Source organism: Theropithecus gelada, chromosome 5 (assembly GCF_003255815.1).
Source record: "Theropithecus gelada isolate Dixy chromosome 5, Tgel_1.0, whole genome shotgun sequence".
Classification (NCBI taxonomy): Eukaryota; Metazoa; Chordata; class Mammalia; order Primates; family Cercopithecidae; genus Theropithecus; species Theropithecus gelada.
Genome location: NC_037672.1, coordinates 150,636,918 through 150,781,096, shown reverse-complemented (window position 1 = coordinate 150,781,096; position 144,179 = coordinate 150,636,918). Strand labels below are relative to the sequence as shown.

The following is a 144,179-nucleotide window of genomic DNA, read 5'->3' as shown; positions in this document are numbered from 1 at the left end:
GAATATCCTATCCACTTCCAAACTATATTTTCATAAATTTAAGTTTATATAGAATTTGATCATGTGTCATAAGGTGTTTGAAGTATGTTTCTACTTTTGTTCATCTCGGGTTTTTTATTTTTGTTTTTAGTGTCATGTAAAATAAACAAGACTTTGTTTTAAATCTGCAATTATCATGAGTAAATACATTTCACAAAGTTTTTTTTTAAAAATCAGCCTAAACCAGACTTTGGTTTATATTAAAAAGTTCCCCAGGGAACTAGGTTTTACATTTGAGACCCTGATTTAGCTAAAAGATTTATAAGGGCACATGTAGAAATACAGGTACCCATTGGGTGATGAACCAGGGCTGACATAATTATGATTCTCTCTGCTCTCCATTCCATTGGAAACTGCTCCCAGGAGCCCAGAGGTGAGTTGGTTGTCAAAGGAGAACATAAATGTTCTATGCAATGTGACCACCTGCGTCACCTTCCCAATCTCCAAGGCCAATCTAAAGAACATTAGAAGATGATACACAAGTCTTTTCAGATATTAAATTAATGGGAATACTTACTTCACTTGTAACCAATGTCAGTGATGTTTGAGGACCTTGAAGCCAAATTTACTTGGATCGATTTGTGCATTATCATTCCAGGCTGTTGCTCAGTTCAGCCTGTCATAAGCACAGTGGCAGCACACATGAACCTAAACGAAAAATTATGTCTCAAAGTAACATCTGTAAAACAGTCCAGGACTGGAAAATTGAAATTTTCCTTGTAAAAAAATAAAATTGTGTAATAACTTGCTGAAATGTCTTAAGAGTGAAGTAACACACTGGGAGGACTGGTCTTAACGGCCTATCCCCTTTGCAAATCATCGCATTATGGGACAAAGTGGGGGAATGAGCCTATTCACCAGTCCACAGGGGAGCGCGACAAGTTTCTTACAAGCCTCAACGGGTGGCAGTGTTGTTGCAGGTGTCTGGGTTGCCATTGTTGCTGCTGTCATTTAGTCATCACAGCAAAAACTGGGCCACCAAGAAGACTGTTCACAGGAGTCTGTTAACAGCCAGGGTCTCAAGAACTCTAAGGTTGAATGTCAGTTTTCAGCTATATAACAAAAACAGGATTTAGCAAGGAGATTTTAGGAAAGAAAATATCTGTTGATGACATCCTCCCCACTCCTCAACCACATACCCTCTCCTCTGCTTAACAGTTACACAGTTAACTGCAGCAGAATCCCAATCTTGCAATAACCATCCTTCACATATGAAAACTACCATGTTATTAGTTCTCACCAAAAGAAATACACACACTTTTCATACATGTTTTGTACATTCAGCGTTGGTAAAAACATAAAAACTCAGAAATGTGCAAATCTGTACAAGAATATTAGCAAGGTATTGTTCAGGGTATTTCCTGGAAGTCTGACAATCAAGTAATTTCCATATAGAGAAACAATTTTAAATTTTATTTATTTATTTATTTATTTATTTTTTTAGAGACAGGGTCTCACTCTGTAACCCAGGGTGGAGGGTAGTGGTGAGATCATAGCTCACTGTAACCTTGAACTCCTGGGCTCAAGCAATCCTCCTCCCTCAGCCTCCAAAGTAGGTGGGATAACAGGTGGATGCCACTATGTCTGACTAGTTTTTTGGGGTTTTTTTTTTGTTTTTCTTTTAAGAGATGGAAGTCTTACTATGTTGCCCAGGCTAGTCTCAAACTCCTTGCCTCAAATGACCCTTCCACCTCAGTCTCTCAAAGTGCTAGGATTAGGCTAGGTGGCTAGGAGTCACCATGCCTAGCCTAAATTATTACTTTAATCCTATTCAGCTCTGTTGAATAAAATGCTGGTAACATTAATTCTTTATTCCCTAAAGTAATATTATTTACATAATTTTCTAATATTTCTATTGAGTTTTTGCCATTCCTTTGACAAAAGGATTTCATTGTTGTGGGTTTATCAGCATGTCACTATTTTAATTTTTCATAATTATTTTATTCTATTTTATCACACTCACTGTGAGGTTTGTCTCACATTAAAATACACATGGTATTTTAATCTCATAAAGTGTTTATGAAAACTAGTATCATTTTTTGATATTCCCTGCCCCGCATCAGGCTTTTTCTACTGTCCATTTTCTAGAAACAGTCTGTTTGCCTGTGGGCCCTTAGCTCAGGAACTGGCCAATGGATTTACAGATGTCCCTTGTGGTTCCAGGGATTACGCAGTCTGATCCATGAACCACAAGCCGCACAGGCTATGCTAATGAACCTGCACTATGCCTTTCTGTAAATAACAGGTGAAGTGTCTTGTGACTGCCAACCTTTCTCTTGACTGTCAACATAATTTCCTATGGCTTTAGGCAACAGTGCAGCATGTGAACTTATTTATGCTTCATTCTCAGTTCTAGAAGATTACTTCCCTATTCTTTGGTACATGATATTCAAAGGTCAAGGAGAATAATCACCACTATACTCTGACCAACATGAACAAATTTTATCCTCCATATTCACTAACTAGGTCCAAATGAATTAAAAAATGGATAGTGAAGGTGAAAATGATATGTTGGTTTTGAAATATTTACTTTATGGAATTAGAAGTATTTTTTAAGAATTGACTTTTCAAAATTCATAGTAACATGAAAAAAATAGGGAGGGACACCAGAACAGAAACAGAAGCAAATAAAGAAAATGAAAGTCCCCATCACGAAAGGGCATCTGTGACATTAGAAAGGAGTGTACATAATGAGAAACAGGGAACCCAGATGCAGCCTCCACCAATTAAGCAATCAATGATGGCTGAAACCGAGCAGTGCATCGTTATGCAAAGCAGGATGATTCTGCTGCTGCTATAGAAGAACCTATTGCACTGAAGAGTTTGTAGAAGTCATTAAATGAGAAGGGCAAAGAAATAATAATAAAAGAGTATGCCTCATTGAATATAAGTAATCTAGGATATAACAACCTGCTCACAGGTCGTAAATAAACGATAATAATATTTGTCTACACAGAACAAAAAGAGCAGTTCACTGAACCGTACAGAGTGAATCTGTTGGCTTGATCAATACCTGCAATTATCTCTCCCTAGATGGTTGGAAATAAGAAATCATCACACTATAGCTGGCACCCGTTTCCAGTATGAATGCCTTTCAGTTGCAATGGAAACTCGTTGCATTACTAATTAAGTATGAAATCCCAGAAGACTTGCTTAAAACCTACCTGATGGTATCATGTGCTCAACCACATGGAGAATCAATGGCTCATCTCAATTTCAAGCTGCAAGAGTACTGATGTGCCCAGCCACCATCATGAGGTTGTTTTCTCACTTTTTTTCCAACTTTTGCGACCTCATCCTGCTTCTCATAGAACATCTAGTGAATAAAGTCATGAATTTCAGATCATTTCACTTTCGTGCATTTGAGTATAGAGTACTTACTCTGTGCTAAGCACTTTGCTGGACTCACAGCCTATGATGGAGAAGGCAGGATACCTGTTTTTCATTCACAAATTTTAAAAGCTTTAAGTGATGCCACTTTTCATACACAAAAAATCTATTTTTAAAAACAGCACAGATAGCCAGGTGCAGTGGCTCGTGCCTGTAATCCCAGCACTTTGGGAGGCCAAGGTGGGTGGATCACTTGAATGCAAGATTTCGAGACCAGCCTCAGCAGCATGGCGAAACCCCATCTCGTAAAAAAAAAAAAAAAAAAAATAGCACATGCCTGTAGTCCCAGATATGCAGGAGGTTGAGGTGGGAGGATAGCTTGAGCCCAGGAGATCAAGGCTGCCATGAACCATGATCACGCCACTGCACCCCAGCCTGGGCAACAGAGTGAGACCCTGTCTCAAATAAACAAAGAAAAAAAAAACAAATAGCACAGAAATAGAGAGGGAAGGAGGGAAGGAGGGAGGGAGGGAGGGAGGAAGGGAGGGAGGGAGGAAGGAAGGAAGGAAGGAAGGAAGGAAGGAAGGAAGGAAGGAAGGAAGGAAGGAAGGAAGGAAGGAAGGAAATTTATTTTAAGTTAGATCCTCAGGGCCTTAGCTCCAGGGCTTTTTAGAGAATGCATTTTTTAAAAACAGAAGAAGGGATAAACTGAAGACCAAGAGCAGTGACCATGGTTCCTACTTGTCTTTTTTTTTTCCCCCCCTGAAGAAAATTATGTCCATCCTAAGGGGGACAGGAAGGTCAGAAACATGGGGATTTCTTGTTATTGCCATTTCAGTCTTCCATTATTTTCTTTTACTTTCTCCCCTTTTAACTTTGATTCTCACTTTTTGACTGGCATGATGATGGCCAGAAAGGCTTCAACTCAACACTTTCTGTACACAACTCAAGGTGAAGTGCAGCTTCAGTAACTATGCAGTCAACCTGATTAACACAGACGATTATATTTTTGTTGTGTTACCTAACCCCAGACCATAAAACATGGCTCACCTAGGCTGTTGAGGAAATTTAGCCATGAACCAGGAGTTCCCTCACAAATTCTCTGCAAGACTTTGGTCAAGTATTTCAACTTTTCTGAGCCTCAGCTTCCTTTACTGTAAAGAGAAGGGTTATTATAAACAATACCAAAAGCCCTTTGTAGCTTTCACACCATGTGATTCCTGATTTTTTTTTTTTTTTTTTTTGGAGACAGAGTCTTGCTCTGCCACCAGGCTGGAGAGTAGTAGCGCAATCTGGGCTCACTGCAACCTCCCCCTCCCAGGTTCAAGCAATTCTCCTGCCTCAGCCTCCAGAGTAGTGGTACTAGGAGACCGCCACCATGCCCAGCTAATTTTTGTATTTTTAGTAGAGACGAGGTTTCACATTGTTGGCCAGGATGACCTCAATCTCCTGACCTGATCCACCCACCTCGGCCTCCCAAAGTGCTGGGATTACAGGCTTGAGCCTGTAATTTTTTCAGGCCAATTTTTTTTTTTTAATTTAAATTACATAGTTGTACGTATCCCTAAGAAGTTTCACTGCTATTCTGGTTTCCATGTGTTAGAATTCAGATTTTCATAATCTGATCTTTGGTTTTCTTGCATAATACGGACCAAGCCATGACCTAAAAAGTATAATTTGTCTTGTGATCCCAAAATATTCTTAACTTTTTCCTAACTAAATCCTGCCTGGTTTAAGTAGGTAGTCTAAATGAGATTTATTCAATATTTGTCAATGACTTCTACCCTAAAAAGAGTGGTATCTGGCTCTGCAAGCCCCAGTGGACTTTACTTATGCAAAAATCAAATCTGCCCCATGCTATAGAGGTTCTAGCTACACAGCTTGACAGCACCTGTTAGCCGTGTGACCCTAGGCATGGTTTTCAGCATCTTCATGCTTTGCTTCTTCATTCATAAAATGTAAACAATAGTACCTACCCCATCGGAGAGCATGAGCTATATAAATAAAAGTAAATGACTGCAACAGGTCCCCGTAGTGTGAGCATTACATAAAGACTTGCTATTATGTTATTTTTTGTTTTCAATTAAAATCCTCTACAGTGAAGTTGCCTCCAGAATTGATGGACTCTCGGTCTTCCTGACTTAATGAAGCCACAAGACCCTGGAGGTGAGTGTTACAGTTCTTAAAGATGGTGTGTCTGGAGCTTGTTCCTTCTGATGTTTGGACGTGTCTGGAGTTTCTTCCTACTGGTGGGTTCCTGGTCTCGCTGACTTCAGGAAAGCTGCTGCAGACCTTCGCCGTGAGTGTCACAGCTCTTAAAAGGTGGCACATGTGGAGTTGTTGCTCCCTCCCTGTGGGTTTGCAGTCTTGCTGGCTTCAGAAGTGATGGCTTCACAAGTGAAGCCACAGACCTTCCCAAGGACTGTTACAGCTCCTAAAAGTGACACAGATCCAAAAAAGCAGCACCAGCAAGATTTACCGCAAAGGGCAAAAGAAAAAAGCTTCCACACAAAAGACCACCCCAGCGAGATTGCTGTTGCTGACGCAGGTGGCCTGCTTTTATTCCTTTATCTGGCTCCACCCACATCCTGCTGATTGGTCCATTTTACAGAGAGCTGATTGGTCCGTTTTGACAGAGCACTGAATGGTGCATTTACAAACCTTTAGCTAGGCACAGAGTGCTGATTGGTATGTTTACAAACCTTTAGCTAGACACAGAGTGCTGATTGGTATGTTTACAAACCTTTAGCTAGACACAGAGTGCTGATTGGTGCATTTGCAATCCTGTAGCCAGACAGAAAAGTTCTCCAAGTCCCCACCCTCTCAGAAGCCCAGTCAGCTTCACGGCTCATTGGCAGTTGCAGGACTTTGTGGCACCTAGCCAGGGCACTCTAGGAGCCCAGAAGGAGCTGGTCCCAGACAACCAAGAGGAAAAGAGGAGAAGTGAGAAAGAGACGGAGATCCGCCATCCTGGCCAACAACCCACAAAGAGGGAACGGGAACCCAGCCTCAGATCAAGCCCAGCAGGCGGCGGCCAGCCAGGCTGAGTGCGGGGCAGCGGAACCCACGCCACCCCAGACTGCAGCGCACAGCCCCGGCTCCCGCCCACGCCTCTCTCTCCCTGAGAGCAGAGGGAGCCGGCTCTGGCCTTGGCCAGCCCCAGAGAGGGGCCCCCACAGTGCAGCAGCGGGCTGAAGGGCTCCTCCAGTGCGGGCAGAGCGGACACTGAGGCCGAGGAGGCACCGAGAGCGAGCAAGGGCTGCTAGTACGTTGTCACCTCTCAAAATGTACATACACATGAAATAAGTCAACTAAGCTTCATAAATGCACATAGTTAAGCATTTGTTTCCTATGTGTTTTATTTCATTATACATGATTTTTATTTCATAGAGAAAGAAAGACAAAGAGGTAAAGTAACTTTCTCAAGGTCACCCGGCTGTCTGCATCTGTACGCTTCTTGAGGAGATATTCCATCTTTCTTCTCCTTCAATTTTCAGCCCACTTAACATTCCTCGAAGAAATATAGATTGTACCTGAAGTGGCTTTGAAATCCTGCACAGACTGGCACATGGAGACCTATCTTGAATTTTCATTTGTCTTTCTAGTTGGAGATAACTTGGGAAGGAAGAGGGCATAGAAAATGAGCAACTTGCTATGTAAATAATGTCAAAGAATAGGTTCACTTGTCTAGATCCTGGTTTATGATGACTAAATACTGGACCCCTGAGAGGTGAAGAGTGGAAAGTCAGGTGGAAATGCACTTTGAAGGCAGTTTCCTCATCAGAAGAAGAGCAAGACATCAAATGAAAAATCTGAGAAGGAGGGATGAATCATCCAAAAGCAGTCATAATACCAAATTCCATGGTCAAAAGACAGAGAGAAAATAGCAGCTTCTAACAATTCTTGGGAGTAAACAGAAAACTGTTTTGAGAACAGTACTTATTACCGGCACACACAAACTGAGTAACAAGTTAAGGATGTTTAAAATGATAATTAAAAAGATAAAAGAGGTAAGTACAGTGTCAAAGATAGCATCAAGGCTCATGACTGAAACATGGCAAAGGAAACTCTTAATCAGATCCTGTAGAAAATGGGCAGAAGAGAAAATGCTGTGTGTCAAGTATTTCCTGATGGAAAGATGTCAGAGAGTGTTGCTGGTGGGTGGTCAGCTGCTCAAAAGGTGGCAGTAGTTTCCTGTGTCATCACAGACCAGAGCATGGTCTTCAGTATTGCAGATCCAGAAACACAATCTGTCAGTGCATAGAGGATTGATCAGAGGCTTATCATATACTAAAGAAATTGATAATAAGCCTAAAGGATAGTATGTGAGGAGAAATAAAGCTTGACAACCCTGAAGGCTCACTTCTTCCAAGCTTTGTTAGCTTAGAAGCTGACTCAGCAAATCTGAGTTAGCTCAGAGGAATCCAGGCTGACAGCAGCTGCTGAGCCTCAAAGACTTTCTTAATGAGGCCACTTCCTCCACCAGAGGCTTCCATTAATGCTTTCTGCTAATATGTCCCTATGCTCAAAGGACAGTCTGGAATTGTTTGATACTGGTCTGAAGGTTGCATCACACTGTAAATCAACACACTACTCTCTTCATCAAGAAAGCCTTCCTACAAGAAAATAAGATGCCTGCTGAACTACACATTGTGCTTAGGGCCATAGTAGATTTACATACTGGTGCCATCTCCTTGTGTCCCTCAGGGACTGGCAACTAACTGCCAGCCAATGGAGTACACTGTGAGCAACACTGACATGGAGCATTGTACGGGTGTGCTATGGTTTGAGTGCGTGCCCCAAAGTCCACTTCTGGAAACTGTAATCCCCAGTGCAATAGTGTTAAGAAGTGGGATCTTTAAGGGGTGATTAGGTCCTGAGGGTTCTGCCCTCATGAATAGATTAATGTTGCTATCACAGGAATAGATTCATTATTGCAAGAGTAAGTTTTTTATCAAACACAGTTCAGCCCTCTCTTGCTTTCTTTCTTCCCCTTTCTTCCTCTCTTGCCCTCCACCATGGGATGACACAGCAAGAAGACCCTTGCCAGATGCCAGCATCTTGATGTTGGACTTCCCAGCCTCCAGAACTGTAAGGAATAAGCTTCTTTTCTTTATAAACTACCCAGTCTGTGGTATTCTGTTATAGTGATACAAATGGACTAAGACAGGGTGGGTCCATTCATGATACAACCATCCCAGCTGAGCCTAGCCTAAGTGTGTCTCTATGTGGGATCATGAGAGCTTGGAGGTTCCTGTGCACTTCTCTGCTTTAAGCTTTCTCCTCCAAATAAATCCTATTTTACATTTACACTGCATAACAGTGTGATGAGTGCTCATGTCCACTTTGCGAGACAACATATTAATCTAGAATAATAAACATAATCTTTCTAGTTACTGGAATATATGGGTCTTCCACCAGTGCTTCACAATATTTTTTGCACTGTGGCACTAATAGAAACGTTCATCTTTGAAAGATACACTAGAGTAAAATTTGGCAACGGCTCTTGGTGCCCAGTAGCCCCTCACCCTAAACAGCCACCTCAAAGACTAAAGGAATCAATATCTCAGCACATCTGTAAGATTTCTGTGGCTTGCTGGAGTGGCCTGGTAGGACCCCATCCAGAGCATCTCTTAGGAGCTGAATTGTGTCCTCCACCTCCCAAAATTTGTATATTAAAATCCCAACTCCCAGTACCTCAGAATTTAACCATGTTTGGAGACAAATTCTTTCAGGGGGTGACTAAATTAAAATGCAGTCATTGAGGTTAGGCCCTAATCCAGTACGACTGGTGTGCTAATAAGAAGAGTGAGAGACACCAGGGATGTGCTTATCCATAAGGACAACCCTGTGATAAGGCAACAAGAGGCAGCCATCTGCAAGCCAAGGAGAAAGGACTCAGAGGAGACTAACCCTGCCAGCGCTCTGATCTTGGACTTCTACCCTCAAGAATTGTGAGAAAATTAATTTCTGCTGTTTAAGCCACGCTGTGTGTAGTATTTTCTTATGGCAGCCTTAGCAAATTAATATAGTATCTTTCCCTAGATTAGGGTTGCTTGGTGAATGCAGGAGACAGTGAAGGGAGTTAGATAATCTTGAGAATCCCTCAAGAGGGAGCTCCCCATCCCTGTGTGTGTGTCCAGGAGAAATTTGGATTCCCCATCGGGGATATAACACTGGGTGGAGAATGGACCAGCTGGCCTCCAACATTTAGATTCTATCATTTTTCTCTACAAACTTTGATTTATCCATGGAAGAGAATTACCACTTCCATCATCAAATATACTCTCCTGTCTAGAAATTAAAATGAAAACAAAAGCACATTTAAAGACTTTCACTTGACTCCCTCTGTCCCCTCCTTCCTTTGGCTCCTAAACTTCTCAAGCGCATCCTGTCTTACTGCTGCCATCATCTTTGCCCTACTTTTTGGACACAAATGTTTGAAATAGGCCTTAAAGCACAGATTGGCTCTTACCAAACGAGAGAAAAAGGACTGAGGACTGCTTTCCAGATAGGAAGGAAGGTGATGTCACCCTGTATCTACCGTCAGAGTCACAGAAAGGTGAGGTGGTCTTTCAAAAACCGCAGTTACCACAGGAAAACAGTTTTCCGGAATTTTCCACCTGGCTTAAAGGTCTACAGATCTGCTTCTAACTGTGCTCATTCTAAAGAGTCACTCAGCTTAGAGAGCTGTGATCTCCATGAAGTTATTAGCAAGTCTAACCAATTCTTTTGAGAGAAAAGAATAGCAAGAATAATAGCTATGGCTAACAGAACATTTCTTCTTTAGTCAATAAATTCTAATTCCTACTCCACCAAATCATTTTACAACAAGCTGCTGCTGAGAGAACTCATTATGTGATGAGGGTGTCACTCCTTTTCTGTGCCAGGTTTTCCTTTGGTAAAAGTGTTAATGAGTAGTCAATGCCCCAAAATGTGAATAACATTTTGGTTTTTAAAGTGGACACATATACTTAATGCCACTGAACTGTACACTTTAAAATGATTAAAATGGGCCAGGCACAATGGTTTATCCCTGTAATCCCAGCACTTTGGAAGGCTGAGGCAAGAGGATCCCCTGAGCCCAGAAGTTTGAGGCTGCAGTGAGCTATGATCATGCCACAGCACTCCAGCCTGGGTGACAGAGCAAGACCCTGTGTCTTTAAAAAAAAAAAAAAAGTTAAAATGGTACATTTTATGTTAACATACAGTGTATATTACCACAATAAAAAAAGTAACACAAAGTCTGAATCACATAAGAGAGCACCTGTAAGCATGCCAGCCTTCTAAAAGAGTAGGAAGGGGCATGGTTAATAAAACCATGTTGGTCAGCAAAGTGGGGCAGGCAGGAATGGGAAGCTGAGAATTATATCATCTGCACCCAAAGCACAGAAGCCTCTTCTGATAATTTATGGAGTAAAGACTGTAAATGCCTTTATGCTAAGAATGATACTCAGTATGAACTTATCTGCAAAACACTAGTCATGGATTTTACAAGGTTGCATCTTTTTGCTGTTTAAATCATTTTTCTACAGGCACTATTTATCTACTGTTTCTGACTGAGAAGGTCAAGGCCTGGGGTGGAGGGCCAGCCTCCAGATGTTGTGGCTCACACTGTCAGAACCAAATCACTCTTTCCACTTAGATGGTCTCTCAACAACAGCACGTGATTGGAAAAGAGAATAGCTCCATTCCAGGAAAAGCCTTCTGTTCTGTGTTTGCCTTAAGTGTATGATGTTATGTTTAGCCCTCAGTGCAAAGTAGTAACAAACTACATTGATTATACATTTGCTGTATGCAAAGCATACTACTCAGTCTTGGGGCTATGGCAGTACAAAAAAATATACTCCTACCATCAGCAGGCTTAAAGTCTGGATGGGTTGACAAAACATGTTTCTAATTAGCAATGATTACCCTGAGGAGATTGCCAGTGAAGATTAATTACAAGGGTTTTTCTTGGAGTGCCAAAACTGTTTCCCTCAGTTAATATTTCAACTACTTGTCATCTATTTTGCAACATAATTTTGATTTAAAATTCAAATCCCAACAACAGTAACAACATTTTTAAAATAATTAGATCTCTTTTTAATTTAGTGAGCCTGATTTTCTTTTGAACGTGCAACAAAATGTGAGTCAAATTTGTTTTCCCTGCCTGGGTAGATGCTGTGGAGTTCATTCCCAGCCCATCCTTAACATCCTTCCCTGCCTGGGATGATACTGGGAGTTCATTCCCAGTCCCATCCTTAACAGCAGAGCGGCACTCCAACTCTGCTAATGATTTGGGACTTTATTTATGACCTGGGTAAGTCTCCTAACACCTCATTACAGCTGCATGATAAGTTCCCAGAGGAAGCTTCTGTGGGTGGAGTTGGCTACACTACTGTATACCTGGTTGAATAAAAATAGCACACACAGAATACACTATGTACTTCTTCTAAGTGCTTTTTCTTTTTTAATCCTCATTAGGTGCTATTATTAACCCCATTTTATGGATGAGGAAACCGAGGCATGAGTTTACATGATTTTTTCAAGATCTCACAACTAGAAAGTAGTGAAGCCAGATTTGAACGCAATTCGAGTTCTTCCTATCAGCCTGTCCCAGATATCACCCTGGGAGACACTGATATGTCCCAGCACCAAATATATATCTCAAATGAAACCACAGAATTTGCTTTCTTTGGTTGTAACAATGCTGAAGAAGAGATTTTAAGAAAATATCTGCAATCCTCATTTCCCTGTGTCTGACGATAAGACTCTGACTCCCTCCCCTGGGGGGTGTTGAAATATGTTCTTCCTCTTTTTGCCATTCCTTATTCCATAGAAAACAAGAGCATCAAAATATCTTGGAGAGTTCCTTTGTCTTTCTTCCCTCAATCTATGGTATTTATCTAATTTCCTGGCAATTTACATTTCATGAACATATTTTCATAGTTGGATCACCTTGAAATGCAAAAAGAAAATTTAATTCATGAGGACCAGTAATGCATGCTATACAAATATATCATAAATGTGTATCCCTAGCTATAGACCCATCATATTTCAGTTGGCTCAAGGATTTTATTTGATTAAAGAAAGTTAATTCAGAAAGCACTTTTCTTTCTTAAAAGTGCTTTACTCCCCCAGGTTACATTTTTGTAAGCACTCTCTCAGATATATAATATAAGCAGATTTTTAAAACACATTTTCTGTGCTATGTCTTCTTGGTAATGCTTCGATTTCCTATAGTTGTTCCTATGGGAAACTCCTATAGGAGTTAATTAAAATTATCCATTAGAAATGTAGGGAAACTTGCATAGGACCATCAGCATAGCATTCTAGTTCTAGGGAGTTGCATTATATTTCTCTAGCTCTCCTAAGAGTAGCCTATTTTTATTTCTTCATGTCAGTTGACATTGCTAGTTATAAATTCAGTAGAACTGGATCATAACCTATAGATTCTGCTCTGATATAAACCAAAGCATAACCATAGAAAAAGTTTCATGTAATATTTCCCAGGTGTCAGTCTGTTCACTACCCCCAACTTTTCAGCCCATCAATCTATAAATCTCAACAATGTTTATTCATTACTTGACAGGTACTGATCAACAGTGTCTGAAGCACTATTCAAAGCAATACATGGCGGGCGCGGTGGCTCAAGCCTGTAATCCCAGCACTTTGGGAGGCCGAGACGGGCGGATCACGAGGTCAGGAGATCGAGACCATCCTGGCTAACACGGTGAAACCCCGTCTCTACTAAAAAAAATACAAAAAACTAGCCGGGCGAGGTGGCGGGCACCTGTAGTCCCAGCTACTCGGGAGGCTGAGGCAGGAGAATGGCGTAAACCCAGGAGGCGAAGCTTGCAGTGAGCTGAGATCCGGCCACTGCACTCCAGCCTGGGCCACAGAGCGAGACTCCGTCTCAAAAAAAAAAAAAAAAAAAAAAAACACAAAGCAATACATATGAAATGTGAACATATATGTGGTAAACATCAATAGTAGTCCCTAATAGCCAGTTCTTCTCCACTTCTAGCCACTGGCAGGACTACATGTTCCACCCTTCTGAAGCGAGGGCTGGCCTTCTTACTGATTTGACTAATAGAATATGAGTGAAAGTCATGTGTCACTTCTGAAGGAAACTATTTACCTTCCAGTGATGGATTCACCAGCCTTCTCTTTGCCTATTCAGTGATTACAGGAGCACATCTTGATATGGAAGTACCATGATATCAAGCAGCTAAGAATGATGAACTGGGAAAATCGCTGCCCTAGAAGGTATCCTCCACAGAAAACTTTGCATTAGTGAAAGACAAACTTTAGTTGTTTGGTGGTGATTACAATACAGTACTGTGTGTGATCCATGATTTGCTTGGTTACTCCTTTACTGAGCAACACCGATTATTTCACTGTATGAGGATCTTCATAAGCCTTCATGCTTTATCCAAGTATACTAAGAATAATGCTTTACTCTCAGAAAGATGTGCCTTTTTCACCTTTAGCTAAATGAAGACAAGCAGAAATTTTACTTTTACCTGCAAATCCTAAGACTACAAAGGTGTAGATCTTTTTTATTACCCTCACAGCACATGGTGGAGGCCCAACAGTCTTTTGACTGGATGAATGAAATTAAACCCCAAGGAACTTGAGGAATTCCATCTCTAAGGTTTCAGGTTGCTAATTACATCATCTGTGGTTAAAAGAGAAGAGCAGAGCAGAATATTTGTCCTGCCTGTGGTGATATGGTGACATCCCATCTGAATCTTTCCACTACCTGTGGAATCATTTAGACACCATGGGAATATCCTGGGGAATAATGTACCCTTTCCCCAAAAAAATTCCAAATGAAAGGAATCTGATTTTGAAGCTGGGTACAAGCAAGAGTGACTCCCTTCTTCTTCTTCCCTACACCATCCCTACTACCCCTAATTCCTCTGAATGGAACAATAACTAGCATAACAAGCAAAGGGTTTCAACTTATTAATACCAATGGAAAGGAATTAAAGACAGGTTTTCAGTATGTGTTCCAGACAAGAATTGATAATAGAAAAACCTCAGATAATCTTTCTCATCTTCAAGCTCTAGACAAACTGGAACATAGAGAATAATAACAAATCCACTATACTCATAAAAGCACTCTCTTTCTTATTTTCTTCCAGTGCAGAACTTAATCATGAATTTCTTTAATTCATTAAGATTTCCAGGAAGCTAAGGGAAAACAGCAAAGCTCTGGACAGCATAGCCAAGATGATCACTAGATATTTCACAGACTACCAAGGAACCAAATCCACCAGGAACCAAATTTAATATTTGGAAATATTATTTGTATATAATATGTCACTCCACATTGTACCACCAGAGATTTACAAACTATTGGGAAATATTAGGCCTACTAATGAAACTTTGTTGGTAGTGCCAATGAATTCAGTCAGAGTGCTAATCTGCATATGCTGGATACTACGGTTTGAAATTACAGATTATACACTTAGCTCTAAATCAGCCAAAAACACATGCTTTTCTAATTAACAGATTTAATTGTGTTGCCGTGAATCCTGTGACTTAGTAAAGCTGAGTATATGTCATAAAAGGGTAGATTGCTTTAATGATTCTGACAAATGTCTCAGTTTAGGCAGCATAAAAACCTATCATTATAAAGACCCAAACAGACACACACATGCAGGGTATGGAAAAGTGTTCCTAAAAGTCACTTCAGTAAGAATGACAAAGGGCTTTTTATTCTGAGATTTGTCTCTGGAAAGATCGTACATGTGTGCAGGAATTCAGATTCCATCTGTTGCTTTAGAGCCTACAGGCTTTATTGTATTGACTTTGTGCTCTTATCTGATGGCAATAAATTCTCTCCGGAGTGAAACACCAGCTTAGCCAGTGACCCCTGCTGTTCAAATCAGACAATGGAACCGGTCTTTGCGGAGACACTCCGTGGCTTGTGGACCACCCTGCATGAATGGCCTTGGGTTTTTGCTGTTTCCATTCAGGATTTCCTAATATGAGCAATTAGGAGATACTTCATTTCCAGGGTCTCATCAGCAGTTGCAACACATCAGTGAGCAATAACCTACTAGGACCCCAAAAAGAGACGGGGAAAGTGGGGAAGAAAGGGACAGGGGAGAGAAAAGAAGTGCCAATAAATATTTCTGTATTTAAGATTGCGAAACAGATTTACACCGTTAACATAAATCTCAAATTTTGGAACCCAAAGACCAAAGAATTTCTACTGGTCCAGCAAATTTGAGACCTTATGCTATAAATAAAAGGCTACAGTAAGGATGTGTGCACTAAACAGAAATGGAATTTCCTTCCCACAAGTCGAGCTCGCCGAACTGCCCTCCAGGTTTTTGTTGTTGTTGTTGTTTTGTTTGTTTGTTTGTTTTTAATCAGAAGCAGCCCAGAGATACAAACAAGACATGCCATGCCTTAGCCCCATTCCTTCTCCCAAAATTTCTAGGGTTATTTTCTTATTGAAGGAACCACAGAAGTAACAGAAACTGGTCTCTCCCAAGGCACCAACCCACAGCCAGCCTCCATGATGTGCCGCTATCTTTCCCTGAGGGAAGCATGGTACCAAATAGCATTCAGTCCATTCCCAGTCAGCTGTGACTAAAACACTCATGGGGCGGGGAAGAACAAGAAAATGTTCTGTTGCAGGTGATTATCCTTGCAAGTGTACTTGTTTTTATCATTTTGGAGTTTGGACTTTTTTTTAGCCATTTTCTACTGAGTTTCAAAACTTCGCTGTACTTGGGACAAAGACGTCTCAGGAATGTGGGGTTCACACTGGCTTTGAACCCACAGACCAATCTGCTTACACAGACCTGGGCAATTACAGTTCTCTCCAGGGTGGGATCCCTCGGGGCGAGGAGGGGTAGGCCCCAGGCTGGCTCCTGCTTTGCTCCCAAGGAACCGCCTTCTGCGTCTCCACCGCCCCCTTCCTCCTCCAGCGCGCCCCTTCAGGCAAGAAGGGGGCGCTGAGCCCCGCGTCGGCCTCGACCTCCCTGGACCCTTCGTTTGCTTTCCGAGCACCGATCTGGGGCCCAGACCCTTGAAATATTTAAGGAGATACGCGCAAGAGCTCGGGGTAGGAGTTAGCAAACTGTTTGTTCTCAGACTAGACTCTTCCTATGATGAGGAGCAAAGGCTCTTCAGACGCTGGCTCTGGTCTCGTCCTCGGAAACCCGCATCTGAAACGGTGGGGTCCGAGGAGCCGAAGCGTACACGGAGGTGCACCGCCGCGGGCACAGGTCCCCCCGCGTGGCGAGAGGAAGCGGCCCAGCCAGCGGGAGGGGCATCCTCGTTGTGGGGCCGGGTAGAGGGAGGGTCAAAGGCGAAAGAATGAGGTCATCCCCCCACCCCTCAAAAACACCTTCCTACAAGTAAAAATGTAACCGATCTCAGCGTAAAGGAACCTGACTTGCAACCCCAGAGGGACGATCTCTGTTTTGGGAAATGGCGCCCCCAGATGGCTACCTGAATTCCATGAAAAAATACTCACCAGGAGCAGGGAAGGCCCGGGTGTACTGACCCAGGGAGAGGTGACGTCACCCGCCCTGCTGGCCAGCGCGCGGCTGAAAGCCAGGCGGCAACGCAGTTGGAGATACCAGACAAGTCGCGACATGTCCCCAAGGATAGCCCGGTAGTCACTTCACCTCACCAAGGCACATGTAACGTCAGCAGCTGTACCGCTTACAGTATGGCCTGGTTTGTTATTTAACCTCTCCATACCTCAGTTTCCTAGTGACTGCTTGTGTGCAAAATGATCATCCGGGAGCCCGTGCTGGCTTGTGTGAATTAAGGAACTAGCATATTACACGCATCGTTTTTCTCGCTTTCACTCCTCAGAAATAAGGGTCCATCCGCTTTCATTTTACTACTCGCGGGTGGGGGTGGGAGGCTCGCTTTCCGCAGCTCTTCGCGGAGGCCAAGCGGACTCCCAGACAGGACAGAATCTCTGAACGTGAGAGTGAAGGTCTTGCCTGTCCAGAAACTCTTGTAGCCAGCACAGGTTTAAACAAGCCAAATTGTTCTGGAGAGATTGCTGGGGGCTTTCTTTGTGCCTCAAGCTTCTTCAGTGCCCTAAGCACAGGAAACACTCAAGCAGAGCAGGGCCAAACCCAGGACACGGGTGGTCGAGGCTCTTCCGTAGGCCTGCAGCATTGGGGTGAGATGATGTTCGTTCTGTGTGTAGTCTGGACCAAGCCCCTCTCCAGGGACCTATAGGCAGCCCCCTTTAAGCAAGATGTCCGGTGGTATGGGCATCTACCATCACTCACCCTGGGCTTGGGTAAATAGATTTTCCGTTCCTAAAACAGGCAAGGACTAAATGGGCAGGGAGGGGGTAAACATGGACGGTCCACTGGTACAAATAAAAGCCTTTAGTGGGTTTTGATCAATTGCAAGGATCGAAGGAGACCTGTGGACCTGAGGGACAACTGGCAGCAGAGAAGAGTCCGGGTTCGTGAAGGCACCGCCGCGGGGCCGCGCCACTTGTGAACATCTCAGAGACCAGTCTGGGGAGGCGCGCTGGGATGGTCACCCAGTGTCCCGTCCGTGCGCTGCTTATATGGGCAGAGCTCCGTGCCCGTGTCCCAGGCTCTGCAGGAGGTTATTGCCCTGTTCCCCAGTGATCAACAGCACCGGTCTTGGACCAAAAGCAGAAGGGAGTGGGGAGCGCGACTTGAGGTGGCAACGGTAGCAGCAACGAGTGCAGGGTCGGGACGAGACTAAGTGGCGTGGGTTCTGGGAGGAGCAGCGATGGGCTGCAGGGGACGCCGCGGGCTACGCAAACAAGCTGGCCAGAGGTGGACACTGCGCACAGCAGGGATGGAGACTCAGGCACGACTCCCAGCGCCTCCTGGCGGCTAGCTGGGCCGCGAGGGCTCCCAAAACAATGCCGCAGCCCGCAGCCACTCCCGGGCATGCGGCAGCACCGGGCTCGAACCAGCCAGACCCGCTTCGGGCTCCTTGAACTCCCAGCAAGGGGCTCTGCGGGGCGGTGACCCCAGGGGAAGGCGTTGGGGATTGAGGGGTTGGCCGGGGGGATGGGGAGGCGTGAAAGCGAGAGGGCCCTTTTCCCACTCCCAGGCCCAAATCGTAGCATGTCTCGGAGCTCAGGCTCTTTTATTAGCTCTTTGGTTTGTTGTGCTTCTGTTTCCTTTGGGGTTTCATTGCAAAATAGTCTATGTTGGGAAGGGGGCTTTTAGACCTCTTGGTGCTTTCGTTAGAGACGAAAAGGCCCTGGACCAATTTGGGGAAAGAGAGGCCTTTTGCAGCTACCTCGGGCCCTTCCCCAGCAGAGCACCTGGAAGCTGGGCTCTTAGGGACGCAGATTCTTGGAGTTCAGAATGTTCATTCTCTCCAGATGGCGATTTTCCTGGCGTGTTTACGGTCAGCAGATAACACTGAGTGGGCTTTTGCCACCCACTCATTCATTACCCGGCTCCTCTAAGCAGCTGGACCACAAAGCGTGCTTGGTAACTTGGGCCTGGGAGCCGCCAAGGCCAATGCATCTTCCGGAAGGAGGGAAATTAGGAGGCCGGGGTCTGAGCCTGTGAATGGCGCTAAGTGGTCGGGAAGTAATAACAATGCGCCTACCTTACATATGAAAGAATTTCTCTCTCCGCGGATTATCTCTTTGGATCTTCACAGCCACCCCGAGAGAGAGGCTGAAGAGAGCGAAGGCCTCCGGTCCCCAAAGGGAGACAGGGGATAATTAGGCAAAAGGAACCCACCCCCCAACCCAGCGCGTGCGCGCGCACACACACACTCACACACACGCTCACTTTCCCTTTCCTGGCACCCTATTCCTGGTTTACAGCTGTGAACTTACTGTTTGCGGTCAGAGACACTAGATCCCAGGCTCCACGAGAGCAGAAGTCGGCCTGTTTGTTCATTTCTGCACATCCAGCGCCCAGCATGGTGCCCCCTGGTACGTAGGGGATGAATGAGCTAATTCTAGCCCTCGTGGATCTCCAGGCAGTACTCCTTCCTCTGACCTCGCTCCCTTCCAGCCTGCGCATCTTTTGTGCCCGTCTTTTGTGCCGGCCACCAGTCTTTACAAACAGTGCCCTGGGGGCCCATACTCCGGCTTTCCAGAGCGCACTGCTGCAAGGGCGGCTGTGTGTTAGAGCTGGTAATGCCTTCGAGTATTGAGTCACGCCATTCATTTAAGAAGGGAAAGTCTCTTCTCCAAAACGAGGAAATGGTGGGCAGTCCTGTGTGACTGGTGAGACTCTTGTAGGGGTGTTTCTACAACGACAAAACCCTTGCTAGCACTCACTCCAACAAAATGACAAACCCGTTTTATTAGTATTTCGTTTTCCATGTAAAGTTCTGCTCATACGAATATATTTATAATTCTGACTTTTTTTCTTTTTAGGGCAGTGGGGAGCACACCGACAGGCTGCTAAACTGTAGCTGGAGATTCGAGGGAAAACGAAGTTCGCCAAGGCGGCCTTGGGCGGGCAGGTCCCGAGCTCCATCCCAGGGCACAAAGAGCCCAGGGGCTGCTGGCTCCGCAGCTACCAGGGACGGAGCTCCCCAATCCCCAACAACACACACACGTACACATACACACACACACATACACACGGCTATCAGGGACGTAGCCCTCCCACCCCCAACACACGCGCACACACACACCCTCTCCCACCCATGCCTGGCAACACAGCAGAAACTTCGGGCTGGGGCAAAACAAGCTCGGGCCCTGGCCACACGCGGGGCGAGGTGCGTTCCCGCCAGGACCTAGCCACGAGGCGGCTCGTGGGGTGCCCTGCGTGCCCCCCACTCCCGCAGCCCGCGCCCTGCTCGCTCACTGTTGGGGCACAGCGGTCAGGCTTCTCTGTTTGTTGTTTAAAGAAATCCTAGGGCGGGCGCGGCGGCATCTGGGGAGGGGGCGCAGCCGGAATTCCCTTCCAGCAAGCGCGTGAGGGGCAATCTCAACGCAAAACCAGACCCAGAAAGTAGTGACCAGCCCTCCTCGGATTACCCTTTATTGGCTCCTCCCTTGCTCCCCCCGCCCGCAGATCTGCATAAAAAAGGCCAAGAAAACTCTGGCTGTGCCCCAGCAGCGGCTCATTCTGCTCCCCCGGGTCGGAGCCCCCCGGAGCTGCGCGCCGGCTTGCAGCGCCTCGCCCGCGGCTGTCTTCCCGGTGTCCCGCTTCTCCGCGCCCCGGCTGACGGCTGCCAGCTTTTCAGGCCCCCGAGTCGCACCGAGCGAAGAGAGCGGGCCCGGGACAAGCTTGGACTCCGGCCGCCTCTCCCTTCCCCGGCTCCGCTCCCTCTGCCCCCTCGGGGTCGCGCGCCCACGATGCTGCAGGGCCCCGGCTCGCTGCTGCTGCTCGTCCTCGCCTCGCACTGCTGCCTGGGCTCGGCGCGCGGGCTCTTCCTCTTCGGCCAGCCCGACTTCTCCTACAAGCGCAGCAATTGCAAGCCCATCCCGGCCAACCTGCAGCTGTGCCACGGCATCGAGTACCAGAACATGCGACTGCCCAACCTGCTGGGCCACGAGACCATGAAGGAGGTGCTGGAGCAGGCCGGCGCTTGGATCCCGTTGGTCATGAAGCAGTGCCACCCGGACACCAAGAAGTTCCTATGCTCGCTCTTCGCCCCCGTCTGCCTCGACGACCTAGACGAGACCATCCAGCCGTGCCACTCGCTCTGCGTGCAGGTGAAGGACCGCTGCGCCCCGGTCATGTCCGCCTTCGGCTTCCCCTGGCCCGACATGCTCGAGTGCGACCGTTTCCCCCAAGACAACGACCTCTGCATCCCCCTCGCTAGTAGCGACCACCTCCTGCCGGCCACCGAGGAAGGTAAGCCTTCCCGCTTGTTTCCCCACTCCCTGCTTGGCTGACACGCTCCCAGGAGATCCCGCCCCTGCCACGCAACCCAGTGCATCCCTGCTTGGGGTGCCAGTAGCAGGAAGGGCAGAAGTTCTTCCTGACCTGGTCTGTCATCACGACAAGCCTGTATCAAATTTGAGGCACCCCTCCCCCACCGCCCAAGTTTCGCATTCTGCTCCCGAGTTGTACCAGTTATACTTAAGGGCAGTTAAAAAAAAAAACCGAAGAACTGAACGGCGGTTTAAAAAAAAATAGATACACGATTATTGTTAAAGATGCTAGCTAGCACTGGAGCCACGCAGAGCGTTGGAAGTGGTGTTTGATGGAGGAGTTGGTGGTGAGCACTCTGGCCAGAGGGCCCTCGCTCAGCCTCATTCTGCAGCTTCCTACCACTGGGCAGGATTCTAGTCACAGGGACATTTCCCGTACAGGCAGGAAAACCAGGATGTACAAGTAGATAATCTTTTAAGGTACTTTTTGTCCTTTGTCAATTTAGATTTTGGAAATAAAACTGGGACTGGCACGGAGTGTGTGGAAAATTGAGCATTGGTTGTAACTGCTCAGGTACTTGAGGAAGAGGGCGTAAAGGGAATCTCTGGAAATCAATTTTCTATCGCTATCAGTTTTTAACTTAGGAGTGGTTGTGATTAGCTGGAGAAAAATCATGCAAAAGAGATTCCCAAGTTTTTAGAAAACGGAGGGAGAGTTCCTGTGCAAAAACCATCAAAGCAATGAAAACCGCATGAGCTCTCGATATTTTTTCTGAAAGAAAAACATATACAATGCGCCTGAGCTGATTTGGGTCCCCTGGGTTGGAAAAGGGAGCTTCCTAATCCCTTTCAGGGCTTCAGCAGCCTCTCCCTTTCAATCTCTAGTTGTTTTCCTACAGACATCATTAGTTAAAGCAAATGCAGAGTTCTTTAGCAATCTTTCCTGGCAGGGACCATGAGTTTGCAATCATCTTATTGGTTAGATTTCTAATTTATTGCAAATGTTTGGCATTTTTCAAGCATTTGTCCAACATATACCATAGACCAACCAATACAGGTTAGTAACATTTTATATACATTCTGAGAGCTCCTAATTAGAAACGTTTGATTTTGTTTGGGTGAGGGGACTTAAGGGCAGTTTTATGTATGTTGCTTTTATTTCTTCCCACTATCAGCAGCAACATTACGCATCTTACATTTCTCCAAAAAGCCACGCTTCTCCTTCAAAATAAAAGTTCATGTTCTTCAAAATTCCATCTTTGTGATTTTTCTAATTTGATAAATAACACTTCTATTAAGTCACATAGTTTTCTATGAACATTAAATTTCATATTATGGAAAATCTTCTAATTTCACCTAAATTTTAAAGACATAATTAACACATTTATAAATGAGAGAAGGGAAATATAGTTGTTCTTTTTTTTTTACTTTTCCCAAGAAATCAGACTCTTAGAAAAGCTTTTAGGAGGCCTTCTGATAATTGTGCTAGTATACAATCCCTAGGTTTGATCAGACCACTAAACTGTTTTGCTTCATCTTTGATTAGCTTCAGAAACAGGTTTGTTTGTTTGTTTGTTTGTTTTGAGAGTTTGAAACAGGCAAAGAAGGGCAAGAAGAACCTGTACCAGGGAGCTTGCAGACAGCAATGAAATGAATGCTGCCTAACTCAAGCAGAATCTTGGCAGAAGGAACAAGGTGACACAGAACCACTTAGAGCAGGCTATTGTAATTAGTGAGATGTGTTTTCAAGGTGGAAACAGCCCATATGTGGAACACGAGCCAGTCACCCCTCCCAGTCCAGACTTGGGCCCCCTGAGATACAGAGCTCTGCTGAGTAGAGCCAGCTACACTGGTGTCCTGTGGCTAAGAAAGACAATCTTTTGGCGATATTTTATAGTTACCAGTTTTCCCAAACCCCTCAAAGATCTTTGGTTCTTTGGTTGCTTTCTCCTTCGAAAGGCCTTGGGAATAACTTTTTCAGACTGAATTTCCCAGAGCTTGGGAGGATGAACTGAAAAGCTGCACCCTGACTCAGTTAACCATAACTACACACACTTGTACACTCTGCCCACAACTCCCTTTTTATTTGAGTCATAATTTATTAAACACAACAACATATAGGCATTCTCATTTTGCTCCCACCCCTCAAAAAAATGGGAAGCATGGGGGAACTTTCTTACGAATGAGTGATCCTACTTTTACAGAGGAGGCAGAAGCTGAGGTTAAATAGGACAATCGCTACTTTTGCCTGGATGAGTCTCTTTGAATTGTTTACAAACGCCACCTGCTGTTCCCTTTTAAGCAAACTTACTAAAGACTGTTTTCTACATTTCTAGCTCCAAAGGTATGTGAAGCCTGCAAAAATAAAAATGACGACGACAACGACATAATGGAAACACTTTGTAAAAATGATTTTGGTAAGTAATACAACAACAACAACAGATTTCACATTCAGAAGTTTTATTTACCAGTAAATCTTCAAGGTACAAATCATTATGATGTTGCCAGATAAAGGTTGGGTAAATACCATTATAGCTCATGTTTCCCAAAACCATCTAACTTGATCTATCCTAGTTTCCTCCTTATGTAACTGTCTAGCATTGCGATGTATCTTGTCAGCTAAGACTCATTGTTCTGTTAAGCCAATAATCAAATAATGAAAATTATTCTGGTTATCAATTTCCAATGGCACATTTCAAATAATGAAAATTATTCAGATGATCAATTTCCAATGGCACATTTTAAATCTTTTTTTTTTTTTTTTTTGCCAACAGGCATAATCCTGAGTCCTGTTTTCTTTTGATTACTTAACATGTGCACCAGGGATGGAAGTGTAAATATTAGCCCCAGCCAAACAGATTCAAGGCATTAAATTGGCCACAAATAAAAATATTTTTACTTTCTTTATAACCCATAATGATTTGCTCCTCTGTGCTCTACCATTAGTGAATATATCCAAGGCACTGATTAATAATTTGTCGAGGAGGGGTTCCTTAAATTGAAAAAGAAGAGTGGCTTACTGAGAAGACACCTAACATGGAACACCTAACAACCTTAAACCACCACCTTAAAATCCCTTTTAAAAGGTTTTTGTAAATTTTTGTATGACTAAGTCTAGACACATTTGCCACAGTTTTGAAATAGTTTTTAAAAGAAAAAAAAAAAGTCTTAGAGATTTACTTTAGCAAGATACATGATAGATGACATGGTGTTTGGGGACAATAAAAAACACATGCGATATGTTCCATAAGTTGCAAGTCACTCCCCTGAAAACAGGATCATAAGGGGAAAGAGAGATGGGACTTTGTCTGCATAGAACTCCACCAGCACCTCATCTGCTGACTTCAGGGCTCTCAGATCAGAAGAGGAGCCCAGCTAGACACAGGATCAATGCTAAATTCAGAGCTGGGAATGACCAGGAACTTCACCCAGAGGCATTCTTGCTTTTATCCTTTTCCAAGGGCAGGTACTTTTTGGTATGTCGGAATTATTGGTACCTTTCTAAAAAGTATTTATTCAGGCACAAGGCTGAACTTACTCATAAATAGACATGTTCCCAGCTCTGTCAATCAATAATGGAGTCTAATAGACTCATATTAACACTTCTACATATTCAACATAGTCCTCGAGACTGAGGGAAATAACTCCAGCTCTCAGTCTCCTTACCTTGCCATCCCAGAAATCTCAGTCCTGGTCAGGTCCCTAAAACTCTAGAACCATCCAATCCCTACTCTTTGACAGCTCCAGGTCTCTTCCAGAAAGTGTCCTGGGTTTAACTCTGACTGGTCCCAGAACCACCATAGCCCCAGGGTTGGGAAAGGCTTCACACTGCTGAGGAGGGAGAAAGAAGGGAGGTAGCTCAAAGTCCTTAGCAACCTTTCCCCTCAGGAGGAGCCACAAATGGGGCTGACGGAGTTTCATACACCTGTTTTCAAATGTCCACAACCCTCAAACTGGCTGAGGGCCAGGCATGTTAGCAGCAGATAATTCCCAATCACCAGAGCCTTACCAAAACACAGTTCTCAGCCCCCATGCTATATCATTAAGGGCAAGATAGAAAAATATCATTTATATAAAATTTATATTAAAAAGTCTATAAAATATCATGTTCTTCTGGCAGTTTATATCCTTTGCACTACACATAAAACAGATCCTTCCTGACTTCCATGAAAAGTTGATTGTTATATTGTGGAGCTCCATAACAACTGGCTTTGGGAAACACACACACACACACACACACACACACACACACCTATTACTTGCTTGCTTTGTGGCTGACCTTACAGAATACCCCCTTTCTAAGGATGCCCTATCAAGACATGAGCCAAAACATGGATGCCTGTGTGCCTTAGTGTGCTCTCTCCTTCCAGAGAGAAAGCCTTTCAAAACAACACAGAAGTTATCACACTTAAGGTATCACATGCATAGATACCTCACAAGCTTTGTTTTCTATTTCTTCACTCTCATTTTGACCCACAGAGGGATAATGAAGCAGAATTTCAAGAACTGCGTCATAAGATTGTTGGTTTATAAGCACTATTCCATCTTGCCTCTGTTCTTTGTGAATAATGGAAGAGTAGGAGGAACAAGCATAGAAATCTGATTTATTTGACTTGACTACTCTGGAAGGCATCACCTCTTCCCTACTGTGCTCCTGAAGTACAAGGGAAATTCAATGGTGCAAGTACTGGCGAATAAAAAAACGGTTCAGAACTACCTTCCTATATATACAACCTATTGTAGGACCAGAAAGTATCATCACCTCTGCTTCCTATCCCATCCTGCATCCTCAGTCACATCCTCCAGGACAGGAAAGGTTATGTGGGGGATTCGATTCTCTCTGTTTGGGCCTAGCTGAAAATCCAGGGAGAAAATCCCTAATGTTTTCTCATGATAAACATTTGCAAAATTAGTTATTTTAGAGCTAGACAAAGACGACTAATAAATCTTCCTCCTGGTTAAAAGTGATGGTTTTTTCTGATGTTTGGAGCTTGAGAATGTTTCATTTGGCCAGGTGAAATCTTATATATGCCCTATCTGTACTACAGACAAGGCTCCCAGGTAAAGTGTAATCAGTCCATTTCTCCCACCATGGTAAGGTCTATCCAACACCCTACTCCCAATGCAGAGGACACAAGAGCATGCAACATTTCCACAAGTATGGCTTATTCCATGACTTGAGTCTCAAAAACTGAGAACTCAGTACCACAGTTCAGATGCATATCATACCAGACAAAACCATGGTTGGCCAAGTCATAGCATCTTTGATTTACCTGATGTAGCGTCTATAATTTCCTGGTTGGCTAGAAAGCCATACTCAGTCAAATTCCCTTTCTGATATTTAAAAAGAGAAAAAGAAAATCTCAAAAACAGTTATACGCAATACAGAAAAATCTTCCTCTATTACTAATTTAAACATAGATTAAACTCCATCAAAGTCAGGAAGTCATACTTACACGTCATCTATACAGAATAGCTGTCAGGGTCACCCAGGGTCTTAGGACACATTGCAGCTGGGCAAGTTTATGCTGCAACCAGTACAAAAACATTGACATTGCCTCAAGACACTACAGTGGTATTACAGGAGGAGGTTTGGCAACCAGAGTTCTAGGAAACAACCTAAACTGGGTGACCTCATGCAAGTCACTAAACTTCTCTGGATTTAAGATTCTTTGTGTACTAACAAGCGATTTTAATGGGATGATCCCTTCTAACCTTAAAATTCTATTCTTTTCCTGCTTTCATGGAGTCTTGAAATTTAATTCCAGCATGTACGTTTGTAGGGCTTTCATTCCCAGAGCATACTGTTCATGACTATAAAACGTGTCCTTTATAGTAAACCACTTACTTTTGGTCTTCTCATTCTAACGAGTCTACATATACATTTTGGAAACAGTACATATATGATCTGTAAACGCCTTGGCCTTGGACAGGCAAATGATAGCATATAAGGATGAGGTCTTCAGAAAAACACTTTTATGACTAAACATGTTGTGCTGTTAAAAAGAGACTTGCATATTTTTTCTCCTAGTTACTTTACCAAATCAAATGCAGCTGTAAGATCAATTCTCCTTCCCTGTAATCTGTTCTTTAGAAAACAATGATTGTGTGATACAGTTTCCTTACAGGTTTGTCCAAAAACCTCTCCTACATAATAAATTGAGTTTCAAGTTTACGGCCACAGAAGGATCATGTTTCACGTAAGAGTCAGGCATTTCTTTTCATGCTTAAGTTTCCAATAGAGGAAGTCATTTGTTGGGGAGAACATGCACCACATGCAACCTTCTTACAAACACAAGGGTGGGTGAGGAAAGGAGAAGAAAAGTTCACTGAGTCCTGCAAAGAGAAAGAGTTTTGAAAAAATGGCTGATTGGAAACAAAGTGCCTGGCAAATGCTTTGAGGCTTAGCAGTGGAGCCACCTGCTGCCCCTAGCTCCCAACCCCTGATCTGCAGCCTCTGAGGGTCCCATTAGCTCTAGGAAGCCTCTCTTTCCTCGTCCAGGACAAGTCACATGAGTAGGCAGAATGGGGGGAGGTATAGTGTATTCCCTCATTATAACTGATATGACTCTTTCTGCCCTCTCTCATAGCACTGAAAATAAAAGTGAAGGAGATAACCTACATCAACCGAGATACCAAAATCATCCTGGAGACCAAGAGCAAGACCATTTACAAGCTGAACGGTGTGTCCGAAAGGGACCTGAAGAAATCGGTGCTGTGGCTCAAAGACAGCTTGCAGTGCACCTGTGAGGAGATGAACGACATCAACGCGCCCTATCTGGTCATGGGACAGAAACAGGGTGGGGAGCTGGTGATCACCTCGGTGAAGCGGTGGCAGAAGGGGCAGAGAGAGTTCAAGCGCATCTCCCGCAGCATCCGCAAGCTGCAGTGCTAGTCCTGGCATCCTGATGGCTCCGACAGGCCTGCTCCAGAGCACGGCTGACCATTTCTGCTCTGGGATCTCAGCTCCCATTTCCCAAGCACACTCCCAGCTGCTCCAGCCTCAGCCTGGACAGCTTCCCCCTGCCTTTTGCACGTTTGCATCCCCAGCATTTCCTGAGTTATAAGGCCCCAGGGGGCTACAGGAGTGGATAGCTGTTTTCGCTTAAAGGAAAAGCCCACCCGAATCTTGTAGAAATATTCAAACTAATAAAATCATGAGTATTTTTTATGATGTTTAAAAATAGCTCACGTTAAAGCTAGTTTTGAATAGGTGCAACTGTGACTTGGGTCTGGTTGTTTGTTGTTTGTTGTTTTGAGTCAGCTGATTTTCACTTCCCACTGAGGTTGTCACAACGTGCAAATTGCTTCAATTTTCTCTGTGGCCCAAACTTGTCGGTCACAACCCTGTTGAGATAAAGCTGGCTGTTATCTCAACATCTTCCTCAGCTCCACACTGAGACTCAGTGTCTAAGTCTTACAACAATTCATCATTTTATACCTTCAATGGGAACTTCAACTGTTACATGTATCACATTCCAGCTACAGTACTTCCATTTATTAAAAGCACATTAACCATTTCTATAGCATGATTTCTTCAAGTAAAAGGCAAAAGATATGAATTTTATAATTGACTTGAGTACTTTAAGCCTTGTTTAAAACATTTCTTACTTAACTTTTGCAAATTAAACCCACTGTAGCTTACCTGTAATATACATAGTAGTTTACCTTTAAAAGTTGTAAAAATATTGCTTTAACCAACACTGTAAATATTTCAGATAAACATTATATTCTTGTATATAAACTTTACATCCTGTTTTACCTATTCTTTGTCTTGTCTTGTCTTGTTAGTAAAAGGAACTGGGAATGGAGCTATGCATGAGACGTCACTTCCTTCCATGAGCCCAGCCCTCCAGCAGTTTAAAGTGATCTACTTCTCAAGTGACTCAGAAAGTGTCTCCCCTTTCACCACCCTGCCCCGTATCTCACAGATTTCACTGCTGCTGACCCTGTAGAAGCAGCGACTTGCAGCCTCTGGAAAGGGGTTGCCTTCTTTTGACCCTTCTGAGCAGTCCAGCTGCAGCTATGTGGAAACACTGCCCTAAACTTAAGGCTTATGAGCTTTACAGTTATGCTTTTCATTTTCTGAGATTTTTCATACTGAAAAAGGATCACCACTGCAAAAATGTTAATTCCTTCCTCAACTCAAATCTAACCCTCAGACAAAGAGAGCCATGATTTGGAGAGTATCCACTGTAATGCAAGGAGGAGGAAGGGGATGGTGAAAACTTGAATTAGGATAAAAAGGAAGAGACAGACATCTGTCCATTAAATGTCCCTTAGTCCTTTCCGACTGCTATAACAAAATACCTTATACTGGGTAGTTAATAAACAACAGAAATTTGTTGGTCACAGTTCCGGAGGCTGCAAAGTCCAAGATCAAGGTGGTGGCAGATTTTGGTGTCTAATGAGGGCTCTCTGCTTCACAGATGGTGCCTTCTTGCTGTGTCCTCACATGGCAGAAGGGGTGAACAAGCTCCCTCTAGCCTCTTTTATAAGGGCACTAATCCTATTCATGGGGCTCAACCCTCACGACCTAGTCACTTTCCAAAGGCCCCATCTCCTAACACCAACACATTGCAGATTCAATCTCAGCAAAAGAATTTTGGAGTGGACACAACCATTCAGACCACAGCAATGTCCATCCAAACACTTCATTTTAGTATAGGATCTCCACAGCAATTCTATTAGGCTCAGAGAGATTAAGCAGCACAGCTCATCAGAGGCAGAGCCAGGGCTGAAACTAAAGGCTTCTCTGAACTCTCCACAGCAATTCTATTAGGCTCAGAGAGATTAAGCAGCACAGCTCATCAGAGGCAGAGCCAGGGCTGAAACTAAAGGCTTCTCTGAACACAAATTGTGCCTTTTATTCAACCTGTAAGTGGATTATAGAAACATGATGGCACTCATTTATTCAATAAATATTTATTGAGCCTCTGCAACGTGTCAGGCCATGTTCTAAGTGCTGGGGATACAGACATTACTCTTGGTTCTTACAAAGCTTATATGAGAGAGTGAAAGAAAATAAATTTCATAATTACATATTTATAACTGATAAGTTACAAATAGTAAGAGTACAGGTAATACATGAGGGCAATGGTTTCCCCATCAAATCTGGAATTTCTAGTGGCATTCATGTAAAGCCTTTATCTGATGACGTTTTATCAATTTAGTTTAAGTTTCCTGAATGTACATCCATGTTCATCTCTCTACAGCATCTCAATTCTTCTGGAATGAAAAGTTCCTACAGTCCACAGCCTGGGCTACATGGTTTGGATGGCCCCTTTCAGGCTCCTCTGGGCTGCCACTTGACTCTGCTTCTCATCTATTTCTACAACTCAGGACCCACCCTACTCACAGGGTGCCTATGGGCTGGATTAAAAGGGGGTGCTCATGGATCAAGGCCAATACTCATTTTAAATATTTAGAGTGGGAAACTAGGGACCTTAGAAAAGGCAGGGGAAAAAAGGGGAAGATAAGATAAAACAAAAAGAGAGGAAACAGTAAACCAAGGAATCAGGAATCAGAAGTGGGAAATATGTACAATGAGCCAAAACTAATGGAAAGAAAAATTTGGAAGAAACTGACCCACCTGAACATTCCCTTTCCATTTAAGCCAAAAGTCATGTGCTCATGGAATGGAATGCAAAAACTTCAGTTCTGGGGAGCAGGTTAATGACATACATGCCTCCTTTGGTCATGTTTTAAGGAGTTAGCAGCTCTGGTATCACCCAAATGTCTGCCTCCTGTCATACATAGTCATGTTTCACTTAAAAACAGGGGAGTGTTCTGAGAAACACACTGTGAAACCATTTTGTCATTGAGTGAACATCATAGAGTGTACTCACCTAATCCTAGATGGTGTAGCCTACTACACATCTAGGCTATATGGTAGAGCCTATTGCTCCTAGGCTACAAAGCTATAGAGCATGTTACTGTACTTAATACTGTAGTCAGTTGTAACACAATGGTAAGTACTTGTGTTTCTAAACATATCTAAATATAGAAAAGGTACAGAAAAATATGGTATAAAAGATAAAATATGGTACACCTGTATAAGGCAGCTCCATTATAATTTTATGGGACCACTACTGTATACACAGTCTATCACTAACCAAAATGTTGTTAGTGGTGCATGACTATATGTCTCTCCATAGACTTTCCAACTCTTCTACCTCACGCCTCTTGTTCGTATCTTTGATGAGGGCACAAGCCAATGAGACGTGCTCACTGGGGCAGAGCAGGTAGGTTTTTGTTTGATCATGATTATACCATATCAATAATCATGATTATATTCTTACTTTTTCAACTATCAGATTTCTTTTGTGGGCAGATGAAAACGTGAATGTCCATCCACCATAGGAAGAAGAAAGTAAGTAATCAAGAATATTGGACTTCTGAGTTTCCTAAGATGACTCATGATCTTAAAATGCCCAAAGTGGGGATTAGCCTAAATAGCCAGGTATAGTGGCTCATATCTGTAATCCCAACTACATGAGAGGCTGATGTGAGAGGATCGTTTGAGGCCAGGAGTTTGAGACCAGCCTGGGCAACATAGCAAGACCCTGTCTCTCAAAAAACGTTTTTTAAAAACTACATATCTGCTATGCATTTAATTCCTCTTCCCTTTAATAATATAGCTGGAGAAATGAGTTGTTCTATAAGAGGTATTTATAAAAGATTTTAGGACAGCATTTTCTAAGTGAACAAAGGATGAAGGCAGTGTCTACATGCACAAACCAGTATATTGAAATTCACAGGATTAAAAAGGATCAGTTTGTCTAAAAACACCCTCCATTTCTGTCTTAGTCTGTTTTCTGCTGCTGTAACAAAATACCATGGACTGGGTAATTTACAAACAATAGAAATTTATGTGCCTCATGGTTCTGGAGGTTGGGAAGTTCAAGAGCATGGTACTGGCATCCAACAAGGGCCTTCATGCTGTTTCATCCCATTGTGAAAGGAGAAAGAGTAAGAGAGTGTGCAACACACAGAATGGAAAGGGACTAAACTTATTATTTTTATCAGGAACCCACAGTAAATAATCCACACCTGCAATAATGACATTCATTTATTCACAGGGCAGAATCGTCATGACTTAATCACCTCTTAAAGGTCTCACCTCGCAACACTGTTGCACTGGAGATTAACTTCCCAACACATGAATTTTAGTGGATACATTCAAACTATAGCAATTCCTGATTCCCTGTTCTCTCATTAAATAATTTGGCTGGACTTTTTATCTTTCAACTCTTATTTACTATCAAGTTTGCAATGCTCTTAATGGATGGCGTTACCTTGAAAAGCAAACCCTGGTATATGTATCCCTCATGCAGTCACTGAATCTGGATTATTGAACAATTTGATTTTTGCCTATGAAACACACTGCACAAACACAAATTAATTTATTAACTCAGCAACTATTTACTGAGCACAAACTATTGACATTGGCTTATTCATTCAATAAATACAAATTGAGTGCTTACCACATGCCAGACATTGGTCTAGATGGTGGGTACACAATGATTTTGCCATCCTTCAACTTGTATTCCACAGGGATTGTGTTAGGCACTGGTAATACAGCAATGAATCCTTCTCAAAAGGAACTCATAATCCAATAAGGAAGAGAGGCATGCAAACAAATAACTCCAATGCTCTATGTTAAGAGGGAGATATGTACATGCACCAGGGATGGCTTAGAAGAGAGAGTGGTTCACTTGAGTTGAAAATAGAATGTTGGGTTTAAGTGGAGATTAGGATCTGGGTAAAGGTATTTATAAGAAGAGAACTTTTAAGAAGTTGAACCAGAACATCTTCTATTAAGACACAGCCTTAGAAATTAAGTATCATCAGTTTTACATATTGACCAATCAACAATGATATTGTGCAACATTATGCTGAAGCTATTGCCCTAGACACTACAAATAAATCTAGCATAAGACCCACAGGTTTTATAGTCAATAACATTAAAACATTCTCAACTTGCAAAATGTTACATTATTGTTCAGAAACAAATACTAATTAAACATAATAAAACAAAATACTTTAAAATATACTCCATTACTGTCCAGAGAGTGATACAGATAGGTAAATGCTAAAAAAAAGTTCAATTACTAAAGGTGTCAGTTAATGCAGATAGTGTTAGAAGGACAAAGCAAAGAATCTGTCTCAAGATGTTCCAGTTCAGAGTAGTAATAACCATTAATTTATCATTTTATGTTATGAAATGAGAAAAGCACTAGAGCTTGGTGTCAGTAACCAGTACAAAATTTTCTACAGCTGAATCATCTAAAGTATATTAAGATAAATCACTTAACAGACTAGAAGCTGCAGTAAAAGTGTCAAGTTCCTTGGTGTAACTTTTGAAATTCAGAGAGACCTAGGCAAGTCAATAGTTTCTTCAAGCCTCAGTCTTCTCATCTATAAATAATTAAGAACTATTACTCAGTAAGTTATGCCTAAGCTTGATACATTCTCATCTCCTTTCCATTCTCTATGCTGAAGTATAATTCTCAGAACTTGTTTCTGTGTCTGAAGACACCCACAGCAGGAAGGGGCACTAGTCTGCATCTGCTCTTCCCCACCACCAGTGCTCCACACACCAGCTTCTTGGTACACTGGGTAGTTCAGGGCCTGAATGGTAGCAGTTCAGGCAGGCAAGAGGAAGAATGAGATCACAAATATTATCTACTTCTCTCTTCTTTAAAAAAGACTTTTCCACCCCCAAAAGAAGACTCGGGCATTTTTGTGCTGCCCTCTTCTCCCTTGGCTTCCCTAAGAAGCATCAAGGTTCCAGTCTGCAACAATCAAAGTGCTGAGAGTCAGTTCCATTACTCAGCAACCTTACACTGAGTACTCAGTATGTGCAAGGTACTGTCCTAGGTGCTGGAATTCCAATGATGACCAACACATGATGGCTACCCTTCAAGAAGCTCATGATCTAATGTAACAAATACACATATGACGGACAATAGTAACTGAGACCCAAACCTCCCCAGACATCCCTAAACACAGTCTTCCTGGGCCCCATTTGTTCTTATGGGTAGCAATAAGTTCATATTAAAATAACACTAAAAATCAAAATCTCCAGGCCCAGAAAGTTTCACTGGAGAATTTTACCAAACATTTAAAAAAGAAATAACACCAATTTTACACAATCTCTTCCAGAAAACAGAAGAGGAAGGGATGCCTCCCAACTCGTTTTATGAGACTAGTATTGCCCTAACACGTAAACCAGACAAAGACAGCACACACAAAAAAGAAAACTACACATCAATATCTCCTGTTAACTTAGACAGGAAAATCTTCAACAAAATGTTAGCAAACGAAATCCAGCGATACATAAAAAGAATAATATACAATAACTACGCTGGTTTATTCGAAGTATGCAAGCCTGGTACAATACTCAAAAATTAATTCATGTAATCTACTATATCAACAGGCTAAAGAAAAAAATCATGATCATATCAATTGATGTGATATAAAAGCATATAAAATTCAATATTCATTCATGATAAAATCGGTCAGCAAAGTAGGAATGCTTTTAACCTCAAAGAGCATCTACCAACAATCCTACAGTTAGTATCATACTTAACGGTAAGTGCTTTCATTCTAAGATCAGGAACAAGGCAAGGATGTCCACTCTCTCCATTCTTACTCAACATCATACTGGAAGTTCTAGACAGTCAAATGAGGCAAGGAAAAGAAACAACTGGCATACAAACTGTGTTTAAAAAAAATTGTCTATTTACAAATACAATTATCTACATTTTAAAAATCCCAAGGAATCTACAAACCACTCTGAGAACTAATAAGTGAGTTGGGTAAGGTCACAGGATACAAGATTGACACACAAAAGTGACTGCATTTGTACATACCAACAAGCTGTTTGTTGTTAGTATAAAACATCATAACCATTTAGAATTGCTCCAAAGAAAATAAAATACTTAGGTTTAAATCTAACAGTGCATGTAGAGGTTCTATATTTTGATAAATCCAAAATGCTGATGAAAGACATCAAAGAAGGCCTAAATAATTGGAGAGATATGCTATGATCATAGATTTGAAGACTTAATATAGTAAAAATGTCAATTCTCCCCAAACTGACTGACAGATTTAAAGCAATTCCTATCAAAACCTCAGCAAGCTTTTTGTAAACATGGGTAACCTTATTCTAAAATACATGTTAAAATAAAAATGCTCTAAACTAGCCAAAATTATTTTGAAAAATAATATAGTGGGAGAAATCATTCTTCCCATGTTGAGGCTTACTATATAGCTACAGTAATCAGGACAGTGTGGAGGACAGAACAGATCAGCGGAACAGAACAGAATCCAGAAACGAATCCAGACAAATATACTCAATTAACTTTTGACAAAGATGTGAATGGAATTCAATGGAGTAGAAATTGCCTTTTCAACAAAGGTGCTGGAGCAACTGGATATCCCACAGGCAAATAAAAAAATTAAAAATCTAAATCTAACATTGCATATAAAAGTTAACTCAAATGAACCATTACCTTAAGGGTAAACTATAAAACTATAAAAGCTTTTGAAAAATAAGACAAATTAATCTTTTCAAGACCTAGAACGTGGCAAAGAGTTCTTAGATTTGATACCAAAAGCACAATCCACAAAAGGAAAAATTAATAAAGTAAAACTCATAAAAATGGAAAACTTGGGTATTTAAAAGGCCCTGTTAAGAGGGTAAAAAAACAAATGACAGATTAAGAATAAAAGGCTTGTATCTAGAATATACAAAGAACTCACAAAACTTAACAGTAAAAAAATCAAACAAAGCACTTAGAAAATGAGGAAAGCATTTACAGACATTTCATGGAAGAGGATGTATGTATGGTTGTGATGGTGTCTGCCATAGGCATGGGAGGAGGGAGTGGTAGTTATGTCCCAGAAACTTGCCATCCAGGTCCTATGGGACAAAGGAGACTTTCTTATAGTGCCTCCATAATGGACGAAGCTTTGTGTTTAGGGTGCCAATAAAGTGGGAATTCCAAAAACAGGAAAAGAAAAAAAGCACTTAATTTTCTGTTTTTTCAAAAAAATCATCAAAATAGTCATCATGAGAGAAAACCAGATAATTGTGTACTTGTTTATATTTTTAAAACTAAGTTAATGGATTTTGGTGTTTTTGTTTGTTTTTGGAATAAAATATGGGAATGGTGTGGGGAGGTCATAATAATCTTTTAAGTGTTTTGAACTTCTAACAAATTTAACACTCACTGATGAAAGTGAAAAGCAGGGCAGGGCTCCGAGTAAAGCATGGTCTCTAATACATTTCCTAGTCTAAAACCATTAAACACTTGTCCTACAGAGGATTAGAATGTGTGCACTAGCTCACAGCAATGCAGGGCTAGAAAAGAAAAATTAAACAAAACCATCCCCAAACCAGTAAAGTTAACCTCTGCCCAACAAAGCCAGATAGATCACCAATATGAATCCTTTACGATATAAGGAGTTATGTGGGCAAAGAAGAAGGGGGGATGGATGTGCTGAGAAAGGACAAAGTAGAGAAAATAGACAATTCAACAACAATATTTGGAGACTTCAAAACCATACTTTCGAGAGCAGAAGATCAACGAGGAAATAGAAGACCTGAATGATACTATCAGCCAACTAAACCTAGAAGACATCCAGAGAATATTCTACCAAACAACAGCAAAATGCACATTTTTCCCAAGTTGTTACATAAATAGGCCAAAGATGGTCCCTGTATATTGGCCTTCATGTTGTTTACTTCTTCACAAGAGGCTGGGACCAGTAGTTGAAAGCCCATCAGGACCACACTAAATTCTTACATCTAACTGCCATAAATATATCCTAAATAAGTATATTTTTTGCCATTTAGTGCCTATCCTGTTTTGCATGCCCTGCAGTTTTGCAAAACAGAATAGGCTCTAAATGTATCCCATATCTGCTTGTCATAGATAAGACAAACTATGTGGCTAGAAAAGACCCCACCCAATATTGCCCTTCAAAGCCATCTGATCCCAAAACTCTCCACCTTGCTGCTGAGTGACATCACCTAGACACATGAGCCCCACCTCCAATTCCCCTTCCCTCTAGAAGTTCCCTTACCCTTTTCCCCTTTTGGATGGTGGCCCTGTCTCTCGAAGGTCTCTTGCTGTGAGAGACTTCCCCTCTCACAGCATCCCTGTCCAAATACCACCTAAAAAGCTTATTGTACAACACTGCCATCTTGTGCTCCTGTCTTTCCTTGATTAGCCCCCAAATCCTTGAACTTACCACACAAGTACAACTGGAGCATTCCCCAGGATAGACCACATTAGGCTGTATAACAAGCCTCAATAAACTTAGAAGGACTAAACCCACACAAAGTATGCTCTCCAACCACAGTGAAATGGAGTTAGAAATAAATAACAGAAGGAAATTTGAGGAACTCACAAAGATACAGAAATTAAGCAACACATTCCTAAATGTGCTTGACATTTAGGTGAATGAAAACAAAAACCCAACAATGCCAAAATGTATAGGATGCAGCTAAAGCAATGCTCAGAGGGAAATAGCTGCAGATGCCCATATTTAAAAAGAAAAAAAGATCTTTTTAAAGCAATAATCTAAACTTCTACCTTAAAAAATAAGAGTAAACGAAGCTCAAAGCAAGCAGAAGAAATGAAATTATAAAGATTACAACAGACTTAAATAAAATTGAGAATAGGAAAATAATAGATAAAATCAATGAAAAGTTTATTCTTTTAAAAGATCAATAAAATTGACAAAACTTTAGCTAGTCTGACCAAAATAAAAAGAGAGAAAACCCAAATTACTAAAATCAGGGATAAAAGTGGCCTATTACTACCAACCTTTCAGAAATAAAAGAGATTATAAGATAATACAATGAAAGATTACATGCTAAAAAATTGGATAACCTAGACAAAATTGAGAAATTCTTAGAAAGACAAAAAATTTCAAAACTGACTCAAGAGCAAGTAGAAAACCTTTATAGACTTACAACAAGGGAAGAGTTTGAATCAGTAATCAAAAAACTTCCTACAAAGAAAAGTTCAGGCCCAGATGGTTTCACTGGTGAATTCCAAACATTTAAGGAAGAATTAACATCAGTCATTCACAAACTTTTCCAAAAAAAAAAAAAAAAAAAAAAAAACAGAAGAGGAGGGAACATTTTCCAACTCATTCTATGAGGTCAATATTACCCTGATACCAAAACCAGGAAAAGAAATCGCAAGGAAGGAAAACTGTAGACCAATATTCCTTATGAACATAGACGCAAATATCCTTAACAATGAAGCTGTATATTAAAACAATTATACAACATGATCAAGTGGCATTCATCCCAGGAATGCCAGGTTGATTTATCATATAAAGAACAATCAATATAAGACACTATATTCATGGAATAAGAGAGAAAAATCACATGACTATATCAACGGATGCTGAAAAGCACTTGAAAAAATCCAACATTTTTTCAGATAATAACACTTAGTAAACTAGCAATAAAAAGGAGCTTCCTAAACCTGATAAAACCATCTACATAAATCTCATAGTTAACATCATACTTAATAGTGAATGACTGAATACTTTCCCTTTATGATCAGGAAAAAACAAGTATGGTACTCTCTCACCACTCTTATTCAATATAGTATTAGAAGTTCTAGGCAACACAATCTGGAAAAAAGAGAAAACCAAAAAATGAAAGAAAGAAGCAGAAGGGAAAGACAGAGAGCCTGATAATCCAGACTGGAAAGGAAGAAGTAAAACAACTACTTCTATTCACAGAAAACATGATTTACATATAAAAAATTCTAAAGAAGACACTGAAAAACTACTACAACTAATAGGAATTCAGCAAGTTTACAGGATACATAATCAATATGCAAAAATCAAATATACTTCTATAGCAATGAACAATACAAAAATAAAATTAAGAAAACAACTATTTAGCATTAAAAACAATAAAATAATTAGGAATAAGTTTAACAAATGAAAAGTGTAAACTTGTAAACTGAAAACTACAAAACATAATTGAAATAAAATTTTAAACTAAATAAATAGAAAAGCATCCCACATTCCTGAATTGGAAGACTTAGTATTAATACAGTGATATTCCCAGATTGGTCTATAGATTCAATACAATCTTATCAATATTCTAGCTGCCTTTTTGGCAGAAACTGACAAACTGATTCTAAAATTCTTATGAAAATGCAAGGCACCAGGAATAGCGAAGAAAATCTTGCAAAAGAAGAACAAATTTGGTGGGGTGGAGGGAAGAAAGAGCAAAGTTGGATGACTCACACTTTCCTTTTTTAAAACTTAATACAAAGCCACGACAATCAACACACTGTGGTACTGACATAAGGATGGGCATATAAACTAATAAAACTGAATTCCAAAAGAAACCATTATATTATGATCAATTGATTTTTCACAAGGGTGCCAAGACAGTAATTCAATGGGGAAAGAATAGTCTTTACAACAAATGGTACCAGGACAATTGGATAGCCACATGCTAAAAAAGAAAGAAAGAAAAGAAAGAAAATCAAGAAAAGAAGGAAGGAAGGAAGGAAACTAAAATGAACTTGGACTCCCTACCTCACACCAAATATAGAAATTGATTCAAATTCAATCAAAGACCTAAACCTAAGAACTAAAATTATAAACTCTTAGAAGAAACATAGGAATAATTTTTCATGACCCCGGATTAGGCAGCGGTTTTTTAGATATGACACCAAAAAAAAAGAAATGGGTAAATTTAAAATTTTCATGTTTCGAAAGTTTTATCAAATAAATGAAAAGACAACCCAAAGAATGAGAAAAAAAATTTGCAAAGCATATATCTAACAAAAGACTGGCATATAGAATATATAAAGAACACTTAAAATTCAACAATAAAATAACTAATAACTCAAATTAAAAATGGACAAAGGAACTGAATAGACTCTTCTCCAGAGATATTCAAATGGTCAACCTGGGCAACACAGTAAGATCTTGTCTCTATAAAAAACTAAAAACTTAGCCAGGTATGGTGGCATGTGCCTGCAGTCCTAGATACTGGGGAGGCTGAGGCGAGAGAATCACTGTCACACCCTGCACTCCAGCCTGAGCAACAAAGTGAGACCTTGTCTCAAAAAAAAAAAAAAAAAAAAAGACATTCAAATGGACAATAATGACACAAAAAGATGCTTAGTATTATTAGTCTGTAGGAAAGTATTTAATACAAATCAAAGCCACAAAGAGATATGACTTTATACTCACCAGAATGGCTAGAGGCAAAAAGTCAGATCATAACTGTTGGTGAGAATGTGAAGTAATCAGAACCCACATACATTGCTACTGGGGTTGTAAAACGATGCAGCTACAACTGGAAAACAGTTTACCAGTTCTTCAAAATTTTAAACATAGAGTTATCATATGAACCAACAACTGCACTTGTAGATATATACTCAAAAGAATTAAAAACATATATTCATAAAACATTTGTATATGTATTTTCATAGCATCATTATTCATAATAACCAAAAAGTAGAAAAAACTCAAAGGTCTATCAAATGATGAGTGGATAGATAGAATGTAAATGTCTTTGTAATGAAATATTATTCAATTATAAAAAGGAATGAAGTACTGATACATACTAAAACATGGATGAACCTTGAAATCATTATGCTATGAAGCCAAGCACAAAGGCTTCTTGTATGATGCTATTTATATATAATATTTATTACAAACCATAGAGACAGAAAGTAGACTCGTGGTTGCCAGGGGATAGAAGGGGGAAATAGGGAGTGACAGCTATTTCTTTTTGGGGTGATAAAAATGTTCTGGAATTAGATAGTGGTGATAGTCATTTTGTGAATATACTTAAAAAACACAGAATCATAAACTTTTTCAAAAAGGATGAATCATAAAGTATATAAATGATACCTCAAGCCTGTTTTTTGTTTGTTTGTTTGTTTGTTTTTTAAGGCAGATGTTCCAAGATCACAGAGTTAGGGTATATTATAATTAAGACTTGAGGCCAAATGTGTTTGATCCTAAATGCCACTGTCTTAACTACCAACTACATTCCTGTACCTCCTTCCTTTCTCACATTATAGACGTCCTAGGAAATGTTATTCACTCCTGGGAAGTTTGCCACTGTTGAAAACTAAATCTTTATCTCTAACCTTTCTTCTGACTTCAGTTTGTCTCCTAACTGTGGACAACTATGTCTGTGTAGCCTAGAGGTGTCTCAAAATGAATACACATTAAACCAAACTTAACTTCACTTACCACCTTTTCTTCCTTTTCTGAATAGTCTTATTGGTAGTTAATCCCTTATTGGCTGGTGTCCTTTCCATTGCTCATGCCATTCAGAAAGCAAAGATAATTACCCCACCCTAAGTTCAGTAAATGATCAAGTTTTTCTTGCTTAGGTTACCAGTTCTGACCATGTTATTTGGCGATTCTTCACGCAAACAACATATTACCAAGAGACTTTTTCAACTTCACTTCACTGCTAATAATGCCTTAAGTATATACTTACAGTACAGACAAATTAACCAAGGGGTAAAAATAGAGACCCTCTCTCCAAAACAGTCCAGAGAGCAAGGCAGGGCTCTGATTCAAGTCTTGTAGTGAGTGTGTGGGCCCAGACAATGCCCTTCTCCCACATTTATCACAGGCTAAAACTTCCTTTGAGTTGTTCACTTAAAGTCATCACCAAAACCATGGCCATTTTCAAGGGTATCTGTAAGATCATCAGGAAAATCTTACACTAGTAAAGCCTAACTATTCCTTAGATTACCTACTAACCATCACATCCAGGATGGTTTCTAAAATTTTCCTTCTTTCAAAGCCCCATAGAACGTTTTTACTACAAAAATTAAACATATTAATCAATTTTATATCAACATATTTAATTTTAAAAATACTCAAATTTAGGCCGGGGGCAGTGGCTCACACCTGTAATCCCAGCACTTTGGGAGGCCGAGGTGGGTGGATCACCCGAGGTCAGGAGTTCGAGACCAGCCTGGCCAACATGGTGAAACTTGATCTGTACTAAAAAGGGCTTGTTGGCAGGTGCCTTTAATCCCACGTACTCGGGAGGCTGAGGCTTCAGAATTGCTTGAACCTGGAAGGAGGAGGTTGCAGTGAGCAGAGATCACGCCACAGCACTCCAGCCTGGGTGACAGTATGAGATTCCATCTCAAAAAAAAAAAAAAAGAAAAGAAAAGAAAAAAGAAAAATACCCATACTTAGATAACATGCCTAGCACAAAATTTTTGTTTATAACCACTTAGTAACTTGGAATATTTGAAATCCTTTCCACAGAAAAGGCAAAATCAACAACAAAAAAACCCCAAAACACAGATATTCTATTTCTGATACTCCCAAATAATGTAAATGTGTTTTATTTTCCTGTGTGCACTATTCTAGCTATTCTGCAAAGTGCTAGGATTACTGCATTTATAGGATAAATTTTAAAACCAACTGTATTGCCAACACTCACTTGTGCCACATATTGTCAGCAGTTACATGGCTAAATACCAAAATGTATGTTCACTCAATACAAGGCTAAGAGAACAGGTGGAATGGAGCAGACCCAGGCCTTACCGTTCGCACTGCTTGCCTTCTCCCACCCATATCTTGGCATCTCTAAGTGATGGCAAAAGTATATCCCATTTTGAGTAATAAATTATACAATAAGTAGTAGATGCTTATAAGAATATATCATAAAATATGAGTATTATAAGATATACTCAACTATAAAAGTATAAACTCATTATAAAATAAGGAGTATACACTCTGCATTGCATGGAAATACGTTAAGAGCACATTTTTTAAAAAATTGTATAGGTTTTTGGGGAATAGGTGGTATTTGGTTTACATGAGTAAATTCTTCAGTGGTGATTTGTGAAATTATGGTGCACTCATCACCCAAGCAGAGTATACTCTGAACCCAATTTGTATCTTTTTATCCCTCAACCCCTTCCCACCCTCTCCTCCTGAGTCCCCAAAGTCCATTGTATCATTCTTATGCCTTTTCATCCTCATAGCTTAGTTCCCACTTATGAGTGAGGACATATGATGTTTTGTTTTCCATTCCTGAGTTACTTCACTTAGAATAATACTCTCCAATCCCATCTAGGTTGCTGCTAGTGCCATTGATTCATTCGTTTTTATGGCTGAGTAGTATTCCATCTTGTATGTATATAACACAATTTATTTATTCACTCATTGATTGACGGGCATTTGGGCTAGTTCCATATTTTTCCAATTGAGAATTGAAAAGCACATTTTATATCTCTTTTCTTAAAGTCTGTATCCTGCGCCAAGTTCTCAATGGTCCTGTAATGGATAAATAAGGAAAGGCTGTGGCCACACTGACAATGACACCCTCTCCTTCCTGGAGGAACCTCTGCAGGTGATGAGCTAAGGAAAACCACCTGTCCTCACTCTCCCTGCATAAGCCAGTGAGCGGCCTGGGGGCAGGATCGCCCATTTGATTTGGCTCCAGGCCAGGTATTTACAAGCTGTAGTGGTGCAATGAAAGAAGATTGAAAGAGGGTCTCTGTTCTCCATGCGTTTGCAGTGGGTGGCTGACATACTTACAAGCATCTTTAAAACAAAGCAGTCTGGAGTAGAGGGAGATGCAAAAAGCTGGGAGCAAAAGGCTGAGAGATGTATTGCCACTGGGTTCTGAGAAAGCCCGGGGAGGGAACAGGAGAGGGGTGGGACTTTGGCAGATTTAAATGAGGAAATGAAAGGGCTTCACAAGCAGAGGGGATGGCCCAGAAGTCCTTATTCATCTTTATTTGTAAAATGAGGATTATTATAATAACCTACCTGGTACCGAGTGTAAGGTTCTAATCATGAGTTGTCCTGGTTCTTGGTGCGTTGAACAAAGAATTGAACAGCACCCGCGAGTAAGCAATGAAAGCCTAGATTTACTGAAGCAGAAGGCAATAGGACCGACAGCACACTTCACAGAACGCAACCAGAGCCACAAGTGGCTCAACAGCCCGGGTAGCAAAGTCTTCTGGGGTTTCAGTACCCTCTAGAGGTCTCTCATTGGTTACACCATACGTAAATGAAGGGCTAGCTCACTGCCAATCAGAGGCCAAAATGAATTGGGCTGCAGCCAATCCACAAAGGTATGATTGGCACCCTATGCAAATGAAAGTCCTAGAATGGCCCACTCATAGGCCAGAGTGCAGGTTTGGCCCGTGGCCAATCAGACGCTGGCATGGACTGGTGCCTTATGCAAATAAAGGTCCTAGAATGGACCGACAGTAGGCCAGAGTGCAGGTTCTTCCTTTTAATTTAGTTCCAGGAAGTTTGTGTGAATTGGCCTTAGGTTCCCTGCCTTCAGACCCCATTCTCCCGCCTCAATAGTGCTGTTTTAGGATTAAATATATGTAAAGCACCTGACACTATTCAGGAGTATAAAATGTTTTAGCTATTGTCATGGGTAGAAAGCAGAGTAAGAGTTCAGGCCAGAAGGAGGGCAAAAAATAACTGTGTGCTCTTGGTGCTTCTATAACTGATTGTTTCAAGCCCCTAGGGAAGACAAATATCTAAAATCAAGAAAAAATAAGAATATTAGTACTTTTCTTTCACCAAAATGTGACTTTTTGGGACATAGGTGCACGTGATCTTGCACCTCTGGCAATTAATCTGAAGTATAGGAATTATGAGGGCAAGTCTTTGGTCTTAACTAGAAATGAAAACAAAAACACAGGACACGGTATCAGGACAGCGTTCCCTGAGGGCACCTCCAGTGAAGCAATGGGCCTCCCCACACAACCTAGGGGTTAGGCCACTGGAACAGCAGTGGTTGCTGCTACGCATTTTAGATAAAGCAATTCATCTCTTTTGACTTAAATGTCTTCATCTGTGAACTGTGGATGGTGATACCTATCACTGGGAGTCCTTTTGAGGATTAAATAATATCAGACATATATCGCACTTAGCCAGTGCCTTGGCACACTGTTGGTGTTTGATAAATATTAACTCTTTTTATAGGTAGGACAGTGGAGACTAGTTTGCCTGGGACGGGCTGTTTGGCTTCTTAGTAAAGAAGAAACTTCTTAGAGGAGGCACTGGGGAAAGGAAGACAAGGAGAGGGGAGGAGAAGGAGCCCCATCAAGGATTTAAATGTGGTTTTCCCTCCTGCTGAGAGGGCCCCTGCACTCAATAAACTGGAATGACCCTAGCTGAACTTCCAGGCTTGAAAGTATAGTTGTTTTTTAAAAGGAGTTCTTCTTTTTCAAGATCAATTGTTCAACAGAACTGAAAAGCTTGCCCTCGGAAGAGGCTCAATCCTAAAACCTGCAGGGTAAACCATTAAAAGAAAGAATGTGCCATTACTCAATAGGGAGCAGGGAGCACCATGCATACACTGTCTGAATGCTGCGACTCTGCTGCCTCTTCTATTCGAAATTAACCAGAAATCCGAGAACCTGAAAGCTGAGTCCTAGCTAACATTATTTAAATGAACCGGCTGTTACACAAACCTTAAACCACATGTCATTTGGTTGCGGGGCTGCCATGGGCCAAGAGACATTAATACTGATGGTTCCCAGCTCACAAATGAATTGTGTTTCAAACGTGCATTTGGAAGGCTGTGGTTTGAAAGGCAGAATGCACTTTTCCATAGAAGCAATGTTATAAATGGCAATTAGGGCTACAAGCCAGCTCACAAAAAGCCATGTAACCATGATATATCTAAACACCACACATTTTAGCCCAAAAGAGTGGAAATCAATAGTGTTACAATACTAATAATTAAAGGATGAGATTAAAAAGTCTTTCATTTGTTTTGAGTACTAGTGCTTAGGCAAAAACAGATTTAACTAAAGGAAGATGAAAACTCTATCCAGTTAGGCAGAGGGGCCAAGGAAAACTGGGACTGTAAGTCAGGAACCCTGACAGTTGGTAATCAGACCAACTTGCAGGATTTCTGCCAACTCTAAGGAGCTAGTGTCTGCATGTGAAGACCAACCTAGCACCCAGAAAGGAGTTTGGGGCGGGGGTGGAATGGAGGGTTCGGATGACTGAAAAGAAGTTAGCCTGGTTATTCCTATGCAGCTATTTCATCAGTCAAAATGGGACCTGGCTTCAGCATCCTTTCCCTCTTGGATGATTATTCCTATTTATAACAAATCCAACCCTGGCCCCAAGAATCACTGGAGTCCAGAAAGTTTGGTGTCTTTTTCATACTGATTTCTGAGATCAGACAAGCTCTTGGATATTCACACAGACTGGATGGATTTTTACCTCCCAGCCCTGCCCCCATGTAGAGGAACCTCTCGCTTGCTATGCCCTTCACAGAAGATAAGTTTTGCCAGTTGCCTGGAGTCTCCCTCTGCCATCGTACTCCACATATGACCAGCACTGCACCTGGCTGGAGACATTCTGAATCATTTAATCTAGCTTAAAGCTAAGGATCAAATACACATTTTATTTGGCAATATGAAAAAGACATGAGATATCTGTATATGGTATATGAAATATGAAAAAGACAAGAAAAGAGGAAAGGAGTAAATTGAAAAAGGAAGTTACTTGAAAAAGGTCATTTGCAAAGCAATACAATGGAATTCTGCAAGATCTAACCATTAGGTGGCACCATGGGCCCAAGGTAGTTTGGTGGCCCCAAGAAAGTGGAGGAGAAAGGGGGAAAATTGATGAGTGGTCTGTGGGTAGGAAGGCTGAACGGAGCCACAGCAGAACAAGTAACCAAACATATACAAGCATTGCTGTGAAGTGTGGACTCTGAATTGATCCACATATTCATAAATTCAATCATTAATTCCCTTAAAATTATTTTTAAAGTCTCATAAATTTTATTTATACAAATTGATTTATATCCCTTGCCCATTTATATTGATCTATGCTTTTTAAAAATTAAATTCTAGCAGTTCTACTTGTTCTGAGTACTAGTCCTTTGTCATTGAGATATATACAAATACATTCTGGTTCATGGCTTGCCTCTTTTTTAATGGCAAGTTTCTGTTGTACAGAAAATTTTCATTTTAATATAGGCTAACATTTTTTTCTTTGCAATTTGTTCTTTGTGAGTCTTGTTTAATGTATCTTTTCTTTTTTTTTTTTTTTTTTTTTTTTTGAGACGGAGTCTCGCTCTGCCGCCCAGGCTGGAGCGCAGTGGCCGAATCTCAGCTCACTGCAAGCTCCGCCTCCCGGGTTTACGCCATTCTCCTGCCTCAGCCTCCCGAGTAGCTGGGACTACAGGCGCCCGCCACCTCGCCCGGCTAGTTTTTTGTATTTTTTTAGTAGAGACGGGGTTTCACTGTGTTAGCCAGGATGGTCTCAATCTCCTGACCTCGTGATCCGCCCGTCTTGGCCTCCCAAAGTGCTGGGATTACAGGCTTGAGCCACCGCACCCGGCCTAATGTATCTTTTCTTATCTTGAGACCGTAAAAACATTCTTTTAGATCATCTTAAACTTTTGCTTTCTAACCACCAGTTTTGTGTTGGTATGATATAATTTTTTTTTCTTATGGATAAACCGATTACTAAATAATCAATTTTTTTCTGCTGATTTGCCACTCCTCTCATAAAACTAGTTTTTCATAAATGTATGTGCCCATTCTGTTCCTTGAGTCTGTTGATTCCTGCACCAAATATCACAATCAACTGGCTAGTGATTCTTGACCCCACCTTGTTTCTCAAACACATTTACCACATTAGCTAATTTCTTCCATTGCATCATTACAACCACCTCAGGACTCTGGATTGCAGGACATGAAGGAGGATGCACAGACTACAGCTAAAAGGCCGAAGAGATTAGTGTTAAGCAGCAGAACACAGTCCATCTATTCCAGGACAGAAGACAGAGTCAGCCGCCAACCATTTGATTTGGAAAACAAAATTTCAAATTAATTAACCTTGGTTCAGTGAACTACGCCAGAAAGCATTGCCTAACTTACTGGGAAATTAGATCTTCATTCTGAATATCTGCAATTTGATCATAGAAGAAACCAGGTATAAGAGGAGGATAGATTAGAGCAAAGCCATCATTACTGATGGGGGAGAAATGCACTTTTTGAGTTTTATTCTGATATGATTGCTGAGCTGAAGACAGAAGGAAGATGATACCTTTGTACGTACATGGGTTTCCAGTGAAGTATGTGGGTCTTTTTGGTGCCAATCAATCAGGAGAGAGAGTTTCAAATCAGGGACCTAAGACTTATATAACAATAACAGGTCAGAATTTTATAGAAAGGGAACATCCATCTCCATATGGACTATTTTCACTTTATTATTTTGCTGCCTTGGGAGAATCTAGATGAATGTGAGGATATCCTGGGCTGGAGAGAAAAAAAAATGGCTCTTGCCACATGAACACAGGCCACAAGATGGGTAGAGATGTAACATGTCCAAATGAACCCACTATTTTTGTGTCCCCAAATCTGCTGCTCTTTCAATATTCCCATTCTCAGTAAAGGCAGCACTGTCTGCCCAAATGCTACACTGCCCAAGCCACATGCCTGGGCACCATGCTTGGAGATGAATCAAGTACGATAGATTCTATTACCTAGTTCTCCCATCCCCAAACACATCTCTCCATCTCCCCTCCACTCCATCCCTGCACACACTCACTCTCACCATCAAGGCCACTGTCATCCTGAGAGCTGAAACTACAGCAATAGCTTTCTGGCTGATCCCTCTGTCTTGAGTCATAGTCATAGCCCTCTTCCCCACTCTTGAAGCCAAAAGGCAAGTCTGGTAATGTCATTTTCTTGCTTAAAACTCGGTAATGGCTTCTCATTCTCCTGAGGCTACAGTCCAAACTGTTTAATATTATTTATGTGGATCTGGTGGATTCGGCCCTTGCTGACCTTTGCAGCTACTTCCTTGAGAGATTAAGAACCCAGACCATGAAGTCAGTTTTCTCTGGGTTCAAATTCCCACTGCCCCACCTATTAGCCTCAAAATTTGAACAAACTTCTGGACCTCTCTGTGCTTCCGTGTTCTCCTGTGTAAAAAGGGGACAGTCACAATGCCCACCTCACAGGGTTGTCACGAAGACTGAATGAGCTAACACAGGTAGAGTGCTCAGGTCGGCACCTGGCACACGGTATGCATTCTATCAGTGTTAACCATGATTTCTATTTCTCCAATTCATTATGCCTTCTCCAGCCTCCGGGCCCTCACATCCCCTATTCTCTCCATCTCAGACACTCTTTCCAACACATTCTGATCATGCTACAAGGTAGTCTTCAGATGTAGGCAACAGCCCCAGCGGCACCTGAAAACTTGTTCAAAAGACAAATGCTCAGGCCCCACCCTAGACCTACTATATTAGAAACTCTAGGGCTCAACTCCAGCAATCTGAAGGTTTTTGTTTTGTTTTGATTTTTGATAGAGTCTCGCTCTGTTGTCCAGGCGGGAGTGCAGTGGTTCCATCACAGCTCATGCAGCCTGAATCTCCCGGGCTCCAGCGATCCTCCAGCCTCAACCTCCTGAGTAGCTGGGACTACAGGACTACAAGTGTACCACGCCCAGCTCACTTCTGTATATTTTATAGAGATGGGGTGTCACCATGTTGCCTAGGCTGGTCTCAGACTCCCGGGTTCAAGCAATCCGCCCGCCCTGTCTTCCCAACGTGCTGGGATTAAAGGCATCAGCCACTGTGCTTGGCCAGCACTCTGAGTTTTAACAAACTCAGCAGTCCTCCATGGGATTCTGATGCCCAGTTAAGGCTGGAAAACCAAGGCATCATCCGTGATAATTGTACTTAGATGCTTATTTTTCTCTATCCCCTGTTAGGCTCTACGTTCCACAATGGCAGAGAAATGTCCATCTTAGTCCGTTTATCTCCTTTGTAGGTGTTGACAAATAGGAGCCATCACACACTGGAATGGAGTAAGCCATATTTCGTAGGACACAAGATCTAATTCCGTGCTCCTCTTTTCTGTTTCCCCAAATCAAAACCGAGGTATTTCTAAAGTCTTGCCTAAACGTCCCAGCTTGTTCTCAACCTTGAAGCCAGGCTTAGGCCTAAGCTGTAAAGGGGGAGGGGAAACCCTGGAGGTAGAGGGGCAAAGGCAAGATGCTTGCGTCCCAGGGGCCCTGCATGACCTGGAGCAGCACAGGGGCCAAGAGGGTCTGCGCTCTCCCTAAACTGGAGTTTCTCTCCGGCACCATCTTTGGTGGAAGCACAGATAACTGAGGAAAGTCTGTATCTGCACAGCCATCCGAACTCCTGCCTCCTAATAAACACCTCTGAGGAAGACAGCTGAGGAATCCCTATCTCTATCTCTATCTCTCTCTCTCTCTCTCTCTCTCTCTCTCTCTCTCCCCCTCTCTCCCTCCCTCCCCTCCTCTCCCTCCCTCCCCCCCCACCCCCCAGGCCCCCTCACAGTCCTCCCCATTCTTCCCCTCCTCCCCAGCCCCCCGCTGCACCCTCCCCAGCGCCATTTCTCACTCCACTCCTCTACTCCCCTATCTCTCCCTACCCACTTCTGACCCCTCCTCCAGTCCTGCCGCCGGGTAACAAAACCGCTGGTTCCCGCCACACGCACCCGGTAGGGTTCAGGACGCCTTACTGGCGGCGATGGCTGGCTGAATAGCTTCCCAACAGAGAGGCCTGAGGTCCTGAAGGAGCCGGGGGTGCTGGCGACCTCGAGGCCGCTGCTGGGGAGGAGGCTGGCCAGCGTGCAGGGGGCGGAGGCGGGGCGCGCCGGGAGGCACCCATCTCCCGCCCCGCACAACCCAGGCGGAGCCGCCGCTCCGCCGCAGATCCGGCTCTCACCCTCGGCTCCCGCGGCCCCGCGGCGCCTACTTCTGCGGACTCTGCGGGACCCTCCCCGGCAGGCGTTGTGCGCTGGAACGCACAGGCGCGCAGGCATGGCCGCGGGGGCGGGGGCGGGGGCGGGGGCGGCCGCGCGGAAGGCAGAGTCGGTGCTGGAGGCGCCCCCGCAGCAGGAGCAGGTACTGGCGCCGGGGATGCGGGCGTGGGGGACGCCAGGCCGGGGTCCCGGGGCTCACGCTGGTGCCGGGGGGCAGGCTGCACAGACTGGTCTCCGAGACCCCGGGCCCCACCGGGGAGAATCAGCCCTGGAAGGACGTGGGGACGGACAGATGACCTTCTGGAAGATGCCACCGCGAGGGGTGCCAGTCCCTCCTCCACTCCCTCCCTCCCACTTCTGTGCGGTCCCCGCTACCTTCCTTTCTTCCTTCTGATCCTCTTCCTTCGCTCCATCCCTCTCCTCGCATCCTTGCACTTTCTCTTCCAGGCTCACCCCTTACAATTCCGCCCTCCTCAGTGACCGCCCGTGCCCTCCTCCCTCCTCGGCAGAAGCCCCCACGGCCCAGGGTCAAGGTCATAAGCACCTAGGGAGGGGAAGGGGTGTGCTCCAGGCTCTTGGCTAGACCTTTCTGGTTCTCAAACTCGAGTGTCTTCAGAATCACTCGGAGGACCTGTTACCACGCAAACTGCTGGTCTGTGTCCAGGATTTCTGATTCAAGATGTGTACCCTGATCGTCAGCTTGTCTTGCCTGGTGCTCACCCTAGCCCATTTCTGCTCCTGCTGGCGTCAGTTGCAAACCCAATCTTAATTTATTCTTTATTCATAGGACAATTCTTCTTAGGCTGCATCCAGGTACCAGGAGAGTTTGGGGGTGGCGGAGGGTAGGTCTTACCTGGAGGAACCCAAATCCCATCCGTAAAATGAGGACAAAAATAACTCTTAAACAACAACAAAAATCACTCATAGAGCGGGTAGGAAGAGATTAGTGTCCCAAAATAGGTTCAGGCAAAGAGCTGTAAGATTTCTGAGAAGGGCTTGCTCCTGACTGCCCTTCTTCTCCTCCAACCCGTGAGGGTGTGGCGTTCGAGCTGGGTTTTGGGGAATGAACAGGATCTGACCTCATGGGCCAGAGAATTCTAGATGGAGGGAACAGCAGTACCAAATGGCTTGGAGATTATTTTTAATGTTGGGATGGATGGCCATGGGAAAAGGCAGAGAGAGGGGACTGTCCACTCTGACTGGCAGAAACCTAGGGGTCAGGAATGCTTATAGCAAAAAATAAGGGTGGGCTAGGCTGTGGAGGGACTTGTATACCACAAAATGGGGAAACTTATCATGAAACTTCATGACTTTTTTGCTGGTTTCAAACCCAGATCATCGAAAGGGAGGTTCTGAATTGATGAATGCATGCCAGGAGGGCCAGCGGATCTAGTACTGGTGGCTTTGCTGCTGATCTTTGCTCTTCCTTAAGGCTGGCATCACTGCCTAGTCTGCTGCCCTCAGGAGATATGGCCTCTCTGTTGAGGCTGCCCTAGGAGGGACTCACAGCTTTTCCCTTAATCCCTATGGCAAGACAGTGTGGTCCAGGGCCCAGCAGCCAAGGCATTACCTGGGAGCCTGTTAAAAATGCAGAGTCTCAGTTCTCATGCCAGACCCACTGAATCGAAATCTGCATTTTAGCCAGACCCCAGGGTGATTCATCTGCACATCAAAGGTCAAGAAGTGCTGGTTTCTTGACTTTACTAGAGCTGGGGATAAGAAAGGGAAAATAGAGATAGTTACTGGCCAGCCTGTTATCTGATAGCTTCCCTTTAGTTTGAACCTCACACTATTTTATTTTCCTTCACCACACTTATTACTACCCGAAGTACATCTATGTGTGTATTTGATTGTCTAAGAACCTCCTTCAGCATGAAAGCTCCAGCAGACAAGCCAGGTGGTCTGCCTTGCTTGCTCCTGTATTTCCAGGATCTAGAACAGTCTCAGCAAATGGCAGGGCCTCAATAAATATGGAATGAATAAATGAACAGTAACATACAACCTTAGGATGTGAGACCCTAACTCCAGCGTACCTTACTGGACAAACACCATCTCCCTATTCCCATCTTCCACCTCCCCAGCTACAACCCCCGGGGTCTTTTGAGCCTGCAACTGGTTAGGTATGTTTGAAACTCCTTAAATTTGAAGTGTGAGAGAGCAGAGAGCATGGGTTTAGGAGTTCCCTCTTCTGTTTGTCTAAGGCTGGCTTTCCTGGCTCGGATCTCTCCTGAGAGCTGAGAGGACCCACCACTTCCCCAAAACTGCTCTCTGCTTTGGGGTAGGCCACACACAGCCCCTCCTCTGCACCCACAGGCATGCAGCCTTGCCTTGTGACATGAATTCCTTACCAATGAATACAGCTCTCTAAACCTAACATTCCTACCTGGCACTCACATGTGGCCCAGGGGCATCACTAGTTTCTGAGTTCATTGTTCTGGCTTTGCCACTTGGGTTAGAAAGATTTTTCTAACAGGTGGATTTTGTGAGGGAAGAGTTGAAAGTGGGGAAATCAGTTTGGAGGCAGCAGTTCAGGTGACAGATGATGAGAGCCAATTCCAGGCGTGGGGTGGCAGTCTCCAAACACATGGAGTGTGCCATGTGCGAGATATGGGGATTCAGTGTGGGGATGAGGGCAGCCCTGGCCCCCTACAGATTCAGGTAAGTAAATAAGTCATCAACAATGCAGTCTGGTAACAATGTTCAAGGTGAGTAGATATCCTGGGAGGGGCCTCACTGAAAGGGTGTGCTGGAGTAAGTGGGATCCAAGGATGAGCAGAAATGAGGCAACCCAGCATGGAGGCTGGGAGTGGACGGAGAGCATTCAGGGACAGAAAAGCTCTGCTTGGCTGGAGCAGAGGGTGTGTGCAGGGGCAATGGAGAGAAGGGAGGCTGAAATGGGATACAGGGCCTTGTGAGCCATGTTGGATTTCAGGCAGAAAGACAATAGGATCAGTCGACCTTTAATGGGAGCACTCTTACTGTCTGAAGAGGGAAGAGAGTGAAGGCAAGGGCCTCAGAGGAGGGGAACACCCTGCATGCTGGCCTCCATCTCATCCTCCCCTAGCCACCCTAGCCTAAGGAGTGACAGCCCTTGCCCCCTGCTGGTTATTCTTTATCACACATTCTATTTTCTTCATAGAATTTACTTTATTAGGCAGTTGTTTTGTTTGCTTGTTTATTGTGCATCATTTCCTCTAGAACACAAGGTCCTATTCATGAGAACAGGTACTTTGTCTTTCTCACCCTTGAATGCCAGCTCTTAACCCAGTGGCTGGCACACGGGAGGCACCACTCCATATTTGCTGAATGAATGACAAAATGAATGGCATAGAAGCCATAGGGGAGGAGAGACGGGGGCACGTTTGTGAGGCATTTATAGGCAGGGTCAACAGGAGAGTAGTGGGTTGGAGGTACAGAGTTGGTTAGGGGCAGGGATGATGCCCCAGGCTTTTCTGCTTTGAGCAATTGGATAGATAGAACAGGATGCGGTTAACCGAGAAGGGGTGGGGGGGACACGAAGTGGGAACAGCTTGGGGGCAAACAACTATATTCATTTTAGGGCAGGTTAATTCACATATCTGAGAGAGAGATTCCCAAGTGGGGCTCTGTAGGAGGCATTCAGAAACATCTGGAGCTCACACAGATTTAGCTAGCCAAAAGAAAGATATAAGAGATCGATACAAATACAGTGCTGGAACAGGAAAAAAGGACATGGCAACTGATCAGACAAGGAAAGGAATAAAAGAGAGGACAGAGGCAAGCTTACTTTTGTATTGTTCTTTTTAGTGACATATGTTCATGTAGAATACACTTAATGTAAAGAAGTATAAAAAAGAAAGTAAATGCCCAGGATGTATCACCACCCATGGAACATTCCTGTTAATGTCTTGGGAGCCATTCTTCTGGGCTTTTTTAATTCCACATGTCTCTTTATGTAACTTTATATTTACATAAATAGGTTCAGATTATACACAACTGTTTTGAAGCATGCTTTTTCTGTTAACAATATGTCATGAAAATATTTCTATGTCAGTAAATATGAATCTGTGTTATCATTTTATAGCTTACAGATTGTTTTATGTAGATATACAAAAATATGGGTCTTTTTCATCCATCGGGCTGGGTACTAGGTGGGTATTTCATTTTTAAAACAGGTATCTTTCAGTCCTTGGAAATTTTCTTGTATAATTGCTTTTAAACTTCCTGCCATCTGTTATCTTCTTCTCTGGTTCTAGAACTCTTTTTTTTTTTTTGGACATGAGGAGATTTCCTGGCCCAATTCTCTGATATTCTTATATTTTCTCTTCTGTTTTCCATCTCTTTGATTATTTCTGAGTTCTTCAATTTATCTTCAATTCTTCATTTGATTTTTTATTTCTGTCTTCCTATTTTTAATTTCTAAGAGCTTTCGGTTGTTTTTCTATATTCTTTAAAGCACAGTGTTCTTGTCATCATGGGTGCAGAACTCTTTCCTGTCTCAAACGTCTTGTGATGTTTGATTGTCCACTTGTATCTAAGGTGAGACAGTACAGCACTGTTAAGTTATTGGTACCAGGGAAAGCTTGTTGACAGGCAGTCTTCAGTGGAGGGTGACCTGGCTGGGCCTTTTCATAGAGAGAACAAGGACTGTCCATATCTATAGGTCTGTTCTCTTGGCTTAGATTGATTCATTCTGTGTGTAAGGGGCATGTCTGGCTACCAGCTAAGTGGGCAAGCCCATGTCTAACATGCCTAGGCCAAGAGCACAAATGGAGGGCCTCATGCCACATGTCTAAGTTTTATCAACTGATCTGCTCTCACAGCCCTGCCTGCAGGTCCACCTGTGGCCCGTGTAGCCACATTCTCCCTACCTGCACTGCTGGCTGCAGGCTTGAGTGGTAGCAGGGATCTGCTGGGACAGGGAAGATGGAAGTTTCAATGTACCTGTACTAGTTTCCTAGGGCTGCTATAACAACAAAAAATGTATTATCTCACAATTCTGGAGGCCAGGAGTTCAAAATCTAGGTGTCAACAGGGTCATGCTCCCTCCAAAGACTGTAGGGAAGACTTCTTACTTGCCCCTTCCAGTCTCTGGTGACTCCAGGTGTTCCTGGCTTGTGGCTGCATCACTCCAGTCCCTGCTTCTGTCTTCACATGGCCATCTGCTCTGCCTTGCTACTCTGTGTTGCTGGATGTCAAACCTTCCACTACTTTCTCTTGTAAGGACACTAGTCATTGGATTTAGGACCTGCCCTAAATCCAGATGATCTCATTCTGAGGTCCTCAATTACATCTGCAAATACCCTATTGCCAAATAAGATCACATTCACAAGTACTGGGGGTTATAACTCAAACTATATCTTTTGGGAGGACACAATTCAACCCACTACAGTGCCTAAACCAGGGATGCGGACTGACCTCACTGACTCCCAAGGAAGCTGTGGTAGATAGGATCTCCCACCACATACCTCACTTTTCAGACTTGGGATTTCCAAGCAGTTCCAAGCTGCTCCCAGACTACCTCACTGCAGTTAATTGAGGAGCCTCATCAACCAAGATCCCACTTAGATGGTGTGGGATGGCCAAATTTCAAAACTTTATCTCCAGTTTCCCAGAGCACAGGCTATTCTTTTTCTTCTCCCCAACCTGCCAGTCCCCTGGGGTGTCAGCCCTACATCATCTCTTTCCATTTAGGGTCTACTCACTCAATCAATTACCAGACTTTCAAAATATTTTCTTAAGAGACAGAAAAGACACTGGGCACAGTGGCTCATGCCTGTAATCCCAGCACTTTGAGAGGCCAAGGCAGGCAGATCACCTGAGGTCAGGAGTTCGAGACCAGCCTGGCCGACATGGTGAAACCCTGTCTCTACTAAAAATAGAAAGATTTAGCCAGGCATGGTGTTGGGTGCCTATAGTCCCAGCTACTCAAGAGGCTAAGGCAGGAGAATCACTTGAACCCAGAAAGCGGAGGTTGCAGTGAGCTAAGATCACACCATTGCACTCTAGCCTGGAGTCTAGTCTTGCACTCAAGCAAGACTCCACCTCGAAAAGAAAAAAAGAGAGAGATAAAAACACAGAAAAGAAAAAGAAAAGATAAAAACACAGTTATTTTGCGTTTTAGGGTTTGAGATGTCTGGGGTCCTCTAAAGCAAGGCAGGGCCCCTGCAGCCTGATCTAGAGTTGATGCTGCCAGGGAGGATGGTGCTAGGGCTCTCTAGACTCAGGTGAGGGCTGCCAGTGTCCTCTGCTCTCCCTCCACATGCCTGGTGCCTCTCTGCCGGTGCCTCTGGTTTAACCACTAGTATTCTGCTAGTGTGGGGGCCTCCAAACCTTAAACTGACTTTCGGTGAACCTTCTTTTACTAATCCCAGTTGCATCCCCCACTTCTAGACACCCCAGGACCCTGCAATCCACAACCCTCCTGAGGGTATTTGCACACACATTCTGCTCTGCACTGCCCACATGCTGGTGGGCTTCGGTGTCTTTTGCCCTATGGTGTCCCAGTGTCCCTTTCTGCTGGCCCATCTGCCGGTAGTTTCAGAATTGGCTGCTCTGGACTCCTCTCTCATTCTCTTTGGACTTGGAGGCTTATATCCTTTTGCTATTGTTCTAGTGGTGTTTGGGGAGGGAGAGGAGGTAAGTGCACTTTTTTTATTTAACATGTTTCAATAAAAGACCTCATTTTTACTTTTTTTTTTAAACACAGTTATTACTAGTGAGTTTAAACACCTTTCCGTAAATTGGTCATTTGTATATCTCAATTCGTGAATTTCTCATTCATGTACTTTGCCCTTTTGGACAATCTGTCTCTTTTTGATTAAATTATAAAAGCCCTTTTCACATATGCTTATTAGCTTTTTGCCCCTCACATATGTTATGCTTTCCCCAGTTCAATTTGTCTTTCAAATATTGAGGACTCTAATGCATTTTATTTTAAATGTCCTCAAAATCTGTCATTTTTTTAACTTTATAATTTCTGGGCTCTACATTATACTTAAAAATGCCTTTTCCACTGCAGAATTATAAACATGTTTATCCATGTTTTCTTCTAGTACTTTTAAGATTTTCTTTCACACATTTAAGAGAGAACAAGGCTTTGGATGAAATAGAAAAGTATACGTTTAGGCAGTATTTGCACAATGCCAGGACCTTTCTGGGTGATGCCAGGAAAGAAGAAGGGGATGGCATAGGGGATAATACTGGCAACTTCTCAATGGCTCCCTGTCCCCAGGTGGTCCCACCAGGTGGGTCCCTAATATTCAAATGGAAGTCACAACAGCTGGGCTCAAGTGTTGAGTTCCAAGAATGAAGCAAGCCTCAGGTAATCAAGCTGCATGAATCTCCTCCTTTGTTCCACAGGTCCCTTTCTGCTAAGTTCTACTTTGGGGGCAAAAACATTGGCTGTCTGCTCTTCTGTGCTCTCCATCAAAGTTACACGATTATGTCTTTCCAATGATTGGCCTTAAAGGTTTCAAATGACCAGATGTAGTGGGTTAGCAATAATCTAGAAAAGGTAGTCCGTAGGTGGACTCTGTAGGTCATCCAAAAAGCACAGTTCTGGAGATGATCTCTGTGCTTTCCAGCTCAATTTGTAAGGCAACAAGCCCAGATTACTCCCTTTCCTGGGGTCAGTAATGATGCCTTCTTAGCAGGAGAATTAAGAATGCTCCAAATCAGCGGAGCCTCTGGTCAGCTCTGTCTCTGAAACTTTGAACTTGGAGATGATATTTACTCACTGAGATTGGAGATATTTACTCAATGCAATCATTTAAGATATCAGCAAAACAGATGTTTTTTAGGGATGCTCAGACTCACACTTCATATCCTAGAAGCCAGAGTAGCATGGCCTGTTGGGAGACCACTCTCTGTAACTTTGACTGATTCGCCAAAACAGAACCATTGAAATGGAGCCTCATCTGATTCTCTGATCCAGGAACAGGATCAAATACTTATTAATAGTGACCTGATTACTCTTTTTTTGTTTGTTTGTTTCATGTTGTTTTAGTTCTGTAAGCAAATTGTTTTACTAGAACTTTTATCCCAAATTATTCAAATACTATGTGATGCTGTTATTTTTCATGGTCTGAGTTTCAACATGGTCTTGGTTTTAACAGAAAAACCAAGAAAACAAAGATGTTTTTTGATAAGGGCCCTTTTTGTGTTTTTCAGATCTCTCATACAAAGCTTTCTGCAGAAGATGCGTGGAAGTAAGTAATTAGTATTTTTTAAGAGTTGTTTTGCTAAAAATTAGATTTTTATCTTAACAGTTGAGAAATTGAATGAAGTCATAATTTTATTTGTAAATTTTCCAGGATAGAGAAGATGGGGTAGGATACACAAATACTATAGACCAAAACACATGGATTTCATCTGTTTTCTACAGCATGATCCATAGGAAAAGATCATGCAGTCACACAAAGCTGGATTAATATAACCTTCAAAATATGGCTGTGTCAAGTTACTATTATTTTAGGCACAAGTTACTATTTATTTTAGGCACAACATACACCAGTTTTGTTCCTACACACATTGCCCCTGTGTTCTGGTACATACTGTAGGGCCATTGGGCCCTGTGAGTGCCACATGAAGTGAAATAAGAATGAAAAGCTCCTCCTTTTTTGTATTACAGGAGTCAATTTTGGATGCATTCCTACTCAAAAAAGAAAATACTTACTACATTTGTACACCAATATATACTTTTCAAAGTACTTCAACATAGGCTAACCAATTTGAGATGCATTTTTATAATAGATTAATCTGATATAATAGATTAATAATCTCATAAAGTGTATTTTATATCTATGCAAGTCCTATTTTAGACTGATGATGAAGTCACTCTTTTATCTATATGCCCTAAGTTCAAAGTCTGTTAATTATATAGAATATTAAAAAGCTATTTTAGATTTGGAGCTGTATAAACCACAACTAAGCACTTGTAGTTTTTCATTTTTCTTCCCATTTCTTCAGGGGAACAAGTTTGGTTTTTTGTTTGTTTGTTTGTTTGTTTAAATGAGCTTCTAGAAATCATTCTTGTCTCCTGAGCTCAGCTTCCAATACAGAGACTAATAGCCATGTAATTTTATTCAAGTTGCTTACCTGATATGGATTTCAGCTTCGTCATTTGATAAATGAAGGAGATTCATTCCATCTATGGTAACTTCCAGCACTGACATTCTGGGAATCCCTCTCAAAGAAACTGAACTTCAGCAGTAGTATTTACTGGGCTCTGTGGGCTGATTTCCACACCTTTTCCAGCAGGGGGAACCCTTGGGATTTGGATGAGACCCTTTTCTGAAACATTCACTGCTCTTTGGAGTAGCTGTAGAAATGCTGGCAGAGGGAGAGAACCCGACCCACATACCCATCAAGTGCCTTTAAAAGGTCACTATCTCATGGCACAGACTTACCCTGCGGTGTTTTCTGGGTGGTACACTAGCTAACTGCATACTGTAACCAGATGTAAGTGGAAACTTTAAGAGATTTTGTGACTGATGGTGCCACACTAGGGATGAAAGATAATGATAACCAATATTCAGAAAGTAACTGACAGCATTCATAGTTTTTCCCCATGTTCACTCATCTTGACCCTGGGCCTCTTTCTCTTCCTCTAGGCTCATGGTTCTCAATCTTGGCTGCCCCTTAAAATCACATGGGATGCCTGAAAAATTCCTGATGTCACATCCCATCCTGAAAATCTGTATTTATTTGCTAGGAATACCATAACAAAATACCACAGAATAGGTGGCTTAAAAATCAGAAATTTATTTTCTCGCAGTTCTAGAGGCTGAAGTCCAAGATTAAAGTGCTGGCAGGTTTGGGTTGGTATGTTGAAGTACAGGGGACCAGGACATCAGTGTATGAATTTCGAGAGGGTGCAGTTCAGGCCCCTAACACCCAGAAATGGTCATCTAATTGATCTGGATATGGGGGGTTAAGGGTTTTTTTAAAGCTTCCCAGTGATTCCTAACTTACAGACAAGGTCAAGAACCACTGCTCTAGGTTCTCATCAAGGCTACTCCAGAACGTTAAACCAGGTGACAAAGTATTTTGTTGATTTTCTCTACAATTGTGCAAAACTAAGCATCCAACTAAAACGGTAACGTTCAGCCATCACGGGAATGTTTGTGCGTGTCTAAGATAATACTTAAGCCTATTCTTTCTCTATATAATAGTTCTGTAACAATTTATACAACCCATTCAAAAGCTTTCCATTGCCCCATGGATAATATTCTCTCCTCTGGCATAAGCACCATCTGCAGGGTATCCTTTTACTTGGAATAGTAGCAAATGATTTAAAATTACCAACATTGGACTGTTTTTGACTTTCCAAAATTGACGTTTCATATGATGCAGCTCAATAATAATTATTCCTCATGTAGATACAAATACAATAACATGTGCTTTATAGTCTTACAACAACCTTGTCAGTTACAGAAGGATGGTTATTTGAAATTTGCAAATGAGGAAACTGAGGCTCAGAGAGGATAAATGACTTCCCCAAGGTTGTGAGGCAATGAAGTGGCAGATCAGGGACTGGAACCCAGGTCTTCCTGGGGCTCATTAGTTTTTTTAGCCCCATCACTTAACTTAAAAGACAAGGCTGAGGCCAACCACATGGGAAAGCAAAGGAACTGGTTTTACTAAGAGAGTCAGGCTCCTCCTCCCAGCTGCTCCTTCTCCAGATCTAGGGAAAGGGAAGAAACCAAGAAAAGCTTTACAATCAAAACTTACCAACCCTTACCTTTGAAACCCCCTGTTGCTTTTTGTGAGCCAAACCCGTTTTTTTGTTTTGTTTTGTTTTTGTTTGTTGTGTTTTTTGTTGTTGTTGGTTTTTTTTTTTTTGTTTGTTTGTTTTTTTTTTGTTTGTTTGTTTGCTAAACGCACAAGGTTGAGGGCTTTTTCAGATGACCTCATTTGCCGGTTCCAGCCTGCAGCAGGAGAGGATGTACAAGATGCACCGGGGCCACGAATCCATGCACGTGGAAATGATCTTGATCTTCCTCTGCATTCTGGTCATTGCCCAGATAGTGCTGGTTCAGTGGAGACAGAGGCATGGTCGATCCTACAATGTGAGTCACCCCTGTAGCTGCTGGGAGCCTGCTCCAGCTTGTATCAGCTTGACTATTTTTTTCCAGGACACATTCTCCCTTGGTTACCACTTTGAAGGAACTGCCTTGGTTTAAGTCAGTGGTTCTCAACCAGCTGCAATTTCACTACCAGGAGACATTTGGCAATGTCTGGAAACATTTTTGACTGTCAAGATTTGTGGGGGGTGTAGATGGGGAGGGGAGTTGCTACTGGCACCTGGTGGATAGAGGCCAGGGATGCTGGTAAACATCCTCCAATGCAGAACAGCTCCCTACAACAAAAATTTTCTGGCCTAAAATGTCAATGTTGCCAAGACTGAGAAATCCTGGTTTAAGTAAACCAGTTTTCCTTTCATGCATGAACAACTTCTGCCAATAGTCCAGGAAAAGAAGGATTAGGAATAGCCAAAAGAAATGGTTTAGGCTGTCTGCTATGGTTTGAAGGTATCCCCCAAAGTTCTTGTGTTGGAGATGTAATCCCCAATGCAACAGTGCTGGGAGGTGGGGCCTAATAAGAGGTGATTTGGCCATAAGGGCTCTGCCCTTGTGAATAGATTAATGCCATTAATTTTGTGGGAGTGGGTTTATTATAAAAATATGAATGTGGGCCCGTTTTCTCTCTCATTCTCTCCTGCCCTCTCACCTTCTGCCGTGAGATGACACAGCAAGAAGGCCCTTGCAAGATGCAAACCCCTCTGTCTTGTACTTTCCAGCCTCCAGACCATGAGGCAATACATTGCTGTTTATTATAAATTACCCAGTCTGTAGTATTCTGTTATAGCAGCACCAAACAGACTAAGAAAGAAAATTGGTACCAAGAAGTGGGTCTGTTACTATAACAAATGCCTGAAAATGGGGAAGCAGCTTTGGAACTGTGTAATTGGGCAGAGGCTGGAAGAGTTTGAAGGAACAAGCTAGAAACAGCTGGTCTTGCTGTAACAATGGAGTATGAAAGACGAGTCTGGTTAGGGCTCAGAGGAAGAAAAGAACTATAGAGAAAGGCTGAAACTTTTTAGAGATTACTTAAGTGGTCATAGTCAGAATATTAGTGAAAATATGAACAGTAAAAGCCATTCTCCTGAGGTCTCAGACAGAAATGAGGAACAAGGTATCGGAAACTGAAGTAATGGCCATCCTCATTATAAAGTCAGAAAGAACTTGGCTTAACTGTGTCCATGCTGGAGGGCTTTATGGAAGGCAGATTCAAGAGCAATGAACCAGGATAGCTGGTGAAAGAAATTTCTAAGCAATATATTGAAGGACCTGCATGGCTTCTTTTAACTGCATATAGTAAAATGAAAGAAGAGATAAATGATTTAAAGATGAAATTTATAAGTAAAAGAGAAGCAATATAAAATTTGCAAAACTCACAGCCTGGCTACGTAAAGAATAAAAAGGTTTGCAAGGGTGCAGCCAAGTGACCCTTTGATAAAGGGGATTAACACAGCCAGAAGGAAGCCAGGTGCAAGTAATCAAGACAACAGGAAAATGACCCTGAAGGCATTTCAGTGACCTTCAAGGCTGCCTCTCTCATCACAGGCCCAGGGCTCCAGGAGAGCAGAGTGGTTTGGGGTGACTCCCCAGTGTGCTCTACACAGGACCAGTGAGCAGAGCCACCTCAGGACTCTGCTCCTTGCATTCCAGCATCACTCTCCTTGGATGCTTCAGCTGTGGCTCCAGGGAGCCCAGGTGCAGCTCAACCTGCTGCTCTGAAAGGTACAAGCTCTAAACTTTGGTGGCACTAATTCTGTAGGCACATGCTGTGAGGGCATGGCAGCCTCCACTTAGATTTCAAAGGGTGTTGCGGACAACCAGAGGGCCTAGGCAAAGATTTGTCTTGGGGTAGAGCTGCCACAGAGAGCGCCTAGGAGGACAATGCCCAGCAGAAGTGTGGAGTCACGGCCATAGCAGAGAGTCCTCACTAGGCCTAGGGGAGTCCTTCAGGGTGGGGATGCCCCCAAGTCCTAGAACTATACAACTACCAGCATGCAACTCCAGCCCAGGAGAGCTATGGGCATGCAGCATGCAACTCGAGCCTAAGAGATATGGACACGAGATTCCAACCTGTGAGAATTATGTGGGCTAAGCCTAGCAAAGCCATGGGGGCAAGGCTGTTCCTGAGGCCTCAGGGTTCCAAACCCTACATCAGTATGCCCAGAAAGTAGGACATGGAGTCAAAGAAGATTATCCTCAAGTCTTAGGATTTAGTATTGTTTACCTTGTCGAGTTTTAGACTTGTTTGGGGCCTGTTACTCCTTTCTTCTTGCCTATTTCTCCCTTTTGGTATGGGAATGTCTATCCTCTGCCTGACCAATCATTGTATTTTGGAGGAAGAGAACTTGTTAATTTCACAGGCTCACAGCTAGAGGGGAATTTGCCTCAGGATGAATTATGCCTTGAGTCTCACCCATATCTGATTTAGATGAGACCCTAGACTTTCACCAGAACAAGTTAAGAATTTGGAGCAATTGGGATGGAATGAATATGTTTTATGTGTGAGAAAAACATGAATTTGGAGCCAGGGCAGAATGCTGTGGTTCAAGTGTCCCCCAAAGTTCATGTGTTGGAAACATAATACTCAATACAACAGTGTTGGGAGGTGGGGCCTAATGAGAAGCAATTAGGTCATGAGGCCTCTGCCTTCATGAATGGACTAATGCCTTTATTGCAGGAGTAGGTTCCTTATAAAAGGATAAGTTCAGCCACCTTTTCTCACTCTCACTTTCTCTGGCCCTCTTGCCTTATGCCATAAGATGATGCAGCAAGATGGCCCTCACCAGATGCCAGCCATTCAATCTTGGACTTCTGAGCCCCCAGAACTGTGAGAAATAAATTTCTTTTCATTGTAAATTGCCCAATCTGTCATATTCTAGTATAGCAGCACAAAATTGACTAAGACACTCTAATGTTGTTTCATTAGTAGTAAACTATCTTGGCATTGTTTACATATCCATGGAAATGTGTTCATGCACACACTGCATTGACCTCAGCAACATGGAGCCAGATTTCATTTTCACAGACCAATCTCATTCAAGCATGTTCACCACCAGGGCCTGAGAGTTATACTGTGGGCCTTGTTGGGCCTGAGACCTTGCCATCGCAATGTTTACAGCAGTAGTTCTCAATGGTTAGAGCAGGGTGCATCAGAATCATCTAGAGAGCTTGTTAAATCAAGTTCCCAGGTCCTGTCCATTGAGTTTCTGATTCAATAGTGACCCAAGAATTTGCTTGTCTAACAATTTCCCTCATGGTGCTGGTAATGTTGAGGCTGCCAGTCCTGGAACTACACTTTAAAATCCTCTGGTTTAGATTCCAACATGGACTAAATGGAGAAGTGTCGCAAAGGGAGAAGGTCCTCAGTTAACATTCTACATGGTTCTGGGTCTTGGAATGGCCATTATAGAGCCTGAGGGACTCAACTTGCCTGCAACACATGAAGTGTTGACTTAGACCAATATATTATTTTATTATTACCTGCCATAGAATTTATTTCCCATATAGTACAGGGTCTAAAGAAATTCTTTTGAGTTCTGTATTATATTTAAGTTTAGGCAATTTTGAACATTTTCTTTAGAAAGGGGAATCTCATTTTATTGTTTTAAAGCAAATGTATCCATTTCTGCCATGTCACCACTGTCTTATCAATTATAATAAACACCCTTTATATTGCACTTGGATAATGTTTTTAAGTAAATGAAACTAGAATCAAACCTCACTAGTACTTCACTCATATCAAAGAAAAGCTATTTAAATATATCTTAACTATGGTTTCCTTATCTGCAAAATGGAAGTATCTAAGATAAAATTTCTAGAGTCCTCATGTAGGAAGAAACCTGGATTCATAAGGAATCAGTTCATAGCCTTATTCATTCTTTCTTTATAATTAATCATTATCTCTGGGTTGATGTAGAAAAAAATGTTCTTTTTTCATAGTAACACAGGTGTGGATTTTGCATAAGAAGCCCCCTGACCTTGAAAGGAAACAATGCCCCAGGAGCCCTTGACTTGCACTGTGTCGTACCACTCCTGCAACATTTTCATTTTATGATTTTTTTTTCTTTGAGTTGGAGTTTTGCTCTTGTTGCCCAGGCTGGAGTGCAATGGTGTGATCTCGGCTCACTGCAACCTCCGCCTCCCGGGTTCAAGTGATTCTCCAGCCTCAGCCTCCCAAGTAGTTGGGATTACAGGTGCCTGCCACCACATCCGGCTAATTTTTGTATTTTTTTGTAGAGATGGGGTTTCACCATGTTGGCCAGGCTGTTTTCAAACTCCTAACCTCAGGTGATCCACCCACCTCAGCCTCCCAAAGTTCTGGGATTACAGGTATGAGCCACTGCGCCTGGCCAGATTTGATGATTTTTGAGGTGGCATATGCACAAAGACATATTGTCCTGTATTGAAGCACTTTGGCTCTACCTGGCCAAAGACAGACCTGCTTATGCCTCAGAATCCCCTTTAAGGGCTTGTGGCCATGGAAGGGTCTGACCGTAGATGACTCAGCTACATTGGACTAGGTGGACACCCTGGACCCTGACCTCTGTTGGTTAGTTGGAGTCATCTGAGTTGTTTCCTGTTGCTAACTGCACAAGCTATGCTACCTGCAATGCCTCTCCAGGGACTTGCTTTTGACTGCCACCTCCCCCTGATTCCTTTAGTCACCCCACTTTTGCTCTCTAAGGTTGCTATTTCTATGTCCCTCTGTCACACAGCTTCTATGTTTTATGGCTACCCAGTGGGGCTCTGTAGTCCTAAGGATCACTTTGGAGGTGACCAGATGCCTGTGATCATGCCTCTCATGATGATAATGATCATGGTGATCCTGTCTAGCACTTTGACAAAGCCAGAAGCCTGCATAAAGTCGCCCCCACCATAGTCAAGGACAGATTCAGGTCTCATGGTGCCTTGAGACTGCTGAGTTAGCTCATAGACTTGGCTGGTCTCTGGAATATATTCTACGTCTTTGCGCATCAATCCATCTAATTATTGGTATCATCCCAAAGGAACAGGTTGAGTAGCCCCATTCCCCTGCATGTCTCTATTGAGGGGCTACTCAATCTGTAGCTCAAGATGAGAGGCCAGCTTTCCCATGCTGTAGCCTTGACTTTGCCCCATGCTTTGCATCCCTTCTTGGGGATTCACCTCCAGAGTGGTCATCAGAGCACAGCCATTTCAGGCACTGTTGGTGATGTTTGCAACCATCTGAGCTGGAAATTGTTCCTAGAGTACCACTAGCTTATTCTAACACTGGCTTCCAGCTTTCTTATACTTGGGTGAACAATATCAAAAAAACCCACTGCCTAATACACTACTGAATTTAAAGTCTTTGGGATGGAATTTGACAGACATGTGTGCATAAATGCTGATCTAAATTGCCCTATCATCCAGAGAGAACCTAGCTTTTAATTGTTTTTCGTGGCATGTATAAGACTAGCTACTGAGAGCTTTGAACATGTTTATAAGATTCACAACATTGCTGGCTCTTTTCTACAAGGGGCTATATAGTGAAATTTATCTCCATGACTTGATATAACCTCTATCAATATTAGTAGCATATTAATATATATTATAATTACTATAATACTCATAATTATACATAAAATTATTATATATAAATTTATATGTAAATTACTATTATTACAGCTGTGATAAGTGCTTTCTGTACTTTACCTCAGTTACCTTGAGAGGTAATTATTTTTTATCCCCTTTGTGAAATACAGTTCAGAGAAATTAAAAACCTTGGCCAAAGACATATAACTAATTAGTTGCAGAGAGGCTAGAATTCAACCTCACTAGTTATTTGCTCTCGTATCAAGAACAAGCTCACTAAATATCTTTGAATTTCAAGTACAGTGACTGATCCATAGTAAATGTTCAATACTATTAGTGGACTCCAAAAGCATCCAAGAGATACTGTTTGTATATAACATTTGTGCAAATGTAATCATATGCTGTAAAAGCAGTTTGCTAATAAAAGAATCCTTTCCTGGACACTTTTGTAAAGCTAGAGAGAATGCTCAAATATTGACTTACAAAGCAGTACATCTGCTTATCCTGCCTTGCCACCCCTTCTATTCTGCCTCATGCTTTTGTGTGTGTGTGTGTGTGTGTGTGTGTGTGACAGAGTCTCACTGTGTCACCCAGGTAGAGTGTAGTGGTGCGATCTTGGCTCACTGCAACCTCCGCCTCCCAGGTTCAAGAGATTCTCCTGCCTCAGCCTCCCAAGTAACTGGGATTATAGGTGCCTGACACTGCACCCAGCTAATTTTTTTATTTTAATAGAGACAGGGTTTCACTATGTTGGCCAGGCTAGTTTCGAACTCCTGACCTCAGGTGATCCGCCTGCCTTGGCTGGCCTCCCAAAGTGCTGGGATTACAGGCGTAAGCCACCATGCCCAGCTATTCAGTCTCATGCTTTTTCTGAGGACATTTTCCTGGGCTGATTTTGTGAGATACAGTAGGTTGGTGCAAAAGTAATTGTGGTTTTTCCCATTACTTTTAATAGCAAAAATAGCAATTACTTTTGCACCAACCTAATGTGGCAGGATGGTGAAAGGAAAGAGTACTGGCTTAGAAATAGGAAGATTCTAGCTACTCATTTAACTACAAGGAGCCTTTGTTTCCTGATATTTAAAATGATGAAATTTTTAAAAATAGGAAGGACTTCTGGTTTCAGCTCCAACATATAAAAAGCTTGGAAGTCAACACTTTTATCTTACAACAAGAAAAAAACTGGCCAAACTGATTATCAATGACTTTTCTTAGACCTGTCAGAGAATTGAGGTCACAGGGAAAACCACCACCTCAAAATCTAGAGAGACAGGTGAATGCAGGAAATCATAGCTGAGATCTCCTTCCTGAAAGCAGAAGCGACAATGCCATACATTCAAATGTAGTAACTCTGAAGGATTGCTGGAAGCAGTGCATAAAGTAGTGTGAGAGTGAAAAACTCCTGGGAGCCACAGTCAGGGACCCCACATTTTGTTTAGGTTTTACCTCCAGCTACCCCACCAGGTTCCTATGATGAAAACCCAAGAAGTGTTCTCATGCTTCCAGCAGGGGAGGGGAAAAGTGACCACTTTGAACCAGATCCAGAATGTTCTCCATAACAAGGCCTACCACAGCAAGGGAAAAGATTAATAAGAGCCTCATCCAATATGAGGGGAGAGAAATAACCCAACTCCAGCTTCCTCTAGCCTTCCTGTGTCACCTAAGGGGAAACAAAATAGTTGAGAAACACTTGTAAAGGCCACCCCAGGGACACAGGCCTGAAAGAGACTTAACCATATGATAACAGAATGCTCTCACTACCCTTACACCCTGCCACCACATCAACAGGTGTCCAGTGTAATAGCCAAAGGTTAGAGCTGAAAGAGCTGCAAGCCTTAGACTCTATATAAGAAGGAATGTTTAGGGAAACCCAAAGACAACAGCAGAGACAGAAACAAGGACACTAGTGGAAATTGAAGACTTTGACACCTACAACTACAGCAAACATTAAACACAGCCCAACTCCTAGCCAAATTAATATAAAACCTCACACTAAAGGTCTGTTTATCTCAGCTTGTATTACTTAATACATCATGTCTGCTTTTCAACCAAATATTACAAGTCATGCTAGTAGGAGAAAAAAAACAGTCTGAAGAGACAAAGAACCAGACTCAGATATGGCAGAGATTTTGGAATTATCAGACTAGGAATTTAAAATAATTATGATTAAAAAGTCAAACTCACAGAAGTAGAGTAGAATGGTGGTTACCAGAGGCCATAGGAGGGTGGGTAGATGGGGAAAGGGGAGATATTATTGGTAAACAAGTACAAAGTTTTGGTTAGATATGAGGAATAAGTTCTGGTATTCTATTGCACAGCGTGGTGACTATAGGGTTAACATTAATGTATCGTATGTCCCAAAATAGCTAAGAGAGGATTTTAAATGTTCTCACTGCAAAAAAATGATAAATATTTGAGGTGATAGATATGCTAATTAGCCTGATTTGATCATTTCACAATGTATACATGTACAGAAACATCACATTGTACTTCATAAAGATATACAATTATTATTTTTCAGTTAAAAATAAAATAAAACTTAATGATGGCTAATATGCTAAGATCTCTAATGGAAAAAGTAGACAACATCCAAGTATAGATGGGTAATGTAATCAGAGAAGTGGAAACTTACAAAGAACCTTTTAAAATGCTAAAAATAAAACAAACAAAAAAATAGTACCAGAAAGGAAGAATGTCTTGAATGGCCTCATCAATAGATTGGATGAAGCTGAGGAAGGAATCAGTAAACGTGAAGATAATGTCAGTAGAAACGTCCCAAAATGAGATGCAAAGAGAAAAAAAGAGTGAAAAGAAAATAGAACAGAATATCTAAGAACTATGGAACATTTTCAAAAAACATAACATACACATACTGGAATAGCAAAAGGAGAAGAAAGAGATAATGGAACTGAAAAAATATTTGAAATAATAATGACCAATAATTTTTCAAGATTAAGGAGACACCAAACCACAAATCCAAGAAACTCAGAGAACACCAAGTAGGGTAAATGCCAAGAAATCTATACCTGGGTATATCAAATTCACATTACAGAAAGCCAAAGATGAAGAGAAAACCTTAAAAGCAGCCAGAGAGGGGAAAAAACAAACCATGCAAACAAGAAGAAAGTGAAGTAAAATATTAAAGTATTGAAAGAAAAAATCCCAGCAATCTAGGATTCTATATCCAGAGAAATTCACTTCAAAGTGAAAGAGAAATAAAGACTTTATCAGGCAAACAAAAAATGAGGAATTCATTACCAGTAGTTCTGACCTGTAGGAAATGTTTTTTAAAAGTTCTTCAGAAAGAAGTAAAGTCATTTAGGCCAGAAACTCAGATAATCTACATAAAGAAAGAGTGTCAGAGAAAGAATAAATAGAGATAAAATAAAACTTTTTCTTTCTTTCTTTTTTCTTTTCTTTTGAGGTGGAGTCTCACTGTGTCACTGGAGTACAATGACGTGATCTCGGCTCGCTGTACCCGTCACCTCCCAGGTTCAAGTGATTCTCCTGCCTCAGCTTCCTAAGTAGCTGGGATTACAGGCGCCTGCCCCAACACCCGGCTAATTTTTGTATTTTTAGTAGAGACAGGGTTACACCATGTTGGTCAGGCTGGTCTCAAACTCCTGACCTCATGATCCGCCCACCTTGGCCTCCCAAAGAACTGGGATTACAGGCATGAGCCACCACGCCCAGCCCTATTTCTTATTCTTAATTCCTCTAATAGATTAATTGTTCAAAGTAAAAATAGGAACAATGTATTGGGTGATTATGTTATATGGATAACTGAAATGAATGATAGCAGTATTATAAGAAATGGGAGGGAGGAATTGAGATTTCTGTTATAAGGTACCTATAATACCAATAAAGGTGTATAGTGTTATTTGAGAATGGACTTGGATTAGTTATGGATGTATTTTGCAAACTGTAGAGAAACCACTAGAAATAATTGTAAAGGAGCCTAATTGATACAGTAATAGAGGAGAGAAAATGGAATCTCATAAAATACCCAGTTAAAACCAGAGAAGGCAGAGAGAGAGAGAGAGAGAGAGAGAGAGAGATGCAAGGAAAGTGCAACAAATAGAAAATAGTTACATACATGGTAGATATTAATCCAACTATATCAATAATCACTTCAAATGTGAATGGTCTAAATATAAAAATTAAAACACAAAGATTGTCAGAGTGGATTAATTTTCAAAAACAAGATGCAATTATATGTTGTTACAGATATATCAACAGTAAAGATTTGGAAAAAGATATTCCATACTAACACTAATCAAAAGAAAGCTGAACCAGCTATATTAATTTCAGACAAAGTGGACTTCAGAACAAGGAAAATTGTCAGGGATAAGAAAGGGCATTTGGCTTGGCACAGTGGCTCATAGCTGTAATTCCAGCACTTTGAGAGCCCAAGGTAGGAGGATTGCTTGAGCCAAGAGCTCAAGACCAGCTTGGGCAACAAAGTGACACCCTATCTCTACAAAAAAAAAAAAAAATAGCCAGATGTAGCGGTTTGCACCTGTAGTCCCAGCTACTTGGAGGCTGAGGAGGGAGGATCACTTGAGCCTAGGAGTTCAAAACCAGCTTGGGTAACATGATGAAACCCCATCTCTATAAATAATTTAAAAATTAGCCGGGCATAGTAGCATGCTCCTGTAGTCCCAGCTACTCCAGAGGCTGAGATGGGAAAATTGCTTGAGCCCAGGAGGTCAGTGCTGCAATGAGGCATGATCTCTCCACTACACTCCAGCCTGGGCAACAGAGTGAGACTCTGCCTGAAAAAAGAGAGAGAGAGAGAGAGAGAGAGAGAGAGAGAGGAAGGAAGGAAGGAAGGAAGGAAGGAAGGAAGGAAGGAAGGAAGGAAGGAAGGAAGGAAGGAAGGAAGGAGGGAAGGAAGGAAGGGCATTACATAATGATAAAAGGGTCAGTTATTCAGGAAGATATCCTTAATATGTATGCATCTAACAAAAGAGCATCAAAATACATGAGACAAAAACTGATAGAACTGCAAAGAGAAATCAACAAATTGACCATTATAGTTAAAGATTTTAATACGTCTCTTCTAGTAGCTGATAGATCAAGCAGGCATAAAATTGGTAAAGACATAATTGACCTGAAAGTTCCATTCATCAGCTTGCTCTAAATGACATTTATAGAATACTTCATCCAACAACAACAGAGTATATATTCTTCTTGACATCACATGGAACATTCACCAAAATACACGACATGCTGAACCATAAAAGACTCCAAAATAAATTTGAATTACACAATCTATGCCCTCAAACCACAATGAATTAAACTAGAAATTAATAACAGAAAGATAGTATGGAAAATTCCAAAATATTTGCAGATTAAATAACACAATACTAAATAACACATGGGTCAAAGAAGAAACTCCAGAGAAATTTTAAAATAATTTAAATGAAAATGAAAATACAACTTATCTAAATTTCTGGGATGCAGGAAAAGCAGTGCTTAGAGGGAAATTTATAGCATTGAATGCATATATTAGAAAAGAAGAAAGGTCTAAAATCAATAATCTAAGAATCCGCCTGAGGAAACTAGAAAAGGAAGAGTAAATCATGCCTACAACAAACAGAAAATAAATAATAGAAATTTTGGCAAAAATCGATGACATTAAAAATAGGAAATCAGTAGAGGAAACACAATAAAACTAAAAGCTGGTTCTTTGAAAAGATCAATAAATTTAATAAACCTCTAGCCAGACTAACCAAGAAAAAAAAAGAGAGAAAACACAAATTACTAATATTATTGAAGAAAATTGGGCTAGGCTTAGTGACTCACACCTGTCATCCCAGCACTTGGGAGGCTGAGGTGGGAGGATCACTTGAGGCCAAGAGTTCAAGACCAGCCTGGGCAACATAATGAGACCCCATCTCTACAAAAATTTGAAAATTAGCCAGGCATCATGGCACGTGCCTGTAGTCCTAGCTACTCAGGAGGCTAAGGCAAGAGGATTGCTTAAGCCCGAGAGTTAGAGGTTACAGTGAGCTATGATTGTGCCACTGCATTCCAGCCTGGGTCACAGAGTGAGGCCCTGTCTCCCTAAAAAAAAAGAGAAAAGAAAATGAGATCATCATTACTAATCCCGTAGACATAAAAAGAAAAGGTTACAAACAATTCTATGCCCACAAATTTGGATAAATTAGATGAAGTGGACTAATTCTTTGAAAGATGCAAACTATACCAAAACTCGCACAAGGAGAAATAGATGAACTGAATAGGCCTATATCATTTTAAAATTTCAATCAATAATTAATAACCTTCCAAAAAACGAAGCACCAAGTCCAGATAGTTTCACTGGTAAATTCTACCAAATATTTAAAGAAGAAATGATACCAGTTCTCTACAATCTCTCCCAGAAAATAGAAACAGAAGGAGTACTTGCAAATTCATTCATTGAGGCCAGCATTACCCTCATAAAAAAACCAGAAAGACAAAGTGGGATGACTGTCACTGCCCAATTTCAAGACTCACCATATGAAGACATTACAAGAAAAGGAAATTGTAAACCAAAATCTCTCAAAAACATAAATCCAAAAATCCTCATCAAAATATTAGCAAATCAAATCCAACAATGTATAAAATGAATTATACACCACAATCAAGTGAGATTTATTCCAGATATGAAAGACTGGCTCAACAATTAAAAATCAATTTATGTAAATAATCTCATCAAGAGGCAAGAGAAGAAAGTCCTATGATCATATCAGTAGACGTAGCAGAAGCATTTGGCAAGGTCCAGCATGCATTCATGTAAAACTCTCAGCAAAGTAGGAATAGAAGGGAATTTCCCAACTTGATAAAGAGGCCTATGGAAAGCCTACAACTAGCATACTTAACGGTGAGAAACTAGATGATTTCCCTCTAAGATGAGGAAGAAAGAAAGAATGTCCTCTCTCACCACTTCTATTCCACATTGTACAGGGAAGTCCTTGCTAGTGCAGCAAGATAGCAAATAAAAGCTATACGGATTAGAAAGAAAAATTAAAACCATCTTACATGATTGTCTGTATGGAAAATCTCAAAGAATCAACATAAACTCATGGAAATAATAAGTGGTTATAGCACGGTTGGAAGATACAAAGTAAATATACGAAAGTCGATTGTTACCAGTAATGAACCATTGGAATTTGAAATTAAAACACAATACCATTTACAGTTGCACCAGAAAAATATAAATACTTAGGCATAAATCTATCAAAATATGTACAGGATCTATACAGAGAAAAGAGATATAAATTAATGGAAAGATTATTCCATATTCATAGATTGGAAGATTCAATATCATTAATATGTCCAGTCTTCCTGACTTGATCTATAGATTAAACACAATCTCAACTAAAATCTCAGCAAGGTACTTTGTGTAAATCAACAAACTGATTCTACAGTTTATGTGGAAAAGCAAAAGACCTACAATAGATAATACAACACTGAAAGACAAAGTTGGAGGACTGACAGTGCCCAATTTCAAGACTTACTGTAAAGCTGCAGTGATAAATACAGCATGGTACTGGTGAAAGAATAGGCACATAGGTCAATGGAACAGAATACAGAGCCCACAAATAGACCCCCAAACAAATACAGTCAACTGATCCATGACAAAGGACCAAAGGCAATTCAATAGAGAAAGGATAGTCTTTCCAACAAACGGTTGTGGAACGACTGGATTTTCACATGCAAAAAAAAAATAGACACGGACCCAGAACATACAATACACCTTTTAGAAAAATTAATTCAAAATGGATCTTAGGCCTAAATGTAAAATGCAAAACTATAAGACTTTGAGAAGATAACACAGGAAAAAAATCTAGGTTTACTTGTATTTGATGATGCGTTTTTAGATATGGTACCAAAAGCATGATCCATGAGAGAAAATATAAATAAGGTAGATTTTATTGAAATTAAAAACTGCTATGGAAAAGATACTGTTAAGAGAATGAAGCCAGGAGCAGTGGCTCAAGCCTGTAATCCCAGCACTTTGGGAGGCCAAGACAGGCAGATCATGAGGTCAGGAGATCCAGACCATCCTGGTTAACATGTTGAAACCCTGTCTCTACTAAAAAACACAAAAAATTAGCCGGGTGTGGTGGCGGGTGCCTGTAGTCCCAGCTACTCGGGAGGCTGAGGCAGGAGAATGGCGTGAACCCGGAAGGCAGAGCTTGCAGTGAGCCGAGATCACGCCACTGCACTCCAGCCTGGGCGACAGAGCGAGACAACGTCTCAAAAAAAAAAAAAGAGAGAATGTAAAAACAAGCCAGACTTGGAGAAAATATTTGCAAACACATATATCTGATAAAGGACTTGTATCTAAAATATACTTAAATATATTTAAAATATACTTAAAACTCAACCACAAGAAAACAACTCATTAAAAAGGCAAAAGATCTGGATTAACTTATGTAATTAATTACACATGTAATTAATTAATTCCTACTAAGGAAAACTTACAGATGGCAAATATGCATATAAAAAGGAGCTCATCATCTCGTCATGTGTCATTAGAGAATTAAAGCAATAATAATGAGTTAACACTATACACCTATTAGAATAGCTAAAATTCAAAAAATTGACAATACCAAATACTGATGACAATGTGGAGTAGCAGGAACTCTCGTTGGTGGGAATGCAAATAATGGTAAAGCTATTTTTGAAGGCTGTTTGGCAGTCTCCCACACAGCTAAACATAGGCTTACTATATAATCGCTCTACCGGGTATTTACCCAGTTAAATTGAAAACCTACATTCACACAAAAACCTGCATACAAATATTTACAGCACCTTTATTCATAATCGCCCAAAACTGGTAGCAACCAAGATATCCTTTAAAAGCTGGATAAATAAACTGTGGTACATTCATGCAATGGAATACTATTCAATAATAAAAAGAAATAAGCTATCATGTCATGAAAAGACATGGATGAACTTTGGTGAAACAAGTCATAGTGAAACAAACCAGTATGAAAAAGCTACATACTGTATGGTTCCAATGATATGACATTCTGAAAACCACAAAACTATAGAGACAGTAAAACAATCAGTGATTTGGGGGGAAGAGAGGAAAATAAATAGGTCAGGAATTTTAGAGTAGTAAAATTAGTTTGTGTAATATTGTATTTGTGGGTACAATATATTATGCATTTGTCAAATGTCATAGACCTGTACAGCACAAAAACCGGACTTTAAAATATGAACATGTTTAAGAATCATTTAGGAGGTTGGGGGATTCCAGGGAGAAATGCAGACTGTGCAAGAGGATCTAACTGCCTTAAAAATATGGAAAACAACCTCACTGAAGGGTAGAGAGGGAAAAAGTATCATCCCCTCTCTAAGTAACTTTGGAAATGAACAGTCTGTACGAGGAAGGCAATAGGAACTGCACAAAAGCACTGTATTCCACTTGATAAAATTGTTCCCCATGGGGATACAAGTTAACAGTTACCATACTGCTGTGTATGTATACAGGAATTGAACAATTAAGTAAATAGCAGCCAGGTTACTTACTGTTGGAATGGGAGTTTACAGAAAAGCAAGGGATGGAAATTAGAAGAAAAAGTAGGAAGTGCACTTATAGTAATATGTGTAAAAGCTTTGTACACTTAATGTATTATTATGTATGCATATTATTTTTACCCTGAAGGTATTATTTATTATAAAGGATTATTATTTTCACATTCTTTTATGCATAATTCAGATCATGTACTTAAAGAGGCCATGGACTAATTCAAAAAGCTCAGAATATTTTCAGATACAACTTTTTAACAAGTATGCCCGTCTTCTGAAGTGGTCCTTTAAATTTGTGTAGATAGATTATGTTCTGTTGTCTGTAGGAGCTGTGTACATCAGAGCAGTTTATTATAAATACCTAAAGCAAAAGAAATGGTTTATTTAGAAAATAAAGTATAGAAATATGTTAACTGCTCCTATGTGATGTCAAAAGTGGAAAGAAGGTAGAAAATTCTTATTTTATGTGGGATACTATAAATACCTGGGTGTTTTCAAATAGTCACGTTTTTAGCACAGCATAGTCCAAGCATCTGGTTGTTTGAATTTTTTCCTTTCCAGCTGGTAATCTTGATATGTTATAGATGTAGGCAAAGCCTCAAAGTTAAATCATTTCCAAATGCTTTCAACAGCATTTAACTGGAAATAAAATTTCATTCAACATCACCCTCTCCACCTTCCTTTATGTGCAGTTACTTTCCATATCTGCAGTAGGTAGACAGGAGAGTGCCAAAAAAGAATCCTTCTCTTACTCCACAAATCAGTAGAAGGCCTGATGACTACATCCCCAGAACTTGGGTTTCAGACACACTATTAACTTGCCTCAATACAGTGCAAATAATTTTCCAGATTGAAGCATTGATCTATTTAAATCAAACTTCCTGCCTATTAATAGCTGTGAAATACTAGAAAATATTACTGGGCCAATAAAGCATTGTGTCTGCTCAAATCTTTTTAAAATGAGGCAAGACAAAAATACATACATACTTAAATACATATGTACATAACATTGCAGAATCTCCTTTAAAAGTTTAAATAACAAAATCAGCCATCTAGATTTATGTGGAGATTAAAAAAGTGAACCAACTGAAAATCTAAGGAATCTTTGTATGCCAACATTCCATTTCCATACTTTCTTCTTCTTTTTTTTTGAGACAGAGTCTTGCTCTGTTGCCCAGGCTGGAGTGCAGTGGCACAATGTCGGCCCACTGCAACCTCCGCTTCCCAGGTTCAAACAACTCTCACGCCTCAGCCACCCAAGTAGCTGGGATTCCAGGCATGTGCCACCTCACCCAGCTAATTTTTGTATTTTTGGTAGAGATGGGCTTTCACCATGTTGCCCAGGCTGGTCTCAAACTTCTGGCCTCAACTGATCCACCCCTCTCGGCCTCCCAAAGTCCTAGATTACAGGTATGAGTCACCACGTGCCTGCCCATACTTTCTTCCTACTTGCTTTATATTCACACTCTCCTTCATTGTCTTTTACTGATAGCAGCATTGTTTCCTGTTTATTTTTATGATAATTTTCTGCTTACCTCTGAGCACACCTCTGCCCTCCCTCCACCATCCCACCACCCTCCACACACAAATGATTGCAGATAGTTTGGGATTTGCAGTGCAAAGGAAATGAACACACATAATTTATTTATTTTTTCCCTTGTTTCCTTCCTTCCTTCCTTCCTTCCTTCCTTCCTTCTTTCCTTCCTTCCTTCCTCCCTCCCTCCCTCCTTCCCTCCCTCCCTCCCTCCCTCTGTCTCTCTCTCTTTTTTCCTTTCTTTCTTTCTTTCTCTTTCCTTCTTTCTTTTAATATTGCACAGCCCATTCATCATTCTGTACAATTAGACAAATGAAAGGTATCTTTGTTTTGGCTTGATCTGTAATTCTTTTCAGATTCATTATGTGCATGGCAACCCAAAAAAAAAACATGGTACTTTTGGGCAGCATCTGATTCATCAGGAAATTCCTCCTGCTATGATATGTGGTTGGTGAGAATGTGAGTGATGTGATCCAGATGCATGAGCTACCCGTCGCCAGTAGTGCAGATGTGTTTTATACACACATGCCCAGATGGTGACCCGTGGCATTATTAATGAGTTCCAGATGCCAGGCTTCCTTCTTTGTATGTATGTGCCTCGATTTCACGTATTTCATGTGTTTGTTTATGAGGGACAGCATTCCTACATTTCACATATGGCAGTTACTATTTAAAATGAGAACTTTTAACTACTCTGGAAATGGTTAAAGAATCTTTTAAATTGATATGAAATGTGTCTCTCATTTCAAAATGACTACCCATGCAATCATTGAATTCCCAGAGCAAATTTCTGAACTTTCCCTTCATATATTGAGAAAATATGGTGCTGGCTTGCATTTTAAAGATAGTTAAGAAATAAAATATTTGCATACATAATACATTCAAATGATTTTTTGCTTTCTTTTCCTTTTTGATCTCCAAAGTCTATTTTTAAAAGTAACATGTCTGTGCATTGAATATTGTTATTCACTATTAATTAAATCTAGGCATCAAGAGAAATTTGACGTCTTCTAGAAATTGTTCATACTTATAGATCTATAGGAAGAGAACTGGTTTTATTAAAATATAGTCCAGCTATAGCTCCAAACTATCATGGATTGTAACTCCATAGATTAGAAGAAATTGATTAGTCCTATATTTTGGTTTAGATCTAAAGTACAAAAATAAGAGCATAATAGTTCCACTGAGTTAAAATGAACCAACTCAAGTTTTTATTTTAAAAAACTCCAGGATTTTTATGGGGAAATGTAAAAATAAATCAAACTCTTAAAATAGATGACAAATGCAAATAACAGATGATCAGACTTTGAAAGATGAAGTTCATGTCCATTTCCTTCTTTAAAAGTTCACCAGAAGTGAACTTTTAAGTCAGCAAATGCATAATTTATGATAGAGAACTATCTCCAAAATCAGCTACAGAAAATAAATGACCAATATGCTGATGAGATTTTTGTTAAGGGGCTACACATTTTTTTTTTTAAGACAGGGTCTAACTCTGTCACCCAGTGCAGTGGCACAATCCCAACTCACTGCAGCCTCGACCTCAGGGGCTCAAGTGGTCCTCCCACCTTAGCCTCCTGAGTAGCTGGGACTACAGGCATGTACCACCATGCCTGGCTAATTTTTGTAGAGACAGGGTTTGGCCATGTTGCCCAGGCTGGTCTCAAGCTCCTGAGCTCAAGAAATCCATCCACCCCAGCCTCCCAAAGTGCTGGGATTACAGGCATGAGCCACCACACCTGGCCATGGTGCTGCATACTTTTACTGTCAATAGCAGAGGGTCAAAGTTGCTGAATGCTTAAGTAAGCACATCTTGAGTCTTGGTTACTTAGCATGTGGTTTTGGGTCCTCTTAAAAACTATTCTACTTCCTTAAGTAAAGCTTGTTTTTCCTATGTATGTACGTGTATTTATATCAGTTTCATAAAGGTGCTAACTCATTCATTTTCCACACCCACAAAGTAGGATGGAAAATTAAAGCAGTTATCTGATAAATGGAGGCAACAGTAAAGAGTTTTTTTTTTCCCCTGAAAGTATTCCTTGAAGTTAAAAAAAAAAAAAAAAGTAAGTTATAGGATTTGCTCCCGAACTCCTCAGATACTAACCTCAGACTTGCTCCGTGTATGTTTTTGTTCAAGTGCATATCTATGATAGCAACTCTAGGGTTCTCTGAAAGAAGATTCAGAGCAATTCAAAGAAGACTTCAGATCATTTATGAGGATGAAGCCATCAAAGGAGAATGATGAGCCTGGGAAATGTCTTCTTATCTGACACTGAAAGAAGAATGGCTGTGGCCTTGCCTTTCTCATTTCTATCTTGAAGTCCTGTCCAAGAGCTTTGGTTATTGACCTTAGACTATTATCACCAAGACCTATTTAAAGGACCCAACAATATATCCATAGATCTTTTGTTCTAAGCCTCCCTTTTCTATTGCGAAGATTGAGAAGGTAAAGAAAACAAATGGCAGCAGCCTTTTTAATACTCAGGATGATGAATATGCGATAAGCAAGCTCTAACCACTCTTCCCACATTGCTGGCAGACTTCATTAACTGATCATAAGACTCTACCACTAAACCAGGATCCAGACTCAGAATCCTCAACAAAGCACTGCAGGCTGTCACTAAAACTTAGTTAACGTACACCCTTGAAACAAAAACCTCTTTGCCATTCCCCTTATATTCATTCTGAGCAAATAACAGGTGGTTAGTCTGAATGCGAGAAAACATAAAAGACCAAAGGATATTGCTATTGATTAAAGCTGTCTGTTTTTCCCAAGAGGGTTGACTAGCTGGTATTGGCCTGGTTTGAAAAGTAGGAGTGTAGCTATGGTAACCATATCACATCAGTGACCCAGAGACAGTTCACTCTGCCCTGCTCCCTGACCTATGGGAATGGCACCAGATTAAAGGACCCTCTGAAGGCTACTTGGACTCAGGTCAATGGCATAGGTCACCAAGGGTTTATGCACCAAATGAACAGGAAACCTTGCAGAGTGCCCAGGGACTGCAGGCAGAAGACTTCCCAGGGGCTTCTCTGAAACTCTGACCTCCACTTCCTCCTCTGACATTGCTGTCACTTTCATATGAGCACATGACAGAAACAAAGCCCCTGGGCTCTGTGTAGTGCAGTATGGTTTTCAGAGTGCTTTCCATTCCTGATCTTGTTTGAACCCCGCCTCAGTCAGTGCAGGGAAGCAGTGCAAGCATCAGTACCCCCAATTATACAACTAAAGTGAGGCTCCCTTGTCCAAAATCACATCTCTGTGGAGGCCCCAAAGGCCTTTCATCTAAAATAGTCAGACGAAAGGAAGTGACAGAAGGCGGGGATTTTGGATTGTTTCCCATTGGAATTTTCAGACAATTGTGCCCATACTTTGCATGGCCTGGCCTGTCTAAGGAAGCTTACAGTTTGATGGTGAAGCAGTTGCATGGTACAGACATGATAGTGAAGGTGGTTCTCCCAGAGATGCTTCAGACTCATTTAATAATGGAGATGCCATTCAGGCACTTGGTCATTGAAAGAGACTTTCTGTTCATTTCTATGACAGCTGGTGACCTTGTTGCAGATGTGGATTGTCCCCTTATATTTCACGATAAAACTATACTGGTGGCGGTTTCTGTCTATGTGGGGGATGTTCTCCGTTATTACCAGTTACATCCTCTTCAGAGCCACCCGAAAACCCCTCTCAGGAAGGACACCACGGTATGTATTCCATACATTCTCTCCCCAGGAGCCCCTTTATTTTAAATATTAAAAAGCATATTTTATAGCCATTTTCCTGGGTTGGGGAGTGGGGGCGTTACATTTCTTTTACTTGTCTTTTACCTTTGGTAGCAAAACTCTTGAGAAATTAGCTACACTACTGTTAGTTTGCCTTCATTATTTAATGGCAATTCAGATATGCATGTAAAATTTATTAGTTCAGATATTAGCTAGTGAAACGCAGAAGAAAGGGAAGTGAAACTATTGTTTAAAATTTCTAGAGGATTATTTGCAAGTTTATTTTTACCTCAGCATTTTGCTTTATTCCACTATACGTTGTGTCACACATTTTAAAATAAAGCAAGAGTTGAAAGTTGTGTTTCAACCTGAAAATATATGATAAATCATAAGTCATAGACAACTTATTACTGTAATAACAAATGATGCTTTAATATTTCAATGGTCACTTTAATGACCATTGTCAGCCTCCAAAGATGTGTATAACTCCATTGTATTGTTCACAAATCTTTCCGAAGTGCTTATCTTCACATACTGCGCCCTCAGGCTTGCTTTTGCCCTCCCTGTTCTGTGGGTAAAATCCGAAACCTCATCAAGATAAAACTGGAATGAGATAAAGTGTATAAAATGGGAAATAGTAATAAAACAATGCTAAATTTGACCTTTTGGGAGAATACATCATAAGCTCCAGTGAAATACTTTTATGATTATTTAGACATTTGTTTTCATCCTCTAAAAAAGTAGGAAACACGTATGTCAACTTTTCCTTCAAGTTAGGAGAAGGAAAAATACCCAATGAGAAATCAGATAAATAAATGTGATGATAAAAATGGAAATCCAAATACATGAATTCATGTTACGAGTATTTTAGTTTAGTTCCAGTAAACTAAAAAGGAAGAGGTCTGGGGTGCTGGAAGGAGACCTTACAAACTGGCCAATTTGGGGTCTCGGACAGCCCTTGTAGTGTCTGGCTTATCAATCAGTAAAGTGAATGTATGGTACCTTTCTCCTTCTTAGAAAATATTCTAAGTTATTTAAGATTTGTGAAAGTGCTCTGAGTTTGGGATGAATCAAAATGTGCTTGTTTTCATCCCCCGGATATAATCTATGTTGTATTTCTGTGAGAATGGTTTGCCTATCCACTGTATAATGAATTACCCTACCTAAAGGCAGTGTTTTTGTGCACTTCAGTTCGTGCAATGCAGAGGAACTTTATTACAAGAAATACCCAAATGCTGCCTTATTACCCTTTATGGCTTGCATATGTCCACTCTCTTTCCCATGCCCAAAGCATGTCCTCTCAGCTTCTTCCTGCCTGCACAACTCCAAGCCCTAAAGGATAGTCTTAGAGTCAAGAGGCTCCACTGACATTACAAAGCAAACTCAGCTGCCATTTGAAGAGACATCAGTGAGCAAGGTGAAGTAGGGCCTCTTCTAGAAGAGCAGTCAGGATGGAGCTCCTGTACATAAGAGGCAATAGGCCCCAGAATTATCATGGATCTTTGCTTACTTATTGTATTACAGGCGAGTCACATTTTAACTATCTTCCATTTGGAAGCAGAGGACTTCATTACAGGTGAGGGGAGCTGGGTGAAGAAATCAGCATTGCTGTAGAAGGCAGACCTGAGAGCAGTGGAGAGGAGTGCTGGAGAACACCAGCAGTTCAAAGCCTACTGTTCCTCTTTGAGAGCACATCAAGCTGTTGTTTCAGGATAGGGTGCCCAGAGAAGGGGAAGTGAATTTCCTCTCAACTACAGTTGGTTTGTCTGGCAAGCAGTGAAGTTCAGAGTCAGAAATAAGCCACACATGTGGTGGCTCATGCCTGTAATCCCAGCACTTTGGGAGGCCGAAGTGGGTGGATCGCCTGAGGTCAGGAGTTTGAGACCAGCCTAGCCAACATGGTGAAGTCCTGGCTCGACTAAAAATACAAAAATTAGCCAGGTGTGGTGGCAGGTGCTTGTAATCCCAGCTACTCAGGAGGCTGAGGCAGGAGAATCACTTGAACCCAGAGGCAGAGGCTGCAGTCAGCCAGGATCACGCCATTGCACTCCAGCCTGGGCAACAGAGCAAGACTCTACCTCAAACACACACACACACACACACACACACACACACACAAACACTAGCCACAGAGAGCTGGGCTTGATCACATCAAATCCAACCCAAGACCAAGCTTTCCTTTTGGAGGCTGCTCTGAAGCAGTTACACAATCTCCTATCTGGCTTATCTGCCTTACAGTGTAAGTCTGGGTAGCGAGGAAGTTCTGGACTCTACTGTTCCTGAAAATAGGTTCCCCAAATAAGCATGAAAATGGCAGGAGAAGGGGGGCTTGAGATTTGGAAAATCGAACACATCCATAACAGTGATATGACATATTGAGCATTTAGTGTGCCAAGTCAATAAACATCAATACATTAGCTCACACAATCTTCACAACAACTGTAGGAGCTAGTGTTATCATCCTCACGTTATAAATTAGACAATCATAGGAAGGAATGCCAAGTAAATTGACCAAAGTCCCATGGGCAGTAAGCAGCAAAGCCCTGGATCAGACCAAAGAACTACTTGGCTGCAAAGCTCCTGCTCCCAAAAGCATGCTATGACTTCATCAACTCAACAAACCGCTTTGCACAGAGAAACCCTGCCGTTTAAAGGTTATTAGTCCTAGAACATCTCTAATGCTGGCAGAAGTTCGAAAGCGGCCCCTTCAGGCAGGGAGATGGGTCACCAGTGTGTGTGGAGTTCAAGGAACCATATTCTGGTACTGGCAGGTGTTGGGGGCCCAGTAGAGGGGACCTTCTCAGAGCTTGCCTGTTTCTCCATCATCACCACTTTTAGCAACATAAACTTCTGCCTTGATCTGGCTGCTCTGAGCAATGATCTAAGCTGCTCAGTACTGACAAATGAAAAGAACCCATGGCTTGAGAGTCACTGTGGCAGAAAGACCCCAAAAGCCTTCTCTGGCTTCCTTTTGAGGCCACACAGCCTCACAGTAATTTGAGCAAACTTCTGCAGCCCATGCAAGTTTCTGTCTCCACATAGCTCACCCCTGCCCACTCCCCCATGCAGCTCACCCCTGCCCACTCCCCCATGCAGCTCACCCCTGCCCACTCCCCCATGTAGCTCACCCCTGCCCACTCCCCCATGTAGTTCACCCCTGCCCGCTCCCCCACGTAGCTCACCCCTGCCTGCTCCCCCATGTAGCTCGCCCCTGCCTACTCCCCCCCGGGGCAGGATCACACCTGGTGGAGGAGGTAGCAGCACAGACTGTCCTTGAATATCAGTTGCTTGAAGTGCAGAAGGCATTTCACCATAGAAGTGATGTATATGACAACTCATTTCATGGGCTAGCCCAAAACCCATTTAAACCATAATGTTTAGAAGGTCCCTTCTGACTGGAACTCAGTGAAATGGAGCACCTATTAAAATCATATTGAAACCTTACGCTAGTAATATCATAGATATTAAGCATTTGGTACAGTGGCTCCAACAGGGAGTGAGCTGGGGAAGGTGAGAGAGTCAGAGACGGGGCTCAGGGCTTGGGGGTGAGAGGGTGGGACTAAATCTCTGGAACGAGATTCTGAATGCAGTTTGGGGTGAAAGGCAGGAAAGAGACTCCAAGAGGATGTGCAGGGAAAGGGTTGTGAGGCAAACAGGACCTTCTGCCATTGCACACCCTTGTAAGCAGCATTCCAGCCACCTCTTCATTTTCTTTGAGCAACAAAGATAAGCCCCCAGCTTTTCCATCCACCACCTCTTGTACCAATGGGCATAGCCCCTCTGCTGTGGCCCTCCAAGAATGGAACTGGGCTCCCAACCTCTTCCCCCATCTTCCTAGACATGAAGCTGTCACGTGGTCCTTCTTGTAGTTTTTTTCTAAGGGCCTTTACTGCCGGTGAAGAAGGAAACCAGCAGAGGGGAGGGCTTCATTCTTTCCTTCTATATTCTCTTCAATCACCCTCCATCCTTATCCTTTTCCTTCTCCACTTAGACCCTTTGGGAACAAGGAAAGGCCTTAGAAGGTCACAGAGGGTGTTGGGGTACACACAGGACCCTTCCACACAGCAGAAGGAAGTAGCCTGGGGTACTCATCATTTCATCCCCTGGGCTAGGGGAGGGCTCTTTGGGTGGAGGGGAAATGAGATGAGGGCTGGGCCCACTACTGGTGATATCTGTACTGGGGCTGGGGGAAAAGGGGCAACGGAACAAGAGGGAAGAAAAACTCCTGGGGAAGAAGGTCTGGACTTCCCTTTGACTTCTCATCCCACTTTTTGTTCACCTCCAAGGCACTCCTGCTGAAACCACTCAAGCTTAACCCTAGGACCAAATGAGAAGGGGGTGGTGTGGGGAGGCAGGGTCCCAGGAAAAGTAACCTTTCCTGAATGCTATTTTTAAGTGAAGCATCTGAGGGATGTAGACAAATTTAAAAAGAATTCACATATGCATATACACAGAAACACATAAGCATGATAGTTCTATTCATATAATGCTTATTGCTATACATATCTGTTCTGTGTGTTATAAATATAATTTTAGAAACTAAAAACTGATTTATAAGTCTTTGAAAAAGACAAAATATTTTCTAATAATACCATGTTCTGTGTTTCTCCCCATTTTTCACTCCACAGGTTGGTCTACAAATGGTTTCTTTTGATCTACAAACTCAGCTATGCATTTGGTGTTGTGGGTTACTTGGCGATCATGTTTACAATGTGTGGATTCAATCTGTTTTTCAAGTAAGTTTCTCCAATTAAGACATTAATATCTCCAAGCACTTGCGTGGCACACTCACCTGGTCATGTTCTCTTAATCCGGAAGCATCTGGCCCTACAATTTTCCATGCACACATGTTTTATAGTACATATCCACACATAGTCTTGTCTGGGGGAAACCAATAGAAAGGGAAGAAAGAAGCACCCTACAAAATAATTTTTTAAAATTAGGAGCTTTAAGGAGAATTTATATTGGGTCTGCAAATTTAAAAGATTACTATTAAGAGTGGACCTACAATTGTGCTAGAGTAATTCTTACTAAACTCATTTCTCTTCTACGAAATTCTCAAGAACCTAGATCTCCTTTTATATATATCTTCTTATCTAAAACCTCTAGAATTATGTTGTCCAATATAGTAGCCACTAGCTTATGTGACTAATGAACACCTAAAATATGAAATAAGATGTACTCTAAGTGTAAAATACATACTGAATTTCAAAGACTTACATAAAAAACATTTTTATATCAATTACATTTTGAAATGATAGAATTTAAATGTATCAGTGAGATTAATTTCACCTGTTTTTTGTTGTTGTTGTTGTTGTTTGACATATTAAATGCACCTACAGAAAATTTAAAATTTTATTTGTGACTGTATTTCCATTGGACAGTACTGCTCTCTTGAATTTGGTTTCTGATAGTCATGAAATGCCTTGTGTTGGGGATACTTGGAAAAGGAGGAAAAGTGAATGCTTAGAAATTGCAAGAGGCTGGGTGCCATGGCTCGTGCCTGTAATCCTAGCTACTTGGGAGGCAGAGGTGGGAGGATTGCTTGAGGCCAGGAGTTCCAGACCAGCCTGGGCAACATGGCCAGACCTTGTCTCAAAAATAATTTTAATTGGAAAAAAATATAAGCTGGGAAACCAAATAAACAAATAAAAAAGATTTGAAGGATAGAAAACATGTCAATATCTATTGTTTAATAGATGGGGAGTTTTAAAAAAGAAATTGAAAGAGAAGTAAAGGTATAAAAGAGCAAGAAAGTCTAGGGAGAGATAAAGGAAGTTGGGATAACCACATCTTTGACTAGAGCTGTGCTCCCACTTAAGGTGGTTGCTGAGACATGCTGTGGATGGCATTCTCAGGGGCACAACTGAGGCTGAGTAACCAGCCTGTGTCCTGGAAAGGGGATTGAAGACATACCACACTATAGTATGCAAAGCATACCTATGGAAAGCAGCTCAAATACAAATCCCCCAGAATAGCTCTCACATCAAAATTACTCTAAACTTCTGGGACCATAACAGAAATCGAAAAGGAGAGATCATCAATCCTTTACTCAGAAAATAGGGAAGGCAGTTGGAGGGAGAGTCAGCCCCAGGTGAAAGGGCTCTTCCTAGGGCAGTGTAGCAATCTGATTTTATAAGCATTTCATAAAACTTTCAGAGCGGGAGCATCTAAGATTTTCTAGCAGAAAAGGGGTAGAAAGTAATTGTACAGATCTATTATTGCTAGGCTAGGATATAGAAAGACACTGTAATATCTTTTTTAACATACTCTCTATACTGGTTTATTTTAGTGAACATAAAAATACTCATAAGAATTTTTTTGAAATCACTAGGAACGATAGCTGTTCCAAGACTATTACCTCATAATATTTCAAGATCCTCATTCATGAATTTTCCTACAGTAAGGCATACCAAAAACTTAACCCTTCAGAAAATTAACTATTTTGTTTTCACTACTTGATGGTTATCATTGTATTAAGCTTTTTTCCTAGGGCCACAAGTGTGTTACTGTACTTTTTATCAATAAAATTATAAATACATATTTCCCTGGACATGGAGGGAAAATACTCTTCATTTCCCCCACTGTCCTAATTGTCAGATATACCCAGACAAATCCTGAAAGGATGAAGCTACCACATGTGTTGGAAGCCTCAGTTCATATCACCCAAAAATCTGTACCTTCTAAATCTACAAAGCTGTCTGCCTTCACCATTTCTTCCTGCAATGAACAGAAAACAGAAATAGGTTTTAGAGACAGACTACCCAACTCTTGTCCACACTTTCCTCCCTTCCCTGAATCAATCAGAACCACCAAGGCTCACTGCTGGTATTTGAGATTGTTTTATAGATAGAGCAAAACAAATGTGCAATTATTTAGATTCACAAATTAAATTTAGGGCACATTATTCACTTTTAAAAGAGATCTTTCGATTAAGAGAAAAAAAAAAACTGGCTGGGGGGATGATCACAAAGAATCCTGGTATAATTGAAATGTGATTTAACTTGCAAAAAGTTTTTTTCAGTTAGTACATAGCAACTCTGGCATGATAATCAAGGGCTTCAAGATATGAGCTTGATTTGTGGTTTTGTGATGTACCACTTGTTGTGTCAAGCAAATAATGTTTTCTAAGTCTCCATGTTTTCACATGCAAAGTGGGGGTGATAATATCTATCTCAAGCACTTGTTAGGAAAGATCCTTGGAAAGCATTTTACAAAAATCTAAGTTATACAGCAGACATACTCAATCCTTGCTGTATTAAAGAATCAATCACTGACAGGCTGTTCAAAAATAAGACCCCAACCCAGATCAACTAAACTCCAGTCCTTGGTGGTGGGCCCATGTGTCAATGCACTTTTAAATTTTCCCGGGTGATTCTAATCTATGTTTAGGGCTGAGAACTATTGCTCTAGTGCTTTTTAATGTTATCTACCCATTGGAGTTACCTGGGGTGTGGCCTGGAGATGGAAACTGTTACAAGCTGCTGAGGCCTACCTGTAGTTGAGCCTGAAACCACTGGTCAGAGTCAGCTTGTCTAGGCACTGCAGTCCTAAGAAGACTTGAAGGCTGTCTCAAGAATTCCTATGTCCAGTTGGCACTGAGTGCTACAATTTGAGGGAAATTTAGAGAATTTTAAATTATTTCATTTAAAAAAAGAAAAATCAAACAAAAAAATGAAAAAAAAATACTCACAAGGTTCTCTTAGATACTATCAACAGGAAATATTTTCCAAACTCCAGCTGTTTTGAAATATGCCACATTCTTATTTCCTTATACTGTTGTTTTCAACAGAATCAAAGCTAGAGATTCCATGGATTTTGGCATTGTGTCTTTGTTCTACGGCCTCTACTATGGAGTAATGGGGAGAGACTTTGCCGAGATCTGCTCAGACTACATGGCTTCCACTATAGGGGTAAGTGTTGCTTTCATTTTCTGAAACCATTTATGACACATGGAGAAATGGTCTCATCTTACATGTCGCATCCATTTTCAGAAATAAATAAGTCTTTCTCCATATACTGATTACCGTTTCCTTTGGAACTATTTTAGTTCACTTAGCCCAGTTGTTCCCTGAATTCTCCTTGCATCAAAACATTGTCTCTGTTAATTAATTGGAAAATACACGTCTTATGTATATAGGATACTTGTGGAATAAGGCATCTTTTAAAATAAAATATGCAAATTATTTGTGTTATTGTATCTAGCACACTCCAATTGCCAACATTTAAGGATTAGTAAAACATTAACAATAACTAAAACCTTTTAGCTCTGTCTGAAACACTGTCTAATGCAAATAAAAACTATATTTGATGCTGCATAAAATAGTTCAGAATCAACAGTGCCTCTGGGTAATACTTATAAATACCAGTTACATTATATAGCATAGAAGTACAAGATATAAAAAGTGTGCTAGATGTATTCTGACTCTATACTATTACCTAGAATTTTTTTAATCCCTAACAGTTGTTTTTCTTTTCTTTTTTTGAACTCTTTTAAGATTAAAATTCAGAATGGACATACCTTCTAGTTAGATGTATTCCTGATTCAGATATCAAGGGCATTTATCTGTGTCTGACTCATGCATATCTCCTAAAAACTTACAAACTAAGAGCTCTAGGGATGACTTAGTAGTTTCAAGAATTCCACATCTCTGTCCTCTATGTGTGTCTCCTGGTACACAGCCAGATGTGAAGTAGAAAATGAGTGTAAAGCAAAGACTAAACAACCCAAATGCCCATCAATGATAGACTGGATAAAGAAAGTGTGGTACATATACACCATGGAATACTATGCAGCCATAAAAAGGAATGAGATCATGTCCTTTGCAAGGACATGGATGGAGCTAGAAGCCATTATCCTCAGCAAACTAACACAGGACCAGAAAACCAAACACTGCCTGTTCTCACGTGTACATGGGAGCTGAACAATGAGAACAGATGGACACAGGGAGGGGAACAACACACACTGAGGCCTGTCAGGGGAGCGGGAGGGAGAGCATCAGGAAAAACAGCTAAGGCATGTGGGTCTTAATACCTAGCTGATGGGTTGATAGGTGCAGCAAACCACCATGGCACACATTTGCCTATGCAACAAACCTGCACATGTATCCTAGAACTTTAAATTAAATTAAATTTTTTTAAAAAAAGAAAAAAAACGTAAGTAGTAAGAAAAGGGTGAACTTTTAGAGTGTTCCGTCCATTTCTGGAGCAGAACCTAAGTGGCTATGACCTTGACTTCCTCCCCACCGCATTTGTCCTTCCCCTCCACCATAGGCTCTATCTTACTCTTTTCCTAAAGCCTGCAACCCAAATTCTGTGGTGAAATGCTGGAACAATACAACTGCCTTTCTTATAAGGTTTAATGTGAGCACAGGAAGGAGCATTTTAATTCCCAGTTTCTCCAACAAAAAACAGAAGTTATACTCCTTGGAAAATTCCCAAAGCCTCTTGTGTTTATGGACAGAAAAGGAAGATTAGAATTATATGTGGCTGTTCTCAAGTGGACCAGGAAGAAGAGACTTTACCTGGCAAGACAACCAAGTCTGTAAGCACCAGCTTTTGGGAAACTTCTCACCTGATCCAACCCGACCAGTTCTTAACATCTTGTCATCCTGTCTGTTTATTCCAGCTACCAAATCTACAAAAACCACTGCCTCAAGCCATGGGTACGGCCACCAGTGACTTGGATTAATGAGGGATTGTGTGTGTGTGTGTGTGTGTGTGTGCACGCTTGTGTGTCCACAGACACTTGCGCATGTTCTTGTGACTGAGGTAAGGAGATACAATCTCCATTCCCATATCAATGCCTAAGCCCCACACCAGAGCAAGTAAGTCAGAATCTCTGGGAGTAGAACCAGTACATCTGCTTCCAAAAAAAAAAAAAAGTCCTTAGGAAAAGGAATGAGCTATTAAGCCATCCAAACCATGGGGTGAATCTTAAACGCATGTTGCTGAGTGAGAGAAGCCAGTCTGAAAAGGCTCCGTCCTGTGTGACTGCATCCTGTACAACTGCATCCTATATGACATTTTAGAAAAGGCGCAACTATAGAGTTGCTGAACAGATCCGTGGTTGCCAAGGCTTTAGGGAAGGAGCATGGTTGAATAGGTGAAGCACAGGAAATTTAGAGTGGTGAAACTCTTCTGTGTGATACGATAATGGTGGATACATAACAACTATACATTTGTCAAAATCCATAGAAAGTGTGAACCTTAAATTTATGAAAATTTAAAAAAAAATTTAGGAAGTCAGAGAATCCAAGGATAGAATTCAGATCATGCCAAAAGAATCTAACCATATTAAAAATGTGTGAAATAACCTCATTGAAAGGGGTGGGAAAAAAAGGTGCTGACCTAAGTAACTTTGAAATGAATGGAGATCATAAGACTAAAAACAAAAGAAACTGTGTCATAAGCACTGTACTCTAGTTGATAAAGTTGTTGCTGACAAGGCTATGGGTTAACAATTTTGATACCACCATACATGTATTCTGTAGTTGTAATTGTTTAGCTTAATATAGATATACATGGATACATATAGAAATATTTACAGATGTGTGTGTGTGTGTATCTGTGTGTGTGTGTGTGTGTGTGTGTGTATGTGTGTTAGTATGTACAGATGAATTCCTTGCTCTGTCAGCTAAGAGGTCCTAGGGACAATGACACCCCAGCAACAGTGAACATACAGAGTGTCCAGATCTTGTTTTCTAATATCATTTTACAATAAAAGGAACTGGGGCTCCTTGAAGAAATGGCTGATTATAGGTCTGAGCGAAGAATACACAATATAAGCCTGGAGCGTCTCATAGTGACCAAAAGCAAGAAAATGCTAAAAACAAAACAAAAGAACTCCACAATGATTGGGGATATATCAAAGAGACACAGGGGCCAACTGAAAGAGCTCCCAATGGCCAAAGCTGGAATTTGAGCAACAAAATAGTAATAGTAGTAGTATTGGGTTATAACCCAAAGCATAAAATAAATATCCATGAGTCCACATTGATATCAATAAATGACTGAATAAATAAATAAGTGGAAGAGAATAGTCAAATCTGTGCAGAAGAATTCCATATAATTTATATAAATTCTCCTCCCTTAAAGAGGTTGTGATGATTAAATTTTAGAGTCAATTTGCCTATGCTATGATACTCATTTGTTTGGTAAAATCACTAGTCTAGATGTTGATGCAAAGATATTTTGCAGATATGATTAATATCTGTAATCAATTGACTTTACATGAAGGAGATTACCCTTAATATTCCACATAGACCTCAGCCAATCAGTCAAAGGCCTTAAAAGCAAAAACTGAGGCTTCCTAGAGAAAAAGAAATTCTGCCTCAAGACTGCAACATCAATCTTGCCAGAGTTTCCAACCTGCTGGCCTGCCAACCTGCCCTGCAAATTTCTGACCTGCCCACAAATGTGTGGGCCAATTCCTTAAAATCAATCTAATAATAATATAGGGAAACTAGATATGTGGTATATAGCCAATCTCTGTACTATTTTTGTATCTTTTCTTTAAACCTAAAACTATTATAAAATAATTTTCTTTGGGGAAAAAAAAAAAAAAAAGCTTCTTAGGGATTCTAATATGCTGCCAATATTGAGAACCACTCCTTATCCACAGTACAGGAAGATGCAGATATCCCAAGGTGAAGTTCTAAATGCATTGCCTTCCAATGGTGATTACTCAGCGTGCATCCAATTAAAACATGGGGATTTAAATGACAGAGAGATGCCTAGGTTTACTCCAGAGATCTGAGTCAGAATCTCCAGGACAATAAAGGGAAGGGCCAATCTATGGATTAACTCAAAGGCTTCCTCTGAAGCTTCCTTTTAACTCCAGCCCTGGATAAAAATGATTCCTGTGAAAGGATTCCTCAATGTGGAGGTTAGATGAGAGGTTATAATTGGCCATGTGCTTTGGGTCCATTTGGAATTCAATGGGTTTTTGCCTGGAAACCTTAACCCCTCTGTAGCATTCTTCTTACAGGAAATGGTGTTTCACATTCTAAACCATCTTAGAAGCAGTGGAGATTTTTTTTTTTTTTTTTTTTTTTTTTTTTTTTTTTGAGATGGAGTCTTGCTCTGCCACCCAGTCTAGAGTGCAGTGGTGCAATCTTGGCTTACTTCAACCTCCGCCTCCTGGGTTCAACCAATTCTCCTGACTCAGCCTCCCGAGTAGCTGGGATTACAGGCGCCCACCACTGCACCTGGCTAATTTTTTTGTATTTTTAGTAGAGAGAGGGTTTCACCATGTTGGCCAGGCTGGTCTCGAACTCCTGGCCTTGTGATCTACCTGCCTCAGCCTCCCAAAGTGCTGGGATTACAGGCATGGGCCACCATGCCTGGCCACAGTGGAGATTCTATGTGCGAAGGGCTGCCTGTCCCAGTGCCTGGCATTCAGAGAGTGGCATGTGCTCTCCTTTCCGACTGTGCTCTGTCCATTTCCTCTGATAGTTCTACAGTGTCAGCGGGTTGCCTACAAGGAGCTTATCAGACAATATCTGTGCAGTCTGTGGGCAGAAGATCATTGTGGAGCTTGATGAAGAAGGGCTCATTGAGAACACCTACCAGCTTTCCTGTAATCATGTGTATCCTTTTCAAAGGAAATCGTTTGGCCTTCACCAACCCTCCTTCTTTCCTCCTTCTCTTCCTCCTGTCCCCATATCCTCCATCTTGCTTACCTTCCATGCCCAAACCCCAATCCTTTATCCTCCCACCCGGTCTTTCTTTTTGGGTCTTTCTGCTGAATAATGAACTGCCAATTAAGGTGAACCTCCTCCTCCTCCAGTAATTTCCTTTTTAAAGAGGACTGTTAATGCCACATAGACAGGAAGGCAGTATCTGAGCAGGGTGCTAGCGGGGGAAATTGGTTGAAGTCATAAGTAAGCAGATAGCCAAGAAAGATCAGGGAAAGAAGGGGTTTGGAGGTGAGAAAAAGAGTGAAGTATCAGGTGCAGGGGGGATCTTAAGACTATCCAAGTGGAGCCCCAGGTCTGAATCTTAGCAGACCAAGAAATACAAAGAGTGCTTTGCCTAGAAATAATCCTAGGAACCTTCCTGTGGCAACAGTAGTCTTGGGGACAGCCAAGGGAGGAAACCAAGCCTTCTTCTCAGCTTCAGTCTTTAGAAGAAGATACAGCCACAGTCAGCAAGACACCTTGGATTACAAAAGCAGGGACCAAAATTTGGACATTTGTTCTTGGACCATTGGGCTCCTTTACCAAAGGGTTCTATCCCAAATAGCTATCCATTGGCTGAGGGATCTTCATATGATAGGAACCAGATGGCCTGGGCTTGGAAACCAGCATTCTATGGGGACTCCAGTAACCATTAAGGAAAACCACAATGTGCTGAAAAATGCTGGCATCGAGACCCCTGAACAAATCAACCTGTGTTGCCTGAACATGTATGGATACTACTTTTGCTATGGATACCAAAGTTAGGCTTAGGTTGGCCAATCACCAGTATTTTAATTCTTCCTAAATACAAAAAAGGGCATCATTTATCTTTATTTTATAGTACAGTATCAATTTAATAATGTCCTCGCTATGTAGCCAGTTAGTTCAAAGCTCTGGCATTATGAGATGGTTAAACCATCTGTCTTTTGCCTAAATCTCACTTAATTTAGTCACTCATACCTCGGTGTCCAGTACCTATGATTCAATTCTGTTTAATCTGGACAGTTTCCACTTATTCAATCCTGAGAGTAAAACCTGGACCAAATGCATCTCAAAAGTAATAGGAGCCTTTACTCCAACACATAAGACTTAAAATCTTAAGGGAAGAAACACAAAGATACCCCTTTGTGGATTTCTGTAGTGTTTTTTTCAGTGTGATACCTTTCCCAAAAAACTCATTCTTTGTAGCAATTTTCCAAGTCTGGCCCTAGTTTTAAATATGATTTATTTTTCAAATGTCGGAACAGAGCCCCTTCTGCCATTTGCAAATGGAAATATTTTCTCTCTCCACCTTTAAAAGCCCTTAGGGATTGTTGTACATGTGTGCATATATAATCAAAAATGTAGTCACCTTTAAATTTGCTTTTCAGGGAGTATTATTAATGGCCCATTTTAGCATGAGTGATATTAGTGAGAAATGGGCAAATATGAGTCATATTAACAAGGATGGGTTATCTGAGTCTTGCTCTGCAGCAGTTCTGCCAGTGTGGAAGTTTTTCAGCATTGAGATTTTGAAAATGAAAAAGAACATTAGAGAGAATGTGGACATTTCAGTGCTGGCTCAGTGGCTCCTGAATTCTGTACCTCTGTGGAAGATGGAGCTGTATTCCAGCCCTTTTGAATGAAAGGTTGTTTGAGTTTTGGTTCAAAATCTTTGTTATAATACACCACTTTATTTTAAAGCATATTGCAAAAATGACCCCAATCCCAAGAACAAAATAATGGAAACTCCTGGTTACACTGAAATTTAATACTGAGGAGTTATATACATGGCCTTGACTTGCTACACCTCCAAGCTCCTCCATTTGTTAGGGAGGGAACTTCTACATCGTTGCTGTTCACCTGGGTGTGTAGCAGGCCAGTCAGATCATGTGATCTTGGCCCAGAAAGTCACATGGGGAGCAGCGATTGTAGAAATAAACAAATCAATAGGATGGATTTCATTATAGTTCATTTTGCCCAAATCCATAGTATCAGGGAACATGCAAATATAGATTTCCAAAAATAATCAGTTTTGAAGGAGTCATTCAAATGTTCATTCAATAAATATTTCTTAGGCATGGCTTAAGGTGCTGAGGACACTGAAATGAATGAGACAGAGTCCTACTATTAACACATGGTCTAGGATAAACATGTAAGTGCCAAAAGTCGTGCCACACTAGAGTAAGTCCCTGGTGCTGTGAGAACACTTGGGGTCACTCTCAAGTTTGGGGACAAAGGGTCAGACTTTCTGGACCAGGAGATGTATACAAATGGATCTGTAAATGCCTAGAGTTTGAGAAGTTAAGTTTAGTAGGCATATATTCTATTAAAAATAATTGGCTCCTTATTAGTACTTTTAAAAGAAAAAAATTATGAAGTTAATAGAAATATTTGTAACTTTATGACCACAAATAATTTTAACTTGTCTAACTGTCTAAGACAAGTCTGATTACATGAAGCTAATGAATAATGCACAAAAAGTAGAATGGAGAAATGCTTCAGTAAATGCATGAGAAATGCACAATAACAGGTGGGGAAATACAACAATACACTTATGGAAGACATCACTGTAAAGGGAAAAAAAAAAGGACTCACATTCTTTATCTAATCTAATTCTTACCAGAATCAAGTGAGGCACGAAGGCCAAGAAGCTAAGTAAATTCCTCAGGGTCATAAAGCGAATGCTGCTGTGACTCCAAGCTCACTGTCATTGTCAGGTCCCTTACAGAACCTCCCGAAAAAAAGCGACGTGCCTCATCAAGTCTTGACTCCACCACTAGACCCCAAAGATGGGACCATTTCATACCATCATGAACCAGACATTGCTTTTTCATATCTAGAAGCCTCCCTAACAAGATGCTTCAGCTTTCATGAATTCTGCATCCGAGGTTGGTGTATCGTTGGGAAAAAGCAGACTTGCCCTTACTGCAAAGAGAAGGTTGATTTGAAGAGGATGATCAGTAATCCATATCCTTTAAAACAAAAAGGTTATAAGAGATTATCTTGAATGTTTCTGGGGATATGTTCTTCAATGAAAAGTTTCAGTGTTTTTGTATAGTTCTAGCAGAAAATTTCCTGTTTTCCCTAACCATCTATTTCAAAATGATTTATGGTCTCTTTTCTCCTCTGTGCCTATATTACTACTCTGGTTAGAAAATTAAATGCCAGAAAACATGCCACTCTTTATGTTCTATATTTTCCACATTAAGGGCTGTAGTGGAAATGTGATGAGACATTGCATCACATTTGATGGATGAATAAATGGGTGAATTGGATGGGTGGGTGGATAGGTGCATAAATAGAAAAATTGAAATTGAAATTTTAAAAGCTGAAATGTGAACTAGAGTACAGAAAACTATTTTTTAAATATGTTAGGGTGTACCAAATTTTATTATTCCCAGAAATGAGTAGTTATTTCCCCGTCTGGATTTTGGCTTTTTAAATTCCATGCCATGCATCATCTCTTCTTAGGCCAAACACTAGTGATAACAATATTGAAAAGAAATAAAGATCTACAGAGTTGGTCAGCTTCTGGCAGCAGCTGAGATTTGTATAGACGTCAGAGATGCACAACAGAATAAAGTCAAGTCACATTAAGGTCGCAGGAAGGTAATGACGCTAACTAGAAAGCGCTAACTAGAAAGACTTAGTCTTCAACCTCACTATCTCAAGACCATAGTATATCTTGTTCAGGAAGCGGGGTGGGAATGGAATTAAAACATATCCTCCCTTAAGCAGAAGAGCCCTGAGAGGTTGGCATCAACCTGCCAAGTACTATCTCTTCTCTAAGAGACAGCCTTTCTGTACTTTCTAAGTAACAGTCAGCTAAATTTTACTATGCTAAAGGAATCACCTTCCTTGCTCTCTGCTCCCCTGTTCCTCACCAACCCTACACATATGGTTTAACAGTGGCTACTGGCAGCAATGCCCTCATCTCTGGGCACTGCAGATCAGGGAGGGATTCAAGGAGGGCATCAGAGAAGGAGGCAGCATCAGTGGATCTTTGGGTCTCAAGGCCAATAGCATTGCAAGAGACCACGCTCTGCAGTGCCCACTCCATCCACAGACCTGGCCTTTCTTGGTGAGTCAGTGCCACTCAAGCACAACTCAAGGTTAAAGGTGTGTGATGATCCTTCCACCTTCCTGTTCATCCACTGTCCCGGAATTCCTCTTCTAAAATGAGGATACCAAATCCAGAACAGTTTTTGGTTATTAACTTATAAAACTTCAGTGCATAAATCTTTGTTATAAAATTGATAATATGATCATAAATGTCACCTCAAATGATACTTTAACAAAGGGCAATTCATTTCTTTATGTAGTCTTGAGAAAGTAAACTTGAACAAAACATGTACTACTCTTTTATTGAAACTCAGTATAAGAAAAAACTACATGTGAAAATGCTGTCATTTTGTTTGTAAAATTGTTGTTAGGGACACTGTGCATTCATTAAGCTCCCTAGCACAGTTTATGAAAGACAGCAGAAAAAGGTCTTTCTTATCTGATGAACCAGTGTTACTCTTTGTAATATACAGTGGGTTCATTCTGGTGTATGACTACGGGAAAGCCCAGAGCTGTTTTTGCTCATTTAGAGCAGCTTCCACTATCCTTGGTTTTCCAATACAGTCATTCCCCTCTTCTTCCTTCTTTTAGCATATACCCTTGCCTTTCTTTGATTCTTGTTTTCTAGTTTGGGATTTTATTGTAAAGAGCTTCAATTTATTTTCAGAAATTGGGTGTGGTGTAAGTTAACAATGATAACGATAATGCTATAAAACTCACATAAGGGGCTTTTAATTGAGTACATTGAATTAACAAGAAAGGAAATACCATTCATTACATTGTTTATTATATTTGCAAATGACATTTATGAATATTTATGAATATTTCTGCTACTTGGCTGTATACAGAACAACCTCCTTAACTGAGATTTAGCTGGGAGCGCACACATTTTCTCTACGGACAAATCCTGGATTGGCTTCGTTATTTGGTGGCCTGGCAACCTGTGGTGATAGGAATAGTTCAAGGCATTAACTGTTCACTAGGGCTGGAATAGTACAGCAGACCCCAGAAGCAATATATTGTATGGTTGAAATCCTTGATCCTACATTTAATATTAATTTTTTTAATTTTAGAGATGATCCCAAATGTTTAGAAAACTAAGTAAACTTTGTTGTCAAGTAGTTTGTCTATGTGGAAAGAATTTAAAGAGAAGCTGAACAATGGAATAAACAAATAAAGCATGTTTTTTCATATTTCCAATTACAGCTGTTTCTTAACTCATGCTTATGTCACATTTGTTACACTGCACTGTGGACATTCTACTTCCAGTTTGACTGATAACAGTATGTGTAAAGTGTTTCAGAGGTTTGCAAAGTACTTCTCACATACAACATTGAGCCGTAGCTAATACTTTCTCATCAGTTCAACATCTTTAAAGTAGGTGGAGTTGTTAAGTAATCTGTGGTTAAGGACATTGTGCTTGTCTTCTGCACCATGTGCTTGTTACCATGTGGCAGCTTCTGCACCACAGAGCTCTTCTGTAGAAAGTAGGTTACTCCTAAAGCCTCTGGCAGCAGGGGCCACACCTTCTCAATGGGCCACAGGTACTTTGGGTTTCCTGGAGCTGCCAAAAGTACTCAAACCCATGCAACAGCTGTACTAAAGAAGAAGAATCACTTTTCTTTTGTTCCACTGTGCGTCTGCGTGTGCGTGTGCATGCACACACACAGGTGCACAGTCATTCCATTGTGGCACTCTGCTTTTATTTTCTTCATAGCACTTATCAATTCCTGAAATCCTATCATAAATTTTATTGTCTTCTCCTCCATGAAGACAAGGAGTTTTATCTGTTTTGTTCCCTACCATATCCCCTACACTTTGAGCACTGCCTAGCACATAATAGGCGCTCAAAAAATATTTGTTGAAAGAGTAAATTAATCTGGCAGAAAGGAACAAAATTAACTGAATGGAGAAGACCAGTCAGAAAGAATTAACCCATGAATGGTATGTTAGATTCTCAAAATTAATTTGTTTTAAATTACTGGTCATTTTTTAAACAGCCAACACTGCATACGTTAACACCAGACATCTACGCTGCAATACTTGAAGCCATTACACTTGTATGAAGTAGAAAGGAAATACAATGATTATTTTCCTTGTTCAGATATTGGCACTGTACTCAATGCTATTCAAAGGTCCATCATTAAGATAACTCACACTACAATTTCTAACTGTTGAGAACTTTCCTCTTTCAAACTGCCCAATGCTTCAATATTATTGAAATAGGTCAGGGTCCATGGTCTCGTTGTCTAAGGTGTTATTTGAACTTATTGTGTCATAACTGAGAAAATTAAGGAGCATGGATGCAAAGAGTGAGGTTGGAGCAAAAGTTTAATAAGTGAAAGAAGAAAGCTCTCCACAGTGGAGAGGAGAGCCCAAGTGGGGTGCCATTTTACAGTCGAATGTAAAAGCTTTCATATAAGAAACTCCTCTCATCTCTGTAGCTGTTTGAGTAACTTCTCTTATTTGGAAACCTGTCTTCACAACTCCACCTGTCTATACAGGTGGAGTCTCTAGGTAAGCACAAAGCATAGCTTTTTTTCTCATTTGAATAACTGTGGGTTTGTTTTAGGTAAGCCCCCTCTGTTTGCAGTGCAATCTCCCATGGAGTCCCCCTTGTTCATGTCTGAGAGGGGAGGTAACATTTTCCTGGAAGCCTGCTAATCACACAAAGAAAAAAGGCTCCTATGCTGGACCCTGCCTGCTTATCTGTGCAGGTGCAGTCTCAGTTTTCCCCAGGCTGCTCTATTTTTGCCTGTAGCTGTGATTTTTCAGGCAGGCTGCTTCTCTGAAGACGAGCCTTAGCTGTCTACACAACTGATTTTTCATGTTCTCCTCTCTCATTATGATTGATTCAGCATCCAGATTATAGAATTCTTAATTATTTCTCTGCTCTGAAAACGTTCCAATAATTCAACACTTATTATATAGTAGGCATGTCCAAGGGGTAGGAAGATAAAACAAGATTCTTGAGCTTGTAGTCTGTTGACAAATAAAAGACCGCATTTGGATAAAGCACTAACAAAAAATTAGTTTCTCTTCTGTTAAACAAAAAAAGAACCCTTAAACTGATCTCTAATTTAGTTCCCATTTATCTTTTATGGATAGCCGCAATGGTAGCTTTTAGAACCATTTAGAACTCTGGGCAAATAAGCCAGTATTTATCTGAATGGGATTCACAATGACCCTCAGAGTTCAGGAATGTCAGATAATCACTAAACAGCCTCAGAAAAAAAAATGAAGATGCCATTTTCTTTATAAAGTTTAAGTATTTACAGTCTAATCCCAATTTTGTCAAGTAGTATGTATATATACACTGAAAAAAGATTGGAGAGTATTATGGCTAATACTAGGTGTCAACTTGATTGGATTGAAGGACGCCTGGATAGCTGGTATTGTTTCTGGTGTGTCTGTGAGGGTGTTGCCAGAGGAGATTAACATTTGAGTCAGTGGACTGGGAGAGGAAGACCCACTTTTAATGTGAATAGGCACCACATCACCTCAGGTGATCCTCCCACCTCAGCCTCCCAAAGTGCTGGGATTACAGGCGTGAGCCACCACGCCTGTCCTAAAGATTTTTTAAAGATTATTTTAAATCTATCAATTAACTATGAAGCTATTTCAGGTGCTATTTTAAGTTCTTGAAATTAAATATAGATCAAGTCGATGTTAAATCTACCTTGTTCTCATAATTAACATGGTGCTTAATGTAGGAAACAGAGAAGTAAAGCAGAAAGTCCATTGCTGTGTTTGGTGTCTGTGGAATCTCCTCAAGTTTCCTTCTTCTAAACTTTTTTTTTTTTTTTTTTTTTTTTTTTGAGACAGTGTCTTGCTCTTCTCCCAGGCTGGAGTGCAGTGGTGCAATCACAGCTCACTGCAGCCTGGACCTCCTGGGCTCAGGTGATTCTCCCAACTCAGCCTCCTGAGTAGCTAGGACCAGAGGCACTTGCCACCGTGCCCTGCTAATATTTTGTACTTTTTGGTAGAGACAGGGTTTTGCCATGTTGCCCACACTGGTCTCTGATTCCTGGGCTCAAGCAATCCTCCTGCCTCAGCCTCCCAAAGTGCTGGGATTACACTGGGCCTGATTTTTTTTTAGGCTGGCTACCGTTTCCTCCATAACACTCTTCCGGGAGGTTGCGTGACACAGAAGCAGCCCTGTGTGAGTTCCCCAAGGACAAGCTTGTTCTGCACTTAATGAGCATATTTCTTAGTGGTATTTTTCTGCAAACAGCAGGATCCCTTATATCCCTGCTAGTATCCATAACAGAAAAATATCCATTTAGAAGCCATAATATATCAGGGAATGAAATCTCTTCTTGGAAAATAATAATAATAGCTAACATCTACTACAGACATCCCCCTCACCCCACACACGAACCCATGGTGCCCATTCTCTTAGGCGTGGTACGCTTGCCCTCCTCACCCCTCCAGAGAAAATGGGAATCAAGGAGCTTAGGCTCATGGTTTACTTACATTCCTACATTTCATACTCTCAGTACCTTAGGATATAGAGATCATCTTCCCTATTTTAAAGACAGAAAAACTTTTTAGGTCATGTCAAGTGACTTGCCAAAGATTACATGTCTACTAACCCAGGTCTTTCTGACTCCAGTGCCCAATTAACCACATAAACCCAGTTCTGGTTGAGAATTGAGCAGGGGTCAAAGGCTCACTTCCTTTCACGTGGTTCCCAGCTTAAGAAGAAAGTTGCATAGAATCAGCAAATAGCTCTTACCAAAGAACGTTGCATCAAAATTTAATGTGTGGTATTATTATTCCTAGATTGCAAAATTAACATATGGTAATAGTATCTACCTTTAAATTATTGTGTATCAAACTATTTTTGAGCCACTATGAGGAACCTCTAGGTATATATTTGCTTAAAAATCTATTTAACTCACATGTACTTTTTAAAATATTCAGAAGGGGGAAAAGGGCAGGCCTTTTTAGAATTAAAAACCAGACTTTTCAAAGAAGGAAAAAGCAACAAGATGCTGGGGAAATAGACTAAAAAACAGGAACTGAGAGTCAGAGTGATTGGACAATAACTAGAACTCAAAAGATAGTTAGAGGCTGAGGAAGACCAGAGTCCAGATGTGGGAACTATCTTTCAAATTCTCCTGAACTGAGTATTTATTTTGTTAAATTACAGAAATACATAATTTACTGTACCTTGCGCTGTGTACTCACTCTCTCAAGTAACTATGGCTGGAGAAACCCATCAAATAGCCAGAAAGACAGATCCAGATCACATGAAAATACACCCTCTAGGTATTTCTCACCCTGTAAAGTTTAATAGGAAATATACAGCACTTTTCTCTAGGAATAGCAACACGTTTGGGGGAGTGCCCCAAATACTTTGCCTTGTTGCTCTTGAGATCAGTTGTACAGAGAAGTGACAGCTGGGTGGGACAGAGAATGCCTTTTGTGACCACAGAGGAGTCTCTTAGCAGGAAGAAAGAATGACACAGTCATTGAGAATCTTAAATTCATTTGTGCTATTTCCTAATGAACTAAGCCAATTGCTACAGATTACAGTTGGCCCTCTATATCCATGGGTTCTGCATCCATGAAGTCAACCAACTGTGGATCAAAAGTATGTTTTAAAAAATTTGAAAATCGGCCGGGCGCGGTGGCTCAAGCCTGTAATCCCAGCACTTTGGGAGGCCGAGATGGGCGGATCACGAGGTCAGGAGATCGAGACCATCCTGGCTAACACGGTGAAACCCCGTCTCTACTAAGAAATAAAAAAAATAGCCGGGCGAGGTGGCAGCGCCTGTAGTCCCACCTACTCGGGAGGCTGAGGCAGGAGAATGGCGTGAACCTGGGAGGCGGAGCTTGCAGTGAGCTGAGATCCGGCCACTGCACTCCAGCCTGGGCGACAGCGCGAGACTCCGTCTCAAAAAAAAAATAAAAAATAAAAAATTTGAAAATAAAAAATAACAATACAATAATAATACAAATAAAAAGACAGTACAACTATTTACATAGTATTTACATTGTATTGGGTATCATAAGTAATCTAGAGATTATTTAAAGTATACAGGAGAATGTAAATTGGTTATATGCAAATACTATGCCACTCTTATAAGGGACTTGATCATCTATGAATTTTGTTATCCACGAGGATCCTGCAACCAATTCCCTTGGATACCAAGGGACTATATTCAGATATCAATAATAGACTTATGATCATGGTTATCTCATAGAAAAAACGAAAAACCAAAAACCAATTTTTAAATCTGGCATATGTTTACAAAACAGCACCCTATACAAAATTTGAAGTTTTGTAGTTTTAGTAAGGAAGTCCTCAAATGATGGTACATCCATGTAGTTTTTATATAATTATGTCTGAATGAACTTATCTACAACTAGTGATATAAAGATCCCAACTAGACAAAGACTGGCTTTAAATGTGGGAACCTAAGACTTTATCGCAGCTCTCAGATTTACCCAAAACCCTTCCTGCCGAGCCTCATCCATGGGCCACTCCAGGTAGGTCTTGGTGTTCATTATCTTCCGCAGCTTGCAGAAGCGCTGGGGAATGGCTTTTTTCTCAATGGGCTCCAGAAGAACAAGAATGGCAGCATCATTGTTCTCATCAAAAAGACGGAAATGGGAGAAGTCCAGTTCATACTTGCACCACTCACTCTTCACAAAGTTTTCAGAAAGCACAAAGACAGTTTTGTGGCTCTTTTCAATGGAGTCAATGATATTGTCAATGATCCACTTGCCAGGAATGAAGTCTCGCTTATGAAGACACAACTTGAAGGGGGGATTGAAGTTCTCCAGCTCCTGGACCATAAGGTTCTCCACCCAGTAGGCATCCCGCTCACTGTAAGAAACAAACGCATCATAGCAGATGTCCCTGTTGGGAGCTTTCCTGGGCTTCCTTTTGGCCTGGAGCCAGGCCCACATCATTTTCATGTACCACAGGCCGTGGAAACAGTGGCACAGGACCCCCATGAGCAGGATCAGCAGGAACAGAGCACAGCACATGCCAGACACCAGTGCTGCCCTGTGACATTCCGACACTGAGAGGCGGACATCCTGAACCCGCTGGCCACGCACATGGGATGGAGAGTCACACAGGTAATTTGCTGGCCAATCAACCAGGACTTTGGCCAGTGCTTGCTGCTCCTGAGTGAAGGACAGGAATTCACAGGAGCAAATGAAGTTATTGCCACCAGCTTCCAAAGTCTTCAATGTGTGAAAAGAGTCAAGTTGCTCCTTAGAAAATGTCGTTATTGTATTCCTACTGATTTTCAACACTAGTAACATGGGTAAGAGGGAGGCATCTGGTAGAGTCATCAACTTATTTCTGGAAATATAAAGTTCTTTGAGTTGCGGCAAATTCAAAGAAAATAAATTGAGATTGTTGTTGCTAATATCTAAAATTTCCAGTGTCTTGGGAATGCAGCCTGTTACACTGTGTATTCGCGTGCTGGATAAGTTCAAATATTTCATCTTTCCTGGCCATTGACAAGTTTCAGGCATATAATGAAAAGTATTCTTACTGATATCAAGGTTAGTCAAGTTTTTCAGAGTAAGCAAAGTCTCTCCGGTTTTTCCCAATGATGCCAAGTGATTTTGCCTTAGAATTAAAGTTTGTAGAGAGGGCCAGGCATCCTCACAGGCTGAAGTTTTCAAGTATTCTTCAACCATCAAATTTTCACTTAGATCCAAGTATTCTAATGATTTTAAATGTCGTGAAAGTGAACAAGGAACCAGAAAAACTTTACTGTTTTCTACTGTGATTCTTTTAACTCTTTCTGTGAGTGAATATAAAGTTCTCGGATCATAAAATAAGTAAAACCGTGGAATATGCAGCCTCCGGATTGTTAATGTTTCCACTTTACCTGGATCTATAACTCTGTCATTATCAAATCCTCTAAAATCACCAACTCCATTAAGGGTACAGTCATCAAACTCTAATTCTAACAATTCAGAAATCTGACTCAAAAGTTTCATGACTTGAAACAAACTTTCATCGGTGATTTTCACATTTCTAAATGTAAACTTTTTAATCAATGAATTTGTTTCACCAGTGGATAGTTCTGAAAAATGGAAAGCGTCCAAATCAGTATCTCGCAGTTCCAAACATTCCACGGAACTTGTAAGATCTACAAAAATCTCCAGCAGTAAAATATGCTGCTTCATATGAAAGATCAGATGACTTACATTCTGAATTGACTTCAAACTTTTTGGCTCATAGCTCTGTAGATCTGAAGCATCAATCTCAAGTTCCTCAAGGAAGGTAAGTCCAGCAAAATCTTTTCTTTGAATCTTAGTGAAGGTGTCCATATTTCCTACTCTCAGGATTCGCAATTTTGTGAGATGAGAAAAAAGAGATGTTTCCCCGAGGGTTTTGTAAGGATTTCCCAGTAAGTTTAAGGATTTTAAAGAAGAAAGGGGCTTGAACCAGGAGGACGATAAATTAGATAAGTAATTATAGGATAAGTCTAAATGTTCAAGTCTGCCCAGGGAAGAAAAAGAATCTTCCTCTATTGTGTTAATTCCATTGGATGTCAGCACCAGAGCTTGGAGGTTCACACACCTCTGTAGGTCACTGTTGCTAATGTAGGTGATCCTGTTGTTGGACAGGTCAAGGCTTTTTACAGCTTCTGTGAGCCCTGAGGGAATGGAGTTTAAAGATCCTGAGCTGCCCTTGCAAATACCATTGTGGTCACAAGACAGAGAAGCCTGATTGGAGGATTCTTCCTTGGAGAGGCTGATGATGACCCCCAAGACCCACACCATCCACAAAGTATGTGGCATTGTCCAGTGATTCAACCTACAAATAAAAGAGGTTCAAATGAGTCATTGTGTTTGACAGCATATCATAATTCTAATTCTTGAGAAATGTTTTCGAGAGAGAGAGAGAGAGAAACAGACAAATGGAAAGAATGAATGGGGATAAAAAATTAATTCCCTGATACATTCAGCAACACTAACACAGATATACAACCACTATACAGTACTTAAGAGCACAACCATCTGGAAATACAGAGCAAGACTCAATAACACAGACTGGAAGAATGAGTAAATCAATGAATGGAGGAATGAGCAATCAAGCCTTTTAAGAAATGGGTTAGGCTTAACCATATGGATTTACAATCACCTTTTTCTGCACTTCAAACTTTCTTAACATTTAAGTATTTCTTTTCTCTGCTTCAATGCCCCGCTTGATTCATACAGATCTCACAGAACCAAACTATAGTTCTCATTCACTGAAGGAAACTCCAGGAGTAGCATGCTTTGGGACCAAAAGACAAAAGTTGCATGTGCATCGACTTGCCTCGCACCTATCACTAGCAGGCAGGAGGGGTGTGGGAAACTCCAGGCAGACCTAGGTGGTTTGTTGGGTTGAAGGAGACTCACACCATTAGAACCCTGTCTTACTGCCTAGAAGTAAATGCAGAAAGCAGTGTTTAAGTCTGGATGGGCTGTTCAGATGAATGTGGGGGAAATAAAACTATCTGTACCACAACTGCTAGTTTACTTGTAACCATAAATCCAACAACTTCCTCTTTGCCCACCTTCCGGGCCCTATATCATTCTTTGGCTCTATTCAGCTACCCCATTCCTTGCATCTGTATGCCTTTGTCTGTATTTTCTCAGTGTGCTAACTATGTAAAAATTTTTTTCAAATTTATCCCCAAGAACAAAACATTTTTATGGGTAAAACTACTTTCCCACATTCACAGAATCTGAGAGATTATAAAGGCCTGAGCTGTACAATTTATGGCCACAAAGAATTAAAACATAAATATGCTTGGTTTGGGAATGTAAATGCTGTTGGAGCCAGAATTTTTACGTTTGCACCAAAACCACTGCTTCGTATTCCCTCCTCTTATTTTTTTAAATAAATGGGCCATTCCATGCATATTTATTCTGGATACTCTTTTTTTTTCTTAGCTTGATTAAGGTATAATTGGTATACAAAGAAACTTATGTACATTATACATAATCAATGTACATAATTTGTACACATTATGTATACATACATATGTATACACTCATGGTATCATCACCAAAATCCAGAAAGTAAATATATTCATCATCTCCAAAAGCTTCTGCCACTCTGTGGTTGCCTTTTCACTTTCATAATGGAATATTTTTGTCTTAGTCCATTAGTGCTTCTATAACAAAATACCAGAGACTGGGTAATATATAAAAAACAGAAATGTATTTACTATAGCTCTGGAGGCTGAAAAGTCTAAGATCAAGGCATGTGCATTGGTGTCTGGTGAGGGCTTCTCTCTCCTTCCAAGACGGTGTCTTGTTGCTGTGTCCTCACATGGGAGAATGCAAGAGGGCAAGGGGGCACTACCTTCAATCTCAAGCCCTTTTATAAGGATGCTAATCCTATACCTGAGGAAAGAGCCCTCATGACTTAGTAACTTCCCAAAGGTCACACCTCTTAATACTTAGTTTTAGGATTAGTACTGTTACAATGGGGATTAAGTTTCAATACGAATTTTGGAGGAGACACACTATTCAAACTATAGTACTTTGATGAACAGATGTTCTTATATTTCGTATATTTTAATAGTGAGTTTTCTGGCCTATTTTTAAAATATTTCCTATATTTTCACAAAGATATTCTCTTTGTTGTTTTCTAAAATCTTTATTGCTTTGCCTTTCACTTTTAGATCTATAGTCTACCTGAGGTTGATATTTGAGGTAGCAGAAGGATTCACTTTTTTCCCATATGGATGTTCGATTAACCTATTTTTTACAGACCATCTTGGGGAAATAATCAACAGTATTTTATTTGTCAATAGGCACATGTCCATATAGGGGTAGATCTTGTTTCAGTGCTCTCTATTCTGATCCAATGTTCATTTGTCTATCCCTATACCAGCAACACACTATATTAAATGTATAATATATCTCAATATCTAGGCCATAGATGTATTTCAAATGTATATCTCAATATCTAGGAGATATATATTTAATAGAGTTCCTTATTCTTCCTCAAATACGTTCTTCTTCCTCCTTCTTGTTCTTCAAATGTGTCTTTGTTATTCTTGCTCCTTTGAATATTATTATAAATGGCAGAATCAGCTTGTCAGTTTCAAAAAACAAAGTCCACTGAGATTTTAATTGGCAATGTATTGAATCTATAGAACAATTTGGGAACTATTCACATCATTACAGTATTGAATCTTCTAATCCATGAGCATGACAGATCTCTCCATTTATTTAGGTCTTCTTTAACTTATCACAGTAGTATTTTATGGTTTTTGCTTAAAGTTCTTAAGCATATTTTGTAAGATTTATTCTTATTCGATACTTTTAAAACATTTAAATAGTTTTACATATTTATATATGTGATATGGTTTGGATATTTTTCCTCTCCAAATCTCATGTTGAAATGTGATCCCCAGTGTTGAAGGTAGGAGCTGGTGGAAAGTGTTTGGGTCATGAAGGTGTATCCCTCATGAATGGCTTGGTGTGCTCTTCATGGTAATAAGTTAGCTCTCACTCTGTTAGTTCACAGGATTTCAGGTTGTTTAAAAAGAGTCTGGGACCTCCCCCTTCACTCTTGCTCCCTCCCTCTCACTCCGTCTCTCACTATATGACATGCCTGCGGCCCCTTCTTCCACCATGAGTAAAGGCTTCCTAAGGTCAGACAGATGCAAGTGCCATGCTTGTACAGCCAGCAGAACCATGAGCCAAATAAACCTCTTTTCTTTATAAAGTACCCAGCCTCAGGTATTCCCTTATAGCAATGCAAAACAATCTAACACAATATGGCATATACATATATGTCAAAATTCAATTAAATTTTGTGTACGGACCATGCATTGAGTACCCTTGCTTAACTAACTTAGTAATTCTAATAGTTTGTGGATTCTTTTCATTTTCTGTATCCCCAATCATCCTCAAGACATAATGATGGTTTTCTTCTTTCCAACTTTTATACCTTATTTCATTTTCTTTATAACAGATTCCTTTACGCAAGTGCAGTAGGATATATTAGCTATTATACACAGTATCCCCGATCACACACGCCCACCCCCACTATGAACCAACAGATAGTTCAAGGCAATCCTGTTATTTAAAGAAATTTTAGCAAGAGAATTTAGAGAACTTCACTGGGCAACTATAGCCTTTGCAGTAGAGTCAGCTGTAATAGCTAATGTTTGAAAGGGATTTCTAATAATAACTTCATTTACATTTATTCCAAGCCAGGGAAGGAGCATTTGAACAAAAGATGCCCATTTAGAGGGATTTGCACCTGCTAGAAAGTTCCTTTTTATACCATAGTGCAAATTGAGATGTACAGAATAATGTCAAATTTCCAGTTGGTTATGGAGTGACAGTGTTCCTGTTAGAATCCCTAATCCACGCTGACTTCTTATTTCCTACTGATTGGGACATGGAGTTGCCTGTGCCTATGATTGACAGTTAAATCCTTCACAGATAAAAACATATGCTGGAGGGGCACAAGAGAGAGTTCCCTGTTCCCTGTTCCCACTGTGTGCTACAGGGGTCATCAACAGGGAAGCAATAGTCGTATTTATCTAAGGCTCCACTATTAATTGTCATCAATGGAGGCTACCAACAATTAGAGAATTAGGGTTATGAATTCGTCTACAAACTATCTAATTATCTCTCCTTTTGGTTTTCTTATTCAGTTTCTGGAAGAATTTAACTGTAAATCCTCTCCTATGTTTTGTCTACTGTTAGCTTTAAACACGAAATCTGAATATGTTACTCAAAAAGCCTAACCCTATAGAAAGACCAGATGTTCAATCTCAATAGGCAGTCACCTTGGAATATCAGTTGAAATCTGTTATAGGGTAAATTAGGAGATCTTTAAAAGCATATTAGTATTTGGTTCAACATGACATATCCAGCATACCTAAGTTTCCTGCAGATTCCCAATGAGGCAACTGAATGCAATCCATCTGCAAATGTTCAAATAGTCCAGTGGATGGTAGAAATGTACCAACTGAGGTTTTTATTGTCTTATAAAAATTGTGGATTTGACAAACCAAACATTGATTATAAGCCATTTTAGCAATTTTAGAACAGTCATAACACCAATCTTTTTTCATAATTTCATGTTATCTAGTCTATGATGAGTCAGAGTGCAGAACTTTTAATAATGGCAGCTATATGGACTCAGAAAGGACCAGATAGCTGTCTGATCCATGAGGCCACATTTAACACTAAATTTATATCCTTTTAAATATCAGTTTTGTTTCTCCAATTCAGGTGCATGATGCTGTTCGTTTAAATAGGTTATCATAGATAATTTAATTCAGATAAATCTTATGGTGTTTTTCTAATTGCATATCTTAACAATTTCAGTACTAGCTGACTTAGCATGAAAATCTGCCAAAGCATTTCCCTGGTATTCAATTAATTCTAATTCTGCTTAATGTTGGTTTGGCAGTTTTATGAACCAATCCATTTCTTCACTAGAGTTCTGGAAATTCTTACCCAGTCCAGTAGTATGATCTTAAAGTTATCAGAAACCTATACTTGTCAGAGTCCTTTCCACGAATCTTTTAAAAGAACACTTTATGATTTGGTTGGTTGGTTGTCTATAGGTCCACACACTTTATATAATTGTTTTTCACAGTGTTCTGGAAAGTACCAGTGTAAAAAAAGTAACTCTTTGTAGATGACAAGGCTTAAAATGGACTTGGTTAAAGATATGATGAGAGTTCACAATAATGCAATTGATAAGGAAATTGTATTACTTCTACAACGTATAATATTTCATGATAATTAGAATTTTGGCTGATAGTGTTATACCATGACTATCTGGTTTCTAAGAATTTTATATTATTTCTGAAGCATACATTAATAACATACCCATACAATATGACTTAAAGAAAGTTCAGCATCACTTACAATTTGACAATGCTTCCCATGTAATATAACACATCAAATAAGCCTAATTAGTTTAACATCTCTCTTTTTTAATCAGGAGAGAAAACAATTTCTTTTGAGATATTCGAGAAGCCCATCTAGAAGCTTCCAAAGTTTGTTCAACGTAAAAGGTTTTAATTTAGAATTTGATTTTGAGATGTCAAAAATATCAAAAGGTTTAAAATATTTGATTAAAATAGGATCACAGGTCTCTATGAAGCAATATTTATTCATTTAAATAGAGTGATTGGTAAAAGACTTCAAAGGCAAATAAAGAAAACCACATAATTGTAGAAATTCTTGCTCTTTTAATAGGGTGGACTCAGGTCTCTGAGGCAGTCAAAGATCTAATAAAGACAACATGAAGCACAATAAATTATCTTGATAAAACACAGAATCGCATTTCCTAGGCCAATTACTTAGCCGGTAAAGAAAAGTCCTTCAATTTCTTATTAAGAACAGACCAATACTCCAAGAAAACCTTGTTGTTTTAACAAAGAGGACAAATTTCTAGCTCTGTATCAGTATTTTTTTGATATTAATGCTTAATTTAAAAAAAAAAACTTAGAATTTTCTTCAAATCTTAGCTTGATCACATATAAAATTCCCTTCCCAGTATTCCTATCCCACAACCTTCTACAACTTTCTAATATTCATTCAGTTTTTCTTCTATACTCTTTCTCTTTCTCATTGTCTTAACAACCAGGCATTCTACTTTGGGACAAATATTATTTTATTTTTTCCTTAACAAAACAAACATCCCCTCATACTTTATAGTTGTTCTTACCCAAAACACATCTTACCTTCTTTCCAGAGTTGTTTCCCTTATTATTTCTGGTAATTCTAGTACCATATATTAATTAGAATTTTTTTTTTTTTTTTTTTGCAGATGAGGTCATTCTACATTGCCCCAGCTGGTCTCAAACTCCTGGCATTAAGCAATCATCCTGCCTCAGCTTCCTACAGTGCTGGGATTGCTTTACGCTTAGTAACTTTAATTTCCAGTGAAAACTAGAAAGTAAACAATTGTGAACTGTCACACCAGCATTCTGTACATTGACATATCTATGAGCTATAATTTCTAGAAGCATGTGCCTTCTCATGGTATAATTTTTCAATGTGACAGAAAACACATTTAGTAACAGACTCAACTACCTTTAATCTCTCTGTAATAAGCAAATTCAGTGAAACTGTAGTATACAAAATCAACATACAAAAATCAGTAGCATTTCTATATGCCAACAGTGAACAATCTGAAACAGAAATCAAGATAGTAATGTCGTTCACAATAGCTACAAATAAAATACCCAGGAATAAACTTAATCAAAGGAGTAAAAGATCTCTTCAATGAAAACTATAAACACTGATGCAAGAAACACTATAAACACTGATGCAAGAAATTAAAGAGGACACCAAAAAATGGAAAGATATTCCATGTTCATGGATTGGAAAAATCAATACTGTTAAAATGTCCCTACTATCCAAAGTAATCTATAGATGTAATACAGTCCCTATCAAAATACCAATGACATTCTTCACAAAAGTATGTTAATAAAATATAATCCTAAAATTTACATGAAACCACAAAAGACCCAGAATAGCCAGAGCTATTCTAAGCAAAAAGAACAAAACTGGAGGAATCACATTATCTGACTTAAAATTATACTACAGAGCTATAGCAACTAAAACAGAATGGTACTGGCATAAAAACAGACACAGACACACAGAACAATAGAACAGAATAGAGAACACAGAAACAAATCCATACATCTACAGTGAATTCATTTTCAATAAGAGTGTCAAGAACATACATTGCAGAAAGGACAGTCTCTTCAATAAGTGGTACAGGGAAAAGTAGATATCTATATGCAGAAGAAACTAGACCCCTATATCTTGCCATATACAAAAATAAAAACAAAATAGATTAAAGACTTAAATCTAAGACCTCAAACTATGAAACTATTAAAAGAAAACATTAAGAAAACTCTCCATTACACTGGTCGTGGCAAAGATTTCTTAAGTCATACCCCACAAGCATAGGCAACCAAAGCAAAAATGAACAAAAGGGATCACACCAAATTAAAAAATTTCTGCATAGCAAATCAAATAATCCACAAAGTACAGAGGCAATACACAGAATGGGAGAAAATATTCACAAACTATCCATTTGAAAGGGGATTAATAACCAGAATATATAAGGAGATAAAATAACTCAATAAGAAAAAAAATCTAGTAATCCAATTTTTTAAATGGGCAAAAGATGTAAATAGACATTTCTGAAAAGAAGGCATATGAATGGCAAACAGATATATGAAAACAGATCAACATCATTGATCATCAGAGAAATGCTAATCAAAACTACAATGAGATATCATCTCACCCCAGTTAAAATGGCTTTTATCCAAAAGACAGGCAATAAAAATGCTTCAAGGATGTGGAGAAAAGAGAACTCTTGTACACTGTTGGTGGGAATGTAAATTAGTACAACCACTATGGAGAACAATTTGGAGGTTCCTCAAAAGACTAATAATAAGAGCTACCACATGACCAGCAATCCCCCTGCTAGATATAGACCCAAAATAAAGGAAATCAATATATCAAGGAGATATCTGCACTCCCATGTTTAGTGCTGCACTATTCACAGTAGCCAAGATTTAGAAGCAATCCAAGTGTCTGTCTACACATGACTGGATAAAGAAAATGTGGTACATATATACAATGGGGTACTATTAAGCCATAAGAAAGAATGAGATCCTGTCATGCAACAACATGGATGGAACTGGAGGATATTATGTTAAGTGGAATAAAATAAGGAACAGAAAGACAAACATCCCATGTTCTCACTTAATTGTGGGAACTACAAATCAAAACAATTGAACTCATGGAGATAAGAGAGTAGATAGAATGGCGGTTACCAGAGGCTGGAAAGTGTAGTTGGAGGGGGATTGGGATGGTTAATGAGTACACAAATATAGTTAGATAGAATGAATAAGATTTATTCTTTGATAGCAAAATAGGGTTATACAGTCAACAATAATTACTGTACATTTTATGATAACTAAAAGAGTTTAATGGGATTGTTTATAACACAAAGAAAGGATAAATGCTTGAGGTAATGGATACCCCTTTTACCGTGATGTTGTTATTATCCATTGTATGCCTGTATCAAAATATCTCAAGTGCCCCATAAATATATACACCTACTATGTATCCACAAATATTAAAAATAAAAATACAAAAGTAAAACATACACAAGATTCTCTTGGTTTGTCTAGCTATTGTAGCTTTAAAAAAGATGTGCCTGTTTGCCTTAAGAAGCTTTTCTTCTTTGTCCACTGTTGAGAACAGGCCCCCAAATCTGGCCATAAACTGGCCCAAAACTGACCATAAACAAAATCTCTGCAGCACTGTGACATGTTCGAGATGGCCACGATGCCCACACTGAAGGTTGCGAGTTTACCGGAATGAGGGCAAGGAACACCTGGTCCACCCAGGGCAGAAAACTGCTCAAGGCATTCCTAAGCCACAAACAACAGCATGAGTGATCTGTGCCTTAAGGACATGTTCCTGCTGCAGATAATCTATCCAGAGCCCTTCCCTTTGTTTTGGCCCATCCCTTTGTTTCCCATAAGGAATACTTTTAGTTAATCTATAATCTATAGAAATAATCCTTATCATTGGCTTGCTGTCAATAAATACGTGGGCTAAATCTCTGTTTGGGGATCTCAGCTCTGAAGTCTGTGAGTCCTCTGATTTCCCAGTCCACACTCTATATTTCTGTGTGTGTGTCTTTAATTCCTCTAGCACTGCTGGGTTAGGATCTCCACAACTGAGCTGGTCTCATCAAGCAGCACCCAACGTAGGGGCTCAAACCTAGGTCAAAGGCTCACCAGAGCGACAGTTGGAAAACATGGAACTAAGCTGGAGGACACCCAAGTACTCTTAAGCAAACCCTGTGGTGAGTAAGAAGGGGAACTCAGAAGCATCCGGGTAACAATGGGACAAGTGTGGGCTCTGGTTCGTTCCACCTTGGAACCTTTTCACACTAATGATGAGGAGGAAGGAAAGTATAACCAAGTAACAGAAGAGGTGACAGAGCAGGTTTGTTTGCCAGCTAAAGTGGCAAAAGAGGGAGAGGTCTGTCCCTACCCTTCTGCATGCCCTCATTATTTTGAAGAAAAAGAGTGGCCTGACCCTCCAGATCTTTCTTTTCCAGAGGACACTGGGCAAAAAGTAGTTGCCCCAGTGACTGTTTGAATAGCACCTCGAGCGACCACTCTCAGTTCTATTCAGCCAGGAATTCAGCAAGCTAGAAGAGGGTGATATAGAGGCTTGGCAGTTCCCTGTTAGAATACACCCCCCAGATCAACAGGGAAATGTCATAGCTACATTTGAGCCTTTTCCTTTTAAATTACTCACAGAATTTAAACAAGCTATTAATCAATATGGACCAGGTTCTCCTTTTGTAATGGGACTGTTAAAGAAGGTTGCTGTCTCCAGTTAGATGATGCCAGCAGGTATGGCAGGATTACTTCTAGGTAGGTCTAGTTTAAATTTAAAAGGAGTGCAAGTACAAACAGGAGTCACTGATTCAGATTACAATGGGGAAATTCAAATTGTTATATCTACTTCTGTTCCCTAGAAAGCAGAGCCAGGAAAGCATATAGCACAGCTCCTGATTATGTCATATGTGGAAACGGGGAAAAGCGAAATTAAACGAACAGGAGTATTTGGAAGCACAAATAAACAAGGCAAAGCAGCTTATTGGGTGAATCAAATTACTGATAAACGTCGTACCTGTGAAATAACTATTCAGGGAAAGAAATTTACAGGTTTGGTAGATACAAGAGCGGACAATTCAATCATTTCTCTACAGCACTGGCAGTCTGCATGGCCAAATCAACCTGATCAATTTAACATAGTTGGAGTTGGCAAAACCCCTGAAGTATATCAAAGTAGTTATATTTTGCATTGTGAAGGACCCAATGGACAACCTGATTCAACCAATTATAACTTCTGTACCTATAAATTTATGGGGAAGAGATTTATTACAACAATGGGGAGCACAAGTTCTAATTCCAGAATAATTATATAGCGCTCAAAGTCAATATATGATGCATGAAATGGGGTACGTCCATGGTATGGGACTAGGAAAAATTTGCAAGGTTTGAAGGAAATGCTTCAAACAGAAAGATAAAGTTCCCACCAAGGTTAGGGTATCATTTTTGATGGTGGCCATTGATAAGCCTGCAGAACCTATACCTTTAAAGTGGTTAACAGATAAGCCAATTTGGATAGAACAATGGCCGCTAAGTAAAGATAAACTGGAGGCTTTAGAGGACTTAGTTGCTGAACTATTAAAAAAGGACACATAGCTCCAACATTTTCCCCTTGGAATTCTCCAGTTTTCATAATTAAGAAAAAATCAGGTAAATGGAGAATGTTAACTGACTTAAGAGTCATTAATTCAGTTATACAACCTATGGGGGCATGCAGCCAGGACTGCCTTCTCCTGCTATGATTTCAAAAAATTGGCCTTTAATAGTCATAGATTTAAAAGACTGTTTCTTTACTATCCCCTTAGCCGAGCAAGACTGTGAACGGTTTCCATTTACAATTCCTGCAGTAAACAACCTGCAGCCTGCTAAAGCATTTTTATTGTAAAGTATTGCCACAAGGCATGTTAAACAGTCCAACAATTTGCCAGACTTATGTAGGGCAAGCAATTGAACCTACTCATAAAAAATTTTCAGTGTTACATTATTCATTATATGGACAGTATACTTTGTGTTGCCCCCACTCAAGAAATGTTACTCCAATGTTATGATCACTTGCAAAACTTGATTTCTCATGCCGGTTTAATTATAGCTCCTGACCAAATTCAGACTACTACTCCTTACTCCTACTTGGGGACCTTAGTAAATGACACTACTGTTGTGCCACAGAAAGTAACCATACATAGGGATCAATCGAAAACATTAAATGACTTTCAAAAATTATGAAGGGACATTAATTGGATAAGACCTGCTCCAGACATTCCTACCTATGCCATGAGTAATCTATTTTCTATCCTTAGAGAAGATACTAGTCTCACTAGCCCTCGGCAATTAACAAATGAAGCTGAGGCAGAGCTGCAGCTAATCAAAAAGCAAGTCCATAAAGCTCAAATAAATAAAATAGATCCAGAAAAGAACCTAGATTTGCTAATTTTTCCAACTCAGCATTCACCTACTGGTGTTATTGTACAAGAGCAGGACTTTGTAGAGTGGCTTTTTCTTCCACATACTAATTCACAGACTCTAACTCCTTATTTGGATCAAATCGCTATGATGATAAGAAATGGGAGAACTTGGATTGTTAAATTACATGGATATGATACTGGAAAAATTATTGTCCTCACGAAGGCATAAATACAGCAAGCTTTTATAAATAGTCTTACTTGGCAAACCCATTTGGCTGACTTTGTGGGTATTCTCGATAATCATTTTCCTAAAACAAAATTATTTCAATTTTTGAAATTAACTAATTGGATTCTCCCTAAAATAACTAAATTTAAACCCATTGAAGGTGCTGAGAATGTTTTTACAGATGGGTCTAGTAATGGTAAAGCCTCTTATTCTGGATCGAAAGGTAAAGTTTTTCAGATGTCCTATACTTCACCTCAAAAAGCAGAGCTTGTAGCTGTAATTGAGATATTGACTGCTTTTGTGATTTCTGATTCTTCATATGTGGTTCATTCCACACAATTAATTGAAAATGCTCAGTTATTATTTCATACAGATGAACAACTGACGACTTTATTTACCCAACTGCAAACAGCAGTTAGGAATAGAATGCACCCTTTTTAAATCACTCATATGCCTCTTCAAGGACCTTTAACTGAAGGGAATCATATGGCTGATCACCTAGTAGCTGCTGCAATATCTAATGCTAGACACTTTCACAATTTCACATGTTAATGCCTCTGGTCTCAAACGCAGATACAATGGTACCTGGAAAGAAGCTAAAGCTATTATCCAGTGATGCCCAACTTGCCAAATGGTGCATTCCTCATCTTTTACAGGAGGAGTTAATCCTTGAGGATTGGAACCTAATTATCTTTAGCAAATAGATGTCACACATGTTCCCTCATTTGGGACACTAGCTTATGTACATGTATCGGTGGATACCTTTTCTCACCTTGTTTGGGCTACACGCCAATCAGGAGAGTCTTCTGCCTGTGTTAAGTGTCACCTTTTGCAGTGTTTTGCAGTAATGGGCATTCCAGCTTCTATTAAAACAGATAATGCCCCAGGCTATACTAGCCAAGCTCTAGCTACATTTTTGTCTATATGGAATATTAAACACATTACTAACATCCCATATAATTCTCAAGGACAAACCATTGTAGAAAGAATGAATCTCTCCCTGAAACAGCAGTTGCAAAAGCAAAAAGGGGGAAACAGGGATTACGGGACACCCCATGTACAACTGAATCTAGCATTATTGACTTTAAATTTTTTTAAAAGGCCAGATGCTATCAGCAGCTGAACAGCATCTACAGAAACCAGCTGCAAAGACAGAAGCAAAACAACTGGCTTGGCAGAGAGACTTGATAACAAAAAGTTGGGAAATACGTAAAATAATAACTTGGGGTAGAGGTTATGCTTGTGTTTCTCCAGGCCAGAATCAACAGCCGATTTGGACACCATCAAGACACCTGAAACTTTATCATGAGCCAGATGCCAAAGAAAAGATTCTGGGAGGATCCCAAGGACCCCCTGGTTGGAGCCATGTCGAGAATGATGCTAAGGAGGACCCCAACTATCATGAGCAACAACCATCGAACACAGCCACCTACTTGGGGACAGAGCAAGAAACTGTCACAGATGGTGGAAGAAAACCTGAGGAAAGCAGGACAACCAGTCACAATGAGTAATTTAATGATAGCTATGATAGTGGTGATCACCATTGCCATGAGTATTCCTTCAACAAGGGCTGACACAGAGAACAATTATACTTATTGGCCATATTTATCAATCTTGGCTGGCAATAATGCCTGGATGTAATCACTCTATGACACAGTTACACATGCTTTCTTATCTCAGTATTTACCACAATAAATCTGCTTCTATAACTGAGGCATACCGTCCTCAAAAACCTATTTGTAAACAGAATTGGACCTGGCCAGAAATAATGAACATACTTGTTTGGGAAGACTGCATTGCAGAACAGGCAGAGGTGCTGTGCAACAATTCCTCTGGAATCATTATTGATTGGTTCCCTAAGGGGATGTTCAGCTTAAATTGCACCTCTCAGTCTGCATCCCATGGCCACACTATGTTCAGCTGGTCTAAACAAAATGGTCAGATGGTAGAAATAGTAAGAAATATGGCAAGAGTTCTTATTATCTGGAAACATGAAGGTATAGTGGAACCTCACTCTCAAATGATATGGCCCGCTGTAGGAGCTAAACATAAGGATTTGTGGAAACTATTAATGGCTCTTAAATAAGATCAAAATTTGGGAAAGAAAAAAAAGCATCTAGAAGGACACTCTATAAACTTGTCTTTGGATATTGCAAAATTAAAAGAACAAATATTTAAAGTATCCCAGGCACACCTGACCTTAATGCCAGGAACTGGAGTGCTTGAAGGAGCTGCAGACAGATTAGCAGCAATTAACCCATTAAAATAGATAAAGACACTTGGAGGCTCTGTGATTTCAATGATGATTGTGCTTTTAATCTGTGTTGTTTGTCTTTGAATAGTACGCAGATGCGAATCCTGACTCCTGCGAGAAGTAGCCCACCATGACAAAGTTGCCTTTGCTTTTATTGCTTTGCAAAACAAAAAAGGGGGACATGTTGGGAACAGGCCCCCAAATCTGGCCATAAACTAGCCCCAAATCTGGCTATAAACAAAATCTCTGCAGCACTGTGACATGTTCCTGACAGCCATGATGCCCACGCTGAAGGTTGTGGGTTTACCAGGATGAGGGCAAGAAACAGCTGGTCCACCCAGTGCGGAAAACCACTTAAGGCATTCCAAAGCCACAAACAATAGCGTGAGCAATCTGTGCCTTAAGGACATGTTCCTGCTGCAGATATCTAGCCCGAGCCCATCCCTCTGTTTCAGCCCATCCCTTTGTTTCTCATAAAGAATACTTTTAGTTAATCTATACTCTATAGAAATAATGCTTATCGCTGGCTTGCTGTCAGTAAATATGTGGGTAAATCTCTGTTCAGGGCTCTCAGCTCTCAAGGCTGTGAGTCCCCTGATTTCCCACTCCACACTCTATATTTCTCTGTGTGTGTCTTTAATTCCTCTAGTGCTACTGGGCTAGGGTCTCCACAACTGAGCTGGTCTCGGCAGTCCACTGTAATTCTAAGTTACCTTTAGTAAGGCTCACACATTTCTCTAGAAAAGCACAGGTTCTTGGTCCATAATTCTTATAAATGAAATCAGCTGGAGTTGCAGATAGAGGAGTTGTAGACTCCTTAAATCCAGATAAGCCCATGATTCCCTGTCTTCTAGTAACCTTATCTACTGGAGGCCTCCTAGAGCACCAGTCCAGTTTCAGTTTCTTCACTGAATCCAATCCAATTCTGGAGCCAATCCAGTCAAATAACTGCTCAAATAAAGTCAGAGAGCCGAAAATGCAAATGTATAGCACTCAAGTCTGAGCAGGAACTTACCCACAACTACCAGTTGCAGTGAAAGAGCAATGGGCACAATGAGCCCCGCAGGTACCTTCACGTGGTCACTATGAGCTCCTGAAGGTCACTATAGGTCTCCTTTGGATCCTGCTTGCAACAGTTAAAAGAGAAACTTCAGACAAATTCAATTTGACAGAGTTTATTTTAGCAAAGAATGATTCATGAATGAGGCAGCACTCAGATTCGCAAAAGTTTCAGAGAGCACCCAACAGTGTGAGCAGTGAGCTTTTATAGGCCAAACACAAGAGCATAGTAATCACCTGATTTGCTTCAGCTAGAAGTCTGTCTTATTTGCACATGGTGTAATAGGCATTTACCTTGTTTGTGCATAGTCTGATCAGCTGGCTGCCTGTGACTGGCTAAAGCTTGGCTATTTATGGTTGGTAGAAATTTGGCTATTAATTACAAAAAAAATTACTCCTAAGTAAGGTTTCAGTTTGTTTATGTAGTATACTAAGTTAGGTTGCAGTTTATTATGTAACAACTAAAAGTATAGAGACAGTCTCAGGCTAATGGCTTCCTGCTTATGTCATTAACAAAAGATAGGTCCTCAATTTTATTCCTTAGATGAGTTATTTGTACCAGCTTTTATTGTCTTGCTAGAGGTTTGTCATTTTTATTAGCATTTTCAAAAAATCAACTTCTGACTTGATAGATCCTCTATTTTCTAGCTCATTAATTTCTGTTGTTATATTATTATTTCCCCTGTTCTGATTTCTCTGGATTTATTTTACTATTCCATTTCTTGTTTTTAAGGTATTTGCTTGCTCATTCATTTTTAGTCACTCTTCATTTCTAATATATGCACTTAAGGTTATAAGTTTCCTTTAAGCAGTAGTTTAGGGCATCTGACAAGTTTTTATATGTAATTTTTTTCATAATTCATTAAAAATATTTTCTGATTTTCATTCTGATTTTTTTTGACCCATGGGTTATTTAGAAATGTATTTACCAATTTCCAAATATATGAGAATTTTCTATAAGTTTTTCTGTTCTTTTCTATTTTAATTGCATTATGGTCAGAAGACATATTCTGTATGATTTAAATTCTTTAAAATGTATTGCAATTTACTCTATGAGCTGGTATATGGTCAGATTTTAAGTACGTTCTGTGATTTCAGCAGCTGTTGGAAGTAGTGTAGGTTCCTTATGTCAACTACATTGTGTTCGCACTTTCTTTATCCTTACTGATCTTTTGTCTGGTTTTTCTATCAGTTACTGAGAAATGTATGATAAAATCTCCCACTATGATTGTGGATTTTTCTATGAATTTTCTATTTTTCTATATTTTTCTAGTTCTGTCAATTTGGCTCTATTCTTTTTCTATTTTCTAGTTTCTTAATGTTGTGTTATTATAGGTACTTATAAATTCAGAATTTTTATTTCTTCTCAGTGAAACCTTTAACTTAGTGAAATGTTTCTCTTTATCTACAGTTATGACTTTTTTACTTTTTTCCTAATTCTATTTTGTCTAATAGTAATATTGCCATGACAGCTTTCTTTTGATAAATGGTTACATCTGTTCACTTTATACCTTTTAGTATCCATAAATGTGTCTCTTGTAAACAGCATATGATTGTTGGGTTGTTTTGAAGTCTAGTCTGACAATATTAGTCTGATTATCATAAAATTTAGTCTTTTTCATTTAATTACTGATACATTAAATTGCATTTAATATAATTACTGATATTTTGGGCTTTAAAGTAATTGAACTATTGTTATGGTTTGAATGTGTGCTCCAAAGCTCATGTATTGGAAATTTCATCTTTGATGCAACAGTGTTGAGAGGTGGGACCTTGTAAGAGGTTATTAGGTCATGAAGGCTCTGCCCTCAGAAATGTCATCACCAAGGGAGCAGGTTATTGTAAGAGGTTATTAGGTCATGAAGGCTCTACCCTCAGAAATGGATTAACATTATCACCAACGGAGCAGGTTATTGTCAGAATGAGTTTGTTATAAAAGTTAAGTTCTGTCCTCTCTTGCTCTCTCTCACCATGTGATGCTTTCCATCATGTTATAATGTAGCCTGACGACCCTCACCAGATGCAGCCCTTCAGTCTGGGACTTCCCAGACTCCAGAACCATGAATGGATAAATTTCTGTTCTTTGTAAATTACCCAGTCTCAGGTATTTTGTTACAGCAGCACCAAAGGGACTGTGACAATTATGTACTTTATTCTTGTCCCACTTGTTTTATGTTCTATTGTCTCTCTTTTCTTGCCTTCTTTTAAATTTGGGGGTATTCCATTAGATTTTTTTTCCTCTATTAGTTTATCAATAAAATTGTACCCCCAAAAAATTAACTGATAGCTTAGAAACTCCCAAAACAAGCTGTCAACTTCTGGCAGTTTTTGTAAATGTAAAATGGGTACATTATAAAGAACTTAAAGATGTTCTTTGCTTAGAACAGGAAGAAACTTTAAAATATTGGTGAATAAATCATTTTCCAATATTTTCTGCTCTTGCTTTTGTTGTTGTTTGTTTTGTTTTGTGTTTTGTTTGGTCTGTCCCTTCAAGTCAGGCCACCATATCTACAGTTGCTCTTTGGTAAAAATCTTAATAACAGAGTCAAAAGATTAAAGTCATCTCAGCAAACTGAGTTGTCTACACCCAGAACAATTACTCTCCTTCTCTTTCTCCTCTCCCACCCACCACCTCCGATCACCTCTTTCTCTCTTTTTCTCTCTCTTTCAAACAGGAAAAAGACTTTCCTGGCTTGCATTTAAGCTCTAAATACAAGTTCGTATTTATAGAAACTGAAGAAGTTATAAAGGGCACTTCAAAGCATCCTTACTTGAAGAACTCGACTTTGCTTAAACGCTGTAAGTTGTTTTCTAATCAGATACCTAACTCGCACATCCTAAGAATGAAGGAACGCAGAGGTGGGGTGAAGCCTGCCAGGGAGCAGAGGCCAGACTTGGGTTAGGGAGTCAGGGTCCTGGACAGACCCAGAGCACGGAACCTTTCCCACCTCTGAGCCACGATGACCAAAATCCAAGCTCCATCCTAGCAGTAACCAGTGACAGAGGACACACCCCCCGCGAGACGCTAGCATTCAACTCCACTGGCTCGTTGAAAGCCTTTACCCAATCTTTGTCATCCACGCTCAGAGCCAAGAGGGGCCAAGAGGCGGGGAGGGCGACCCTACCGGGAATCAGGGAAGCGGGAGGGCTGGGCCAGGGCCTCCCTAGGGAGGTGGCGGCCAGCAGCCCGGAGCCCAGGCGGAAGCTCGCCACGGCGACCCCCAGGGGCCTGCAAGGCTAGAAGGGCGCTCCGCCCAGCCACAGCCCATTTGCACTGCACTCACGGGGTCCGGACCTCGGGCTCCGCAGGACCTGCGGGCTCCCTTTCCGTGTAGTTCCTGCTTCTCCCGAGGGCCAACCTGAGCCGTTTTCGCTAGTGTCCACATTCCCGCACCGGGCGGCGCAGAGAAGCACCGGCATCCCGGGGGCCTGATGCACTCCCCGCCGTCCCCGCCCAGACAGGAGCTAGGGGCCCAGGTGCAACCGAGCGGGAGCCCGGGGTCCCCGGAGTCCGTGACCAGGCCGCGGTTCCCTTCTACCTCTTCCCGACCGGACCCCAGGAAGGGGTGCAGAGAGACCATTAGCGGCGCGCGCAACTTACCTGGGAGGACGCCGAGTAGCCGCCTGGCTGAGCTTTCTCGCTGCCTCCGAGCCGGCCTGCCCGGGACTAGGAAGTAAGCGAAAGGGAAAGTCCGCGCGGCCGGGCGCCCCCTCCTTCTGGGGTGCGGGAACGCCCCTTCCACGGGGCACGCGCGCCGCCGCGCAGCAGGAGGGAGCGCTGGACCTCGCGCCGCGCTCCAGGCAGGTGGCCCAGAGCGAGCCACCGCGGCGGCGCTTCCCGGCAGGCTCCCGCCCGGACCGTGAGCTAGGCTGCGACAGGCCAGAGGCAGGTCCTGCCCAGATTGCTGCCCCGTGGAAGGCTGGGTCGAAGAAGAGAGCTGGGGGCTTGGCGGAGGTTCCGGTCAGGGAAAAGCGAAGCGAGAGGCCACAGGAGGCCTGTGTGGGAATGGCAATCAGAGGGAAGGCTCCGTGCCCAACCAGTATTTTCTTGAAGCTTCAGGTATCCAGGACCTCACATCACCTGAAACACACCGTCTTTAAACTCCACTCTTGATGCTTCTCCATCCATGGAAGCCCAAATTCAGGCTTGTGAATCACACTTCTCCTTTCCCCGCTTTTCCACACTCTATTCACCTGCCAGTACATCTCCAGGGTCCACTTCCACCCAGAAGTCTGTGCTCTCCTGTATTAAAATAGGTTCACCAGTCACCCTCCAGACTAACACAGAATGATTTTGCCTAAGGGAACAGATAAGGACAGCCCCGGATTTTTTTTCCCCAATCCTGTGACAGTCCTTACTGGTGCACCATCTCTAGCACGTACATTCCATCCGAGTTCTCATCATGAAAAGATCTGGGCTTCCCACTTCTATCTACAGTTTGAAGCTAAGTCCTTTCCTTGCTCCCATTCCATCCCTATTTCCCGAAGTAATATCAAACACAGTCATCGATCAATTTTCTTCATTGCCACAGAACCTAGCTGTCTCCACGGTTAGGAATACGTATAAGGGAAGAAAACAAGCTTTTAAAATTCAACTGCCTTAATATTAATAATCTACCTTTTATATTCATAATTACATTTGATTTTCACAAAGTGAGATATGAAGCAGAGCAAGCATCCTTGTTCCTCCCTTACACAAGAAAATGTCATACGAATTGTATTATGTATGACAGAACTGAGATTTGAAACCAGAATTTTACCTTAAATCTAGGGCTGCTTCTCCTACTCTGTTCCACATCCCTAATCCTCTCTGATGGTTGGAACATCAGGGAAACTTAATCAATAGACATAAACATGAAATTGAGAGGTTTTTGTATACAGGTCACTATGTTACTATTTTTCTTTATCCTGACCATCAGGTTGTCCAGCTGGCTGAAAATGCTTTCTTATTAATTCCAAATCTCCAGCTCTCTACCTTATGATTTCTGACACAAGAAAACTTCCTTCAAATTATTTCTCCTGAAACTAAAAATTTGTTTTTTCTCTATTTCTCTTCCTTAGTTGAACTGCCTAAGATGAATTTTGATGCTATTGCTCTGTAATCCCAAAGTCAATTAGAATATTCTGGCAAAGTCAAGTAGAAATCATTTATTTAGCCACAAATTATTATCAGTGTCCTCTGCGTATACTGAAGGTAGTTGTACACAGTCCACAAAGCTATTAGCACATCCAACTCAGACACAGTCCTTATACTTGTTCAGTTCTTGACATTTTTTTTTTTTTTTTTTTTCTGAGATGGAGTCTCCTTTTGTTACCCAGGCTGGAGTGCAGTGGTGCAATCTTGGCTCACTACAGTCTCCACCTCCCAGATTCAAGCAGATCTCTGCCTCAGTCTTCCAGGTTGGTAGGATTACAGGCGTACACTACCATGCCTGGCTAGCTTTTGTATTTTTAGTAGAGACAGGGTTTTGCCATGTTGACCAGGCTGGTCTCGAACTCCTGGCACCAAGTGATCCACCCGCCTAGGCCTTCCAAAGTGCTGGGATTACAGGTGTGAGCCACCGCACCCAGCCTAGTTCTTGACATTTTCAAAGCACCTTCACATCTGTTATTTCATCTGAATCTTACAATAACACATGCAATAAATAATTCTGATATTATTATTCCTTTGGTTAAAGTGATTAGAGAACTTGCCCAGAGTTGCATGGCTCATAGTTAACATGTGGCAAATCCCAGGTTAGACTCCAAATCTCCTTCTGTATCTAGATATAATACCTCCTATAACTCTCTACCAAAAAAAAAAAAAAAAATGTTGATTAAAGTTAGAAAATCAACATGGCATATGAAATGTATTAATATTTGGGGAAAGGGTAACTTTCATTGTATATATTCATAGTTTTGAGCATCTAACTGAAATCCTAAACTGTTATCCGAAAGTTATCCAAAACCACAAGGCAAACATAGTGGTTCACACCTGTAATCCCAGCACTTTGGGAACCCAAGGCAGGAGGATCACTTGAGTCCAGGAGTTTGAGACCAGCCTGGTCAAAATAGGGAGACCCCATCTCTACAAAAATTCAAAAGTTAGCCAGGCATGGTGGTTTGTCCCTGTAGCCCCAGCTACTCAGGAGGCTGAGGTGGGAGGATTATTTGAGTCCAGGTGGTTGAGGCTGGGAGATAAGAGTGAGGCCCTGTTTCGAAAAAACAAAACAAAACACACAGTCTATGTCTTTTTCACATAAAGTATTTTGTAATTGTCAAATAAAATAACAACAAACTCATCCACCAAAAACCACTTAATGAAAATATGTCAGAAATCCTGCATTATTTTACAGATCTTTATACATGAACATACATTCTTCAAAATTTTTTTACTCTGAACAGATGTCAATATGTCTGTAATTTTTGGAGACATTTCAAAAATACTACCTATGCAAAATAATAGTAGTAAACTTCTAAATTAACATAGAACCTAGTTCTGAAAACTGAGAATATTTCATGTGGTATATATCTTCCTTTTAAAAACTAGAATTTTTCTTTCACTAAAACCCTTCCTGCTGAGCTTCATTAGTGGCCATTCCAGAAAGGTCTAGGTGTTAATTATCTTCTGAAGCTTAACGGAAGTGCTGGGGAATGATCCTAGCCATAGACTGAAGGCGTGTGTCCTCCTGAAATTCAGCTATTGAAATCCTAACCCCCAATGTGAGGTACTGGAGGTGGGCCCTTTGGTGGGTGATTAGGTCATGAGGGCAGAAGCTTCCTGAACAGGATTAGTTCCCTTACAAAAGAAACTTCAGACAGCTCCCTCACCCCTTCCACCATGTAAGAACACAGTGAGAAGACAGCTATCTTTGGGCCTGGAAGAATTCCTCACCAGATACCAAATCTGCCAACACCTTGATCTTGGACTTGCCAGCCTCTAGATCTGTAAGAAATGAATTTCTGTTATCTATAAACTACCCAGACTGTTGGCATTTGTGCTATAGCAGCCCAGATGGACTAAGGCAAATGGCTTCTCAATGGGCTCCAGAAGAAGGAGAATGGCAATATCATTGTTCTCATCAAAAAGACGGAAATGGGAGAAGTCCAGTTCATACTTGCACCACTCACTCTTCACAAAGTTTTCAGAAAACACAACATTTTGTGACTCTTTTCAGTGGAGTCAATGATATTGTCAATGATCCACTTGCCGGGAATGAAGTCCCGCTTATGAAGACACAACTTGAAGGGGGGATTGAAGTTCTCCAGCTCCTGGACCATAAGGTTCTCCACCCAGTAGGCATCCCGCTCACTATAAGAAACAAACGCATCATAGCAGATGTCCCTGCTGCAAGCTTACCTGGGCTGCCTTTTGGCCTGGAGCCAGGCCCACATCATTTTCATGTACCACAGGCCTTGGAAACGGTGGCACAGGACCCCCATGAGCAGGATCAGCAGGAACAGGGCACGGCACATGCCAGACACCAGTGCTGCCCTATGGCACTCCAATACCAAGAGACGGACGTCATGAACCTGTTGGCCGTGCACATGGGATGCAGAGTCACACAGGTAGTTTTCTGGCCAACCGATAAGAATTTTGGCCAGCGCTTGCTACTCCTGAGTGAAGGAGAGGAATTCTCAGGAGCAAATGAAGTTGTTGCCACCAGCTTCCAAAGTCTTCAGTGTGTGAAAAGAGTCAAGTTGCCCTTTAGAGAAAGTTTTCTTTTCCTGCTTCTTCTCAAAGAGGGAGAAAGCATCTGGGAGAGTCTTCAACACGTATCTGAAAATGTCAAGTTCTTTAAGTTGCAGCTAAATAAAAGTTTACAATGCTCACATCTAGTAAGCTTCGTATCTGGGAAACAATTGGTTAAATTGTGAATTTTTGTATTGGATACGTTCAAGTATTCTTCCCTTTCTGAAAATTGAGAAGTGATATGTAAAGAACCAAGTATATGCTGACCAAGATCAAGGTTAGTCAGTTTTTCTAGAGTAAGCAGCATTTTCCAGAACTTGTAGATTATTTAGCATGAAATTCAAGGTGTGTAGGGAGCTTCAGGTTTCCTTATGGACTGAATACTTCAGTTATTCTTCAACCATCAATTTTTCACTGAGATCTAAGTATCCTGATGATTTTGAATATTGCAACAGAGGATGATTCTATTAAGCATATCTTGACACTTTCAACCTGAAGATCTTTAGTCAATACAAAGGAAGAAGCATGTCTTTAAAATTCTGTCATCATCGAAAATTCCTGTAACTGAGCTCTGTTGTTATTATAGTTTCTATTGGGCCTGGTCTGTTCATGGGATCTCAGCCATCTCATCTTCCATTTTCCTGAACTGCACAGGCTTCCAGCTTTACCTCCAACAAGTGATTTGCAAATGCTCTTGTTTGATTCCTTCAGCTTATCTTAATATTAGTTTTTTGACAATGAGTCTGACTGTAAGGTCCTTTTTTCTTCCTTTTATTTCATATGAAGAACAGTGCTTTCCACTTCCAAATACTTTTAGAAACTTGAAAGATCAACCAAAACCCCTCAGAGTAAAGCTGACTGCTTCATATGTCAGCTCACATGACTGATCTATATTTATTTCAGCCTTTTTAGTTCATATGTCTGGGGATTAGAAACATAAATTTTAAGTTAGTTCAGAACAGAAAGTCGGTAAAATATCCTGTTGTCTTTTAATTTAGAGAACTTGTATATATTTCATGAATTTAAATTTGGAAAAATGGAAAAAGAAAGAGAAAGAAACTTTTCCTCAAGTCTCTGATGGACTATCCCAGAAGTAAAGGGCCAGACTGTGAGGATGATAGACAAGGTTAGTTGTTAAGGGATAGATCCAAATGCACAAGACTTCCAAAGACAAGGCAAGTAGTTTTCACCTATTGTAAGAATTCTATCAGGCTATAGAAAAGGTCCTTCCAGATTCACACACGTCTGCTAAGTGTGACTGGATGTAAATCCCATGGGGGCAGGGATTTTGTTTTCTTTTATGCACTGAACTATTCTCATCACTAAGAACATGGCAGGCACTCAATGAATACTTGTTGAGTGGTGGATTGCCTTGCCTTTTCAGAATATGGGCTAGGCCTGGAGGGATGGAGTATAAACATCTGAAGTGGCCATTGCAGAGACAAGACTTCAGGGGAGAGAAGCCTAGACCAGGCCCCTTGACTGACATCTTGCCTCCACCGCAGAAGAGCTGACTTCATTTAAAGATGGGAATGAAGAAATATAGTGCACTATTTTCACCCACGTAGTCAAGCAAAACCATGAGTGACTGGTATCATTTTAATACTATAAGGGTTATATGGCCTTTCAGACCACTTCAGAGAAGAACATGAAAAGAAAGCAGAATTTTATCAAGTTCTAACTTATTTGGAGCGCCTTGAAAATGTGTTTAAATAGCCTGGCTCACGCCTTAATCCAAACACTTTGGGAAGCCGAGGCAGGTGGATCACCTGAGATCAGGAGTTTGAAACCAGCCTGGCCAACGTGGTGAAACCCCATCTCTACTAAAAATACGAAATTAGCTGGGTATTGTGGTGCAGGCCTGTGTTCCCAGCTACTTGGGAGGCTTAGACAGGAGAATCGCTTGAACCTGAGAGGCAGAGGCTGCAGTGAGTTGAGATCGCACTACTGCACTCCAGCCTGAGCAAGACACAGCAAGACTCCGCATGTCTGTCTGTCTGTCTGTCTGTCTCTCTCTCTCTCTCTCTCTCTCTCTCTGTGGTATGCCAGTCTGTGTAGGGGTTGCCAACTTCCATGTAGATGGAAAAACAATGAGTCATGATATGATTCAAAGTCAGGAACAAGCTGTGTAGCCACTGTTTTCTTTTCATTCAGTTCCTATTATTAAGTATAACTAGAGCTCAGTGTGGACTGGTCAGGGTCATAGACAAGAGTCCTGTCAGCTTCTCACCCAATATCGCTTGCCAAATATCTAAGAAGGAATTCCCCAAATTACATACAATGATGTAATCGTTTCCTATGGGTGCGTAAGAATCTTTCAAAGCCTGCAAGGCTGCCATCCTATTGGGCAATTATATGGACAGTCTTACTCACTCCAAAAAGTTTCCAGGTGCAACCTCTGGAAGATGTATAATTAGTATTTATATTAATATTTTGTGTTAAAGAATCTGTGGATACTTGATTTTTAAAACTTGTCATGTTTAAAAGAATTTGGCCTATAAGAGTTGCTTATCATAGCGACTTAAAATGTATACTTTGGAGAATTTCAGTTCCAAAATGGTGGCATACTGGCTTCATTTTCCTGTCCACAGAAAACTCAAAACAAATAGACAGTGCAGAGATTATCACCAGCAATACCCCAGAACTCAAATATGAGGATGAGTCAGTTCCGGGGGCCACAGACAATTGAAAAAGCCTGGAATAGACTAAGAGAATCAGATTTCTACATCCACGATACCCCTCCCCACAATCTGCCTGTCATGAAGCATGGGAAAAATTCCTCCCAACTCAGTTTCTACCCTGGAAAAAGTGAGATAGAGGTAGACAATCAGCTTCCCCATCACCTTGAGTTCCCTAGCAGGAGACCTGTACCTGCCTCAACCCACAGAAAACATCACAAGTGCCTGAAGAGAGAAATATCCCTGCAAACAGCAAAAGACAAGGTGAGAGGTGGGACTACCTTGCCTAGCCCAGGAAACTCTGTTCTGTAATTAAGCCTAAGGAGATGCCAAATCAGAGTGACTGTTGAGCAGCACCAACTGTAGGAAGTATTTTCCACAGGTCCCTTGGGCATGAACCTCTAGCCAGCCTTCCCACACTGGCAAGATATCCCCACTGGGACTTCTTCCCTTTGGGACTCACAGCACTCTGATTCTTTGCTAGAGCTGAGGCAAACCTGTGCTTAAGGCATCATCTAGCCTCAAAAAGGAGGCAGCAACTTAGTGGTGGGGGAAATAAGAAATTAACAAGTAAATTACAAGGAATCTCTAGGCAAATATACCAAGTAAAAACCAAAACAAGCCGGAAAAGACTGGAATAAATAACAAATCCTTCAATGCAAAGACATAGATGTATATCCACAAAAAACAACAGCAAATAGGGAACCAAAACCTCCCTAACTGGACAAAGCAAGATACCTGTAACAGGCCCTAAGAAGATGGCGATATACGACCTCTCTGACAAATAATGCAAAATAGCAATTTTAAGGAAACACAGTGGCCTTCAGGATAACACAGAAAAGTGATTCAGAAATTTATCAAAGAAATTTTAAAAAGAGACTGAAATAATAATTTTAAAAATCAAACAGAAATCTTGGAACTGAGAATACGTTTGCTGAAATGAAAAATTTATTAGAGGCTCTCAACAGCAGAATAGATCAAGCAAAGGAAAGAATCAGTTGGCTTGAAGATAGGCCATTCAGTATCACACAGTCAAAAGAGAAAAAAGATTGAACAGGAATAAAGATTACCTAAAAAACATGGAAATGACCAAATCTAAAATGTATTGTTGTTCAAGAGGTAGTTGAGCAAGAGCAAGGGATGGAAAGCATATTCAAATAAATAGTAACAGAAAGCTTTCCAAAAATTGAGAAAGATAGAAATATCCATGTAGAGGAAGGTCAGAGAATACCAAACAGATTCATCCCAAATAAGACTACATCAAAGCATAAAATAATCAAACTCCCAAACGTCAAGAATAAAGAGAGGATCCTAAAAGCAGCAAGAGAAAAGAAGCAAGTAACATATAAAGAAACTCCAGTTCATCTGGCAACAGACTTATCAACGAAAACCATACAGGCCAGGAGGGTGTGCAACAACATTTTCAATGTTCTGAAAAAACCCTGCCACCCAAGAATACTATATTTGGAAAAGCTGTTCTTCAAATATGAAAGAGAAATTAACTCTTCCCAGACAAACAAAAGCTAAGAGAATTCACAACCACCAGACCTGTCTTACAAGAAATGCTAAAGGGAGTTCTTCAATTTGAAAGAAAAAAAAACAATAACATGCCAAAAGAAAACATTTGACGGTATAAAACCCACTAGTACAAAGACAACCCTAGAATACTCCAGTGCTATAATTATGGTATGCAATCCACTCAAACTCTAGTAGGAAACCTATAAGGCAAGTATATGAAAAACAATAATAGCTATAGCAACCTATTTAGAGATAGGCAATATAAAAACATGTAAATTGAGAAAAGAAAAGTCAAAATGTGGTGGATATTGGAGTTAAAGTATAGAAGGATAGTTTGTTCTTTGTTTCTATTCTTTTTTTATGATCTAAGATAAATTGTCATCCCTTTAAAATAACTTGTTATATCTATAAAACATTTTTTGTAAGCCTCATGGTGACCACAATGCAAAAACCTATAATAGATACACTAAAAATAAAAAGCAACAAATTAAAACATACTACCAAAACAATCACTTAACCACAAAGGAAGACAGTAAGAAAGGAGTTTAAAAAGGAGAACACATGCAGCAAAGTAGCAGTAGTAAGCCCTTATCAATAATAACACTAAATGTAAATGGATTTAATTCTTCAATTAGAAGACATAAAATGACTGGATAATGAAACAAGATCCAACTATAAGAATCCCACCTCATCTATAAAGACTCACATAAACTGAAAGTGAAGTGATGAAAAATGATATTCCATGTAAGTAAAAACCAAAAAAAAAAAAAAAAAAAAAAACCCAAGAGAAAAAATACTTAAAAAAAAAAAAGGAAAAAAAAAAAAAAAAAAATACAATAAAAAAAAAAAAAAAAAAAAAAAAAAAAAAAAAAAACCCAGGAGTAGCTATACTTAGATAAAATAAAGTAAAAAACTATAAAAAGAGACAAATAAGGACACTATATAATAATAAAGGGGTAAATTTGGCAAGAGGCTATAGCAATTATAAATATCTATGCACCCAATACTGGAGCACCAAAGTATATAAGGCAAATACTAATGGAGCTCAAGGGAGAGATAGACTGCAATTCAGTAATAGTAAGGGACTTCAATGGACAAGTCATGCAGGCAGCCAATCAACAAGGGAACATCAGAATTAAACTACACATTAGACCAAATAGACCTAACTGACATTTGCAGAGCATTTCACCCAACTGTTGCAGAGTATACATTCTTTTGAGTCAGTACATGGAACATTCTCCAGAGTCTACCATATTTTAGCCTACAAAACAAGTCTCAACAAACTCAAAAAAGGAGAAATCATATCAAGTATTGTTTTTGACCACAATGGAATAAAGCTAGAAGTCAATAACAAGAGGAATATTGGAAACTACACACACACATAAAAATGAAACATGCTCCTGAATGTCAATGAAGAACTTAAGAAGAAAAAATTAAAATTTCTTGAAACAAATGAAAATGGAAACATAACAAATTTAAATCTATAAGACAGCAAAAGCAATACCAAGAAGGAGGTTTATAGCAACAAATGTCTACATCAAGAAAGTAAATATACATCAAATAAATTTACCTAATGATGCACTTCAAGGAACTAGAAAAGCAAGAACTAACTGTATTAGGGTTCTCTGGAGGGACAGAACTAATAGAATATTTGTATATATATGCACACATATATATATTTAAAATATGTATGTATATATGACAGGAAGTTTTTTCAGTTTTAACCCACATGATCACAAGGTCCCACAATAGGCTGTCTGCAGGCTGAGAAGCAAGGAGACCCAGTCTGAGTTCCAAAACTGAAGAACTTGGAGTGCAATGTTAGAGGGCAGGAAGCATCCAGCACAGGAGAAAGATGTAGGCTGGGAGGCTAGGCCAGTCTCTCTTTTTCACATTTTTCTGCCTGCTTATATTCTAGCCCACTGGCAGCTGATTAGATTATGCCCACCCAGATTAAGGGTGGGTCTGCCTTTCCCAGTCCACTGACTCGAATGTTCATCTCTTTTAGCAACACCGTCATGACACACCCAGGATCAATATTTTGCATCCTTCAATCGAATCAAGTTGACACTCAGTATTAACTTTCACACCAACCAAAAATAGAAGGAAAGAAATAATAAAGATCATAGCAGAAATAAATAATATTGAGACTAAAGAAACCATACAGAAGACCAACAAAAAAAAAGTTGGCTTTTTGAAAGATCAAGTCAACAAACCTTTAGCTAGACTAAGAAAAAAGAAGAAATAAATAAATAAAATTAGAAATGAAAAGGGGACATTACAATTGATATAACAGAATACAAAGAATCATTACAGACTAGTATGAACAATTATACACCAACAAATTGAAAAACCTAGAAGAAATGGGTAAATTCCTAGACACATGCAACCTACCAAGACTGAATTGTGAATAAATAGAAAACCTCAATAAACCAATAACAAGTAATGAGACCAAAGTCATAATAAAAAGTCTATCTCAAAGAAAACCCCAGGACCTGATGGCTTCACTACTAAATTCTACCAAATATTTAAAGAACTAATACTAATTCTAGTCAAAGTCTTCAAAAACAATTGACGAGGAGGGAATTCTCCCAAACTTATTCTACAAAACCAACATTGTCCTGAGGCCCAAACCAGAGAAGGACACAACAACAACAACAACAAAAACTACAGGTCAATATCACTGATGAACATAGACACAAAAATCCTCAACAAAATACTAGCGAACTGAATCCAACAGCACATTAAAAAGATCATTCACTATGATCAAGTGGGATTTGTCCAAGGGATGCAAGAATGGTTCAACGTAAGCAAATCAATATGTGTGATTTGTCACATTAACAGAACCAAGAATGAAAACCATATGATCTTTTTAATAGATGCTGAAAAAGCATTTGATAAAATTCAACATCATTTTATGATAAAAAAGCTTCAATGAACTAGGTATAGAAGGAATATAACTCACCATATATGACAAACCCACAGCCAATATCATACTGAATGGGGGAAAATGGAAAGTCTCCTCTCTCAGACCTGGAACAAGACACAGATACCCACTTTGACAGCTTTTATTCAACATAATACTGGAAGTACTGGTGAGAGAATTTAGGCAAGAGAAAGAAATCAAGGGCACCCAAGTTAGAAAGGAAGAAATCAAATCTGGCTTGTACACAGATAACATGATCTTATATTTAGGAAAAACTAAACACACACACACACACACACACACACACACACACAAAAGCTATTAGAACTAATGAACAAATTCAGTAAAACTGCAGGATACAAAATCAAAAAATCAAAAAATCAGTGGTGCTGGGCACGGTAGCTCACTTCATAATCCTAGCACTTTGGGAGGCAGAGGCAGGCAAATGGCTTGAGCTCAAAACCAGCCTGGGCAACATGGTGAAACCCTGTCTCTACCAAAAAAATATAAAAATTACCTTGCAATGGTGGTATGCACCTGCAGTTACTTGAGAGGCTGAAGTGGGAGGATTGCTTGAGCCCCAGAGGTGGAGGTTGTAGTGAACTGAGATCACATCACTGCCCTCCATTCTGGATGACAGGGCCAGACCCTGTCTCCAAAAAAAAAAAAAAAAAAAATTGGTAGCATTTATATATACTAACAGTGAACAATCTGAAAAAGAAATAAAGAAAGCAATTTCATTTATCCATACAAGAAAAATCATAACATACTGGAAAAAGAAGTTAAAGAGAACACACACCAAAAAATGGGAAGATATTTCATGCTCATGTATTGAAAGAGTTAATATTGTTAAAATGACAATACTACCCAAAATAATTTATAGATTCAGTGCAATCCTTATGAAAAGACTAATGACATTCTTCACGAAAATAGAAAAACAATCCTAAAATTTATATGGAACCACAAAAGACTCTAAATAGCCAAGGCAGTCCTGAGCAAAAAGAATGAAGCCAAAGGCATAGCTCTATCTGGCTTCAAAATATACTACAAAGCCATAGTAACAAAATCAGCATGATATTGGCATTTAAAAAAAGACACATAGACCAATGGAACAGCATGGAAAACCCAGCTATAAATCCACACATTTACAGCCAACTAATTTTTGACAAAGGCACCAGAGCATATAATGGGGAGTACACAGTCTCTTCAATAAATGGTGCTGAGACAACTGGATATCCATATGCAGAAGAATGAAACTAAACTCCTATCTCTTACCATATACAGCAATCAAATAAAAATGGATTAAAGACTTATATCTAAGACCTGAAGCTATGAAAGTTCTAGAAGAAACCTTTAGGGACCACTCTAGAACATTGGTCTGGGCAAAGAATTTTTCCATAAGATCTCAAAAGTACAGACAATCAAAGCAAAAATAAACAAATGGAACTTTATCAAGCTAAAAAGCTTACACACAGGAAGAAAAACAACCAAGTAAAGAGACAACTCACAGAATGAAAGAAAATATTTGCAAACTATCCATTGACAAGGGATTAATAACCAGCATATATAAGGAGCTCAAACAACTCCATAGCAAAAAAAAAAAAAAAGTCCTGATTAAAATATGGGAAAACAGATATGAATAGACATTTCCTAAAAGAAAATATACAAATGGCCAATGGGTATAGGAAAAAATGTTCAATATCATGAATCATCAGAGAAATGCAAATCAAAACCACAATGAGATACCATCTCACCCAGTCAGAATGGCTTTTATCAAAAAGACAGAATATCAGAGCTGGTAAGGATGTGAAGAAAAGGGAACCATTGTACACTGTTGGTAGGAATGTAAATTAATACAGCCACTGTGGAAAACAGTATGGAGGTTCCTTTAAAAACTCAAAATAGCCAGGCACGGTGGCTCACGTGTGTAATCGCACCACTTTGGGAGGCCGAGGTGGGTGGATCGCCTGAGATCAGGAGTTCCAGACCAGCCTGGCCAACCTGGTGAAACCCCATCTCTACTGAAAATACAAAAATTAACCAGCCACGGTGGCAGGTGCCTGTATTCCCAGCTACTCAGGAGGCTGAGGCAGGAGAATCACGTGAACCCAGGAGACAGAGGTTGCAGTGAGCAAAGATCATGGCACTGCACTCCAGCCTGGGTTACAGAGCCAGACTCTGTCTTAGAAAAAAAAATTAACTAAAAATAGGCCAGGCGTGGTGGCTTACACCTGTAATCCTAGCACTTTGGGAAGTCCATCTGGGCAGATCACTTGAGGCCAAGAGTTTGAGACCAGCCTGGGCAACATGGTGTAAGAAAACCAGTTCCCATGAGGCTCTGGTCTTATGCCATTGGACCACATTGTCCTCATGCCCTTCAACCTCTGTCACCATCTGCTGACCTCCTAGTTACTCCTCTTACTTTTTGAAGACTTTAAGACCTGCTCAGAGTCTTCTTCTTCTCAAGATCTTCCAGGAGACCCGATGCCTTCAGTGTTCCCAAAGATTACCTACCCAACACCCTGGCTGCTCAGTTCCTTTACCTCCTCCTCTGCAGGGATCTTCTCCTCTTTGCCACTTCAGCCACGCCCTGGACTTTGTCGTTACCTACAGTTAACCAGCCTTCAAAACGACTCATTCAAACTTCCTACATCTTGATCAGAGTCCACTGATCCCTCCTCTCTCCAATCCATTTATTACCTCCATTCTTCTCAAACACTTGGTTCAAGTTAGAGCTCACAGCAGAAGAATCAGCAGATCCCTGGGTTTCCCATTCTCATAGCATACTATAGGGAGTCATACTTGGCCCCCAAATTGCTAATTGCAAAAGAGATATCTGACCCCTTTTTATAGGGGAAAAAACATCCTGAGTGTTGCCACCAGATGGTCTGAACATGAATGCCAGCTGCCAGGTATGCTGGAATGAACTACTTCAGGGAAGTTCAGACAGTGCACAGCCCTTCCTACTGACTTTTGGAAGAGCTCCCGGGCTTCAGAATCTCCATATCACCCTTGCCAAAACCAGAAACTCTCTTTCCAGTGGTGCTGGTGAACACAAGATTGCAGGAGAGGGCTTTACCTCATTCTCAATTTTCCTACATCTTCCCTGTTCTTCTATATGAACAATTGATGTTTTCTTAATATACCTAACGTAAAATACTGTACAAGATGCTTCAAGCCCTCCTATCCCCAAATCAGATTGCTTCTTCTAAAGCTCTACCAAATAGAAATTCTGGAGCCACCACTGTCTCTTTTCCTTATGTCCCTATATGACAAAACCCCCAACCTAAAAGAACCCTGTGACCTGCCTTCTTAGAGGAGACCAGGCACTTTACTGTACTTCTTGAGCCAGCTCTCTTGCAATTCCTGCAATGCTTTCTCAAGCTTACTCCACTCTTGTCCAGCCACTAGCAGCCTCTGCCTTCTCACACCCTTTCCAGGAATGATTTTATTGCTTATTTCACAGAGAAAATTATAGCCATCTAGAGAAATTCTAACTTCCCAGACCTGAACTTCTACCCACACACCCCCTCCACCCTCCTACCACAGTAAAAGAGGGGACCTCCCAGGATGCTTGGTACCCACTTGTCCTATGTAGATGTTATCTAGATGCTCTGCTTATTATCCCTCCCTTTTCTCTTGTGTTCTACTATTCCATCTTATCCAGACCATTCCTACCAATATTCACACATGCTCAAGTTTTCCATATTTATTTTTAAAATGAAAAACAAGCAAAAAATCTTTTTGGTCTCTTTCAGGCTTTTCTCTTTCTCTCTCTCTCCACTTCACAGCCCAACACCTTTAAAGAGTTTTCTGTACCTACAGTCTCTATCTCCTCTCCTTTTACCCAGTCTTCCCTCTATTCCAGTCTGGCTTCCACCCCATCACTCCATCCAAACAGCACTTGCAAAGGTTACCAGGGACCACTGCATTGCTCACTCCCCCAGACAATTTTTGGTCCTCATGTTATTTAACCTCTCAGAGCAGATGTGATTAGCCACTCCTTTCTTTTTCTTTTTTTTTTCCTTTTTTCCTTTTTCTTTTTTTTCTTTTCTTTTTTTTTTTTTTTGTTGATACAAAGTCTTGCTGTGTCACCCAGGCTGATTGGCTCATCGGCTCATTGCAACCTTCACCTCCCAGGTTCAAGCAATTCTCCTACCTCAGCCTCCCAAGTAACTGGGATTACAAGCACACACCACCACACCTGGCTAATTTTTTGTATTTTTAGTAAAGATGGGGTTTCACCATGTTGGCCAGGCTGGTCTGGAACTCCGGACCTCAGGTGATTCACCCTCCTTGGCCTCCCAAAGTGCTGAGATTACAGGTGTGAACCACTGCACCCAGCTGGCCACTCCTTTCTTAAACATTCTCTCCCTTTGCTTGTATGAGCCCATATACTTAGTCTTTCCTTTAAACCCTCTTTTTCAAGGTTATCCTTCCCTGCCCCATTTCCCAAGTCTAGGTCTGAGGCCACTTCTCACGGGCTGCTTTCTTCTTAATGAATCTCATTTATGCTGTCCATAACCCAATAACGTTCCAATTTAAATCTCTTGCCCAAATATCTCACCTGAGCTCCAGATCTAGATAGGCAACTGCCTACTTGAGACATTTGTCTGCTTGGGTGTCTCAGAGCATGCACATTCAATATGTCCCAATCTGAGCTCAAAATATTTTTTGCCAGATGTATTAGTCCATTTTCACACTGCTGATAAAGACATATCTGAGACTGGAAAGAAAAAGAGGTTCAATTGGACTTACAGTTCCACATGGCTGAGGAGGCCTCAGAATCATGGCAGGAGGTGAAAGGCATTTCTTACATGGTGGCAGCAAGAGGAAATGAGGAAGATGCAAAAGCAGAAACCCCTGATAAAACCATCAGATCTCATTAGACTTATTCACTACCACGAGAACAGTATGGGGGAAACTGTCCCCATGATTCAAATTATCTCCCACCAGGTCCCTCCCATAATGTGGGAATTATGAGAGTACAATTCAAGATAAGATTTGGGTGGGGACACAGAGTCAAACCATATCATTCTGCCCCTGGCCTCTCAAAATCTCATGCCCTCACATTTCAAAACTAACAGTTCCCCAAAGTCTTAACTCATTTCAGCATTAACTCAAAAGTCCACAGTCCAAAGTCTTATCTGAAACAAGGCAAGTCCCTTCCACCTATGAGCCTGTAAAATCAGAGACAAGTTACTTACTTCCTAGATACAATGGGGATAGAGGCATTGGGTAGATACAGCCATTCCAAATGGGATAAATTGGTCAAAAAAAAGGGCTACTGGCCCCTTGCAAGTCTGAAATCCAGCAGGGCAGTCAAATCTTAAAGCTCCAAAATGGTATCCTTTGATGCCACGTCTCACATCTGGGTCACGCTGATGCAAGAGGGGGGTTCCCACGGACTCAGGCAGCTCTGCCCCTGTGGCTTTGCAGGGTATGGCTCCCCTCCTGGCTGCTTTTATGGGCTGGTGTTGAGTGTCTGTGGCTTTTCCAGTTGCATGGTGCAAGCTGTTGGCAGATATACCATTTTGGGGTCTGAAGGACAATGGCCCTCTTCTCACAGCTCCACTAGGCAGTGCCCCAGTAGAGACTCTGTGTCAGGGCTCCAACCCCACATTTCCCTTCTGCACTGCTCTAGCAGAGGTTCTCCATGTGGGCCCTGCACCTGCAGCAAACTTTTGCCTGGACATCCAGGCATTTCCAGACATCTTCTGAAATGTAGGTGCAGGTTCCTCAAACCTCAATTCTTGACTTCGGTGCATCCACAGGCTCAACGCCACATGGAAGCTGCCAAGGCTTAGGGCTTCCACCCTCTGAAGCAACAGCCCAAGCTGTACCTTGGCTCCTTTAAGTCATGGCTGGAGTGTCTGGGATAGAGAGCACCAAGTCCTTAGACTGCACACAGCATGGGGACCCTGGACCAGGCCCACGAAACCATTTACTTTTAGGCCTCTGGGCCTGTGATGGGAGGGGCTGCTGTGAAGACCTCTGGAGACATTTTCCCTATTGTCTTGGGGATTAACATTCGGCTCCTCATTATTTATGCAAATTTCTGTAGTAGCTTGTATTTCTCCTTAGAAAACAGGTTATTCTTTTCTATCATATTGTCAGGCTGCAAATGTTCTGCTCTGCTTCCCTTATAAAACTGAATGCCTTTAGCAGCACCCAAGTCATCTCTTAAATGCTTTGCTGCTTAGAAATTTCTTTTGCCAGATACCCTAAATCATCTCTGTCAAGTTCAAAGTTCCACAAATCTCTAGGGCAGGGAAAAAATGCCCCCAGTCTCTTTGCTAAAACATAACAAGAGTCACCTTTGCTCCAGTTCCCAACAAGTTCCTCATCTCCCTCTGAGACTACCTCAGCCTAGATTTTATTGTACACATTGCTATCATGCTTTTGGTCAAAGCCACTCAACAAGTCTCTAGGAAGTCCCAAACATTCCCACATTTTCCTGTCTTCTTCTGAGGCCTCCAAACTGTTCCAGCCTCTGCCTGTTACCCAGTTCCAAAGTTGCTTCCACATTTTTGGGTGTCTTTTCAGCAGCACCCCACTCTACTGGTACCAATTTACTATATTAGTCTATTTTCACACTGCTAATAAAGACATACCCGAGAATGGAAAGAAAAAGAGGTTTAATTGGACTTACAGTTCCACGTGGCCGGGGA

At 40.8% G+C, this 144,179-nt stretch overlaps 3 protein-coding genes and 1 pseudogene across 5 annotated transcripts; 2 read left to right on the top strand and 2 right to left on the bottom strand.

Annotated features, from left to right (window-relative positions):
• The first annotated feature begins 20,364 nt into the window (after positions 1-20,364).
• SFRP2 (secreted frizzled related protein 2) lies at positions 20,365-28,952 on the top strand. Its single transcript, XM_025385657.1, has 3 exons — positions 20,365-21,167; positions 23,524-23,604; positions 27,778-28,952. The coding sequence occupies exons 1-3, from the start codon at positions 20,666-20,668 to the stop codon at positions 28,080-28,082; spliced, it is 888 nt and encodes a 295-aa protein (XP_025241442.1). The 5' UTR covers positions 20,365-20,665; the 3' UTR covers positions 28,083-28,952.
• Positions 28,953-50,661: 21,709 nt separating this feature from the next.
• RNF175 (ring finger protein 175) lies at positions 50,662-100,296 on the top strand. The gene is made up of 9 exons (XM_025386003.1): positions 50,662-51,118; positions 59,128-59,165; positions 61,886-62,027; positions 82,202-82,356; positions 87,003-87,110; positions 90,167-90,287; positions 94,831-94,964; positions 97,902-98,003; positions 99,972-100,296. The coding sequence occupies exons 1-9, from the start codon at positions 51,035-51,037 to the stop codon at positions 100,090-100,092; spliced, it is 1,005 nt and encodes a 334-aa protein (XP_025241788.1). The 5' UTR covers positions 50,662-51,034; the 3' UTR covers positions 100,093-100,296.
• A 5,038-nt stretch (positions 100,297-105,334) lies between these two features.
• Positions 105,335-122,802, bottom strand: TLR2 (toll like receptor 2). 3 transcript variants are annotated; one of them, XM_025385580.1, is made up of 3 exons: positions 122,726-122,790; positions 108,223-108,506; positions 105,335-107,895 (listed from the first exon to the last, which is right to left on the bottom strand). In XM_025385580.1, the coding sequence occupies exon 3, from the start codon at positions 107,877-107,879 to the stop codon at positions 105,525-105,527; it is 2,355 nt and encodes a 784-aa protein (XP_025241365.1). In that variant the 5' UTR covers positions 107,880-107,895; positions 108,223-108,506; positions 122,726-122,790; the 3' UTR covers positions 105,335-105,524. The 3 variants fall into 3 exon arrangements, with proteins under 3 accessions (XP_025241365.1, XP_025241363.1, XP_025241364.1); XM_025385578.1 differs by lacking the exon at positions 108,223-108,506 and having other exon boundaries at positions 122,671-122,802; XM_025385579.1 differs by lacking the exon at positions 108,223-108,506.
• Positions 122,803-125,878: 3,076 nt separating this feature from the next.
• On the bottom strand, positions 125,879-132,725 carry LOC112624383 (annotated as a pseudogene).
• Positions 132,726-144,179: the final 11,454 nt, after the last annotated feature.

What these genes read in the sequence shown, in the direction of transcription:
- SFRP2 (XM_025385657.1), top strand. Translation starts at nt 20,666, where the DNA reads ATGCTGCAGGGCCCCGGCTCGCTGCTGCTGCTCGTCCTCGCCTCGCAC. An exon ending in CCTGCCGGCCACCGAGGAAG is followed by an intron (nt 21,168 to 23,523) that starts GTAAGCCTTCCC and finishes CTACATTTCTAG; the next exon opens with CTCCAAAGGTATGTGAAGCC. An exon ending in ACTTTGTAAAAATGATTTTG is followed by an intron (nt 23,605 to 27,777) that starts GTAAGTAATACA and finishes CCTCTCTCATAG; the next exon opens with CACTGAAAATAAAAGTGAAG.
- RNF175 (XM_025386003.1), top strand. Translation starts at nt 51,035, where the DNA reads ATGGCCGCGGGGGCGGGGGCGGGGGCGGGGGCGGCCGCGCGGAAGGCA. An exon ending in TCTGCAGAAGATGCGTGGAA is followed by an intron (nt 59,166 to 61,885) that starts GTAAGTAATTAG and finishes TGCCGGTTCCAG; the next exon opens with CCTGCAGCAGGAGAGGATGT. An exon ending in CAGCTTTCCTGTAATCATGT is followed by an intron (nt 94,965 to 97,901) that starts GTATCCTTTTCA and finishes AAGATGCTTCAG; the next exon opens with CTTTCATGAATTCTGCATCC.
- TLR2 (XM_025385578.1), bottom strand. Translation starts at nt 107,879, where the DNA reads ATGCCACATACTTTGTGGATGGTGTGGGTCTTGGGGGTCATCATCAGC.